General features: G+C 37.3%; 6 protein-coding genes across 13 annotated transcripts; 3 read left to right on the forward strand and 3 right to left on the reverse strand.

The window, feature by feature from the left end:
- The first annotated feature begins 336 nt into the window (after positions 1 to 336).
- On the forward strand, positions 337 to 8,096 carry LOC113656315 (synuclein, alpha interacting protein). Its single transcript, XM_027167556.2, has 10 exons — positions 337 to 515; positions 2,435 to 2,520; positions 3,108 to 3,171; positions 4,075 to 4,898; positions 4,991 to 5,170; positions 5,322 to 5,435; positions 5,519 to 5,644; positions 6,029 to 6,198; positions 6,292 to 6,378; positions 6,475 to 8,096. Exons 2-10 carry the CDS (start codon positions 2,464 to 2,466, stop codon positions 7,436 to 7,438), a joined length of 2,586 nt encoding a protein of 861 aa, XP_027023357.1. The 5' UTR covers positions 337 to 515; positions 2,435 to 2,463; the 3' UTR covers positions 7,439 to 8,096.
- A 15,286-nt stretch (positions 8,097 to 23,382) lies between these two features.
- snx2 (sorting nexin 2) lies at positions 23,383 to 36,376 on the forward strand. 2 transcript variants are annotated; one of them, XM_027167430.2, is made up of 16 exons: positions 23,383 to 23,586; positions 25,770 to 25,884; positions 26,431 to 26,567; positions 27,076 to 27,145; positions 27,868 to 27,911; positions 29,111 to 29,252; positions 29,343 to 29,421; positions 30,076 to 30,151; positions 30,645 to 30,758; positions 32,623 to 32,716; positions 33,558 to 33,763; positions 34,121 to 34,264; positions 34,845 to 34,856; positions 35,680 to 35,760; positions 35,951 to 36,022; positions 36,138 to 36,376. In XM_027167430.2, the coding sequence occupies exons 1-16, from the start codon at positions 23,476 to 23,478 to the stop codon at positions 36,186 to 36,188; spliced, it is 1,548 nt and encodes a 515-aa protein (XP_027023231.1). In that variant the 5' UTR covers positions 23,383 to 23,475; the 3' UTR covers positions 36,189 to 36,376. The 2 variants fall into 2 exon arrangements, with proteins under 2 accessions (XP_027023231.1, XP_027023232.1); XM_027167431.2 differs by lacking the exon at positions 34,845 to 34,856 and having other exon boundaries at positions 23,385 to 23,586.
- Positions 36,377 to 58,009: 21,633 nt separating this feature from the next.
- Positions 58,010 to 60,991, reverse strand: LOC113655939 (peptidyl-prolyl cis-trans isomerase C). The gene is made up of 5 exons (XM_027166809.2): positions 60,803 to 60,991; positions 60,082 to 60,195; positions 58,988 to 59,081; positions 58,704 to 58,888; positions 58,010 to 58,499 (listed from the first exon to the last, which is right to left on the reverse strand). Exons 1-5 carry the CDS (start codon positions 60,902 to 60,904, stop codon positions 58,371 to 58,373), a joined length of 624 nt encoding a protein of 207 aa, XP_027022610.1. The 5' UTR covers positions 60,905 to 60,991; the 3' UTR covers positions 58,010 to 58,370.
- Positions 60,992 to 68,121: 7,130 nt separating this feature from the next.
- On the forward strand, positions 68,122 to 92,745 carry prdm6 (PR domain containing 6). 6 transcript variants are annotated; one of them, XR_007144779.1, is made up of 10 exons: positions 68,122 to 68,292; positions 68,623 to 69,127; positions 71,016 to 71,323; positions 81,087 to 81,214; positions 82,991 to 83,115; positions 84,709 to 85,054; positions 89,122 to 89,298; positions 91,159 to 91,197; positions 91,539 to 91,782; positions 91,895 to 92,745. XR_007144779.1 is itself a non-coding variant. In XM_047822877.1 (9 exons), exons 2-9 carry the CDS (start codon positions 68,635 to 68,637, stop codon positions 92,007 to 92,009), a joined length of 1,731 nt encoding a protein of 576 aa, XP_047678833.1. In that variant the 5' UTR covers positions 68,122 to 68,292; positions 68,623 to 68,634; the 3' UTR covers positions 92,010 to 92,741. The 6 variants fall into 6 exon arrangements, 5 of the variants coding, with proteins under 5 accessions (XP_047678833.1, XP_047678834.1, XP_027022672.1 ...); XM_047822877.1 differs by lacking the exon at positions 91,539 to 91,782 and having other exon boundaries at positions 91,895 to 92,741; XM_047822878.1 differs by lacking the exon at positions 91,539 to 91,782 and having other exon boundaries at positions 89,122 to 89,308; positions 91,895 to 91,981.
- A 5,399-nt stretch (positions 92,746 to 98,144) lies between these two features.
- LOC113656180 (centrosomal protein of 120 kDa) lies at positions 98,145 to 114,493 on the reverse strand. 2 transcript variants are annotated; one of them, XM_027167275.2, is made up of 20 exons: positions 114,309 to 114,492; positions 113,484 to 113,640; positions 113,254 to 113,368; positions 112,955 to 113,090; positions 111,252 to 111,394; positions 108,586 to 108,783; positions 108,258 to 108,476; positions 106,688 to 106,913; positions 106,377 to 106,569; positions 106,131 to 106,280; positions 105,784 to 105,966; positions 104,894 to 104,990; positions 104,616 to 104,768; positions 104,376 to 104,465; positions 104,168 to 104,260; positions 103,884 to 104,045; positions 101,487 to 101,609; positions 101,091 to 101,189; positions 98,888 to 99,033; positions 98,145 to 98,782 (listed from the first exon to the last, which is right to left on the reverse strand). In XM_027167275.2, exons 1-20 carry the CDS (start codon positions 114,355 to 114,357, stop codon positions 98,581 to 98,583), a joined length of 2,934 nt encoding a protein of 977 aa, XP_027023076.1. In that variant the 5' UTR covers positions 114,358 to 114,492; the 3' UTR covers positions 98,145 to 98,580. The 2 variants fall into 2 exon arrangements, with proteins under 2 accessions (XP_027023076.1, XP_027023077.1); XM_027167276.2 differs by having other exon boundaries at positions 98,669 to 98,810; positions 114,309 to 114,493.
- An 18,133-nt stretch (positions 114,494 to 132,626) lies between these two features.
- znf608 (zinc finger protein 608) lies at positions 132,627 to 140,301 on the reverse strand. The gene is made up of 8 exons (XM_027166856.2): positions 139,382 to 140,301; positions 138,230 to 138,365; positions 137,401 to 137,488; positions 134,930 to 137,198; positions 134,235 to 134,622; positions 133,998 to 134,137; positions 133,759 to 133,903; positions 132,627 to 133,639 (listed from the first exon to the last, which is right to left on the reverse strand). The coding sequence occupies exons 1-8, from the start codon at positions 140,108 to 140,110 to the stop codon at positions 133,554 to 133,556; spliced, it is 3,981 nt and encodes a 1,326-aa protein (XP_027022657.1). The 5' UTR covers positions 140,111 to 140,301; the 3' UTR covers positions 132,627 to 133,553.
- Positions 140,302 to 144,179: the final 3,878 nt, after the last annotated feature.

The raw sequence follows: 144,179 nt of genomic DNA on the forward strand, positions 1-144,179 counted from the left end.
TAAATAATACAAAATATAAATAATAGTGTAATGGGCTTTATTAGGATCTAATGACATTATATATAATAAAAATCAGTTTAGAAAGTCTTTCACAATGACATTTTAATGCCGATTTGTAGCCTTGAAAAGAAAATATACTTCCTTAAACAAATTTGTTTTTTTACGTAGAGAGTCTTTGTCAGTAATTCTGCACACGGCTTAAAAAGCGGTCTGGTCCTGTGATGTGGCCCAGTAACGGTGCCCTTCGTGTAAATCCGGTTTCCTTGGAATAACCAGGAATAACGGTGCGCCTCCTGAATCCATGGCCGTATTCCAAATAACACCCCATACCCTGCCCCAGAACACTACTTAGGGCACTGAAAACCGGGTTATACACACCAGCTAGTGCACTCAATCTACAGAAGGTGATCATTTGGAACTCGACCCATGTCAAATTCTTGTGCGGCTTGAGAAGCGGTTCTGAAGGAACAGCTGTAAGACCACAGGAAAGCACAGGAACAGCTTTGGTCTACAAGGTATTTCTGGACTTTGGGTTATTATTTATGGAGCAGAAGACTAATGACACGAGTGTCGCTGAACGGAATAAAAAGCTCAATCGCCCGTTTTCGGTCGATTCCCGTGAAGCAGCCCTCCGCTAAGCTAACTAGCTAAAGCTAATCATTCCCACAAACAATAGGAAAAGCAGCTTCGCACGGGAAAGTCAGCTTGGTTTATTTACGTCGTCTTCACCTGACGAAACGTTTACTGGGACATGTTACTCATAAACACGGCGCTTTTCTATGAACTATCGAATCCATGGAAGCGTTTGCGACTCGTAACTTTCTTTGTATATGTTTAATAATGAAATCTACAGACCGAGACAGCTAGCTAGCGTGGCGTCGCTAGTTCACAAGGCAGCTGGTCACTGATACAACCGGGACCAACATATTTTGCCTATTAGTTGTTTTGCACCAAATACGGTTCCAGCAATAAATAAGCACACAATGTGGTCAACTTAACAGTTCCTAGTTGTGTAAAAATGAGATAATGTAAGTCGCTCTGGATAAGGACGTCTGCCAAATAGTGTAAATGTAAAAATAATATTATTTCACCCACAAATAAATAGATTAAAAAGGATTAGAGTTAATTTCAGGTATGTGGAGTCGGTTCATCTATGTGCAGCCCAAAGAATTTGGACTTACATTGAAGTAGGCAACCATTACCCTGAAAAATACAAAGAAATCCATCAGAGAGATGGTAAAAACATTAAGTGTGTCCAAATTAACTATTTGATACATTCTTAAAAAGTAAGACTGCACTGGTCATCAACAGAAGAATGCTTTGGATAACAGACATCTGTTTTTTTTCTTGGTGAAGTAAAATGCCATCACAAGATCCAAAACTTTGTCCAGGAGATTGAGTTATCTGTGTCAAAACAATCAAGACAAAGAAAAAAATACAAAGGGTTTACCGCAAGATATGGACTATTGGAAAATCTGAAAAACAGATAAGAATTTGCCAAAAACGTAAAAAAGCCCAGATAGTTCTGGAACAAAATTGTGTAGACAAGTAGGACAAAGATCAACTTGTACCAGGATGGTGAAAAGAAGTGAAATCATATCACCTCATCTTCTGGCATGGGCATGTATGGCTACCAGTGGAGCAGAATACTTCAGAATTCTGAAGTGAACAGGGCTTTATCATCTGCTCAGATTCACCCAGTGAGCAGAACAGTGACCCCAAAGCATACTCTGAAAGCAGAAGATTTAAAACGAGGAATTTGCTTCAATGTCCAAGTCAATCTCATTGACCATGCAAGGCCAAACACTCCAAGAACAAGCATGATCTGAAATATTTAGCTACAGTAAAGTCCTGATTTTGCAACAGCAATGAAGGGACATGGCCTCTGGTGATCTGTTTGGGTTTCAGAATTTAGACAGATTTGCAACCAAATATTAAAAATGATCATTTAATTCATGGTTATGGTTGTTAATTTATTTTTGTTTTTTTAAGTCCTACAGCAGAAAGTCTACATTTTTATATTATATATTGTGTTACACCGTTAAAGTGAACAACTTTGTAAATATTCAAAATATATACAAATACATGGATGTCACTGTATTTGAGTTATGTTTAGAAATCAGTACTAGAGGAGTCTAAGGGTTTAAGGGTTTTTAGCTGCAAAAATGTTGAGGAAATAGAAATATTTAGTGATGTGTTCCAGTTGTATGCAGATTATGTGTAGCTTAACATCTTACTTTATAGGGATTAAAGACCTACCATATCTATTAATACTGCTGATTGTAAACCAAACATTTCCAATATAATATAAACCCTTATTATGAGTTCTGACAATTACATCTACGTAATATCTGTCTGCTATTTTATGACTGTCACTTACATTTTTGAAGAATCTTTTACACTATTTATATTGTCTCTTACATCTTTTTACCAGGGCTACCTGAGACATAATGCTGACAGAACATGGACGCTCCTGAGTATTTGGATCTAGATGAGATTGATTTCACTGATGATTTAGCTGTAAGTAAATAAATTGGGATTGTGTTATAAGTATATTTTGCTGACTATTATACTCACAGTAATTACTATAATATCATTATAATAATAACAACTCATCTACAATATTTTAAAAGAGCTAGATTAAAGCTGGGCCTTGTGGGTCTAGATTTCTCTCCAAGGGAATTTCATTAAAATGTTTTTTAAGGGGATGATGATCATTTAAAAAATGCAGAAATAGTTGCATTACTCAGGATAATAGAATATGTTTGATACAGTCTGTGCATTATATGACCACATGCAGAGTTCAATCTAGCTATGGCTTATTGGGAACTACATTCACTGACAGAGGAAAAAGTTAACTTTATATTTGACAATATTGTGTCTGAATGATCAGTTACTCAATATTAATTTCTTGTTTATAGAACTGTTGTATAAAAGCAGTATTACATTTCCAGTTGTAGTGTTGAAGTACTGTGTTGTAGAACTGTATAGCTGTGAGTATCTACGGGTGAACCTTCAGTTGAACAGTGCTCTTGCTTATTTGATATTACTTTACTGTATTTACAATTTTTTGCACAAGTTGCCAATTACTTTGATTTCTGTTACAGTACACATCGAAGACCATTCCAGAACTTTGCCGGAGAAATGATGGGCCAGCGGAGGAGAGACAAGGTACGACTATAGCAGGTTTCTAAATACATTACAAATCCTAATCTTATGTATATATACCATTCCCATTCTCAAGGGGATGTTGAGCATTTTAAATATATATATATATACATAATGTAAAAATGTTGTCTGGTAAATTGTGCCTGTGGTCATTATTAATGAAGATGCCATTGCATAGGAAAAGATTTTACACAGTCACTGTGAAGGTGAAGTCAACTGGAAAGAGCCAATTATTGAGCCATAGCAAAGACCTTAACCATTCCATGAAATGGTGCTGTTTATCAGCAAACAGTACTGGGGTGTTTCATGTCCTCAAAGGACACATGAACCGAGCAATTCTGGGACTGTTAGGGAAGAATGTATTCCTGTCAGAAACTGAATCTGGGGAGATAATGAACATTTCAACAACACAACAGCCCCAAACAGCCAATATAACTCAAAAAGCTTTGCATGGCCTCCCTGGAATCCCACTGAAAATGTTTGGAAGAATATAAAGTTGTGAGCCCATCAGGAGGACCCTTGTAATCTTGAGTAATTTAAGACAGTTGGTCAAAAGGAACTTGCCTAAATTGAACCAAAATGTAAATCTACAGTATAACTGCTAATAACAGCTTTGCAGCCAAGAGATAATATTGGTCATTTGTGGTGTCCAAATACCCCACATCAATTTTATATAATTGCTTTTGTATTTATAAGTCCATAGCCAGTGCGTTATTTGTGTAAATTTGAAACTATATGCATAAGAAGTATATTAAATAAAAAAAGGAAGAGTCCGAATACTTACTTTTCTTCTGTGTAGATTTAGATGTGACATAATAATAGTTCTACTAAAATGTAGTTTTTGCCTCTTGCATATGCAAACTCACACGAGTGACACTCACTAATACGTTTACTGTAATCTTTCAGCTCCCGGCATCAACTGGAGTCGAAGTGCCTCCTCACACAGTGGAAGTGGAATCAAACCTACTGGAATTGCTGATGTTTACAGCAAATTCAGACCAGTTAAAAGGGTCTCACCACTTAAGCATCAACCAGAGGTTTTGGACACTGAGGCTGACACTAAAAGCCCTGGGCAAAATGAAGAGGGAAACAATTTCCCTAAAGGGCCCCAAACAAGTGTGAGTCCATGTAATGTTCAGGCACTCAAGTGCAAAAATATTGGTAATGGTGCACTTTTTGGGGAACTGGAGCATTATGACCTGGACATGGATGAAATACTAGATGTGCCTTACATTAAATCCAGCCAACAAATGTCCACCCTCCCCAGAGCAGCCTCAGAAAAGCGATCTTCAGGGAGTAGTGCCACTGATAGATGTGTAGGCCTCAAGGCATCATCTCTCGCTCAAGCTGAGAACCTGAGCAGTGGTACGCAGTTTTGTGTACTTCCACCTGTTAACTGGTCAGACATGAGAAAGTCAAAGTCTATGGATCCAGACTATCTCAGGGCACAGACAGTTGGATATGATCACTCACCAGGCTTGCTGCACCGATCTATATCTGAAGCAGATAAGCTGTTATCAGGCAGACCTTTTCCAGATACACCAACGCACAAGGTTGGCTCGGACACTTCTATCAGTCAGCCTTTGTTCCATGTTCAGGGAGGTTCAGTAGGAAGGGTAGACAACAGCAAGCCTTGGAGCAGTCCGAAAGCATTTGGAGAATGTGATGAAGAAACCAAAAAGTCTCACAGTATAATCAACGTTGTGCGGGAGGGCCAGATCTCTCTCTTGGTGAGTAATGAGTCCCCTGAAAGGTTGAAATGTTGATTTACTTATTTGTGATAAGAAATGATAAATCTGATGTAATCATTGTACGTTCTCAGCCTCATTTTGCGACTGAAAACCTCGAACTCGTTCGAGATGAAGACGGAAACAACCTTCTTCATATCTCTGCTGCACATGGACATGCAGACTGTCTTCAGCACCTAACATCCCTAATGGGAGAAGATTGTCTTAACGAACGCAACAACCAGCAGCTTACTCCAGCTGGTTTTGGAGTCAAAGTGAGCTCAGTAGTTTGTTCTATTTCTGTATTCTTCATTGTAAAACCTTTACTTACTTCTAGGTTAAATAAGTAAATGACTAACTTGTAGTGTTTTATTTGAATGCAGATATGAGAATATTTTTTATACTTTTTTTCGTATTTCTGAATAGAATGGTCATCTGGAGTGTGTGCGCTGGATGGTGAGTGAGACGGAGGCCATCGCTGAACTTAGCTGCACGCGGGACCACCCAAGTCTTATCCACTATGCAGCACAATATGGACAGGTAAAGATAAATATTCTAATAAGGCCGGTCAATTTTGTTCTGTCTTCTAGATTGATCACTTTTCAGCTGACTCTTTTATTCAGGAAAGGATCTTGTTGTGGCTACTACAATTTATGCAAGAACAAGCTATTTCACTGGATGAAGTGGATCAGAGTGGGAATAGTGCAGTGCATGTTGCTGCTCAGTATGGTCATCTTGGCTGCCTTCAGGTAAATATTTATGTTTTTGTACAGTTATAACATTTTTAACAAAATCTTTGGAAAATTTTGTTTAGCAAAGCATCTTTTCTATGGGCACAGTAAAATTGGAAACAGGACACAGACCTCCCTCGTGCTTTCCTGTTTGTGTGGACTGACCAAAAATTTCCTTTTCTTTTCACTAGTCAGCAGGGAGGGGAAGTGTGGAAAAACACAAGGCACAGTATCACAATGACCAGAAAACTTTTTTTAAGACTTGAGTTTCCAGTCAGCGACAGAGCAGTATTTAGATTCCATAGTGTACAAAGGGGACTATACTTAACTTAGATGTGTATTTCTTAAAATTAACCGTGTTATTTATTTGAATTTTGTCCTTTTTATACTGTGTTTCCAAAGACGCTGGTGGAATATGGCTCAAATGTTACCGTTCAGAACCAGCAAGGTGAAAGGCCATCTCAGTGTGCTGAGCGACAAGGTCATACAACCTGTGCACGCTACCTGGTGGTTGTGGAGACCTGTATGTCATTGGCTTCACAGGTGGTCAAGCTTACCAAGCAACTCCATGAGTAAGCAGGCAGTAGAAGTATTTGTATATTGATATTCAAAGATAAATAGAAGGTCCTCAACAAATTCACTGTTTACAACATATTCTTTTGCAGACAGACTACAGCAAGAATAGCACTCCAGAGTCAAATGCAGTTGTTATTGCAGTCCCAGGATTCCAATGGAAGACCACGATCACCCAGGTTCGCTCTCTTCTCCTCAAATTATCACAAGGTTTGTCTCATTGTAATGAACAGGTGTATTTACATATAATGTCATCTTAATCACTTCTCTGTTAGTTTGCTTATTCCACCAGCTGAGACCTGGCCTGAGATGACACTTACTGCGGAGGTTACCCCTGGTGATGGACAGTGGGTGCTGAGGCAGAGGCAGGTGGATTCTGAGTCAGTCCTGCGCAAGATCTTGGGAAAAGACATCGCTGAAAGAATAAGCACCAGGGAGAAGCTGTTCCAAGAGGAGGCAGTAGAGGGCGCCAGTGGCACAGACTCTAGGATAGGCCAGGGCATAGGCCCACTACGGAGACCAGGTATGGTGGAAAGGAGGGAACTGAAATTAGCCCGCCTTAGGCAGATCATGCAGCGTTCCCTCAGTGAATCAGACACAGACTCATATCCCCCTGATGAGTCTAAGCAGCCCACAGGCACCCCCAGACAAGAAAGACCAAGCCAGCTTCCCTTAGCAGAGAGTGAGGAACCAGTACAATTAACGAATAAGAAGCATACCTCAGCTGCTGAGCGCAAGTTTTCATTTGCACTCAGGACATCCAAGTCCATGGATGGATATAATCCCTCTCCAACTTCAGACAACAGTGATAATGATCATGAAACAAAAACTGACTTTTCAGGGGAAATAACTGAATTTAACAATGGGCAAAAAGTCACAAGTCCAAAGAGTGCTCTTAAATCGCCATCCTCTCGTAGGAAAACCTCACAAAACCTTAAACTCAGAGTGACTTTTGAAGAGGCACCAGCTGTCCAAAAGACTGGTCAAGCAGGGGATGTTAAAGTGGCTTCTGGTAAAGAAAAGACTTCAGAATCAGGGAAGCGACCCTTTGGAGCATTCCGCTCCATTATGGAAACATTAAGTGGAAATCAGAATGGCAACAACAGTAATGCTCAAGGGACATCTGTTGGTAAGCAATCACCTTCAAGTTCAACACAGAGTCCTTCTGGGAAAAAATCAGATGCTAAGGCCAGTCCAGGGGGTCTGTCAAAATGCAAATCCAAGACCAGCGCTGTTTAAGTGCCTTTTTAAGGGTGCTGTGAGAGCATTGCAGTGCCCTGTTTATCTTGAATAATTTAGTACCTTGAGTGTATTTAGATTAGTCACAAATGACTGACCAAAACACTTTAAAGCTTAAAATTAGAGGTCAGACACTTTTTTTGCAATATAAAACAAACTGTTTTATCATCAGTCACTGTATATATGTATAACACATGACTTCACATGCATTCTGCATAGTAAATAGATAAGTGGAGTTGTTAAAAGTATTATTTAACATCACTGTGATTTTGTACAATCGTTATCTCATTTTACAATCATATGTTACTCATAAAAAAAGCATTCCCTGCTCACAGCTGTGTTTTTAAACCCAAATGCAATGCAAACTGTAAAAATAATAGTTTAATGATTAGGTCTTAGTGTTAGAAAATGACATTGAATATTTATGACCACTACATTTTGTCAAGAACAGCACTGCATCACATTACCGAAACTTTTTTTTTTTTTTTAGAGTGGACAGTGTTAGATACTGAGCGTTACATACATGCTATGTTGTTGGAAAAGTTTTTTTAAATTTTTTTTTATTTTAATCAATTACAGTTACATTTTTTTACATAAATAACTCTGTTTTTCTGTACTTTTTTCCATTTTAAAACATATTTATGAATTATAATTTAAAAACCATGTTTGAAAGAAAAAAAACATTATTGCATCTATTGTAATCCTAAAATGAAAAATAAAAGCATTTAACTGTTAACTGTGTGCCTTCGCAATTTTGTAAATCGTTTGCCTTTTAAAAAAATTGAATATCTTCTTTACACACATCTAGGGCCAGTTGTTCAAAAAATTCAATCTGGTTCAAAATAATCCAGATTTGGCAATCCCATTTTTTCCTATTCAGGATCTGGTAATCCGTCTTACTTTTATGCCAGTTTTTCAAAGAAACATTGGATTGGATCACCCTGATCCAGATATACCATTTTCAAGATTACCAAATCCGGATTACCTGTGCTCTAAATGGGACAACATATCACAACGTGGGCTATCAGCTATGTAAAGAACAGGTAGAAGAGCCAACAAGGGGTCACTGTAAGAGTTTTTTATTTTGAGACAAAACCCAAAAATAACAAATCTACTTCCATTCATAATTTCTTTTATGACCCCTCATCTGAGTCATAAAAGATAAATATATTTTAACAAATACATTGTGGATATTTTGAAAACATCTTAAAAAATTAAAATAGCTAAATGTCCAATAGTTAACAAAATAAAGAATGTTCAGGGTTCTTTTTCATCTGAGGACGAGAGACCAGCTTTTCCAAGCTCTGCTTTTACGAGGTGGATCTGAAGTTTTGTTTTGAAGTTTTGCTTCAATAAAAGTATATACACTAAATTATACAAATTATTTGACCCATTTTAAAGTTTTACTACATTTTCCTCCTGGAATCCACCTTGAAATCCTACCCCCTGTTGGGATCAGGATAATCCTGTTTTTTTGGATCAAAGTTATCCAAATCCTACTGACAAGTTTTGAACAACACAAACTGAAGGTTTGATCCAGATTAAAACTAGGATTGGATTTCAGATTCCTTCTTTCCCTTTTGAACAACCCATTTTCAAGATTTGATCCAATCCGATAACCAAAATCCGATCAGCTTACCTTTGAACAACCGGCCCCTAGTGTTTATATAATCTTATCTCTAATAATATGTAATAAATAGGAAGTCAAAGACTATGATGAAAATTCTATCAAAAAATAATTTTAGTATAAAATACTACAGGCATATCACGACTACCTTGTTTTCATTCACAAACAATACACTTCAAAACACCAGCTTTATGTTTCCCTCCAGTGAGAAAAGCATCTCATTTTTTATAAAAACCAATACCTGGGGAGGTTGTGTTTTTGTAAGTGAAGTTAAACTGATGAATTAGCCCTCATTCATTGGACAACAGTTTGAGGCAATATCCAAGGGAGTCATTCGACACCTTTGAGGAGGCAGGCAGTTTAATTGGTGATGGTGTGGGGCTGTGAGGGGAACGTTTAGGCACGGGGCCGACAGCCTGTTGTGTAGCATGAAAATGGAAGAGACAACTGCTTGATTTGACAGGAGGAGTCATATATAGATTTTTGTGTCCATTGTTTTGGCTTATTTGTGTGTGCTTTACTCAGTCAATCAAATATAATTGACACCACTGGGCTCTGTTGTTTCTGGGATGACAGCAGTTAATGCCAGTGGAAAAAAAGGCTGGGTGGAAAGTTCTCCTGGTGAAGGATGGGGAAAGGTTTCGGCCAGCCTTGTGACAAATTTTCACACTTCAACGGCATTAATTGATGTAATGACAGCAATGATGGATACTAATATATGCAACCTTTAAAATGAAACCTAATTATACCTTACCAAATTCATTTTTGCCTGCTGGTTTGAATAAGGATGTGAATTAAATAGCACCAGGGCTTTCTAACAGAATTTACAATCATTTGGAACCAATTTTTAATAACTATTTATAAGTAATTGAATGACTAAATGCCTAAAGTTTGTCAAATATGATGATGACTGATGACTAAAGAAGAAAACTATACTTAAAACACAGGAGATCATACCTAAGTTTTCCTGATGCACGATGAATTGACTGATCTGTATTGTTTTTGTTTAATTGAGTTCTGTGTATTGTGTCTAAGGGGCTCTTTACATTAACTATAATGCTGTTTTAGTCCAGAAGAGGGAAGCACTGCTGTTATATTTCTGCTATTAAACACACAGGAAGAATTTAATGAATATTCTAGACATAATTAGGACTATAACCAATCAAAAAAATCTAAATACTCATTATGTGTTTGTACAGTCAATGACAGATGAAGAAAAAAAGGTGCCCTATAAGCAGAATTACAAAATTGTTGTAACAGTTTCGAAATCGATATTACATTTGTGTGTAGTCAGTAAATTTAATATAATATAGATTACTATGGGAAAAAAAGGATTCCATTTAGCTAATAATTAGTATATATAAAATTGTATTTGTATTGAAACACGTAACCTCCACATACAGACTAAGTGTGAAAGATCTGAAGTAAAATTATAAGTGAATGATTTTTTTCATCAGGGTGGAAAATTAATCTAGCAGAGAAGACATACTACAGCAACATGTCATTTCTGTAACGTTCTGTCAGTCAGAGGACTGAGTGGACATGTTAATTGGAAAAGTGCCCTCTGACCTGCTCTTATACTTAAACTTACACTGACAAATGACCTCAATCACTCCTGTTCTTACAGTCAGCTCCAGTTTTATTTTTTGCACACCTCAGAAGAATGCTTAAAATTAGCGTATTAAACATAATTACTTAAATATTAGCATTAAATAATTAATTAGTATTCAAATCTAAATTAAATACAAATTTCCAGCATTTTTGTTACAGTTTCCAGACGGAGTTGTACATAATGGATAAGAAAAATACATGAGATTGTAAAATGACTGAGTAAAATGTAACTTTTTCAAAAGGCTTGAGCAGTATTTCTTTTCACATTTAATCCTTTCTTACAGTAAAGCAGGCTAACACTTTAGTATTAAACAAGTGGAATGGAAATCAATGAGAATAAACAAATGTTGTTGCTGCAAGCCTGTTAGATTAATCAGGAAATTGTTGGGTTTGTGTGTAGAGTATCTGTGTGTAGATGCTGGTGAGCTGGTGATGAGAGTGGAGAGGGGTGTGAGACATTGGTGCATACATAAAATAGACAATGCCGACAGTAAAACACTGTATAAGAAGTGCCACAATGAAGGTCTAACATTTTGCAACATTTAAAAGAAATGCTTATGAAAAACAGCAAAACTGTAAATTCATATGAGCCGTTAATGAGGTGTGAAACATCACAAATTCAATGCTGGATGATTCAATGTGTAAATTCCATTTTAAGGCCACGGGTAAAAAGTGTTAAGTAATTCTTGTTTTGTCAAGTTCTAAAATATGGATTCCAACTCCATAACAACAAGCTGCCTGGAAACGTTGTTAAAATTAACAGGGATATTTTTGTCTAAATGTAATTGCCTCAGACAGGTAGTTAAAACCTAGTAAAAAATGGATCACTCAAATAGGTGATAACCCCAACCATAAAGTTAACACAATATAGAAACTGGTGCAAAAACTGAAAAATGTGTTGCATAGAAGTGTCATTTTATACAGTACAAGATAACGAAATATCAAAGATGGAATGTATTATTCATATTTTATGCATATTTTGTAGTATGCATATTTTTTATGCATATTTTGTAGTATGCATTTATACTTAATACATAATAGAGAGTATTATTATTATTGTTATTATTATTATTATTATTATTATTATTATTATTATTATTATTATGCTTCTGGTAAATATTAATATTTTTCTTTCATTACAAATATACTTTTTGCTCCGGAGCCTGATATGTCTCTCATTGTTTGAAGCTTTTGTCTGCTTAGACACAGGCACTGCTGTTGATGTCATTCATCCATGGGAATGGCTCCTTTAACTTATTCCATTGATCTCTGTATTTCCCATTAAGCCAGACTGTTATGTTCAAATGGAAAGAAGTAAGGAGTCTCAGGCTGCCAGCGGAGGCCTCCTGCTTTGGCCTCTGGAGGATGGTAGGAACTGAAGCACATCATTTAGGCCAGTGTTCTTCCATCCACATTATTTGGTGTAAACAGCAGTTCATTACAGCAAGCCAGATATGCAGTTTGTTGTCATGGCTCAATGCTACAGTTCAGCTTGTTTGCAACTGTCGCAGAATAGCCGTTGCATAAGAAACAATATGTCCCTCCGGATATGCCCTATGAGATCTCAAGTTGTTTTATCATTTGTAACTGTTTTTAAAGTTTATGTTAGATTTTAACCAATACAGCTATAACATATTCTTTATCGAGTATTCAGGTTTATATGTATTTAAACATTAATAGTATTTAGTGGGTTTTCATGAGGGGACTTTATATAATGTTAAGAATTTTAAGGAATTATTTGATTTAAGTAAAATGGCATTGCAACTGCTTTTTCCTGGTTAGGATCACATTGGAAGATCAATCTGATGATAATGAAAAACCTAAGTGAACTTAATGAATGTGTAAAGAGCCTAATTCAATAACTGTTAGCAGTGATGAGTAAAAATACATAACTGTAGTAGGAGCCAAAATGTCTAAGTATGGTCTGCAATAAGTAAACTTGAAATCTCACTGTAGTTTATATACTCACACAGGCTTCACCTGCTAGGTGTCGATATAAAGCATAAGGATTCATATCAAATTGACTAATATGCTGATAAAGACTTGTTAAGACTCTGCTTTCTTTAAAGGACATGGAAGACCCTTAAGACTAGACTTAATGAGCTTTTGTGTAATATATGTACATATATTTACACATATACATATATATACATGTATATACGTTTATAAATGCATACTGAATATATTGTGTAGTGCTACTGAAAGGAGGCCCAATAGTACACTGTGTGTACTGACCTGTATGAGCATATTGCACATGTTCATTTGCTGATTCCATTATCTGGTTGTTAATTGTACATATTGTACACACATTGTACCGGCTATGTATATATATATATGAGCATACTACACATTTCACCTGTTGATTTCGTATGTTTGTTAATTCTACATATTGCACACACATATTGCACTAACTATATGTATGAGCAATTGCACATTTTCACTTCACATTTCAACTCATTATCTATATATTTATCGGTATATCTGTACAACTGTTCTGCAATTTCTGGAGTTTGCTCCTAAGAATTTCACTCACCAAGGCACATGTGCTGTGGTGATGTTACAATAAAACTGACTTGACTTGATTTGATATATGTAAATACCCTATGGGGTCTAAAATGCTAGGACAAAAAATAATTCTTCTTTTAACAGATTGCCATTGAAGTGACCTGAGTATGAAGTCACATTAGTGGACTTCAGCATGAATGCTCTGTAAAGAAGATAGAAAATACAAAAGGAGTACAGGAGAGCTGACTACAGCTTGAATGCAATTTTAAATCTGCATGGACTCTATATTCAGAAACGGACTATTTTTTATATTGTGAATAGGAAACTTTAGAAGTTTCTCATCTAGACTCACTTTAAGATTCTTAGATGTGTGTATAGAGTGGGGGTGTCAAGGCTCAGTTTTTTATCCAAGATGTCAGAAAGATGTCAGAAAGGCAAGATGAGAATCAAATAGGCGTTTTCTTTAGCACTGTGCAAAGACTCCATGGAGGACAGTTTCTATAAAATGGCAAACCTGATATACAGTCTTGCTGTTATCCAGGATGGTAGCAAGATAGCTTTCTGTGTTCCTGTGTTTTATATAAGAATTGAAGGTAAAAACAGGTGCATTTAACAACATTGGTTCAGTTATGAGGTTAGGATGAGGTTAGCCTTGTACTGATATACTAGCTGGCACACTTTTACTTAGGTTCTAGAATGACACTTGAGATTATCCATATTGAGTGAAATCCAGTATGGAATGGAGTGTGTGTGTGCTATTGTCCATGATCCTCTCACATTTCTCCACCATCTGCCTTTCTACCACTACCTTCAAGGTATCCAGTTTGCAGCCTAGACAGAGCTAGTGTTTCTGATTAGCTTACTCTGCTTCCTTGCATCTCCAGGTACATATATTTGGTACATATATTTAAGGTTTTGAGTTTCTTCAGGAGGTAGTCTGTTCATACCCTTCTCATAGACCATCTCATTGATTCTGCCATGTAGTCTGTAGTTGAGGTGGACACCAAAGTATTATAATCACTGATCACTATAATTTGATCTCCCAAGATGAAAATGGTTTGGGATAGTGTCTTCTATCATAGTCCACCACCAGCTCTTTTTTCTTGGACAGCTTGAGTAGCAACACTCCTCAAATTTTCATATATTTTGTGAATCTTACAAGTTATTAAAAATGTTTTGTATTGCTGTAAATTGTCAAACAAGTCTAATCAGAGGAAGAGCCTAATTTAGCCTGATAGCTGTAGCCCATGATTGCTTGATTTGCGTGATGGATTCGCACTAGACTATGAGGTCATATGTAGGGGTGGGGCTAAAGTCAAATAACATAAATGCAATATACCAAATAAAAGAAATTTGGTATATTGTATTTATGTGCTAATCTGTAAGTTTGTTTCTTATGATGTCCTACTTACTGAATAAGCTTGGCTACCATTGGCCAGCTTTTAGCAAGCTTTTGACAAGGCTAATGCAGAGGTAGCATAACTAAACTTGAATGATGGGTTCAGGCAAGGAGCCAGTACTACTGTATCTGATGCACATCTCAAATTGGCCACTGAGAGGCACTGTTCATGTTTGCCCATTACACAAACAATCATCTTGGAAAATAAGCTGTACACTGTACTCAGTACAGTGTGAATCTCAGTAATAATCAAAAACAGTTGTATATTTGACTTTTGTATACAATACAGCCCGCCATATATCAACCAAAAGGAGTCAGTTCTGGATAACTTAAAATGCCATAATTCAGTGATTGGTTATATGCATTTGAACCAAACTTGAAAGACGTTCAAAGTTCTGAAGACATCTGCTGAGATATTGGAAGGGGGTGGAGTAAGGTTCAAGTAACCGTTTCTCAGGAACAAAAGTCTGCCTGAGCTGTTTGTTTTGCTAATCTCTAACTGAGTTTTTAATCATTACTTTCAAAAACATACTTTCACTCATCAGATTTCAGCACGAATCTCACACAACTAGAACTGCATTGATCTATCATCACAAAACATGATAAGTATGTTCTCTATGTGTAATATCATATCATTATTGGTCTTGTTGTTCTTTATTGATCTTGTTCATTATATACAGAATCTTGGCAAGAATTTGCTATTAGGGCAGTTTATGACAGCTGTTATTTAAGAGGAGTTCTTGGACCCTGCAGGTTGCTGCTTGTAGCTATTATTATTATTATTATTATTATTATTATTATTATTATTATTATTATTATTATTATTATTATCATTATTATTATTATTATTATTATTATTAGTAGTAGTAGTAGTAGTAGTCTACTTAGCTAACAACATAATGTCAAAGTCAGATTGACAACTAAACTTTGAAGCCATAGCAAAAATTCTTCACACTTACATTAATGCGTAAAAAAAAAGTTTGTAAATGGTGCCATCAGCAAAGATGGCTTATTTCAATACTAAATAAATTCAATTCTATTATTATTTATTTGGAGAAAAGTCTATTCTATTTTATTGTATTATAAGTGAAAATCTTTCTATTCTGATTGAAATTTGAGATGCCAAGGATCCTGGGGAATATTTAATACGCAAATCAGTATATGACATCTAGCAACCTTTTGAGTATGTTTTAGCTAACCAGATTAGTAACACTGGTTCTGAGCCACTGATTTATCTCGCTTGCTTATACCATGTATGGTCATTTCTAGTCATGTCTTGAAACCTGTTTGTATTGCCCTCTGGATTTGTTTGAATATCTATGTATTAAACCTGCCTGTACTTCTGACTTCACCTCTTAGAATCTGTTTTGGACCTGACTGAATCTGTGATCATGATTCAGACTGATATTTTGACCTTATTTGCAATTGTGCCATTAAAGCTCTTGCATCTGGATCCCAAGTGTGAGTCATCACGCTGTTGATCTTCAGTAGTTAATGATATGGAACAAAATTACACATAGTAACTCATTACTAGTTGAAATATTGGTTACTCATTGTTTCATTTCAGACTTTTGTATGATATTGTTGTCTATTTCTTCATTTAGCCATTGCCTTTAGACATCTGCTTTTAGACAAATGCCATACTTTGTTACTGTCTCATAAGGCCTATAATAACTTATACAGACATTTATATTTTACAAACAAAAATATTTCTCAAAGAATCTACAACTGTGTAGGCTGTTCAGACTTCAATGTAATAAATTATTGCAAGGATTGGATTTTATGTAATGAACACAGACAAAGAGAATGAAACAAACTGTGAAATTTACAAGTCCTGTTAGATATCAGAACTTTTGAAAAACTCACTCAGCAAATAAGAGTTCAGTGGACACTGTGGATACAGCTGGGTGACCTGGCACTGCTGTCTCACAACTGCCAACAGATGCAAGAAAAGACAGTGCTTCAAGACATCGCTTCACAAATAGTCGTAAACATCAATAAGGAGAAGAAAAAGATTATGACAGTGAGTGAAACCAGTGCTGAACCAGAAACACTCAAAATGCACTGGAAGAGGTGGAGTCCTGTATCAGTTGTACAGATGCAATCATCAAAGCAAGGAACAGCAAGGCAATAGCAGTCTTTCTGTAGTACAAGAACATCTTGAGCTCAAGAGAAATATTGCAGCACACAAAAATCCATCTCTTCAGCTCCATTGTGAACTTAGTAGTGCTTTATGGTGCAGAGACATAGAGGATAAAAAAGTTAGCCGGCTAAAAGCTAGGCCACAGGATAGAGGACTCTGGAGGAGAAGTATAGACTACCCTAGACTCAGTAATTACTGCTAAATTAATAATGAACACCAAATATGGAGTCCCATATTAATTTAGCAGTAATTACTGAGTCTAAAAAAAAGTTCGATAACTTTCTGGTTATTTTGAACATACTGACCATTACATTTAACCATTTGTCATAATTAGCCTACCTTTAGAGACAGAATCTTTTTGGGAAAACTCAGGTAAGACTTCAGAAAGAAATTGTAGACCTCCAAACATTTGTTGTATATATACAAATAAAAATCTGAAAAACAATGATCCAAAGCATACCTAAGTTGTAATAAAATTGGCTTAATGACAATGACTTTTAAATGACTTTAAAAGTGTGTCTGATAGACACACACATCTCATGGAAGGCTATTCATTGAGTGTCTTCAAATTACTTTTGGAAATTACTCTGGATATGCGTGTCTACCAAATGCCATAAATGTAAATGTAAGTTTAAATAGAAAGGCAATACAACCAAATATTTACATAGTGTGTGTAAACGGAACCCACTGAAAACATGATGTAATAAATAAAATCTAAAGATGATGAAAAATCTGTCTCCCCAATATTATATTATTTTTTAAAATGAACCTTTATGGATAGATATCCCATTTAACAAATCTAAGGTAAAAGGAACTGTGTGGCGATGGAATTCAAAAATTGAGTTTGAATGCCTTTTGACTTCAACTGTAAGTGTAATGAATAACTAATGTATGTATGTAATGCTCAGTGCCACAGCTCTGTCTTTTAGATGAGTTTATACCTTGAGGGTTTTAGCTGTTCTATGAAAAACTTGCTCAGATGATCCATCTACCACTTACAATAAAAAACAAACATTTGCATACATTCTATAGCAAGGTATCAAACATTTCTGTGGCTTGTAGTGCTTTGAATCCAGAGTTTTTATTCCCAGAGATCATTCAGGATGAGAAAGAGAGATAATTGATTGTAAACAAGAAATAACACTAGTTGGTAGTTGCTACTGTCTGATGATATAAAGTCATTCAATACTTACCTGATGAAAGGGGGGGGGGAGTTCTTCAAAGACAGTCTGAAGCATTGTGAAAGGAAAAGGCTCCAGTGAGCAAGTGATAGCAATGCTAGACCAAAGAAATTAAATAGAGATATTACAAAAAAAAATCTTATTCTTAAGTAATGGGAGGGAAAAGAGAATAATGGATTGCAGTAGTACAGGTATCGACGATTAGCACATGTTAATGTTTCCTTCAGAGAAGATCAGCATTTAAGGAGGTAGGAGGATGTTGAAAAGGGAAGAAAATATTGTGGAGCTTGCATAGAATAGATGCAGGTTCTTCCAGCTTTTGCTTGTAGAAGGATGTCTTGGCAGCACATTTCCTCTACTGCTCATTTTGCTGACATTAGACAGAATTCAGCAATTAGACTCCTGCTGGTAGCCCTGAGGTGGTTCTCAAGGCTTTGGTTTGCACTGCTGATCTCATTAGCAGACAATATGCCTTGTCAGCTTTCTCTTCAAGTAATTCTGATGCCACAATTGTGATGAGTACCTTTAGCCAGGTTACCTGCACCTGTGAATTTTGTGCCTTAAAGTGAAGGTTGACTGTGACCTACCTAGAAGTCAAAGAGACACTGTTGAAGGCAAGAGCTTCTAATAAATAGCCCTTGTATTCTTTCAGCTGGTGAATAATGAGGACTCCAAAATCTAAATCCAGCACACTACCTGGTTCTAAAGCTCTCTGGACTAATAACTGGAGTTTTTATACACACAAGAATTTCCTGTCTTTTGGCACTAGCACTAACCAAGCAACTGACCCAACTTGGGAGGAAGCTTCTAGGGAATACTGGCCATAGGTTAAGCACATCTACACATATGTACAAGAAGGTATCCAGTTTGTTCAGGCTTAAACTTCTGTTACTAACAGTCAAAACAGATTAAAGAAATGTTGGTTATCTTTTGTTGTTTAAGTGTAAGAATATATATCTTTATATTGAGAACTTTGATACAAATGTGCAGATTTTACTTTCTACACACTCATCCGTCGTCGTTCCATCACTTTGAGTGGCTAATCTTGGTTCATGTGGCTCATCTTTGTATTTCTTTGATAATTCCAATCTGGCCTTCCTTTTCTTAATGATATGAGTGGTTTACATATTGTGGTATGAACTGTATATGTTTTTTTTTTAAAAATACTTGATGGTGTGACTTTTACACATCAGTGATGAATCCATGGTCATAGGGTGTTTTTGGATCTTATATCATCAGACACCCTCAACCAAGTGACTAAAGCTGGACTCACACTGTGGCCACGATTTGGTCGTCTGAGACAAATTTTAAAAATCCTAAAAGATTTCTAGAATCCTAGGGTAAAATCCGTAGTCCTTGATGGCTCATTTGACATGGTCAGCGACAGCCAGTTCATGGTTGTTGTGTTCAGTTTTTTCCTCCGATGAAGTTCTGGCAGTGGTAAAAGTTTTCAGACACTTATCTGCAGTGTGACATCTCTTACGACAAGCGTCAAACCAAGAACCAACAGGAATGCCGGACTGGATGACACATGCCCAGGCACATGCCTCCACACACGTTGTTGTCGTTTTTTTTTCTGTTTTTATCACCAAAGATTGTTTTTGTTTGCTGCTACCTGCCATTTTAGCAAGAGAATGTGGGTCTGAACATGTCATGGACTGATGATGTAAAACCCCAGACAAGTCTTTTTGTGTGCGTCTGATTTTGATGCGTCTTGATCTGACATTGACAACCAAAATCCTACAGTGTGACATGGGGAACATGTTCGTACAGTCTGACAAGCAACAATCACCAAGGATTATGAAAAATGTCCAAGTGGTGGACCACACCATGGATAATCCTTCTTGAACCACAGCCATCCCAACAGTTTTTTTCACAGCTCTGATGATGTTCTTGGTGGCTCTTCTTTCCTGCAAATGCCAAGAAGACTGAATGTGTGGGCTCATAGCAGGCCTTCCAACAGCATCGTCTACATTCCTCTACCAGTCTGAGATATTTCAAGGATACCACTTCCTTCCAGTTCTAACGTTGATGCTCGCAGAGGAGTCTCAGAGGAGTGTTGGTTTGGTCACTATGATGTTGCACCTCTCTGGCTCTGGTGATATTATACTCAAGCTGATAAAAGGAAAGGCAGCTTTTTGGTGTTCCCATAAAGGCAAATGCTGCTTAGGCTCCTTGGAAATGGCCGGCTTGCCCATGTAATGAGACTTTCCAGCCCTTGGAGGAGTCATCAACATCCTGGCACAGATGTCATCAACTGTGGTTGTTTCCTTGAGCGTTCTGATCAAGTTCTGGTTGTTAGTACACCAGTGGTTTCTTTCTTTTTCAGGACATTCCATGCCCAATGTTTGTGCAATGGCTCTGATTTCCCTTCTGTTTTTAGCATTAAATTGGCTAGCTTTAAACCCACAGTCAAATTACTGGTATTCATGTACAACAAGTGCATTAAAATGCCTTGGGGTCAAACTAAATAGTCACATGGGTTTAAACAAGAAGTTCCCTGTGCTAAGCTGTAAATTTGATCTCCAACTAAAATGTCTCCAGTGTATAGCAAGCAAAGAATTGGCTTTGCTGTTTCAGTACATTTCAGAGTTGACTGTATGTTGAATTTACTCCCAATCTTTCATATGAAAATAAAGCTATAGCTCTATTACATTCACTCTTGTTAATATGTGAAATTTTACATTGGAAATTTAATAACTCACAATTGTAAAATAAAAGAACTTACTTTCATTGCAGTTAAATAGTCTCCACGACCTGTAATGCTAAATACATATTGTCAGTCGTGCGTTCTTTCTTTCTTTGAGTTTATATATTCTTATAGAAAAGTATATTTTCATCAAATGGAAATTTTACTGGCTGCTTTGTTCAGTAACAAATTCATCAACCACCCATAGGTTGTGCAGCTAAAAAAAAAAATTCTCAATGCAAAAGAAAATTTTTGCTGAAGAATATTTATTTTGAGTGAATTGGTAAATATTGGGAGATTTGAATATCATGATGAAATTTAGTGGAAAATAAAATAAGAAATAAAATAAGATATTGTGTCAACAATGATGTGCCCCTCTTCTTCATAGGGATAAGGATGGTGTAAGTATTTCAGAAACTGCTGATCTGGAATTTGCATGGAAACCTAGAGATTCTAGAGACTCTAGATTATAGAAAAAGGCCTCAAAAAATAACAGCCAGTGACTGACAGGTCTTCAGGTGGAAACCATAGAAGAGGTCAGAGGATAATGGCCAGACTGGTTTGAGCTGACAGGAAGGTTACAAGAACTCAAATAACCACTCTTTCCAACCATCGTGAACAGAAAACCTCTCATAAGGCACAGCAGGATGATTGTTTTTTTTTTTTTTTAGTGAATAGTCTACAGCAGCAGGTTCTACTGCTGTCAGCCAAGAATGAAACTAGGGTGGGAAACTGAAACTGGACAGCTGAAGATTTGAAAAAAGAGGGATATTTTAAAGTTTAGGTTTAGGTGAACCAGAATCCATGATTTCCATGGATTTCTATTAAATATAAATATAATACCTTATCTTATTTACCTACTATATACCGTAGGTAAATAGTAGAAGAAATCTATTTTTTTAAACATTTGGAATGCACATACTTCTATCATACAGCTATTCATTTCACAATAGTCAATAAATAAAAATGACCATTTTAATGTCATTGTTATGCAGTACTACTATATCTGAATTATATTGTTTTCAACTGCAGGAATTCTGGTTTGATGTAGTTTTACAAGATAGTGGCACCTAGTGTTTGAAGTAACTACTGCATAGAAAAAATAAGAAAAAAATGTAAATGAAAAATTTTATTTAATTTCACTTATAAACTATTTGCTTACTACTGCCAGGTTGTTAGTTTGGACATTACTTACTTTACTTTATTGTCCCCAAAGGGGAAATTCTTTTCCACAACACTGTTATTAAAGCCCATAAGCAATATGAATCCAATATTTTGATATAATATAATTGCAAAGTAAATTATATTTTGGTGTCAATACTTGGACACTGCTTGATGCCTCATATTATGTTTTGGTTTACTGTTATTTAAAGGTATTAGCAAAAATATGTATAAATTAGTGTCCTCCAGTTACTTTTTGGTATTGCAGTTTATGCTTGTGATTCCAACCAGCATACTAATATGGTATATGCAGTGCAACTAATGATTCGTATACTTAACACTGCAAATAAATAAATGTCTGAAAATTTTAGATTTTGGACCATTTTTGTTCACGAAACTCTGTATAAGAAGTCATTCACAAGAAGTAAATGCTGAAATTTAAGTACAATTCCCTATTATTCAAATTCAAATTCATTTGTATAGCGCTTTTAACAATTATCATTGTCTCAAAGCAGCTTTACAGAACATAAACATAAAATGTATAAAAGTTAATACAAAGAATAATATAATACAAAAATTCAAGATTAATATTAGATATATTTAAATGTAATATCCAGATATAGAAGCCAAAAAACAGACTAAGTAAAAACCAACACACAACAAAAGGCTCAGGTGTGTGTGCAACTGATGATTATGAAGCAACAAATAATAGATATATAATATTAAATAATAAATAATAATAATAATAATAGAATAACAGTTGGTTCAATTAATTATATGATAATATGTGAATTCATTATATTTATTGAGTGCAAACCAATTTCACTGTTATAGAATTTCAGATCTCAGCATGTTGCTGAAGCGGCTGAAGGCACATCAGAATAATATGAGCAATCTACCTAACACAGTCACCTATTAAGAAAAGCTTATCCGTTAAAAATAGATGTAATTAACTATCATCTATTTAATCTGCACGTATTTCCCCCATATCCTTTTTTTGTTGTCTGTAGTTGCCTAAAAAGTTCCTCTATATCTATATTGTCATGTAATTGGAAATATTCAAAGCGATATAAACCACTGAAACTTAGTATTAGAACCAAAAACAATGGTTTCTACAAGTATACTGTTTAATTTAATTTCCTTTAAAAATACTGTTTCTATTAACTGTATGTATTGTATGTTTTCTATGTACTGCCTTATCCCTGGGCAAACACACTTCAGTCAGCTTCTTGGGGGTTAATTATTGTTCAATATCAGGTGAGTTAAAGCAGTATAACACTAAAATCTCACAGTGTACCCGTCTTGAAAGAGAACTGTCTTGAAAATTAAAAGTAGCTGCAGGTATATAGGTGAGTTACTATTCTAGTATTATACTAGTAACTATTTGGCAATAGTTCTACAATTTTATAAAAACTGAATCCATGTTTTGGGTGAAGGATTCAGTTATAGGGCCACTATATTAGTTCCCTAATCATTGTCTTTTGGGTCCCCTAAATGCTTAGTATTATTGTACTCTTATTTGTTTATCTTATGTTAATGAAGTAAATTAGAGTCGAATAAAGAGTTATTATGGCGTATGTTGTTTAGGGCGGAGCGTGTTTTCAATGAAAGCGCCACAACTGTCATAAGACTGAATTGTTCGTGCGGATCACATGACAGCCTGGGAACCTCCTGTCTCTAATCACAGAGTTTGCTCTCACCGTTATTACTGTTAGGAGAAGATGGCGGAAGAGAGGGAACCCCCACCGTTGGCAGATGCAGGACAGACAGACTTTATAGAAGTGGAGGATGGAGAAGACCTTTTTGAAAGCGCCGTCACTACAATAGAACAGGTAGGAACATTAGCCAGGTGGCTAGCTGCTCAAACCAATAGCTAGCATAACGGTTTGCTCTAAGAAAGTCAACGGACACATTGTCAAACGTATGGAAACTATATTTGCTGCCATATACGGAAGCTTCGTATTTAATTTACTCGGTTGTTCTTGTTCACCAAGTCATATTTCGTGCAATTATAACGAAGTCAACAACATTTCATTTATATGCATTAGCACAAGCAATACTAATGCGCATGCGCGGGTGTCAAACATGAACGTCAACCCTGCGTGCTAGTAACGCAGGAGTATTACAATTACAAATGGTGTCACGTCGAACTAATACGTTTGACGTGAACAGTCTCAAAACATTAATAATACATCCGTTTAAAGGAACCACCTCGAATCTTGAATGTTCAGAGTGACTTAAAAATGTTATAACCAAAATATGATCAAGTAAAATTATTTAGTTTTGACCGTTAAATTGAACTATTTATGGGTGAAAGATATCTTTCAGAAGACATGACTGGAAAATGATGCCTCAGGACATGATTATGTGAACAATGTTCAGTTGGAGTGACTGCAAGCCTTCATACATTTAAGTAAATACTCCGAACAGTTTAATTACACCTATAATTTGACCTTTAATGGTAGGACTAGACAGGTGACAGCAGCAGAGCATGTGACAATCTTACAGTTTGCTTGGACAAGATATCATCTGGTGAAAGAATTCACCATCTCAGCAGTTTTGGAGCAGAGAAATGAGGAAGGAAGGAAAAGGAGGAGGGGGAAAGTTCAGAGGTGTGAAGCCTGTCCTCTGATTGAGCTTATTGTCATTCATCATGTAAAAAGTTTTACTTGTAAGCAGTATGTTTTAAAGACTGTTTACAGAAAGACTGTTTGCAGTACTGCTGGATGTTGGGTGTGAACATTAACTGTCCTCTCTTGTGTGTTATGTAATCAACTGCTAGAGTTTTTCAGACCAAGGACATAAAAGTCTGTAACCACATTTTTACTGGATATCATATCTTCATTGTAACTGTATAATATCTTCAAGATAAAATGATTAGCTAGTGTTTTTGAGCATAAATAGTAGATTTACCCCCAAGGGTACTATCAAAGGTTGAGCGTGTCTTTTCAATATAAATATTACGGTAACATTTTAAAATTTACATGTTTTAAAATTTACAGAAATGTATATCATATGATTAGAACCACTACTGAATTAAAATTCATTTCATAAGTAAGTATATGACAATTACAGAGCTGCTAGAATCTGCATTGTAATTGAATGTAACAACAATCTTCTTAGAGTAATATCGTTGTTAATTACAAATTAAAAAATTAGACGTGGCTTACTAAAGTGGATACTGTGTAACGTAATGAGGCACTGTAGCTAAACGAGTTTGAGAACCACTTTGGAAAACTTTGCATGGCCTAAATAATGGCTTGTATTTCTACCATAATAGCACAGATTGGATTTGAAAAAAGAAAATTACAAAGAAAAAAAAAAAGAAAAAAATCCCAAATCTACCTTTATTTAATATTCAGCTTATGTTTTAATTTGTAACTTTTTAACACTAAATTTATGTTTGAACAGTAATTTATTTCCATGTTCTTTGTTACTCTTTTGGATAGTTGGAATGAAATTGTTTGGCACGCAATCTTTACAAAGCTACATATATGAACTTGTAGTTCATTTGAGTCAAATTAGATTGTGCACTTTGATTTGTCTAGTCATAATACACCAGCATAGAAGTACTGAACTTCCAGTGAATTGTGCAACATTATTTCCAAATTTTAGAAAAAGAAAGTGACTGAGGCATAACTGGAAAAATGAATATACTGTACAGTATATGCTTTACAGAGCTGGCTCAGTCAGTGTGTAAAGTCTGGTATACTCTGTACCAGGCAGTTCAATAACAGTATTTTAAAATCTATATCAGGCGCAACTGATATCTGAATAAAGTGTACTACTGTAGGTTGACTAATTAGTTCTGGTTCTCCTTGACATAACCTCAGAGTAAATTCAGATATACTACTGAGATCTTGAAAGCTGGTGAGCAGTCTGCCCATGGAATTCCCCTTATGAAAAGTACTTTCAATTACTACAGAGCTTCTTTGTTGTTTATAATGTGTAATGTTAGCCAGTTAACAGACATGTTAATTATACAACTATATTTACATTTTTCTTTTGTTTTCAGTCCAGATCCATATCTCCAGAGCCAGCTAGCTTGCCTGCAGAAGACATCAGCACAAACACCAATGGACCTAAACAAGAAATATTATTAGATGATGACCAAGAGGACCTCTTTCCTGGTATATAATTTAAGGTTGAATGATGTGGTGTTTGTAAAGTAATGTGAGATCATTGAGGTCTGAGTGAAGTAAGTTCTTTATTAGGACTTGGCACCCACACAGAACATAACCTAGAGTTGTTGATATATTTGTTGAGCTGTTGACTTGAGTTACTGCATAAGATATTTCGGCTATAGCTGAATGATTGTATTTATTAGTATGTTAAACAATATAATTGTTTTTGAGTTGTGTTTGATTTTCATGGCAGAATGTGATGGAAAATTCGTAGTATGATGATCATACATAATGTTATAAAATTGTACTTACAGATATATCTATTTGTGGTCACTTAACCTTGTTTAAAAAGCTAATAATAATGATTTATATTATTTTACTGTAGGCTATTATATTACATTATGCTGCACAGTAAGTGATTTTTCATAATTATGTATATTGATAAAGCATAATGTTGTTAATGTCTTGGTATATCTGTCTGGTCACATCTGTCTGGTCACATAACTGAATTGTATGATAGATTTGATTAATTTTATCCTACTTTCATTAAAGAAGTAACAGAGGAAGTGCCTTTGGACAGTCCAGAGAGGGAACCCATCCTATCTGATGGCCCTTCTCCTGCCATCACACCAGTCACTCCCACAGGAATCATCACTCCTACAGTCGAAGACTTTGGGTCTTTAGATGAGGTAAAGCATCTTGTAATATAGTTCAATAGTGAATGTTTCAATTAAATGGTTATATAAACATAAGTAATGGTCGAAGAACATACATATTGAATAGAATAAACAGCATGCCTGTCTGTATTATGTTTTTTTTGTTATTATTGAATAATTGTAAAAAAAAATACTGTGCAAATGAATAGAAAAATATTAAATGTTTTTATATGAGTTTAAAGTGTGGCCTGTTCCACTGCAACTGTGGTTGTTTCAAAAAACAAGGACTTGTCATAATTGATATTGCGTTGCATTGTTGCTTCTTATACAGTCTTTTTCTCTTTTTAGACTTGGTAGAAAGTAAGCTTCACAGTGTCTTTGTGACTGTGTTCAGGTTTTCTTAACTTCTCAGCACTATTGTGTTGAGTTGGATGACCCATTTCCTATTTGTAATTCCTAGTAATTTGCAGACTCATTTCCTATCCCTGGTTCCCTTTGAGGTGGAGGCTGATTTCCTAGTAACTTACCTCTTATTTTACAGGATGAAGAAGCTGAGGAGAAGGGGGACACCTTTGATATGCAGATAAAAGTATCTGACCCAGAGAAAGTGGGTAAGTTTAGCAGAGTTATCTCTCTGTACACTGCTGTAGAATTTATAAAGCCCTTTGGCATCTGTAGCAGCTTTCATCTCCTGAGGCCATTCTGTAGGGGTAGCTGGTTTGCGGGGTGGTGGTGGTGGGGTGCTATACATTGCGAAATCAATAGACCTTTTCAAATGCTATCAGGTATAGGATTTGGTCTCTAGCCCTCTCGGGAAATGCATCCGTTAGGGCACTGGCCCCAAATACATCTACCTTCATATTTTGATGTTTTCCCCACTCTAATACACATTGGATTCAACTAAACAGTTAATTAACAGACCCTCCTGAGTAGCTGTGGACTTGTTGGGGCAGGAATGTTTTGAAACAGGGCTGGGAACTACTCATTTAGGGATATGTACAATCGTTAAATAACCATGTTTGACCCATTAACAAAGCCAGCCAGTAGCACAAAACACATTTTAATCATACATGCCGTCAGCTAAGATAATGTTGTTAGAAAGCTGTCAGTTTTGAGTTAGTCTGCTAGCACAATGTACTATAACATTATTAAAAAAATACTTAGTCTGAAATCACTAGCAGGATGCCAGAGTAGTTTCTGATTATATCATAAAGTCGAACAATGCATGGTAATGAGATTTATTTTTATGTAATTTATGTTGTAAATCAGCAAAATCAACACTGTGAAATAATAATATCCTGAAGATTTCAATCTCACTGTTTTTCTCTCTAAGGTGATGGAATGAATGCTTATATGGCATATAAAGTGTCCACCAAGGTGAGCATTTTGTGTTTAATATTTATTGTGCAGTAGGGGTTTCTAGTTTAGTGGTTCCTTGATTTCCTAATGCGATAGGAGCAATAAGAACTCATTTCTTACCTCATTTTTTCATTTATTTATATTAAAAATTAAATAGAAATTATTGGAAATTTGTATAGAACTATGAAAATAGATTTTGTATTTTGAAATGTTACTAGGAGTCGTATTTGTTCAAGATACATTTAAATGAACTGTGCACATGCTATTTGAATCTTTTCATCCTGAGATTCAAGGCTAGCGTGAGTATTCTGTGATTAAAATGAACTCTGCTATATAAACTAGCCCTGTGTCTAAATTCACATACTCGGGTACGGTTCTAGTTTTTGAGTGCTAACTAGATTTAGTGTTATGCTTAGTGTTTGTCTTTGCCTTTCATGGCTACATGAAAGGCAGACAATCTCTAAGCATAACACTAAAACTTACCAACTTTCTCTGGATCAGATAATTTTATCTGCATATCAAAGGTGATATAGTTTATTCAAACCTAGTGAAAGCCCTGGTTTATTGACCAGTTTTCTGGATCTCCTAGATTAGTAAATACTTTACTAATCTGTAAATATTAGTAAATTCTAATTATTTACTAACTGTAAATATTAGTAAGTTAGTAAATACTTTACTAATCTGTCTGTTTAATGTTGCCTTAAATGAAATGAAATCACTAAACATTTCACAGTTTGACTTTGAAAAACTGACAAGATTGTTTTGCCTTTGACGTTCCAATCACAGTAAATTTGGCTTCCTCCAGATGTGCATAAGATACTAGGGCAAGTATGTACACAAGACCACTCGTTCTGCTGCTTCTGCGTGCACACATGAAGTCCAAGCTACTTGCAAAAATTTCAAGTATACGTCAGGCCTATCACATTGTGCCAGCATGGATGATTTTCAACATGACCATTGCAATTTTTTGCAATAAAAATTATTTAATAAATAATAATAATAAATATTATTAATATATAATAATAATAATATATTATTTTGCAATAAATATTTTTTATAATGAAATGTTTAAGCATTACAGTAGTCTTAAAATGTACATCTGGAAATTACAATTAGGACTAGAGGCTTGGAACCCCCTGTACAGTACATGAGAGATTTTGTGAAAATAAGGGTTGTACATAGACATTCTGTTTTCTTTCTTTTTTTTTTTTTTGTAGACATCCCTGAACCTTTTCAGCAGAAATGAGTTTTCTGTGAAAAGGAGATTCAGTGATTTCCTGGGTCTGCATAGCAAACTGGCTTCTAAGTACATGCACATTGGCTACATAGTCCCTCCGGCACCAGAGAAAAGCATCGTGGGTATGTTTAAAAAGAAGTGGAGATTGTTTTGCTCTTGAAGGAGTCACGTGATCTTTCATGCACCTTTCATATGTGTTTAAACCTTTTCAGGAATGACAAAAGTCAAGGTCGGAAAAGAGGACTTGTCATCTGCAGAATTTGTAGAGAAAAGAAGAGCTGCTTTGGAAAGGTATTTTAAAATAAGAAAAGAAACGACTCTTCTGCTACTTCACACAGCAAGCTTTGTCTGAATCGTTTTTTTTTTTGTTTTTTTTTAAAACATGAAAACAATTCAAATGGAAAGAGCATTCATGTTCTGGTCTTTTGTGGACGAAAGGTTAACCAACAAGTATTAGATAAATAATTATCACCAAGCTCAGGAGGGTTCTTGCTGTCAGTGTTCAATGCAGGCTTATGCTGGCAGTTTTCTCTTGAGTGAACACGTTCCCCGCTTTGTACTCCTGTACGATTTCCGCTGTGCTGCTGGTTTTGCGCTGTCTGATGAATCGAATAAAACTTAAAGTTAAGTGAGGCGCTGACATTTCTCTGCCCTTTTTATCAGCCCATTGATTGATGTGAAGGTCAGTAGCTTGGACAGGGCTCCTGGATGTCAGCTTATAGACTTCATTTGTTAAAGAACTGAATCTTGATTGCCAAGCCCCTTAATTTCTACGTAGTTCACATAAGATTTTTCAAGACTCAAGAAATAGTTTTATATTTTGTACTGTCTAAAATTTGAGAAATTCAGTTGTAGGTTTATTCACCTGGTGATAACATATTGGACAAATTATTCTTTTAATTTTGGGATTGAAATACAGAAATGATCTTGTGTTACTCTTTATAGGTATCTGATGAGAACAGTAAATCATCCTGCTCTGCTAAAAGACCCTGATGTCATTCAGTTCTTGGAAAACACAGAGGTATGGATCGTGATCACTTTAAATGTTCATAAGGTGATAATTTGAGTTTCTTTCTAGTTTTTCCTCATTTGTTTTTCTCACATTTCATATCTTGTAAATATAATACTTTTGCCTAACCTTTGCTTAGATCATTGAATGAGTCCTTTATACTTAAGGTCAACTCTTAGGTTATTTCTAGTGGATTACCACATTCCTGAGGAAACTACATTAATGTAATTGTAAAAGAAAACCCTAGTGATTTTATGAGGCTAAATGGTCCGAGGGCAATTGAAAGCTATTTGTGCCCGTCGGCCCTCTGAGAATTTTCTAGGGACGAAATGCACTAAATTGAATTGAGCATTAAAATGTATGGGAGTAGAGAAATCCACAGGCTTTTCATGGTTTAAGCCTGTGGTGTAGGTGAGACAAGAGGGAATGAAGCTCCCTGTGGGATTCAGTCCAGGCCCTGGCCTGTTAACTGGTTTGTTTGCCCTTATTTGTCATTTTATCTTAGCTGCCGCGAGCAGTTAGCACCCAGGCACTGAGTGGGGCTGGAATATTGAGGATGGTAAACAAAGCGGCCGATGCTGTCAACAAAATGACAATCAAGATGAATGAATCGGATGCGGTAAGGGGCTGATTTTCGGACTTGAATAATGAGATGAATTAATGAGCTGCTCTCTGGCTTGAATTCTAAGATCCTCACACTTGAGAGAGAGAGACGGGCAGAGAGAGAAAGAGACACATACACAGGAGAGAGAGAGGCAGAGAGACACACACACAGGCAGAGAGAGAGAGAGACACACACAGGCAGAGAGAGAGACGGGCAGAGAGAGAGAGAGACACACACACAGGAGAGAGAGAGGCAGACATGTAGACGGACATAAGGACAGGCAGAGAGAGACTCAGACAGACAGGCAGAGAGAGAGAGAGAGAGAGAGAGAGACAGACAGGCAGAGAGAGAGAGAGAGAGAGAGAGAGAGAGAGAGAGGCAGAGAGAGACACACACAGACAGAGAGAGAGAGACACACACACAGGCAGAGAGAGACAGGCAGAGAGAGAGAGAGAGACACACACAGGCAGAGAGAGAGACACACACACACAGGCAGAGAGAGAGAGACACACACACAGGCAGAGAGAGAGACACACACAGGCAGAGAGAGAGACACACACAGGCAGAGAGAGAGACACACACACACAGGCAGAGAGAGAGAGACACACACACACAGGCAGAGAGAGAGAGACACACACACACAGGCAGAGAGAGAGAGACACACACACAGGCAGAGAGAGAGACACACACACACACACAGGCAGAGAGAGAGACACACACACACACACACAGGCAGAGAGAGAGAGACACACACACACACAGGCAGAGAGAGAGAGAGACACACACACACAGGCAGAGAGAGAGAGACACACACACACACAGGCAGAGAGAGACACACACACACACACACAGGCAGAGAGAGAGACACACACACACACAGGCAGAGAGAGAGAGACACACACACACACAGGCAGAGAGAGAGACACACACACACACAGGCAGAGAGAGAGACACACACACACACAGGCAGAGAGAGAGACACACACACACACAGGCAGAGAGAGAGAGACACACACACACACAGGCAGAGAGAGACACACACACACAGGCAGAGAGAGACACACACACAGGCAGAGAGAGAGACACACACACAGGCAGAGAGAGAGACACACACACCGGCAGAGAGAGAGAGACACACACACAGGCAGAGAGAGAGACACACACACACACAGGCAGAGAGAGAGACACACACACACACAGGCAGAGAGAGAGACACACACACACACAGGCAGAGAGAGAGACACACACACACACAGGCAGAGAGAGAGACACACACACACACAGGCAGAGAGAGAGAGACACACACACACAGGCAGAGAGAGAGAGACACACACACACAGGCAGAGAGAGAGAGACACACACACACAGGCAGAGAGAGAGACACACACACACAGGCAGAGAGAGAGACACACGCACACACAGGCAGAGAGAGAGACACACGCACACACAGGCAGAGAGAGACACACACACACACACACAGGCAGAGAGAGAGACACGCACACACAGGCAGAGAGAGACACACACACACACACACAGGCAGAGAGAGAGACACACACACACACACACAGGCAGAGAGAGAGACACACACACACAGGCAGAGAGAGACATAATGTGAAAGCATTTGTTTCCTACCCTTAGATTCAACTGTAGACATACAATTATACCTAGTACTTCTGAATATTCTGGACAATACTGCAACTTTTTATAGTTTTTGACCTTTAAATCATTTTGAAAATCACATTTTTAATTATCTGGTGCCTCACTGACCTTTTTGCAGTTTGTGGTATTTCTGTTTAGTAGTGTATTGCTGGTAGATCAGTTTTTGACCATAATTTATATAGTTCCTTTTTTCTGACTTCCTTTTTTTCTTTATATAAAGTGGTTTGAAGAGAAACAACAGCAGTTTGAGAATCTCGACATCCAGCTCAGAAAACTACATGCCAGTGTGGAATCATTAGTTTTTCATAGGAAAGGTAAGATTATAATTATTGTATTATCAAATTATTTTGTTATATTGAGACCTTTGGAAGTAAGTCTTAACAGAAATTAAAAAAAATATCAAAAAGTGTAGATGAAATTTAGAATTGTTTGTTTTAATATAATTCTGAAGATATGTAAATATTTTGTTTTATTTCTGTAGTCTATATTTCTCATAGAAATATAGAATATGGAGTCATAAAAAAAAATCAGTAGAATAGCATATCATTTTAATATGCTTAAAGTTGCTATTGCAATGCAGCAAAACGAAATAATTTACTGACTGACATAAAAACAGTCCATTAGAATGCTTGCAGAGTTTGAACACTGTAATGTTTGAGTATAAAACAGCACTTTTTACTGTCTTGAAGAATTATTACAAAAAATATTTGCATGAAATATACATTTTCTGAGGAGAAACTTGTACTTATTTATAGTTATGAACTGAATTAACATCAAGCGAAGTAGGTGATCTTTGCACATTTATTTATAGTTAGTCATGGCCATTTGCCCCATTTTCAGATGGACTTCAGCAGTGCTGAAGCACTAATAAAATGACTTCATCTCACATTACTACAACTGGATATTCAAAATAGCAAGGCTGACTGAAAACCGTCTTGGGCATATAGCTATTTAGCAGATTTTCTTGCGCTGTATTACACTGCATTTCTGTATAATCATTATTTTGATCAGTTAAATCCCAGTGAGCTGTGGTTACTCTGATAGACAAATCGGAGAGTACTTGCCCTTGATTAACATGGCCATGGCCTTATTCTCATTACTTAACCATTCTGTCTGTAAACCCAGTCTATGTCACTTTATTTGTCCCATCCCCAGAGCTATCGGTGAACACTGCATCGTTTGCAAAGAGTGCCGCCATGCTGGGAAATTCGGAGGACCACACAGCTTTGTCACGGGCCCTTTCGCAGCTTGCTGAGGTGGAGGAGAAGATTGATCAGCTGCACCAAGAACAGGCCTATGCCGACTTCTGCGTGTTCTCTGAGCTACTTGGCGACTACGTACGACTTATCACAGCTGTGAAGGTGACAGGAAATAATATTTCTGGTCCTGCTGAATTTGTCAGAAGCATGCTGATAATTATGGTGATGTGCTTCACAGAACATTGCTTATTAGCAGGTCATAAATGTATTAACTAGTTTGATGAGACCTATTTAAAATCCACTAAACCTTAACTATTAATGAACATATACAAAAGTATAATTTTCTAATGCCAATGACATTCATGTCTAAGCAAGGCAATAAGTGCTCTCTAGGAAAAGGCAGGCTTTATGGATTTGTCCATGCAGTAAAGAGTGCTCTGATCCAAATATCACAACTGGTCCATTTAAAGCTAAATAGCCCCTTTAAAGCTCACGCTTATAGCTATTTATTTTCCTTAGGGTGTGTTTGACCAGCGCATGAAAATGTGGTCCAAATGGCAGGATGCTCAGCTCATGCTGCAACGGAAGAGAGAAGCTGAGGCTAAGCTACAGTATGCCAACAAGCCCGACAAGCTCCAGCAGGCCAAGGATGAAATAAAGGAGGTATAACATGGGCACTATTTGCTAAATAAATAAAACAAAAAGTGAATGTAAGCATAAATAAAACAAATTTCTGTGATAGTTGAGCAGAATGACATTTTACATCACTTGGTCATGCACCGTTTATTTATTTATTTGTTTGTATATATATATATATATTTTATATATATATATATATATATATATATATATCTATCTATATATATATATATATATATATATATATATATATATATATATATATATATATATATATATATATATATATATATATATAATTTTTGTAGAATTTGTTTATTTTCATTGCCAACATAGCAAAAAGTTTATCATAGCTTTGAAACATAATGTTAAAATTTCTGTCAGAAAGAAAAGCCCCAGGTCTGTTTTCAGCATCAACACTTGGTGTTACTGAGAAACTTAGTGTTGATGATTATAAAGCTTTCTCTTGCTTTAATTCATTCATAGCTCCACTGAAACCACTGTTCCGCTTAATAAGAGTTCATAAATTATTGATTACTTTAACCACACAGAACATTATCAGGCACTTTTAATTTTTGCATTTTCCCCGTCATGCCCCACAAAGGAGATTGAGGAGGTAGGACCCTTGGTTTTGATTTTTTTGTTTTCTCCTTTTATCAGTAGATTTGATCCTTTAATGTGTGTTGCATTGGCATAATGTATATGAGAAACAGTTCCATGCCAATAACGAGCCATGCTGTAACACAAAAGTGTAGCTTTAATAATCAGTATAACTATAAACAGTTTATCAACTAACATCAACTGTGGGTTGATGATATTTAATTTTTTGAGTTTGTCCTGTCCTTAATTTTGTTGGAAGCTTTAGATATAGGAGGGATAATTAAATGGGGAAAATGTGATATTCATCATTTCCATTTTGTCTTCCTGTGGCTTATCACTAAACATATTCCACCACTTTATTAATGCCATCTGTATGTCAAAGGTTTTATCTTGTTATGTATAGCATGGTCAAATGATCCAAAATCTGAACACTTTCCAGTATACACTTTCTCTGTCTTTCACTCTTTCTCTCACGTTCTTTTTATATAGTCAGTCTCTCCAGGATTTTGCAGAATATTTTGTGGTTGTTCCGACCAAAAATATTTGATTTTGCAGTTGCAAGAATTTTGAAATTTGCACTGCAGAACGTTACTTATTGCCAAAATTTCTAGCACAGGTTTCTTCATTTAAAACAAACCATAGAGAATTACTTTTTCTAATAGCTGTATGTTCAATGCACTCAAATCGAAGAGGGCTTTGGCTTTTGTGGCAGGGTCTGTGAATGCAGAATCATGAAATCCTGGAGGGACTGTAAAGTCATTTATATAACACTCATATCCACACAGTCTGGTGTAATCGGTCAGCATGGTGGTTTTCTTGTCTCTTTTGACCTGTTTTAGTGGGAAGCTAAAGTACAGCAGGGAGAAAGAGATTTTGATCAGATATCGAAGAACATTCGCCGGGAAGTTGGGAGATTCGAGGTTAGTCGATATGTTGAGGATTTCTACTTTGACAGTATGATGTTTCTACTATGCATTTATTATGTATCAAACTGAGAATAACATTTTAGTATCATTCACACTCTTAATAAGAATCTTATTTTATGTGACTTATTTTGATGCTATTTTATGTCTTTATCATGTTAATAACTTGACCGTCTGTTTCTCATAGAAACAAAGAGTGAAGGACTTCAAAGTTGTCATCATTAAGTACCTAGAATCACTTGTACATACACAGCAGCAGGTAAGAATCATTAATACCTTGGGTAATATGATGCATTCAGTATTAAAGTTTAGTGTGTTTTTTAAAATCTTTTATTCTATGATGGTTTTAATTCTGTTTTCCTTTGTCACTTCAGCTGATAAAGTACTGGGAAGCCTTCTTACCTGAAGCCAAAGCTATAGCATGAGTGGGCAAACTCCTGTGCAAAAGCACTGGGGCCAATTGCTATTCTTTTCTTAATTTTTATGTACAACATAATCATTCAGTGCAGATGCATGGACATAATGACCACTTAAAAAACACTATAATAAAACACTATAAATCTTTTAATTCCTAAGTACATACTTTTTTTTCCTGTCTTAAAATTGATCACTTGTCTTTCTTCTGTTCTTGAAGGAGAGACATCTGGGCAGTGGTATTGCATTTACTGCTTATTGATACACTACTGCTCCATCTTTAAATGTCCAAGCACTATTTTAAAGTCCATCATAATTGTCTTTTCACACAGGGCAATGTGTTTTTAAGCACTACGTTTATATCCCATGAACAAATTCAACATACATTAGTTTATTATGATATTTCTTATTTGATCTTGTACACAAAATACCGCGACATACTGTAGTACTTAGTACACAGTACATCCTGTTATACACACACACACACACACATACACACACACACACACATATTTTGGCTTCTTAGCCTAAAATATTAAAAACAATTACAAATGTTAGATGATTCTTTTGTTTTACAGCAGATTTTTTTTTCCTAATTTTATTTTATTTTTTACTTTACATTCCTGTGAAACAATGCCGACATGATAATAAAGGAATGTACTTCAGTATTAAACAGGTGTATCTTCTTATATTTGTCTTTTATTTCAACTTCACATACACAAAGGACAAGGTGGATCTCCAAGATTTAACCAAAGAAGCCTCAATGTTATGACATGGTTGAGAGGCTCGTTAGCCCAGTGACAACTGACTCTTCCTTCTGTTTATTTATTTATTTTTATCTTTTCGAGTATTACTCGTTTTCTGGCTTTTTTCTATAATTTGATCTGTAAATTACTTTTTAAGCATGTTTTAATAAAATGTATCATTAATCCAATTATTCATTTTGAATGAATTAAGTGTTTGAGTGAAATTTTAAAGCTTAGAATCAATGTCTGAGAATTTTATTTTTTAATACCATCTGTACACTAACCCACCTCTGGCTGATGGGACAACCAGGATTCTAAGGAGAATATCCATAAATGCGTAAGGCTTTCTTCAGTTCATATTAGACTACTCAGAAGCAGTGTAACAAGGCTTAATTAATGTGCTTTAAATAATGAGGTTGAATAATGTGTTTTAAATAATTGGGCTGAATGTGTTTTTAAAACCCTTTTTTTTAGATTTTTCCAACAACTTGAAATCATCTAAAAGATATTTGATAATCCTGTAAATGTAAAGACAATTTTCATCTGAATTCCACTGGGGGAAATGAAGCACTTATGAATCTAAAGACTCAATGAAGCCTGCCACATCATGACTTTACATTTTTGTGAACTGATCAGTGATCTGAAGTGTCAAACAATCCTTCCTCACTTTGCATATACATCTTTAAAGTGCTGTCAAAAACTCCGATGCATGCTCCTTTTCATGGTCTCTGTCATATTGACAAGCTGTCAGAATTGCACATTGCGTGAGAGAATATCTGTGCAAGTACATCATAAGGAGTGCTGTTTCTCTCCCCTATTGGCCTGTTGTGGAAATGTCTCTCATGACAATATTAAGGATGTGCAATGACGTGATTCTGTTTTTTTTTTTTTTTTAAACAGGTGTTTTCAGTAGACGTGCATAATACAGTACTTTGAAATCATTGTGTGCAGTTTTTCGTGTTTGGCCACAAACAAGCAGCAGAATCTGTTTTGCTTTGGTTGTGGAAACATCACGTATGTATTGCAGCACAAGAGAGTAAATAGCTATATCAATTAAGCACCCAGGATTAAACTTCTCTTAAACTACTTCTCTTATTCTATCTTTTTGCCCTGAGTTGTCATATAATGCACTATAGTCTTAGAGGTGTGATGTTTTGTTTCATTGTTTATTCCCTGCTATTGACTGGTGTTTCATTTAGGGTGAATTCCACTGATCCTACCCTGGGAACAGTGGAATTCATGTCCTTTTTTGGATGCTGTGCACTAACCCTCTAATGGTTAGATGCTTTTGGAAATCAGCCTTATAATATGAACAGTATAATGTGATTTGTGTACCAAAAATGCCTTTTGCAGGCTGAGTAGTTTAAATGTCTTAAGTTAAATTCAATTTATTTTGTATAGGGCTTTTAACAATAGACAGTATAGAAAAGTATAGAACAGTGGGAGCTTAGCAGTGGCATATTGCTCGACAGAGAGAAAGAGAAGTATATTGTCTCTGTACATTATTTGCAAAATGTACATTATGCAAACCAGTCAGCAAACCTGAGCAACTTGCAAGAAGGGTACGTTGACAGCCTCCAGACATCCCAGTTCACCAAACACTTTATGCCCATGAACCCTCCAGATCTACTCCTTTACTGTACTCAAGAAAAGCTATTCATAAAAAGCTAGACTAAACAAATGTGTTTTTAGCCTGGTCTTAAACACAGAGACTGTGTCTGATTCCCGAAGGCTGTACCATAACTGTGGGGCTCTGTAAGAAAAAGCTATGCCCCCTGCTGTAGCTACTTTACTACTTGATGTACTACCAAATAGCCTGCAACTCTACTGTTGCACGAGACCATTAAGTGCTTTATAGGTCAGTAATAGTATTTTATAATCAATGAGAACTTTTCCTTGGAGCCAGTGCAACATGGATTAGATATTAGCAATGTATTCATACCCTCAGGTTATAGTCAGGACTGTAACAAGTGCTCTGTCTGTGCCATGGTGAGGCCTAAATAATGACTGCTACATTTCATGAATATTATTCCTATGAAGGTATGAGCAAAGCTGCTGTGCTACAATTTTTTCTAGGATCTTGGGGACAATGGGGAGGTTTAATATTGTCCTATAGTTGGACAGCTGACAGGGGTTAATGATGGGTTTTTAATTAGAGGTTTAATAACTGTTAGTTTAAAAGATTTCAGCACATAGCCAGTGCTAAGCGAAGAAGTGATTGTTTTTTAGAATGGGTTCGGTAGCTAATGGTATAACCAGTTTAAAGATACATGAAGGTAAGGCATCTAGTATGAAGGTTGATAATTTTTTTCAACCTTCAAAATTTGCGAAAGGAAATCAGTCTCTCAAAGGGGAGTAAAACATTTTATGCACTGATCAGAAATATTATTGTTTGTTTTTAAAATCAATAGTCTGATTCTTCTGTCTGGTATTAATTTTTCCACTGAAATAATTCATAAAGTCATTGATACTGCATATTAATGGCGTGCGCTTTTCTACATTGGTTTTACTTTTAGGTAATTCACAGTATTAAATAGAATTTGTCAGAAGGCGATCCAATCATGGATGACAATACTGGGAAATTATTGGAAAATCTCTCTGCAGTAGCAGAGAGTTTAACACGTAGCAGTGTACGTTTAATACAGTGACATGGCAAATTGCATATATCACGTCTAAAATGTATTTTAAATGAAATAAGATAATAGCCGGATAAGTGTGAGGAAGTGTGACTATATTTTCTATATTTAATCTGAAAGTTAGACTGAGGTCAAGTGCGTGACCTCCGTTATGAGTGGATCCTATTACTTTCTGATTAACACCTACTAAATCTAATCTAATATGCAACTGCTGTTCTCAGAGCGTCTTCGAACTCATAAATATGAATATTAAAGTCTCCCACAATTAATGCTTTTTCTAAAGAAACAACTAGGTTTGAAATTAAATATGCAAATTCACAGAGGAATTCAGACAATGGCCCTAGAGGTTTGAAAATAACAATTAATGGAACTCAGTAGACTTATTTTTGTGACTTCATATGTTAGTATAAAGTACTTCAGACGTGTTGAATTTTTTATGTCTAGATTTTTGCATGCCACCTAGATTATCATCTTGAATAACTGCAACACCTTTTCCCCTGACTGTTAGGGATGGCAGATGTATATAACTATAACCAGGTGGACAAGCTTCATTTAGTGCTTCATTTAATCTACATACTCATTTGGTTTTAATCCATGTCTCTGTTAAGCATAGAACACAAAACTCCTGATGCAAGAGAATCAACGTATAATAGCCTTAGTGATTATGTGCATTTAAATACATTGACTCTCTGAAGCATGACTGTGAGACAAAGACGTTCCCTCCACCAAATATTACCAAGTCCAAGCTTGTTTTGTAAGGTTATGTTTTGGATTTTGTGGAGTTGGCTGGAAAATAAAAAACCTGCTTTACTCACCCTACCAGCTTATTCTGTATGAAATCTCCAAATAGCAGTGTTATGTTGTGGTCAAAATACTGTGACCTCACTTGATCAAGTGCAACTCAGGCCCCACAGATAAGAAGAGCAATATAATGGACTACAGCAAAGGGAGAGTGTGGTAATTATTTGTGCCCTGTCAAGAGAAGAGCCCCCAGACCTCTGGCGATTCAAATCTGGGAAGTTGAGCACAACTTGAAAATAATGCACACTAGCAAGAGACAAATATCGTCCCACTCTTGCGACATTGCTGAAATTGCATCAGTTTGTCATGTGTACCACTGCTGGTTCTCCCAAAAAATATAATTTGCTTGCAAATGATTCTAGCTGTGCTCATTTCTAGGAGTTTGTAGTTGGATCTCTCTTTTCTTAGCCACTATAAACATTAAATAATTACTCAGCTTTATTTTAGGTGAAATAAATGTATAATAGAATAGACATGTTATCAAAGGAAACATTTAATTTTGTGCTTAGATTTACAGGAATATAAAAATGACAACGTTTAAAACTTATTTTAGTTATCCCTAATGAACAATACAGAAACAACAGTATGAAGAAGAAACCTTGAAAGCAACCAGATTCAGAAGTTAAAAGTGCATGTCATGTTACTGCACTAGAGATAAGGAAGGAGCTCCCCAATGCTGTTAATTCATTATCCTTATCTGTTCATGGCAGAGCTGCCAGGCTCCCTGATGATCCCATGACTGCTCATTTTGTGCACTTTATGAGAAATGAGTTTAGCAACTGATCTTGCTTTGGAGTTTTAATTTCAGTCTTCTTGCACAGATCATCTCATGGTTGCCCTTTGATGGTAAGGCCACTGTGGAGACAATTGTCACTGTGTTTGTGAGGTTAAAATGTCCTGCTTCTGGTTTACACTGTGGTGTCATCCCGGGTAACAAGTAACGTGGTTGCCCTTTTATGTTAGCAGTGTCCACTGTAAAGGTGTTAAGAACAGAGAAGATAAGTGCCAGTGTATTAATAAAATACATGATTCCCGGTCAAATGCAGTCAGATATCAGGATAACTATCAAAACCTTTGCATTGTGGTTTCAAATAAAGTCATGTGCTTGCTACAACCTTGCTACAACTACTATATACAGTAGCTACTAAAATGGAAAGAGTATGAAAGGGGAAATATATGAGGGACTACAGTACATTCATCATTGTACAAAAAGAGAAAAAAGACTATTGTAACTATATGTATAAAGGTTTTCAGCACATGGAAGTGTTGCAAGAGAAAATAGGTTTGCCAGATATACAGAAGGCATACTTCAAGAATAAAAAATGTGATCATGTATGTGTAACTGTAATTCCAATTTAACTACTGTATGGTTAAGCAAAAAAGCACTGAAAACTGAGTATGAATAAAATGTTTCCTGTCATGCTAAACTGCTAAATTGGAAATTTAGTGGGAATAAAAAGTCTTTATTGTAACATTTTTATTTACTGTATGCATAATTCTCATGCATCTCAGTCAAGAAGCATTTATTGTCATTTTAACTACATATGGCTGACACAGAACATAATGAAATTAAACAACGTTCTTCAAGGACCATAGTGCTACATAAAACACAGCAGAGCTAAGGATTAAAAAGTAAGTTAGCCTAGCCAAATAAAGTGCATAATGTGCATCTTAGTTCAATCAGTGCAAAACAAAGGACAGTGCAGTCAGACAACACAATACGCTATAGGAAAGATACCTAAAAAAGCACAGAGCAGTATGGACTCTTGTGCAAGGAGACCTTGAACATATACATAGTATGAATCAAATATTGATATTCTATACATCTTACATTTGAAGCCATCACATTACTATTATTATTTCAAGTTCAAGGTTTAGTGGCTCTGAGTTATCTCTTGAAATACTGTGCCCTTGTTTCTGATCTCATATCACATGTATCTGTCAGCTCCCTTGACATCCAAATGAATAAACATTATGTCAATATGTATGACTGCCAGCCCAACATTAAACAAACATCCTCTCTCTATTTATCCTGCTGGTTTTTCCCTAAAATCCTGACCTTGTTTGACAGGACAGGTTCCTGTGCACAACAAATGCCACAGTAAATTAAAATGGCAGCAAAGGGATTGAATGGAGGCATTTGCATACATAAATCTATCAGCTATGTGACATTAATCAATGATTTTCCATCCTGAGAGCGAGGCTACTGACTTGTGACCGGTGCATTATTGGTGCTGATAGGCCTTTTTATGAACTTTGACAGGCCCCTGTCGCCTGTTTACTGCATTAAACAACAGATTATTATTCAGTTTACTTTTGCAAGTTCAGGTCAGAAACATAAGGGCTTTTCACATTTGAAAGACAACCCTGGGTCATTTTATACCCAGGATAAACTTGTTTCACATTCCACTCTGCTCATATTATATTGTACCAATTTAACAATTAATCCTGGGTATTCACAAATTGACATTTCACACTGTACATTCCTAAACCATGGGTTAAGGTTCTTATTTGTATATTTGAGGTGTCAACAACCATGATTGCATAAATATAGTGTGTGACCGGTTTATAATGGCTTGTCTCATGCTTTCACATCAGTTACATAAATCCTTCTTGGCTGTTTTAAGCCCCTTAAAAAATTACATAAGAAAGACATAAGTAGTTCTTACACAACATAAGAAGTTTCCATGACTACACAAAGTACATGATAAAAGGCATAGACTATTTAATTTCTGATTGTGTGTCTCTTGCTAAGCATCAAGCTTTAAAATTTAACACTGTACATACAGTATTTGGCACTGCATTGCAGGGTTCTATAACCCTGAGAAAAAACTGGTGCTGATCCTGCTGAAAGTGTGAAACGAACCTCTAAAAAAGTTAAAAGCTGGGATTAGCACAACAATACCCCAGGCTTGAGCACAGTGTTAAAAGCCCCATAGTGTTCTGTTTGGAGTCGAATATTACACATTCAAGTAATTTTTGTATTACTATGGAAAGTGTAATATTTTCAAGGTTTAAAACAGATTCTTTAAAAATCTCAGGAATTTTAAGACTTTTTTGTGTGTTCTCAAGTAGGAGTCACTATGGATGTGCAGTTGAGGTCCTAATCTAAAAGCTTTTTGTATAATTTCTTTGTTCTCTGAATGAAAAGGTCAGAATTGCAATGGGAATTGATGTAATTGTAAGAGGGGGGCAGCTGACAGTGTCAAACAGCTTTGGCTGCAAGTTCCTCCCATTTCATTAGCTGGCCGTTTTCCAGCTCCTCACCCTGTAAATGCACCGTGACATCCCAGGCATTTAGTATGCAACAGATTATGAATAGCCACACTGAACACTTAATAGGTCTGATGAACACTAAGCTTGTTCCCATCACAATCTATACACACCAATCTGGAAGACCTTTACGGCGAAATAAATACAAGTGGCATGATTTAATGAAGTTGTGTTCTTTAAGTCTATTGCTGCCCACAGGCCTGTAATGTCTTTCATGAAAGCAAGCTCCTTTAGATATAGCCTTATCTGCTCCTTTGAATAGTTTTACAGTGATCAATAAACAGTTTTCTGCGGCCTTTCAGTCGTGTCACTTGTCATTGAAGAATGCAAATGTGTGTCAGAAACTAGCTTGACAGTTTTCCCTTTGCAGCATTAGAACAGGGAAAAAGCCCATCAGCAATAAAGCAGATGATGACCCCAAGCACTTTTTTTCTGAATGATATTAAATATAGACTGTGGTAGTAAGAGTTGCAAATATATAATTAGGGTTCATGATTCATCAGCTATATAACAGCTAAAGGGTAATAAAATAACAAAAGCGGCATAGTTAATGTCTCATAGATGTGATATTGATGTACATTTACAGGGCTGGTATAAGCAATGTCATATCTGCAAAGGCAAAAAACTCAATGCAACATTACAATAACAGGGCACATGGGTTTAAATCCTCAAATTGATTATAATTTTACTACAGTTTAATTACACATTAAGACTTTATGAGTTTATTGTAATGTTTTCAAGCATAGGAATAATGACTTCTGGTAGCACAGATGGGGGAAAACCCTCCAGATTCTTCTGCTGAGCAACTAGAAAGACCTTTCGAATTATCTTGTGCTCTCCCAGGACGAGAGCTTGCTGCTTATTAAGATTTCAAAGATACAAACTCTAAGTTCAGTAATTGCTTTCTTGAATCTGCCTTTAATAATTACACGTGGCAAAAAGGTGGCAAAAATTAGAAAGGCAGAGACTAATGGAAAACTAGATTTTTCACTGAATTAGAGAGCACAACAATCTATATATTGACAATACATCAAGATGAAAGAGATCAGGAAAAGTGTTTCAGACTGTCTGGGAAAAGGAGGCAAACTGGGTGTGATGCAGTGTGGCATGCACTGCCAAGTCTGCTGGGTAGGAGAGAGAAAGGATCAGACAGCCTGTATGTCTCTCTTCTTCTTTCTTTCTCTCTCTCTCTCTCTCTCTCTCTCTCTCTCTCTCTCTCTCTCTCTCTCTCTCTCTCTCTCTCTCTCTCTCTCTCTCGCTCTCTCTCTCTTTGACTCTCTCACTCTCTAAGTATAATTGCAATGATATATCATCAGCAATTTTTGGAAATTTCATTCAAATATTGTATATAACCATTATTGTTTGTTTCCTAGTTACATGAGAGAAATTGCTATGTTTTAGGCAGTTTGGGGGTAAAACAGCATAATAAACAGGAAAGAAAGTGAATTTTTCATTTTTGTTTTTTATCCTCTTTACATCACAGCATTTATATTGCATTTTTGAATTGTATGGAGTATCGTCCAAGAACAGGGTGCTTTACGGTACTGTCAGACTGAAAGATTATATAGAAATATCAGAGAACCACAGGTAATTATGTGCTAAAGCTAAGAATTGCTACAAACACACACTCTCACACACGAAGACCAGCAATTTCAAAGAATTTTGCAAAAATAATTGCTATTACAGGCAAAATTACAAGAAGAATAATATGAACAACAAGAATCTGTATACTATACTGTAGGTGCAAAAAATATATAGAATAATTTGGTTATCTCAAATGGTAACAATATGTATAATTACTGTATAGTATTTTTATATGATATATATACATATTGCTTGTTTGTTTGTTTGTTTGTTTGTTTGTTTGTTTGTTTGTTTGTTTGTTTGTTTGTTTGTTTGTGGACACAGCAAATACTTTTACAGGGCAACTTTTTCTGGATTTTTTTGTTGACTCGAAGGTACAAATTACATGATTATGATGTATCATGTATTTGCGAAAGTCTCTTTGTTCAGAGGGAAAAATCAATAGCAAAGCTCCTGGAGCAGCTCTTACTCCCTTTTACATTTCCAGATAGGAAGGCTCTGGAATTGCTGATTCTACATTTAGAATGACAGTGATTCATACCATGGCGCTGTCCAGTTAGGCTGCTAACTTATACCTGAGGGTCCAGCACTGACATTTCATCTACAACTTTGGGAGAGGTTAAGGGCCGGGAGGCTACAAGCTGCAAGAAACCTTTACTATCAGCTTATTTTTAGATGTAGTGCAGGAGTGCACAGACAAAAAAACCCTCTTTTCTTCTTCTGCTTTCTTTTCTTGCTCTGTAATGGAAAGGAAGACAAGTTGATTATCCAGAGCCTACAATATAAGCTCCTGAGGAGAATCTGTAAAGTGGACAACAGCAAAGTGGTCTAGTAAAGTTGATAATTTATTAGAAGATATAGAAGTCATATATATATATATATATGAATTTTCTTCTATATAGATTAAATGATAGGATGAGAATACTGGTGAATCATTCCGCTCTTGCTGAGTGGACACACTGTTTTAACAACCTTTATATGATGAGAGAATCATCTTCACATATATGGATAGAATGTGCATCATATTTTCAGGATAAGAATAAATATGTTGATTAATTATCCCTTTGTCTGAATCTGAGTTGAAGGTTCTGTACATACTTAGTTGAGATATATTATATGTACAGTAGAACTGATGGTCACTCTATTCCCTTATGCTTTCTTTTTCAATGCATTCTTAATTTTTTTTTGTGTTTGTATATTTTGTATTTGTAATTGTGCTTGTAGTTTAACACATTCAACCAATCAGCAGCAGATCCTCTGACCTTTGATTTATAAGGTTCTATAGGACAATTCAGTGATTTATATATCACACTTACAGCATCTTCAATATGACCATATTCCCCAAAGAGACAGATTTTGAAATCTGTGTAATTTTCCAGGTTATATTCAGTACAATGAATATATAGAACATATTGGCTCCCTTTTGACCACAATTGGATTTTTTTGAAAATATATTCATTGATTATATTGTGGATCAGCTCTAATCCACTCTCAGTAAGCCTGCAAAGATCTGCGGCTTTATTCCATGCTGTTTGCACCTCCACATCTTTTCTTCACTTGACCCCAGGGCATTTGAGCTGCCTGTGTTTTGGTTGTAATTAGGATGGGCAATAGACCTTATGCTGACCTTGGTTCCACTATTGGGACAGCCTAGATACAGTGTCAAGGGTCTTTTGTTTGGAAAGCAATAATAAAAAAAAACATAGTCTACATGCGATTGATCATTAGTCACTGTATGAATCCTCCAATTGGTCTTGCTTTATTTCACAGGCTTCTTGAGGGCCTGTTTGTTATGAGTCATTTTGTAAATGAATTAATTACATTTACATTTACAGCATTTGGCAGACCCCCTTATCCAGAGCGACGTACATAAGTGCTTAAATCTCTAACATTGAATAATTAAATACACAATGAATACACCTCTTTTAAATTAATAAATGTAGATTTTTTTACATTACACAATGTTCCTCTCTATTCATAGTTTCTTATCCATATCCTCAACTTTGAAACCCTTTTGCTTTCTGTATTATGACCAGTGGTTTGGTTCATACTCCCCTCTCCCCCAACCCTCCCTGAGTTGTAGCCAAAGGCTGCTTGGAACATGAGAGGTTGTTCATCATGGGCCGAAGGGTCAGCCTCTGAGTATTTATCTTGTAAGCAGCTTAGCTCTACTGGAAACTAGGCTTGTCTCCAGTTTGTCTTCATTCAGGCCCAGCCATTGTTAATGACTGTCACTGGATCTGGCTCTCTGTCCAAATATCTCTTACCTCAGGATGGGCCTGAAGAGAAGTACAAAAGAACCACTTTTGTGGTTTTAAAGGGTTTGTTGGGAATATTGAGTTTATGGCCTCCTGGGGCAGTTGTCTTCAGATAACTGGCTGCTGTTATCTGAAGGAATGTACTGTATATACTGTCAAAAATAACTGTGAAAAATAAATAATTATTAGTGTTTATGAAAGTCATGAAGCCCAGATTTGATTTTTGAGTTGAAAGAATTTTTCGTATCCAGCACCAGTTCCAGTTCCAGTTTATTCCTAATGTCATTTACTTGAGGGCATGGTCTCACAAATGCACTTACAAATCTAGAATTATTCAACTTTTTATGTGTACCAGTATTATTAAAGTAAATGTGACAAAATACCCAAGGTATAATTAATATTTAAATTGTATAAATTGTACAGTTTAATGACCAGGCTAGAATAGAACTGGCTTAAAACACATTTAATGTTCTTTGGAATTGGTTCCTCTCATTAATACCACTGCATGTTTGAGCATGAATGGATTGTTGTCTCATATGTCCAGGGTCCCAATCTGAGCCAAGAGCTCATGTAATTTTAATATGTTCTCCATATGTATGTATGGAATTCCTCCAGGTTTCCTCTTAAAAACAGCAAATTGTATAGTTCTGTTCGAAGGGTGGCTCAACAAGTTTGTAGCTATGGGTCTCAAATAATTTGTGCACTATTATCACCACCTATATAATCAGAGTCTCTTCATGCTATACATAACTTACAATTAAATGTCTTCAATACAAACCCACTGAATTTATGCTGCGTTAGTTTTCATAATGAACCAGTGCAGGTTTGGGGTAGTTTTTCTTCTTCATTAAGTCTGACGAGGACTGTTAAATAATATTAATGACCAGGATAGTCATTACTTACCTCTGTTTGCGCTGGCTCAAGTGATTTTATCGATCTAGGGGATGAGGCCTGGTACAGCAGATTATTCTGGCCTCTGATATTATCAACAGCTTAAATAAGTTGATTAGCACGAAGACTATCTTTAAATAGATCTAGATGATGATGTTGATTGGGTGGAGCAGAGAGCCATCCATCTTTTTGATCTGCTAATAACTGGAATCCATCACTGTTTCTATCAGCCCTGCATAGCTCCGCTCCGCTCCTCTCCCCTCACCTCACCTCTCTCTCTCTCTCTTTCTCTCTTTCTCTCTATCCCTCATGAGTCCACAGGTTTTTAGGGAAGCTGGTACAGGAATGTAGGACAACATAGTCTGCACTGATTTTGTCAGTGGACTGTGACACTAGTTGCTATGGCTTTCTGTTTTTGCTTGATCAAATTGAGATGCTTACATTTTGACTTGGAAAAGAGCAAAAAGAAATATTACAAATGACTTGTTTTTTAAATAAAAGATAACCTCCATTTGTTTATTTGGATCTGCCATCAAAATGATCCTCAAGTATGTGATTTTCCTCTAGAACATTTAGAACCTAAATAAAAATGCATTATTATTATTATTATTATTATTATTATTATTATTATTATTATTATTATTATTATTATTATTATTATTATTATTATTGTTTGCCTTTTTCAAATATACTAAATTGCAAAATAAACAGCAGCTCATAATCCTACAGTATGTGATTCTCTAAGATCATACAAAGTCAGTCAATAAGTTTCCAAAATGGATAAACTATTTTTATTCCTTTTCGCAAGAACCTATAACAACAGACATACTGCAGAGATTCAATGTCCTGTAATTTGCTGTTAAACTGTTTAAAGTATACAAAAGAAACTCTAATGTAACAATTTGTCCATAGACAAGCTCCCAACACCTATTGATATAGGGAATGCTGGGATAGGCTTTTCTTGCTTATCCAACTGTGAACAGTGAAGCTTGACTTAATTTGATTAAACACTTTGTTAGGAATAGCAATTAATGTACTTTCTCTGTTACTTTTTAATGGCTCCCTACAATTAGTACACTGAATCTTGTTAATTATACTCTTGTTTGTTTTTGTTTTTTTTCTTTTTTTTTTGTTATAGGTGATGGTTGCATGGGTCGTATTATTAGAAAGAGGGGGTAGATGAACTGTCAGCTGGGTTCTCACAGGAGTCCATTTATTCCCCAGCACTGGCCTCATTATTCCAGTCTAGCTTGCTACAGGTAGAGACCACCTTCATTCCAGCCGGGGCCCCTTCCTCCACACAAATAGAAGGAAAAGATTAATTGTTTGCTTTGTTTTGTTTCCCCAGGGACACTGTTCACTTAATAAAGAAAAATAATCCTATCTTGGTCTTGATTCAGTTTATTGTCCCAAAATATGTGTGGATAAGCATGGGACAAGGCTTAGTTCTTGTTAGCAGATTTGCCCATTAGCTCTGAAATGGCCAAAGTATATGAGAAAACAAATTCAGTATATAAAACAGAATTGATGAGGGTGCAGGCCTTTTCTGGTCACAGGTTGTATCATGATTTGTGGTTACGTTTGACACTAAGTCCTCATTAAAAGGCAAAATTTAACAGCCTGGCCAATGTTCTTAATTGTAAAGCAAGCATATTAGATGTGGCTTGTTGAATAGAGGCACAATTAGAGAGCCTATAATTGACAATTGCCGCATGTGCTGAGTGAACACATCACATCACGAAGTGCATTAATGGCAGGCAGTCAGGATCTTGAAAGTAAAGGTCAATAAAATGCACACTTAAATGCAAATGACACTTTAACATGTCAGATAAGTGACCTTTTGTGGACAAAGGACAGCCTTGGGACAGGTCAGTATTACTAGCTTAAATCTAAAACCCTCAGAGTCAAAGTGGAAAACGTGCAGTGTGGGATCCTATCAGAATTTAATAACGGATAAATTTAAGTAAATTCTATTTACTTAAATTCTATTGAATATTCTATTGAATATGAATTCACTATTTTATTAGACTGAATGTGCTAACTGCACTTCCATTCAGTCATTCTATCCTGGAAATCATTGTCATTTTACATACAAAATTATATACAATCACAATTACTGTTAGATTTAGTAGCAAAAGCACAATTTCTGCAAAAGCAACTTTGCTAGTATGGTAATAACTTTTTATCATTCTCAATTTTGTTGAGAATTTAATTTTGTAAATTTTGAAAATAAATTTTGTTTTTTCATTCTCAATAAATGGTACATAATAAATTCTTTATTTCAACAAGCAAGGAATCCTCTTTTCACTCCAAGATCAAACAAGATTGATATCAGATTCCAAAGTGTGTGACAACATAATGTGCTGCTGCATGCAGCTTTGCTCTATTAGCAGAAACTTGTTATTTTTCTTTAGCTGAAGCAGGTCTCTAAGTGTGGACAGGCGTTGATAAATGCTGCCGTGTACCGTTGATGCAATTCATTTGTCAACTGTGTGAAAAAAGGTTAATCGGTATTCTCCAGCCAGGTTACAGTGTTTTTCTCTTGCTCTTTGCCAGTAATTGTGCCTCTGTGCACCCTCATCAACTAGCCCCTCACTCACTTGGGCAGAGTATATGGAGACTTTGCTGCCAAGGAGCCACAATGAATTATCAGCAATTTTGTGGAGAACATTTAAAAAAAATAAAAAAAATCTAAAGACAAAAATAATGCCAATGCAAACAGTAACAAATGAACAGGAAAAATAAGTAATAATAAATGTCAGAAGTGTTTCATAATTTATGTTTGAGTATTTCATACATGCAGTTGAATGATCATGGGTAAGAGAGGAAAGGAAATCAATGAAAATTCATATTTCATAAGCCTATAATTGTGTTAAAACTGTACAGTAGTCATTTGTTTTAGCAGACTCCATAGTGGATGCTTGATGACAGTGCCATACATTTGAGAGTTAGGTCTTATTTCTTTTCCCCTGCTTCATCACTCCTCCTATATTTTGATCCCACTCCTTTCATCTTTTTACAGCTACACTATACAGCTGTTGAAAATAAGGGTTTTGTTGTCAAAGAGAGTACACTTAAAAAAACTTGACAACTTGACAACGTTCTATCATCTGTGAAGTTATCGATTTGCCAGTGTTTTAACCATCAAACTGGATCTATTTGAGTGACTCTGGTTTTTAAACAATTTCTTTGACAGGTCAGGCATCACAGCAATTGCCCTGCTTTTTAAGACAGTATTTCAAATTGTGGATTTTGCTCAAGCACATGCTTGTCCCAGCACACCACTCTTAAAGTAGAACCAGACTAACATAGGGCCCAATGGTGGACAGAGTTGTCATGAGAGAGAATGGGGTTGAAGGGAGAAGACAGAACGAAACGGTCTTGCTTTATAGATTGCTGTTAGGGCAACAAAACTTTGGCAGCATTGATTAACTTGACAGTGAATGCAGCAGTACATTTATCACTAATAGCTGTGCTGTAGAAAATCTAATAAGAGCCAAACAATCCCCCTGGAGCTGTAACAGGTTCTCTGTGGCCAGCAGAGCGTGCTGTGAAAATATCCGTCTCCCTGGACGCCACTGCTGGGAAGTCAGGCAAGCGATGATGCTCCGAAACACACGCATCATCTCATCAGAATGTCCTACTCCCCTCATAATACATACTCTGATGTAATCTCCACAGGTACATTACATGGTAAAAAAGTCATAAATATGCATAATTGGTAACAAATATAGAAATTATGTTGAAGTGCATGTGAGGGAATGAAGTAGAGCCTCATCAAATGAGCCTAATTCAAAAGTATACCCAATGGCTGATTGCCCCACTTTCTTATCAAGGTGCTTAAAAAGGTTTAAGGTTTTAGGAGAATCTAAGCATTTTAATTTCTCTGGAAAGGGGAGCTGTGAGAAGATTTGCATGTGTGACTATGAAACACTTTGGCTGTGCGTCAGAGTTTAACAGGAAGGCTAATTGATTTGCTGTCACCTGGGCATCAGGTTCACTCTTAGGATTCAATTTTTTTTTCAGCCCGTTTTGCATATTGCATCGATCAAGCAAGCAGGGGATGAGGAGGGGTGTTGGGTAAATGAGCAAAAAGCGCAGAGGCTAGAGGATGAATTGTTTACTCACATAAAAATAACCTTTCAATAGGAGAAGATGCATGGTGCAGACTTCTGGTGGTGTTCTGCTGCCCCAAGCAGATGGCATTCAGCTGCTATTGATCCAGGCCCTACAGGCAAGCGGGGGGCAGTTCTGGTCAGGGCACAGAGAGCAAGTCTGTCCATCCTAACTGCCTCCCTAACCATCCTTCAAAACAAAGAAAGACACAATGTGATACTGAACCCAATTGCATTTGTATGTCAAGTAAATAGGTGTCAACTTCAAAATACTCCATTTTTTTTGACAAGCAATTTAAGCCACTGTAAGTTTTTAAGCTTCACCTTGGTGAGGGACTCACAAAGCCACAAAGACGTTTAAGAGCTTTGTAGCCTGAATTCTGGAAGCTCAAATGCTATACACATTAGAACATGAACAGTGACCTCTTCTGACAGTCATCTAGACAGAGGTAAAAGCAGCTGAATGGAAATCATCATACAGTTATACACCAATAATGAGGCCTTGATGCCAGGATCAAGTAAGCTGCTGCCCAGAATCCATTTTTTCAAGGATGAATGCTCTTTGCTGCAATAATAGAAAGACCCCCCTGCACACACACACACACACACACACACACACACACACACACACACACACACACACACACACACACACACACACACACACACACACACACACACACACACACACACACACACTCTCAACGCTTCTATGTCTCACCCCAGCTTCAGCCTTCAGCACTAATTAGTTTCAGAGGGAATGGAAAGGGGGCTGCAACCAAGCTCTTCCCGCATAGCATCAGAGTGTGGAGGAGATGCATTAGTGAGACAAAAACAGTGGTGGCTTTAACCTCACTGTAAAACCATGCTTGCAGAGATTTTTGAGAGTACCTGCAACTACAAGTCAAATGTGATGTTTTGGAAAAAATGTTTAAATAATTATTTTAAGTTGCACCAGGTAAAAGTTGGTGCAGTGAACATTCCTTGTCCAAGCTGAAACAAGTCTCATTTGAACTTAATGCTGGACTTATAATAATGCAGCATTATAACGTGTCATGTGTATTTTTTTCACCACTTACATAGCCAGGTTTAAAAGTGATATACAGAATATGTGAATCGTAGTAAAAAAAAAACAGGTGCTGGTGATTGTTCTTTTCCCCAACCTTCTGTTATGGAAAAAAAACCCTAAATTTTCCTACATAGTGCCACCTGATTTATTAAGCAACACATCTGAGACTGTGCATCCTGCTCATGATAAATGTAGTGCAATGCATAAATTTAACACAATGGCTCTTGTGTAAATGCAACATCTAAATGATTAAATGTTAAAAACCTAACTGCTTTCATCCATCCTTTCTGACTAAACCCTGTCTTGCTATTTTAAGACTTTATGTAAGATTTTATAAAGTGGAGGCATTTTTCGAGCATGGCTTTTCTTGTTAAGTTCTTTGTTAAAAGAGGAGGTTGGGGTGTAAGTTAAAAAAGCCATCCACAGAAAGAAATGACTATTACAACTAAGTGTGATTTAGAGTTGGATAACGAGAAGCTTAACTTAATTCATAAATATCACCTTTTGGTATGAAAACCCCAAGACCTGTCCAATTCAGGTTGTTTTGGCAATGTACACAGTCCCAATCTCAGAAGGTCTGTGGCATTCCAGCCCTTACTTGGGGAAGTGCGCTCTCCAGTTACCACAGTAATTGGCTGATGAGGAGGCTCAGGCCCTAAAAGAATGTCAGTGTTCGATTTCCCTGCTATCCTAAGTGAGGATATGTCACCATTTATGCCGCTTTCGGGTGACACTGGCTCCTGGTAGAAACTCTGGGGAAATCATTACACTGTTTATACCTCTCCCTTGTCAGACACCACTTCCCTTTGATATTTTCACAATGTTTTCCGCTGAGTGATGGTACCTTGCCGGGGTCAGGGGAGAACAAGTACCTTTTGTAAATTTCTGACCATATTTTAATGGCTGAAAGAGAAAAAGCCAGACAATTGGTGACGTGGAGCGCAGAGCCAGTAAAAGAGCTTGAAGGAAAGATCAATGCTGTCCACCTGGTGTCTTCTTCTGAGTGTAAAGAGATAGAGCTTTAACGATTTCTGGAGCTGCTCAGCCACATTCTGAAAGAGAGTGGAAATGTTTCAGACTTAAGGGCCAGCAAATTTCAGAACTTCAGTTCAATTCAGTTTGGTTTAAAATAAAAATAAGCTTAACAAAAATAAACCCTCATATCTCTAAAGTACAATAATGAAAGTTACCTGTAACTTTTAGTTTTATTTTAGGAATTACAATCAGCGCTAATTACTTTATATTCACTCTCTCACTCACTCATTTTCTACTGCTTATCCGAACTACCTCGGGTTACGGGGAGCCTGTGCCTATCTCAGGCGTCATCGGGCATCAAGGCAGGATACACTCTGGACAGAGTGCCAACCCATCGCAGGGCGCATACACACACACACACTCTCATTCACTCACGCAATCACACACTACAGACAATTTTCCAGAGATGCCAATCAACCTACCATGCATGTCTTTGGACCAGGGGAGGAAACCGGAGTACCCGGAGGAGACCGAGGCACGGGGAGAACATGCAAACTCCACACACACAAGGCGGAGGCGGGAATCGATCCCCCAACCCTGGAGGTGTGAGGCAAAGGTGCTAACCACTAAGCCACCATGCCCCCCTACTTTATATTTAATATTAATTAATTTGACAATGTAGATTTTACTGTACAGATGTGAAGCCCAGTGTAACATTATTTATTGCTTCCATGCCAAACTAATCTTCATATTGTTCATCTAACATATGGACTTTGACATGAATGCTTTTTTTTTTAAATAAATATGATAGAAATAAACAGTGCCCTACAAAGTATGATTTGAGCAGTAACTTTTCTTGCTACATGTGTCTGAATTCTGTCAAACATGGTGATATGGTAAAATAGGACCATATCATACATATATAATCATGTATAATATAACAGGGTTAGTCACTGTCATTACAGCATAGTCAATATAGCAGAACTGAACAGATAGATTTAAATTACTCCCTTGTCTGCAGGAAAATATTAAAGATATTACTGTTCAATCACACTATCTAAGATAAATTATATAAAACCAGAGACATTGGTGGAAAAACACTCTTTCCTCATGAAATCTGGAGTGATAGTGAAAAATAATTTCAAGGTGGAAAGATGGTCAAAATAAAATAAAATAAAATAAAATAAAATAAAATAAAATAAAATAAAATAAAATAAAATAATGTTCCAGGGGGTTTCACTCTGGACCAATTGCAACCCTAACCAAGGTGTACAAATTATTAAATTGGTGCTCACAAGTGAACGCTAATAAAATATAGGCTATTTCTGTAAAGCTGTTCATTGTTAAAGTGCCATTGTTGAATTGAAGAATTGCAGAATTGAATTGAATTAAAAAGAGATAGCAGTTTAATTTGTTCTAACTTGAAATAATGAGATTCTAACAATCCATCCAACCTACCTATCACAGTAGCAATTCATTTTTGGCACAACAAACCCTCCAGGCTTGGCTCTATCAGCAGCAGTTTAACATGGTTTGTACGAGGCTGATTTGTCTGATTTTGACCTTTCCAGCAAACTGTCCCATCATGCAGCAGCAGGGCTCCTGAGGGACTCCAACTGCAGTGCTGAGCTGAGCTGGTAATGAAGCCTGTCATCCAGCTCGCATCCTCCTCTAGGCCCACTCCAGACACAACTCCAGCTTTGAACATGCTCTTTGTTGATTCAGTGATACACACATATACACCTCTATATCTCTGCAATAACCTCTTAGTTGCATTCAGAATCCTTTTTGTGGTTGATTTGTTAGACCCGGTGTGCTGAAGAGCTTCTTCAGAACAAAGTAAGTGCTATTTGATCGGAAGTCTCTAAAATGCCAAATTGTTGTTTGTAACCTTGGCTTAAAAAACTGATATCAGGTCTCATTAACACTAACCATAAATTTTCATGACTATAAATGTTTGTTTTACTTAATGCATAAATATAGCTTTAGAGCACATTATTGAGTATGTGGCTGTGTTCAGAGTAAATCAGTCAAATTTATGAAATGACAAAAACTTACCAGGCTGCAAGAGACTCATAGCAACATTAATGGAGCTGCTGGAATAGTTTTTACTGATTACAAATATAATTCATATTCTTTACATGTCTGAGCTATGAAGTAAGGCAGCTAGACAAAAGCCCTTTCTCACAAAAAAAATAAATAATCACTCGATATCATGTGGCAAATGTAATATGGTCTGATAAAACCAATTTCAAAAGATATAATAATTTCTGAATTTTAAAAAGGAAATGAACCAAATCACTAAATTACCAAATCACCATCATACCCACACTGCAACATGGCTTTAGCAGCATCAAGCTTTAGGGCTGCTTTTCTTCAGCCAGAACTAGGGCTTTTATCAAGGTGGAGAGAATCATGAATAGCTACACAAACTTTCAGGTAGTAAAAAGGAATTCCACCTTTTTTCTGATTTGGATTCAAACTAAAATCTGTTGATGTGCAAATGAAATGGAATTACAATTTGATGGCTCAAGAAAGAGTGGTAAAATATTATCAAGTCACGATATGCCATGCCACTAATCTGAGAAATGTAATAAAATGAAATGGTACTTCACAAACAAAGTGTGAGGGCTATAATAGGGATGTGGTAGCTCAGTGGTTAAGGTGTTGGACTACTGTTCAGAAGGTTATGAGTTTGAATCCCAGGTCTGGCTCTTAACCCTGATTTGTATAAATCTAAATAAAATGTAAGTCACTCTGGATAAGGGTGTCTGCTAAATGGAAGTATTAGTTTTTATTTATTCCTAAAAAGCTTTCATATAGTAATTTCACACTTTGGGTGAATTTTGGATGATTTATTGTAGTTTTATTTATTTATTTTTTAATCAGGTTTAGATTATAACACTTGAATAATAAACTGCTCACTGTAGTTTTTATTCCTAGTTTGTTGTTTTTGTTTTATTTTACAGTGTACTCAATCATCTATCCTTTTCTTTTTTAACTTAATTTAATTTTCCTGTTTAATTAATTTTCCTTATTTTTATGTTTAGATACCCTTGTTCCTCTCTGGGTGTAAATTTCCTTCTTGCAGTGTATACAGTGACAATAAAGTACTTTGCCTTACCTTATACAGAGTAATGAATGACAAAATGTTCCCTTTCCATTAGTGGAAAAATATATATTCCACACATAAATGAGTTTTTTTTTTTTTTATCTTTATTAAATAATGTCTTCATCATCATATGCATAGAGGTATGGAAAGAAGTCAAATTTCAGGTAAAAGAATTTATTACAGGCATTAAAATAAATCACTAATTTTTAAAGTTAAAAACGTTACTAATAGTTTGATTTATAATTTAATGTTTAAGGAGAAAAAGTTAAACATGCTTCAACATAATGTAAAAAAAAAGTATATGAACAAAAAAAAAAAAAGAGGAGGGAGATTATGTACATGAATAAAAAATAAAATACCGAACTATTCAGGCTGTTTTGATAACCAAATCTTTATTCTGTGTACTTTACAATACTTTAAAATAAAAAGCCAACTTTTTACATTTTTTTTTTAATTTGCTTAATTCTTTGACACAGTATGTTCAAGTATAATTGTTTTTGGCACCAGGATCCCTCAATTATAACAAATAAATACTACATTTGAACCCTTAGTAAATAAGTTTTGGGTATACACTAATTTGGCAATATTACATATTTTACACATGAGTGAATGCATGTTGCGTCTTCCTGAATAATTATAATTATATAACCAAATGATATGTTTTAGCCAATCAAATGACCATTAACAGGATGAAGAAAGGGAACTTAAGTCCCAAGCTGTGTTGTGTTTGATACTACCAACCCTCCACTTCTACAACAAATGGTGCTTTGACTTCGATCTTCCCACTGTTCACTATAACACACTCCGTGTAAGGCATATTTCTGTCGTTTGTGTCCTGGAGCTCAATGGTATGAACAACAGTCTGGAGAGATGGAAAGAGAGACAAATATTTTTTGTTTGTGACAACTAAAGGCTTATACAGATATCGTACATAATTTCTATAATTATTGTTTGTCGGCAATGATTGTTAATAGTTATTTTTCTCCTTTGTTTAAACAAACATTTAGTGGATCAAGACCTGTAAAGTTAAGCATCTTTGAGGTATAATAACAGCACACAAACATACCATTCCATCCAAGACCTTGCCAAAGACAACATGCTTGCCATCTAGCCAGGGAGCCCGTGCTAATGTGATGAAGAACTGTGAGCCATTAGTGTCTGGGCCTGCATTAGCCATGCTGACCCAACCTGTGCCCTGGTGCTTTAGCTTAAAATTTTCATCTGAAAATGTCTTTCCGTAGATGCTTTTACCTGTAATGTAGAGAACACTTATGAGAAATTTGAAGTACTGTGCACAAAAACAATAATAATTAATTAGGTTTGATATTAACTACTTAAGAATGCTGTTACCTCCAGTTCCATCTCCAGCTGTGAAGTCCCCTCCTTGAATCATAAAGTCTTTGATGACACGGTGAAACTTACTTCCTTTGTAACCATATCCTTTCTATAAACAACAAATGAATGATGGACATGTCATGGAAAGCCTGCACACTGCAAACTATTGTTATTTAGACTGAATGAATTTTCTAAAGTTACAATGTACGCCAATCAGCCATAACATTAAAACCACCTGCCTAACATTGTTTATGCCAACATTTTTTAGCATTTTTAGCAGATACCCTTATCCAGAGCGACTTAAATTTTTATCTCATTTTTTATACAACTAAGCAATTGAGGGTTAAGGAGATTGCCCAGGGGCCCAGCAGTGCCAGCCTGGTAGACATGGGTAATCGAACTCACAACCTTCCGACTGGTAATCCAACACCTTAACCACTAGGCTATCACATCCCCCACAAAGACATTAGCAACAGATCCCCCAATTCCTCTAAGTTGTGTGTTGGGTCCTTGTTGCTCAGACTTATTTTTCCAGCAAATACTACAAATGTTTAATAAGATTGAGATCTGGGGAATCTGGAAAACAAGTCAACACCTGGATCTCTTTGTATATCTCTCAAAACATTCCTAAACAATTTTTGTGTACGGCAGGGTGCCGAAAGTGTCCACTGCCATTAAGGAATACCGTTACCATTAAGGCGTGTACTTGGTCTGTAACTATGTTTACGTAGGTGGTATGTGTCAAAGTAACATCCACACTAGACCAGAGGGACTAGCCTTCAGTTCTGATTTACTGGTTGTTCTTCCATGGAGCACTTTTGGTAGGTGCTAACCATTGTATACCAGAACACCCCATGAGACCTGCTGTTTTCGAGATACTCTGCCCAGTTGTCTAGCTGTCACAATTTGGCTCTTATCAAAGTCATCCTTACACTTACTCATTTTCTCCTGCTTTGAACACATCACCTTTGAGAACTGATTGTTCACTTGCTTCCTAATATATGCCACTTGTTTCTAACAAAATCAATGCTATTCACTGCAACTGTCAGTGTTTTAACGTGATGCCTGATTTTAAGTCTTTAAAAATTAAAAGAAAATAAGAAAATTACCTCTCCAGAAGCGAGAGTAACAAAGTTCTTTACAGTTTGAGGAACAACCTCTCCGAATAGCCCAATCACAATCCTCCCAACCTCATGTCCTCCTACGGTGATGTCAAAAAATACCTGCAACAGGAAGCACAGTTAGAAAGAGGCGAGAAGTCAATAAAGTCCATCTTTTTTCAAGGGACAACAACATGAAGGTTATTTTAATTATACCTGCCTATTGCCTATTCATGTCATTAATAAGGCTGACGAGAAGGATTACACTCAGCTGTATAAGAATGGGTGTATTTACACACTAAATATGACTGTGTTGAACACCACCTTAAATCACACACTGCATTGACTTAGAGGACGTGATTTTAGATGGCGACGTGTCACTGCTGCAAGACTCTATGTTCAATCCCAGTCTACACACGTTCAGACTCGAGTTATGGGTCAATGTTAAGACCTATCTTGTTTTTTTACTCAATTTACTTGTTTTTTTAATGTGTTCCTCGAAGATTTTAGCTTCTAAAAACACCCATAACAGCGTTTTCTGCAAAAAAGACAAAATCTCAAGCCACGAACACATAAAAATACACTACTTTCCCGTTTCTAATGTTATGTTTATGATGTTAAATTTCTCCAGCACACCATCAGATGGTGTGTTCAGTGTTATTTTTACAGGTGGTGATGATGATAGTGTCGCCTTATCAACGGAAAACGTCAATCAGAGCACGTCACTCACCTTATCCGTTACTCTCGGGCCTGCTTTTGCTTTGGAATGAACCACCGTTCCTAAAAATGGCAAATAAAAAAGTAATTTCAGGCACAAATTTCCCCATTGCATGATTCTATATGGAGCTTTAGGCGATGCGCTTTTCTAGATGTAAGCTGGGATTTGGGGTTTACTTCCGCTATCCAACAAACCCCGCCTCCTGGAGGATGACGTCATATCTGGAGAACTGAAATTAAGGTTGTATTATTTTTTAACAGATTTTATTCATCCCACTGTCTGGGTTGGTGCTAAAGCAATCCATGTCCCTAGTAGTCAGTTTTATTGTAAAGTACTGTGGAAATAAGCTCTTAGAATGGAGAGTAAATATACATTGTGGCCTATAAGGGCAGATTGTCATTAGTATATTCATTCATATTCACACATATTCATACATATACATACATATACATACATATTCATGGATCAGGAAATCAAATAGTACATAAATAATAACAAATAAATAATAAACAAATAAATAAGACTTGCAAAATTGTATTCAAATTTATCTTATACCTTTTTATTTATTTATCTGTTTGTTTATTTGTTTATTTATTTATTTGTTTATCACCACATTTTCCCCCAAGCTAACGTTAGCCTACACAGTTCACACAAGTATGAAAGATTACTCTAACGGTTCTGCTGTGATTCTAAACAGTTATTTTCTATTAGCAAATGGCTCAAGTAACACCTTGTAGACAAGTTAACTACTTTTTCACTCAATTTTAAACGATTAGGTCTACTGTAGGCAGTAATATCACTAGACTTGATGCTATTTAAGTGCACATTTTGAAAATTTGGGACATTTGGGAAATTAGAAATGCATAAATTGACAATACTAAACTGGTTGATTAATTAGGCCTGTAAATCAGTGTATGAAGGACAAAACCTATGACCTAAAAATTAATCTGATTCTGCTATAAAATCAAGTTAATTATTACTGAGCATTTTAAAATAGGAGCAGAAAGAATGTATTTGGAAGCAGATCTCAATACAAGGAGAAATAAATTCATGTTGTTGTTGTTGATAATGATAAGCCTTCACAGCATTTTTATATATTTATTGTTTTTGTTTCTTAATTAATTACGATAGCCTAGGTACTGATTGTCCTCATATTTAATTTCAAGCACTAAAACCCTGGTGTGTTGTTGAAAGTCATGGATTAATGGATTAATTAAATTTTTATGATGATGTCTGTCATGTGTGATAAAAACAATTATTTTTACATAGTGTTTTATTTTGCCTCTGGTTGGCTGTGGTCCAGATTAGTTTTGGAACAATTAGCAATAGTTTCAGGAATAACTGATAGATTACATCAATCATGAAGACTATCAAGTTGGATAATTGAAATGTTTTCAGAAAACATTGTGTCTGCAGCTTTAAGACTGACAGAAACGGTCCTTAGTCCTATACCAACCTCAGTACATTTAACGATGTCTAACTTTCGAACTAGGCAACAAAACCATGTGTTTTTATTCAGGCTTATCTCCCATTACAAGAATTTTCCTAAACTGATCAACACAAACCATTCTGTATATAATATAAAATTTGGTGCTTAGTTGGTACTGTTTCCCAAAATATAAGCAAATAAGTAATTTATCCACAGCATCCCTGACCAGAAGAAAGCATTTACTAAAGAAGAATGAATGCAGTAAATGCATTTTGCAGTGCTGTGTGAGCAACCCATGGGGTTCTACTGTATGTGCTTCTATGTTAATTAACCTGCTTTTCTTTTTCCCACAAGCTTCATATCTGATTATCCACTCCTGTTTGAAAGTAAAACTGCCCAATCCTGATGTCCTTACAAAGGAATCCTTTCACCTCTTTCCTGCTTTACAGATTTGCAGTAGTTCTGATTAACAAATGGCCTTGTTTAAATAGTACTTTAGGTTATAAGGTAGGTTATATGGTTTTTTTTATATATATATATATATATATATATATATATATATATATATATATATATATATATATATATATATATATATATATACTGGACATGCTGTGCATATTTCCTCTCATGAAAAATCCAAAATCAATCTAATGATTTATAAATTTTGGTTATTTGACCTTGGGCAGAAATGATACTCATATGGTCACCCCAGAGTCATTTGGCCATCAAAGTTTGCAGAGCAACCTTTTAGAGCATCAAGTTCTCCCACTTTATTTTCAGCAAATCCAATTTCAGTTTGCCATCCAACATAAGCTTGTAAGGAAGGGGAAAGATTTTGGTGAGTCACAGAAGATGGAGAAACCTCTCTCTGAATGGTTATGATAATTTTATGAACTCACAGGGCTATGCCCCCCATAGTGCCGTGATTTGCTGCATTGGCCACCATAGGGCTTTCCAGTGATGGTAAGCCAGTGTTATGGGAATTGAGCAGTGTACCAATTCAAGTCAGTGATGTGCAGATCATTAGAACAAATTACACCTAAAGACATAAAAGGACTGTGCATTTAGAAGTGTTTTGTGGACTGCTAGGTCACAGTTGGCAGTTCATACACGAAGAAAGAGAAGACCAGGCTGGGGGTGCCAAGTCCATTTTGTACAAAAGTGCTTCTGGTGGAAGATGTTCCAACCATTAACGAAATCATCAGTAGAATACCAAGGTCTTGCCAGCCATATCAAAGGAATAAGTAGGACTCTGCGGCATAGTTGCTGAACTTTGTGCAAATGGTAAGAATCAGTGGTTTCTTCCCCTTAAAAAGGGAGAACCACAGTTGAAACTGTGTTGATTTGGCATCAGGAAAGAGGTTCATCTTTGCTTCGCCAAACATTTCCTCGATCTGTCAAGAATATGTCTCTCTGATTGAGGCAATCTTTGCTTTGATGTTAAGATCTTTTTAGAGTTTGCCATGGGATTGTCCAGTTCATCTCTGAATTTGACACATCTTCTTGGGAACATATTCATGCAAAATGGATTTGAATTAATCAATTCTAACAGCCCTTTCAAATGTAAAATTAGGCAAAGCCCTCATCCTCCTTTTCAACTAGTATAGTCAGTTTATTTTACATAGTATGGTTTACATGTCATGTTGACTGCCTTGTTTAAATTATGTTTCCACAATGGCTAGGCATGGGATTAATTGCTGTTTGTAGAGGATTGTATAGTATTAAAAACAGTAAATGATCAAGGGGATCACCTAAACATTTTTGGCACACACAGCAAGTATTCCAGATACAAATTATATTTGGTTGAGTAAAAGAATAATAATAATAATAAAAACAACCCACATAATGCCCTCAATTCTGACCCATCCCTACTGATGAAAAGCATTCCGACAAAATGATGCTTCCACAACCACAAGCTTTACTTGGGGATGGTGTTGAACAATGTTTTGTTTTTGCCTAATGTAATGTCTGTTTTGGTCTCTTCTGCCCAGAGAACCTTTTTCGACAACAGAGCTCCAACTACTGGGATGTTCAGACATATCCAAGCCCTGAATGGTACTTCATACAGCCGGAATGTAACCAAGAATGACTGAATGAATGGGGTTCCCACCACTGCGTCGACAATAGATGTGTGTCTGCATACCTGTGAACATGTTTATTATTTTTACATGTCTTTACACATCTTGACAAATTATGCCTGTGGTACCATTTTTCCTTTTACTCTAGAGTAAGTACTGTTATATCCTATGGGAATTCTAAGGGAGGCTGTATAGAATATCACTCACTGGTCAAACTCACTCTTCAAATGGTCCCCAACCCTTTTATGTTCCAAGTACTTCTAATTGTTTCACAGACATTTCTGTAAAACAAAAATCTGTCACACAGTTGCATCACCCCTTTATTTTGTATAATGGTCATGTTTCCTGAAGTGTGGTAGTAATACAGAAATGGGGGAAAACATGGGAAGGACTTGTTCAGGATGGTTCAGGAACCTTTTAATTACTCTAAAGGTTCCCAAACCTGGAAATGTGGCTTTTGGCCTGTAGTGCTAATTAGCAGCCCCTTGTGGAGAACTTTCAGCCTACTAAACATGAGTAAGGTAGAGACTGAGTGAGCTAAAAGAATGGTCCGTGCTTTAAATGACAAGTAGCAGTTTTTAGTAGTTTTACCATACAAAAAAACAACAAAGCTGCAAACAGTGATTAACTCAATTATAGAATGATTCAGTGTCATGAATCTTGACACTCACCACATGCTGGTAGGAATCACATTTTCACATGTGTTATGAGGCCAATGTTTAGACTTTTAAACTATTCAGTTAAAATTATTTTGTAGGTTTTACTTGCTAAGGTTCCTTAAAATGAACAAATTTTTCACAGTTTGCCCTTTGCATTTGATGATGTTCCTGTAGAATGTAACGTGATATTTTTGCTCTAACCAGGTCTCAACAGCACACTCTTCCATTTAATACCTATTGATTTTTCAAATAGATCTCTGGCAAATTTAGGCTCTAAGCTTCATTAAACTCTCATTTCAGGTACAAGCTAAGACATAAGCAATTCTCGAAAAGTGTGTCATCTTAAATTATAATCAAAGTGACTGCTCCGCAGCCTGATCTCTCAGTATTCACTTATAAACATTTCTCACCTATCTTACCAAGCAAATCACTTGTCTTTGCTCACTGTTCCACCTACTGACATTTATGTAGTTAATTTAATGACCTTTTTTAAGATATACTCCGTTCTGTTCAGTGTTTTCAATAATCAGGATCAGTTATGCACTCAGTGATTAATGTCTTGTACCAGTGACCTGTATATTGTAAGCACATTTACCAGGTCTGTCAGAGAGTGACCCACTATGCTTGAATTGCATTGTACATCGTTTTGGATAAAATAATTTTTAAACCTGTTCTGTTACAGGGGTTTTCTGTTTGCATTGCTATGTTTATTACATTAAATTGTCAAAAAGCAAAACACTGCTTTAAAACTTTTGTAGTGGAAAGATAGGTGGTAGATTTGGGATATTAAACCTTATATTCTTCTGTACAAAACATACAAGAACTCCACAAAGCTTTCAGTAACACTTTCCTGCTCTAGGATCAACATTTATTGTCTGTATTGGGGGCTGGTGAAACTGTGGCCAACTGGGTAACTGTAAGTTTAACACTCAGTAGTTCATTTATTTCTGATGATTTTGCTCCAATGAATCCTTGTTCAGCTGAAATTAAACATCCTAAAATAAAGTCATATGCTCTTGTAAAATTGCAAAAAGGATAAATAAATGTTCATTTTAATTTTATTGTGTATGTAAATAAAACATATTCTCCCATGTTTGTCAGTAATGCACTCATATAGACAAAAATGTTTTATCTGTTTCTATTAAATTACAAAATATTAAGTGGATTTCTATTATCTCTATTATTCTAGAGTATTTCAAATCTCAATCAGCAATTCATACATTAATTAATTTAAAATTCCTTATCCATTTTCATTCATTTTTTCTATCTATCTATCTATCTATCTATCTATCTATCTATCTATCTATCTATCTATCTATCTATCTATCTATCTATCACTCTTTATATTTAAACAGTTGACCCTTTATTTTTCCAAAATGTTAAATTGCTCCTGGTTTTCATTACATTTAATCATTTACATTACTAAGTAATAAAGTATTAAACTAAAATCAGTAATGCAATAGATAAGCAAGAATTATGTGTTTATGTTACTCAGGACAATATCTATTATAAGTGATTTTTCCCCCTTGGTTAATTTTTTTTTTTCATGCATTAGTGAACTCTGTGTTTTTAGTGCTCACCTACAAAGCTAGTGAGGAAGAACATTAAATCAATATTGTATTATGAATATGGAATGAATATGGTAATACAGATGTGTTTAAAAGTCAGTAACCTATAGCTGACCAGTAGTTCCTATGTAAACATACATATATGTTAATTGTATTTATTCTCTAACATGCCCTGACCTTAAACAGCATAAGATGAGACATTGGGGGCACAGGGAGAGGTGGCTGAATTCTTTATCGGCCTCCTGTCACAGAGGGCCGTTCATTTGTCTTTCAGCCATCAGGCGAATTAATTAACAAGAAATGCACACGTCCTAATTGAATGCCAAGTAGAGGAGGCCGCTAAGGAAATGAACAGTGCGCTTGTTTACACTCACTCGCAACAACACTTATGTTAATACACAAATTATCCAGAGTTCATATTCTCCGTTTAGCCTTAATAATTCGTTATTCGACCAAGAAAATGACACATTTCAGCAGTTAATGTATCGATCCCCTGTCCCCTTTCGAGTGCACTTTATTTCACCAGTCATTTATCAACACCAACACCCTGAAAAATTCGCAACAATACACAGGAACCAATGCGCTGTCATGAGCAGTGTAAAGCATGATTACTGTCAAATAATCTAACACCCGAAACTAGCACTTTCCAATGCCATGCATATTATAGGGACATAAATAGCAATAATAATAATAATAATAATAATAATAATAATAATAATAATAATGTTGATTATAATAATAATAATAATAATAATAATAATAATAATAATAATAATAATAATAATACGTGGGTGTAATATCAATATAATTATTTCTAACAATTTCCATAAAAAATTCCATAATTCCTATTTTTTTATGACGTAAGCGCGACCTCAAAAGTTTTGTTACTAACGAAGGTTAAAATCAAAGGTTTAAAATAACTTACAAATTTCTGTGCTTTATTATTACTCGCATTCCTTTTGCGCTTGTAGACATGAATTCATTTTCAAACGATTATGTTTTTGTTTGGGTTTCTTTATCAATCTACAGAGACCTCAGCATGATGAATGACCGTGTCAAAATGACGCCAGTCCAAACATTTTACCACCCCTCTGGAGTGAAATCGTGTAAAATGCCCTGCATGTAGACATGTAGAAACTATCCAAACAGTCCGAACTTTCTCAAAGGGTCTCCCACAGTCTGGGGGAACGAATACAGTGTGCTTCGTTATCCTTACACACGCTAATCCGATCGAGCCCAAACAAGTGCAATTTTGGGCTTTGCCTTGTGTATTAATGCACATCATAACGAGTCCTCATCAACCAAACCACTATCTTTGCTGAGAAACAAAATCTCTCTGTATTCATTCAGGCCCCAAAAATCTAAATCCCAAACTGTACATTTATGACCATTTATTTTCTAATCGCAGCTGCTCCTTGAACAATAAACTAACACTGTTCGGTTTCACGTGTTGGGCTTAATTTAGTGAATAATTATACTAAAGACGTGTGGCATTACATTTCTTGTGTCCCTCTGCCCCGTTTTCACGTCCAACCCACGTGCTCCGTCCGCCAAGCAGAAGGAGGGCAGAGAGACAGAGAGAGAGAGAGAGAGAGAGAGAGAGAGAGAGAGAGAGAGAGAGAGAGAGAGGAAGAGATGAAGGCACCTCTTTTCTCCATCCACAGACTTCACCAAGTGTTTCGGCGGTCAGGACAGTTATGGTGTAAACGTCCGGGAATCGCAGTTGACATTCGTCGGCTCTGACAAACTCGGTTGGGCTAAAAAGGTAAGTGTTATTTATTTCTGCGCGGTTTTGAAGTAAAGTGCCATTTGATTTCTGCATCAGAAGATGTGTACAGTCCAGAATCAGTCCTAGAAGTGCCAAAGCATTGCTTTATCAAGCTCAGTAGCTTTTTTTTTATCCCCATAAGTTCTGTGTTTTTTTTCTCTAAAAGTCATTGTAAACTAAGATGTTTTACAAGGTTCTTTATAATGTTTGCATGTTTCACCCAAGAGGAAAGTTAGGAGATTTTGCTAACTAACTTACAGCGTGTAGGGAATTGTATAGGGGTCATTAAACAAGCTTAAATATCTCATCAGTATTTTTATTCTGTAGTTGCAGTTGGAAATGCTGAAGCCGGGGGAACAGAGCGGTTCTGCTTTTCTTAAAGTGGATCCGACTTATCTTCAGCACTGGCAGCAGCTTTTCCCGCAGAGTCAGCTGAAGAACTGCGCAATTCCGCAAATCCCTGTACCCGATCGTGCGCCTGTAGCAGCGGAAAGCCTCCGTCAGAGAACCGGTTTAATTTCCTCCACCACCGCTCCGGCCGCTTTAACGCCATCCTCGAGTTCGTCCTGCGCTCCTGCCGTGTCCGCGCTGGCGAGTTTAACGCAGCTCTCCGTGCCGCAGCTCGCGCTATTCGGACACACTCTCTGTACCGAGGAGGCACCGGCCGAAAACAGCGGCGCTTCTCAGTCTAAGGAACTTTCCCTGCAGAACAACTTTAACGACAAACCGTCCCGGTTGAAGCTGACTTCAGAGGAACTGGACTACTATCTGTACGGACAGCAGAGGATGGAGATTATACCATTAAACAATCACACCAGTGATCTCAATAACCGTACGTACATTTTAAGTATATAGAAGATAAAAAGATTGCTCGTGTCCCACACTGCACACACAAAACACAACCAGTGACTTTTTATAGCCTCACAAACAGCAATAAAATATTCAGTAGTACTGTAAACAAGGAAAAATCTCCAGTCCTGACATCTCCAGATTAGGTGGAGACAAGCAGCCTAAACACTGTAAAAGTTATTTAAGATGATGAATCATTTAAATTGCCGATCTGTTCAAATTTAGCCCTGAAACAGTTATGTAAACACAGCAATAATTTGAACATTTAAAAATAATTTTAACTTTGTAAAAATTTATGTCAAAATGCATAAAAGCGTTACAAAATGTAGCTGAATAATTATAATATAAATAATTTGCTGTCACAATATAAAGCAATTTTAGAAGCCTGGTTTCATGCGAAATATGTTAAAGATTAGTTATTTCTTCTTGATTGAACCGGACTGTGCGCATTCACAGCGCCTACAGGCCACGTCAGATGATTTATTGGTGACTTTTATTTTGCAGGTCATCAAACAAAAAAGTTGTCAAAGTGGATATTGAAAACATGCACACCAAAGTCATCACTGCTGATTTAGCATCTACAGTAGTATACAGTAGTTTCTTCTGTTAATTCTGTCCATTTTTGTATTTTGCAATTATTGGGCTTTAATAAATAAAAATAAATTGTATTTCATTATGTACATAATGTATTTCATTATGTGCTTAACATTAGTTTTTATTTAAAAAATAAAAATTAAAAAAGAACAAAATAATATTAAACTGACTAATAACTTTTAGATGATTCACTGATTTGACTCATCAGTCCTTTAAGGTCCATTACAAAATTTTTCCAATTGTGCGTCCTATTTATCAAGAAGCAGTCCGTTCATTGCTGTAGGTTGATTATAATTGTCTAATAGTATGCACTCAGGAAAACAGGGCTTAATAACTTAACATTCACTGAGGGGAAATAACCATATTAAAGCCTTGCTTGAAAAAGGTGGTGACTGTTTATTTAAGGTGATAAAACAGCCCATCAGCAGTAATCTCCATCGATACGTGCCACGAGGAGATGAGGCATGGAGGAGGGGGGACAAGCCACAATTAATTGCTGTATAGTTTTGTAGAAGAGAGTGGAGTGAGTGTGGATCAGGGATCGATCTGTCCCATCGGCCGCTATTCATCATCCCACCACGCTATATGGGAGTCTCCCGGGGCCAACAGGACTGCTTTATCTACATTTGCTATTCTCTCAACCATATTTCACATCTCTTGGGCTCATTTATAAAGAGCACAGATTACAGGGGGAACATACATTTTAAAACCCGTGGCTTAATTTGTGTAATATGTGTGTTCAGAGCTGTTAATGTCGATCAAATCCTGACATGGCAAAGGATAAAGCATTACAACACTATAGGTTGGTTTATCGCAACTATTGCCAAATATAGTAAATATCGAATTAAACAGTCCTTTCACTTTGGCCGATACATAACAAAATGTAGTATAGAATTAGAAATTTCATTAATTCAGATTAAGGCATAAACATTAAATATAATAGCACATAATTCAGTAGTGCGATACTGCCCAGGGGCGGTGAAACTTGAACTTAAACAAGAATAATAATTTTGATTTTATGGATTTCATTAAAAATATATAAATGCTCTAATAATTATAGCAAAAGCAATGACATACAGAAAATGTTTTTTTAATACAATTTTTATTCTCAATAATGCATGTCTCGGGCATGGAACACCATGTACATGTACAATTATAAAATTGTTGGAGAGAGCAGTAATGGGTGTAGTAATTAGGAGAAGTAGTCATTTCTTTTATAGGAGTCCTATCTGGGTTCTGGGATAAGTAACAATCTCTCACACTGCACTGTCCTGCAGGCTGTGACATGTGTGCAGATAACCGTAATGGCGAGTGCCCCATGCACGGGCCCCTGCACTCGCTGCGGCGCCTGGTAGGTACAAGCAGTGCATCCACTGCTGTGCCCCCTCCCGAGGTTCCCGAGTGGCTGCGTGATCTACCCCGTGAAGTCTGCCTTTGCACCAGCACAGTGCCTGGCCTGGGCTATGGTATCTGTGCTGCCCAGCGCATACCACAGGGCACTTGGATTGGGCCTTTTCAGGGTATTCCTCTGCTTCTGGATAAAGTGCACTCTGGAGCGGCGCGTAACACAAGACACTTATGGGAGGTTAGTATTATCTTTTTAAAGTTTTCCCACTTTTGGGAAATTTTGCTGACTTTGAACTGACAAGAACCAAAGCCTTTTCTAAATTACACAAATTCACGAACCTTTAAATAAGACTAAACATGATTTATATGGCTGAAAAGCTTTTATGTATAATATTATTTGGAATGAATAATAAATACTGAATAAAATGAATTTGCAGGAATGTTAAAGTGCATCCATACTTCAAAGCTTTTAATAAAATACTTTAAATGTTGGGATTCAAACAGCACAGTGTAAAGAGAGAAAATGAAGGGTGTAAAACCCCCTTCACACACACAGAAATAAAGGTCACAGCTCTTAAAGATGAGCAACTGACAAGAGAGCTGAGGCAGAGAAGAAGGGAGAAAGAGCGAGAGATACTGAGAGTGAATTGCCATTCAGCTGAAGATCCAGAACTGTGGTTTAGCTGAAACATAAACTATCATCACTCAGACACATTTACAAGCTATCCTTTCCTAGATTCTCTAATTATAGATGTGGACAAATACAATTTATCTTCTTGTTTGTCAAGTAGTTGCAACATGAGAACAGATCTCTAGTATAGATCACCACCAACTGATAACTGCCTCAAGAAGGCTGCTTTTGAGATATTGGTGCAAAGTTTCTTATTGGTATGCCATCGTTCTCTTTATCCAAATACAGGCTGCTGTTGTTGAGGCCCACACAGACAGAATGGAACACTATTACTTGTTATATATGTTCTGTGTGACGCCATTTTAAACACTTGCTTGGCCAGGGAGGGCTGTAAAAATTCCAGCAGCTTAAACAGAACTGAGGTGGGTGAGGGAACAAAACTAACTGAATATTTCATGTTAAAGTAGTGAAGGAGCCCTCTCTCATTAGGGGCATGTAAAGTGTAACTATTTAATCAATGCTGTTAAACTACAGAATCGCTCTTTGTTGTGACTGCGGATCACTTAAAGCTCCAGACTGTGCTCTTTTGATGACGAGCTAAAAAGTGACAGTGACAGTGTGTGGACTTTAAACGACCTTCTTATGTGAAAGGTTAATCATAATTCAGCCTGGGAAATGGTGCTGGATGTTGTGCTTAACAATTATTCTAGTACACAAGGCTAACATTTCTCAAGATCCGCACTGCAAAATGTACCTAAATAGGGTGATTTTAGGTATTATGGAACTTTTTATCCTCTGTGACTTATCTTCTGAGGAATACAGTTCCGTATTCTATCACATGGTCATATATTTCTAAAATGCTGTACAGTATCCTATCAAATACTTATGTGACTCATATTAGTATATAAGACCCTACTGTGACACTATTATGGCAAAAATGATCATTTATTTAAAATGTTGACCAGTACTTTGTGGAGTACTTTTTCTAGAAATGTTCGTTATTTTCTTCCAGTTTCTAATAGTTTATACACTTAATAGTGAATAAAATAACTTTGCCATGACCATATTCTGAATATTCATAGTCTATTAATGATTTGTATGTGAATTTATTTATTTTTGTTAAAGGGGCTTAAGAAACATAATCTAGCTTTGTATGCTTTTGTACCTATATACTAACTAGTTTAAAAGTTTCTTGAGTTTGTTCATGTTGCTTGTGCTGAGCAGAACCTTAATATATCTCCTTAGATTAAAAACACTGGGTTCATGTCCATTTTCATTTTGTTCATACTGGGGGCGTTTTTATGTCTGTACTATCTGTAGTCTATAAGTCTATAATCTTTCCCAGCAGTCTATGCTTCAACCAGAATTTTTCATGAACTCTGTGGAATGTCTATGCCAAGGCTTGAATATTTTTGATCAAGTAATTTTATACACACTGCTTTCAGGACTCTCATAGGGCCTCGGTTTTGAACAATATTGAATACAGTCAGTAATATTTATGATCTATAAATGGCATTACTACTAACTTGTTACATTCACAAAATACTGGGTAATGGCAACCATTCAGTATTTTCAATTTTTTTTTTTATAAATCATTTAACAATTAATTCTCATTTAAAAGTAAATTCTCATTTAAATTTAAATGTTAAAATTTTATTTTTGTTGTTATTAAACTATTAAAAATAGTACTACGCCTCATAGGATGTTTAAACATTAAAGCTCTGACATTACTCTTTGTGCTTTGCTTTCTTTTCTGTTAAGTATGGTCATCAAATTTACCTTTCAATTTAGTAAACTGTTTCAGCATGTCAGGCAAAACCCAAGATCTTATTTAAATTTTACAGATTTCAAAGTCAGAGAGCTGTGATGATGATATATAAAAAAACTATTAATCCTAAATGAAACAATGGTGAATGACTTTTTAACTGCTAGTTAAAATACACAAAGTGTACTTTAACACAAATTCAGTATAAAATACACAAAGCTCTGTTATCTTTAAATGTAGAAATACTTAGATCATTTTCAGGAAATTGATGTAATACCATTGAAATGATAAAGGGTCAGATTAATGTATGAAAATAGTAAGTTGAAGTAGACACAAATATTGGAGATTAGGACTTGCTTAGATTGATCAGACCAGGTGCTGAGGGATTAACTGATAGGAATAATATTTTGCAGTAGTGGTCAGGGGGTCACTGGCAATACCCCTGTATGAACTATGATTGTGTGAACATGACGGTACACAATGATATCATCATTGGCAGGCACCAGTGGGTGTTCTAGAGTAATAATAAAGTGCCTAGGCCACAGGCCAGGGTAATTATTTTTATTTTCTGCTTGCCAGAATGAGGAGTGACATGTTTAATGTTGGTTCACTGACATAGAAAGCTCCATAATTTGTCTTTTAAGTTATTTTATGCTCCATTTCCCCCTTGATCCAGGGCTCTGTTGTGTGAGAAAGCACGTTGATGGTGGAACAATTTTATTTGAAATGTATCCGCATTTAAAAGGTAAACACCTTTAGAGCCATGTTTTTTCTTTCTCTTTGAAGTGAGATTTAATAGCAGCAAATAGGTGCCGAAAACATGTTTCCCGAAGTAAAACATGCTGGTCTGCATACTTAACAGTGTATCCCTGCACCCATTCTTTATCTATCACATTCTTACATTTTATTTTAATCCACCATATCCAGGAATGAGATTAATTATTACCACAACATTTTTATAATGTTTAGATTAGAATGTTTTGTTTGCATTTTTTGAGATTTGTGTAGTCTGTTCTTTTATTAGGTTCATTTATGACTCAAAAATTGCAATTATGTGATGAAGCACTGGCAATTTAAAATGTTATATATAAACTAATTATATATTGCACATCCAATGGAAGGAATGTCAGCACATCGATTTCTGGACTACAAACCCATAGTTAGATCATTCTTAAACACAAAATATACAGAAAGTGAAAAAAAAATGTATTTATATATAATAGCAAAATTGTGCAGTTTAATTCCAACTTGATGTTCATTATGTTCTATTATTTAATTAAAAGTTTCCTGAATCATTGAACACAAGAAAAAAGGAGACCACTTGATCTAACAGGACAAATGGAAAAGGTAAACATTTACAAGAAGGTGTTTTTGTGAACAGATACCAGAGCCACACTATCGCAATCACACTGCATCCCCTCTCAGCTGTACCACTTACATGCCCCTATTCCGTTCAGCCGATGGCTGCTAAGTGTTTCCTCAGATAAGGCATGCCAGTTCCATTACACAAAGTGTTCCATGCTCCAGACTCACACAGACTTTTTCAGTGTTCCCTGTACCACTGGGACCAAGGTTCTCTCAACTCAAAACTTAATGGTTGGAGGGGCCTGATTTACTCACCATAATAAGGGCATGAGGTCAAGCGACTCTCAGCTAGGATTAGTTGGATCTGAATGTCTCTCTACCTCTCTCGCTATCTTTCCCTCTGGCTCAGCTATCGATGAGCAGCTGTTCAAGGACGATTTACAGCATTTGGTCAGTGACAGGGTCCAATCAGTGTGCTGTAAATGTCGGTCCGAAAGACATTGAACAGTAAGTAAGGCAGTGACAGGACACCACCAGCCCAAATCAATGGCCAGATGAGTTACACACAGAGATCTACAGTAATACGATGAGGAGTAAAAGTAACCTAGAGAGCTTTTAGGATTTGTTAATTTTGGTGTTTTATTAAGCAATGTTGTCTAGTCTATTTTCTTGCCAGTTTTTCTGTATGCAATATTCCATTTTCTGCTACTTATTTTCTACCTATAAAATACCTATAGAATTCCTCATGTGAGTGTTTTAGTGTTTTTGTTTTAAATCCACTGTAGCATTTTTGTGTCTATCATTTAAAATGGTCAGGAACAGTACTTACTGTTATATTTAAGACTACATTCAAGACAAGTCTTTATCTTAGACAGATTATTAGCACTGCGTTTTCAGCCCCATTAAAATCCCATACGGGGATATTTATAAACTATGCAATTTCCCTGATTATTGCAATCATTTACAAAATTGATTTCACCCCGAGTTATAGACAATTGCAGCAAAGCTATTGACACAGTTCTCTTCTGCAATGAACCGACCCTCCTCAATGATGTCTTTACACCAGAGGCTGTTTAGCATGCAGAGACATTCAGAGATCAGATATGGTGAGAATTTAATACATTCTTTATTGGGGACTATATAATGAATCTGGAAAAAACAACCATCTCATGTCACTCTTTTTCCCCCCAGTTATTTTAGATATTTGACTTGTGCTTATCTATTGCATTTATCTGGATATCACTGATTTGTGCTTTCTTTTTTAATACTTAGTAGCTTCTGATACAGTATGTAATTAGGGTTTGGCTCAGCTGGTGCAACTTTGGACACAGAGACAGGAGTAAAGATGACATAAATTGCTTTTATAGGACATTTACTGTAATTCTTACTTAGTGCTGTAACAAGCCTACTTCACTTAGTGCATTAGGACACAATGATGCCTATCAATCAAAGTGTGTTTTCCATCCAGGTTTGCCATATATTACGCATTGTTTGGGTCAACATGTGAAAAGCAATCAATTCCATTTGTATTTGAAATCCAAGTAGTAGAACTGTGGCAGGCTTATATTAAAACATTGCAACCTCTCCTATTTATAACACCAAGTGCTTATAAGCAGTTTCTAAAAAAAAAAAGAATAAAATAAATAAAACATACACTATACAGAATATACACATAAATTTGTAATGAAATGGAAATGAAAGTGCACTACAAAAAAAAAAAAAAAAAAAAAAAAGCCAGGCACTGCGTTCACATTCTGATGAAACCCAGATGAACATATTACATTGAACTGTGAAATACAATGCCGCACACAAATAATCTTTTAATGCTATGAAGTAAGAGCACAACATAAACAATCCATTCTACAAACATTTTTTGCGAGTGAAACAATACATCTGGTCGAGTTATACGGCCCAACTGAAAGTTGAGTAAAAAGAACTGGGTCCAAAAAATCAAGAGTACTTTCTTTTGTGTGGACAGATGGGAAGAGAAATGAATACAAAGGATATAAACCAAATAATAAATACTGATTTTTCCTTAAGAGCAACAACATCTCTGTACTTATTTAGTTTCTATATTTTATTACCTGTGGCAGTATATTCCTGTGAGAAAAAAAAAATTCCAGGATTTTTCCATGACAAAGTTTTTAAAATATTTTTTATTTTTATATATTTTTAACAATAACAGCTTTCAAATGAGTAGCCAGTTGTTAAGTGGCTAAGCAGTAGCTTACAGAAAAATGAATAACCAAAAAGTGAAATAAAACAAAACAAAAATCACCCATAAATCACTCTGATCTGCTCTAAATCATTTAATATAATTGTGGAATTGTGTTATATAAAAGTTCTAGCTATTGGGAAAAGAAAGTATAGTCCAGTGCACCACATTTTTTTTTTTAAAAGGCAAAGCTACTTTCTCAGTGGGTCTTAAACCGAATCGGACTGAATTTGCTGTGGTGCCAGATGGAGGTCCATATTCCTGATATAGAGGATGACAAATCAAAGTAAACCCAATATTAAGGGTGATGCTGTGATGCGCCTCGTGGTGCGGAGCTGAAATAATGTTTCATTTACTGAGGTTTCAACTCATAAACTGCTCAATGTTCTGTATGGAAAACGCGTCAGTGTGTAATTGTTAAACAGAGTGAAAAACAGAAATATATTTCCAGTAATGAACACAATGCATTAAGTTCTTGTAATGGACTTAAGTAATGACTGTCGTGCCAGAACTAGAAACTACGTAGAACGTAATAATATTGTTTAGTTTTATTTGTTTAAAGTGTTAAATTAAAACGTGTTCCGTTTTTCTTTCACGACTTGTACAATTCGAAATAAGTCTTGTTTTTAATGCATTGAATATGAGGATAATCGATGTCCACCGAGTTTATGTTATGACTAGGGTTGCCAGATGCGTGACGAAATAGCTCGTTTCCAGTTTGACGAGCATTATTAAAATTAGTAGGGTTTAAAAAAATCAACAAGGTCCTAAAATGATCTCATAATCTTATATATTTGGTCATAAATACAATTATCTACGGACCTAAAAAACCCCGGGGAAAAACAAAAACAAAACAAAAAAACTCAAATTTGAGGTAAAGCCATGACCTGGCAACAGGGTCTGTAACACTCCAGAGCGCACGTGCTGCTGAATTACACTCGTTTTTTTTGGGAAACGGACACGCGCAAAACTCTTCCAGCTCTAGAGCTACTTTTCTTTCTCTATGTTGTCACTTGCCTGTACGTGGGCTGTAGATTGCATATATTTGTCTCACTCATATTTGTCTATTTGCTGTGTTGAAAAATGCTACTCTGCAACCTCAAATGCACAGTAAAGTCACCATAGGCCAGAGAAATCCCTGGACCCTCTGCAGTCTATTTTTGGGCTCATCACAATGTGTGTAGACCCATGTGTGTAGATGTATGTGTGAAGGGTAGGATTTAGAAGTCCTCTGTTCATAGTTATGACATTTTTTTTTTATCATACTGGTGTAAAGGCTGAACTTTTTTGTTGTGGCCAGCACTGATTTTATAATGCACTTGTGTTGTTTAACCAATATGACCACATGCACCCAAACATGCTGCAGAGAGCTACCAAATATGACACAATGATTCTTTTCTTTTCTTTTCCTTTCTTTCATTTTCTTTTCTTTTCTTTTCTTTTTACAGTGCCTTGTTTATCCCTGCGGTTAAGGATACTGAGTATGCAATTTTGAAAAAGATCCTCTCAAAAGTAACTGACGTTTTAACAGCACATTTGTGCTACATAAACTTGCTCTTTTGCATGACATTTACTTTATATTTTTATATTGGTTGTGATATTTATCTAGTCAGAGCTAAACAATCCATAAATAAAGTGCCTCTTTTTCGATAAAGCAGCTGGAAGGTTAGGCTCAGGGCTTGTGTAACAAACTGCTTTGCTGTAAGCAGTGTCCAAGCATTCTATCATGCTGTCAAAGGCAGTGGAGGTTCACTAAAAAGCCATGAGGATAAGAAAGGGGAATGAGTGCAGACAAACTGGATGTCAGGGGCTCGGTGGGGTCAGAGGGGTCTCTAAATCCCATTCATTCAGCCCTGCTCCAGTGACAAGGCAGAAGGTCTCTTACTTCTGTACTGGGAGATGGATAGAGGGATAGGGGTTTAGATAGAGATGCCAGGATATGGTTAAACACACACACACACACACACACACACACACACACACACACACACACACACACACACACACACACACACACACACACATATATATATATATATATATATATATATATATATATATATATATGTATGTATGTATTCTGATTTTCTGGTTATGATTGGTTTTTATATCTTTCTCTAATTGAAACAAATGGTGCACACACACACTTCCTCTGATGAGCCATGTTTTGAAGATTGAACATTTTTACATCTGGTAATGTTGAACACTTCACAGTGTTGAGCACTTCAGTGAAGTGGAAGGAAATAATCCAGACACTCCATTGGGTAACTTAAATTTAGCACAATTTGTCACACTGTCTATTCTTCTTTGCAATGTGAAACTATATCTATTCTTTCATTAACACTGAGGCTAGCTGTGTTTTAGAAACTCAAAAATGTTACATCTGAATAGCATGTATTCTGAGGTACAATATTATACTCACAGGTGAGAGTCTGCAAAATGTTCTTATGCAGAATTGCAAGGGTATTACAGGATTATGCATAAAACTGGTGTTTAATGTGGTACTTGTTTTGTGCTGTTTTGTAGCCAAGTAAGTTATCTCTCAGAATGTAATATGTTCATCACCACTGCACATTGTTTTTCTTATTAAAAATCTACATTTATTTGAACATTACCAGTTCAGATGTATCCGGTGTGGTAAAGACAATATGTGCAACTAATGGTGTTGTTTTATACTGTTCCCACAAAAACACATTTCTAGCTAAATTATTTTCTTAGTAGTAAATATCTAAATTAGCTATAGTAAAAGAGAAGATATTTTCAAATGTGCAGCTTCTAACTTGCAATAGGAAAGTAACAATAAATAACAATGCAAATCTACTGCTGATCATATTTTCTTCTGCTGGAGTAATTCATATTCTTAAGAATAATTCAGAGTGACCTACATTTTTTTATTTCAGTTTATACACTTGAGCAATTATACACCTTGCTCAGGGTCCCTGTAGTGGCAGTCTGGTGGACCGGGGAATCAAACCAATGACTTTCCGATCAGTAGTCGAACACCTTGACCACTGAGCTACCACATCCCAATTTCCATGGGATACGCAGATACATAACAATATATTTCTGTATCATTCATGTGTCTCCATGCATTTGATAGCAAAAGCTAGTGAGGCAGCTTGTGAAAGAAAGTCAAACAGCCCACCCACACCACGCTGCCCCAAAACATTTATACTGTATTGTTTTAGAATGTGCATCAAGGTGCGTCATGAAGTGGAGAGTTTTCCAGTTTACAATAATGTAAAAGATAAATGGGGACGAATACATAGATGTATTTGATGGTTAGATTTTTACTTAGCCCTTAAAAATATTATACGCTATAGAAGTACATTGCCAGAATATATTACAAGTAATCATAAATTTTAGATATGTATTGCTACAGTTTGGCATAATAATATCTGATATACAGAGATAAAATAGGAACTGTACTCTAAAGGTTTATGCAGGTACATCTATATGAAAATACACACACACACACACACACACACACACACACACACACACACACACACACACACACACACACACACACACACACACACACACACACACACACTCAACTGTGTGCTGTGTATATAAGTATATATATGATGTGTATATTACCTGAGCCCTCTATGTATGAATCCTAGATTTTTTGCACTGTTTAATATTCACACTGGTCTGCACTATTTTGTGTATTGTTTTGTATAGTTTTGTATTGTTTGTTAGCACTGTCTTTTGTCTCACACTGTAGGGCTAGGTTGTACAGACACACTTTATGTGGCTAGGACAACTTACGTTAAGTCCTTAGCTCTGTGTTGTGTATGTAGCCTTAAGTCATTCTATGTAGTACCATGGTGTTGGAGAAATGTTGTGTCAGTTCACTACAGTATGTACCGCTTCAGCAATATATAGTTGAAATGACAATAAAAGCTTCTTAACTTGACCGTGATGTTATTTATTTGTTTGTTTATTATTATTATCGTTCTGCATATATAATTATATTTTTGGAACAGCATATGAACACATGCTTCATAATTGAATGTGAAGTTTTTGGTTTTTGATGATTTTAGCTGTGTGTTTTGTGTTCTTTGCTTGTCTTTTAGATCTATGACCACGAGGGAACATTACAGCACTTTATTGATGGCAATGATCCAAACAAGTCAAGCTGGATGAGGTACATCCGCTGTGCCAGACACTGTGGGGAACAGAACATGACAGTGGTTCAGTACAGGTAACATACAGGCTTTTGATATTTCCAGTATGATGTCCTTTTGCTTACTATATTTACATGTATTAATTTGCCAGATCATTTTATTTATAGTGACTTACTAAATAAGGTCTTATAAGTAATATTGATATTTTTCTTGTAGCATAAGAGATCTCATGCTGAACAAGAATAAGAATCTCTGCATTACTTTCAGTTTGATATTGGATAGCCTAGTGTCTGTCTAGACTACAAGAACTGAGGGCTGGGTATAATTTTACTTTGATAACCATAAGCAGGCGCTGTGATATTGCTCTGCTCTTAGTGCCTCTATTATTATGGCTTGAGGTTTTGGTGACTGTCTAGTATCAGTAGGAAATTTGGGGCCACGATGTGGAATAAGTCTCTGAGCTACAATCAGTGGGGTTTAGCTTTACACAGTGCCACTTTGTGTCTTCAAGTGTTTCAAGTGTGCACTTCAACGGTACTTTGCTCAGTGTCATTTCACTGTGACCCTTAACTGCTCGAAATAGGTGTGTACTCAAGAGGACTGCTTTAGGGATCTTCAGAGGTAAGACTTCCCTCTTTTATACACTGTTGTGTATACAAGTTATAGCTGTTAGGAGTTTTTCCAACCCTGTGCACGCTGCTTATTGGAATGTCCTCTCCGTCAGCTGGATCGAGTTCCAGTGTTATGATTTGCAATATCTAGATGGAATTCTCTTCAAAGCGACTTGTGATTGATCAACCCTGAGCTGGCTGTTTTGTTTTGCCTTGACAATAATGTCCATTGGCATGTGCTTTACTTCACTTGCACTGGGGACGCCCCACCGTTGTCTTTATGACTCATCCAACCACAATACTAAATACATGTCAGCGCTGGAAATGTTATCCAAGACGAAGGGGGAAAAATGGCCTTTGATGTGCTTGGCCGGTGTGGAGTTCTGTGCACGTTTTGGAAGTGACGGCAGCGTTGTAAGAGATGGTGTTCGTTTACACTTGTTCAGCCTCCTCTGAAAACGCGCAAGACCACCCATTGCTCCAAAAACAGCCCTCTTTCAGCAGCCAACTGAGTCATTTAGTGTGAGTACATTTATTTGTGTGCTCCGGTGTTTATGTTAAGTGAAGCCAAACTGAGAGATGAACTGTTACAAGGGTATAAAGTACATGGTATAGTGTATTTTTTTCTCTCATGGGTTGCAAGATGTTTTTGATTTATGGTCTCACCCCTTGTTTTATTTCGGTGTCTCGGTGAAAGGAATTAATAAAATTCACAGGCCTCTGCAGCTCTACAGAGACCAAAAGGAGCTTATTATCAAATATTTGAAGTGTACCCTAAGTCCCAATGCACAGCTCCTCTGAACATGTGAGAACAAATTCTAATTCGTATTACAAATGTTTATACGTTGAAGTATGTGAAAACCAAATAGTACTTAAATTTTAGTTATTTAACATATTATTCATTTATATTAACATACAAATTAAGTATTATAATATGACTAAATGTAGTAGGCTTATTGAATACTGACGTGTAAACTTATTGAATACTGACGTGGAAAATTCTGACGTGTAAACTTTTAATAGGTATAACCTAGTTTAACTTAGAAAGCCATGAACAAACCAAGAATGGAAATGTGAATTTTGACACAAATTTTATGGTCACAGGTCCCTGGTAGCCACATAGTTAAGATTCTCATGGCCAAATTGTTGTGAATTCATATGTCAGGACACCCAAATAACCAGTGATGGTGTTTACTCTGAATTGTTCAGCTATATAAAAAATACCCAAAATCATGTTTGCAGATCGTGTATTTTCTACCGGACTTGTATGGATATTCCACGAGGAACCGAGCTTCTGGTCTGGTACAATGACAGTTACACCTCCTTCTTTGGCATCCCACTGCAATGCATCGCACAGGATGAAAATTGTAAGCTCAACACTCATTTACTGAATAAGCTTTGCTATATGTATACATTTAGTGATGAGTACACAGTACTTTATATACTTTGTTCATTACGTTGAACAGATTATCCAAACAAATGATGACTTCTACTAAGTATTTTAAACAAATACAGACAATTTTGGTTGTAATAATCAATTCTTAGCATTTCTCACCTACTCTGTAGAAATCTAGTCAAAACAGTTTGTTTTCCTTTATAGACTTGTTGCAAGATCAGTCAGTTTTGGAAGAATAGAACCCAGATCCATGACTTTATTTTTGGACTTGTACAAATAAAGCCTAATATGTAATTCGTATGTGGATGTTAGAGATAAGTAAAGTTAGTGCATATAAGGTTAACTGCATTTTAGTCCCCACAAAGCTCATGGTACATTCCATAATTTATTTGAAAGCACTTTTGATTTAAAATATTATTTTTTCAGCATAAATGAACATTTACCCCATACAGTTAGGTCTTGTATTTGTTGAGCCCATTGGCGGGTGGAATGCCTGGATATCTGACAGAGTCTGACAGTTTCGTGTTTACATGAGAGACATTTTATGGCTTTAGTCTGGTTGCTGTTCTGTTTAAACAACTCTCTTTCCCTTCAAACTGTTCTCTAAAGCATACAGTATGATTTGATCACTGTAGTACTATAACCAAAAGAAAAAACACCAAAGGCCAAATTATCTTGCATCTGGTACTATGGTAATAGTAGTTTAATACAGTTGAATAAAATCGTAAATTTTAACAAAACTGGTGCAAGAATTATAGAACTGTGAGATCTTTTCTAAATATTTCTCAAAGCAGATTTGATGGATTTTGTTTTGTTGTGTGTCATTTGATTTGTACTATTAAATGCATTTTCATTCAGTTATAGAGAAAACAACCTGATCTCATGCAAATGTCAGAACAATATGCTATGTGAAATTGTAATTTGGATTTATATCATAAATGAACTTATACTAAACGCTGTACTCAGTAACCCTTGTCCTCACTATAACCTTTCATATGTCATTTTGAACAAATGATACAAAAGAACAAATGGCTGTAAAGGAGCTAAATAGAAATGTTTAGCTTATGGAATAACTTGAAACATGGTTAAGGGATTAACGTTGACTTATACATCTTAAATTAACCCCTGTGTTACACTACTCCAGATGTTTTGTAGGCAAACATAACTTTAACTCTAACTCTAATCTTATTTCTTATCCTGATCACCATCCAACATTACATTTTGACTGGATAGATTAGCTTAATTAAATAAGAAAGCCCAAGTCCTTCTCATCTTACAGTTTGGTAATGTTATTATTGTGTGTACAACATGTCGCACTGCAAAAGAATGTGGAAAATGGTCATGTCTGGGGATGAGATAACTACTTCTGCTTTCTTGAATATGTATATAAAGTTAAATGTTAAAACTACTATCTGAAACAACGTGTCACATTTGTTCTGTTCCATGCCATGTTGTCATGTTGAATCTTCTATTGGAAATTGATGCAGTAAGAACTTAATAACTAACAATAATTAGTACAGAATACTGACTGATCTGCTCTGAATTTATGTGTTTCTTTGAACAGTAAACGTGCCATCTACTGTAATTGAGGCCATGTCCCGACAGGAAAGCCTGCAACCTTTCAGCAAAACGTCCAAATCCTCTTCATCCACCATGCTGCAGCGCTCCATGGTTTTCCCTCATTCACCTTGCTCACGGAGCTTCTCTCTTCTAGACAAGGTGGGCAACATGGAGTCAGGCTTTAATCAGCTGAACCCCAAGAACCAGCGTATCCTGGCCAGTCCCACATCTACCAGCCAACTTAACAGTGAGTTCAGTGACTGGCACCTCTGGAAGTGTGGCCAATGCTTCAAGACCTTCACACAGCGCATTCTTCTACAAATGCATGTGTGCACACAGAACCCAGACAGGTAACTCACACCACTTAACATCCTCTACAGGGCAATGGTAGCTCTGCAATCTAATAAGATATTATAGAGTAAATATACCAACACATTCAGTCAAAGCAGGACAGAGAGCACAGTAATGCTCATGGACATATATGGCAATATGGTGTAGATGTCTAGGTTAGTAATTTGATTACAATGATAGGTTTGTGAGGCAGCATGTGCTGCATAGCCTTTAACTGTGTTCAATCCTTGCATTATAAACCTCACAAATAAAAGAAAGAATGGAATCTATGCATTGTATAATTTATTAAAATGAAACTTATAAAGTTAGAGCAACAACTAGACATGGATTATAGTATGTATGGTCCATAAGTATTTGTACAGTGACATAAATGTATTTGCTGCTGTGGATTTGACATGAAGCCATCAAGATGTGACTGCAGTGCAAAGACTTTCAGCTTTAATTCAGTGGGTTTATCAAAATATTGCATTAATTGTTTAGGAGTTTTAGCAATTTTTTTACATAGTTCCTGCATTTTCACAGGCGTAAATGTTTCATGGCCAGGTAAAGCCTGTTTCCTCTTTTGTTCTCGACAATTAAGTAGATGAAAGTAGCTGGAGCTGACTCAAAGTGTTAACTTTGCATTTTGCAGCTGTTTATGGGACTTTTCAATATGCAGTCCCAAATAGGTGCTGATGCAGGTGGAGGAGGCTATCAGCAGGCTATCAAGAGGAGTGGCCAAATAAAAAAATCTGGTACATTCTTAAAAAGATGGAATGAAATGGCTATGTCAGCATCACCAAAAGACCTGGAAGACCACAGAAGACAACTTAAAGTAGATGACTAATTCTTTTTTTGGTGATAAAAAACCCTCACAACATCTAACCAAGTCAAGAACACTCTAACTCTCAAGGCAAGTGTATCATTGTCAAAATCTACAATTAAGAGACGTCTTCATAAATGTAAATAAAGGGTGTTTACTTCAAGATGCAACCCACTGGTAACACTCAAGAACAGAAAAGACAGATTAGACATTGCTTAGAATACATATATACAAAAAAAAAAGCCTGGCCAGTCCTGGGACAAGATTCTTTTGACAGATAAAATCAAGATTAACTTGAGTAACAGAAATGATAGGAAGAGAAGAATATGGAGAAAGAATGGAAGGACTCTTGATCCAATGATATCCAATGATGACATCATTTGTCAAATATTGTGGAAGCAGCATTGGCATGGGCATGTTTGCCAGTAGAACTGGGTCTCTTGTGTTTATTGATAGTGTGATTGCTGATAACAGGATAGCAGGATAAATTCTACAGTATATAAAGTTATACCTTCTGTTCAGATTCAGTCAAATGCTGCAAAACTGATAGGAAGGTGCTTCATAGTACTGATAGACAATGACCCAAAACCTGACCTCAACTCAGTTGAGCATTTAATTCACTTACTGAAGACAAAACTGAAGGCAAAAAAACCTAGAAACAAGCAGGAACTGAAAGTGGCCCCAGTAAAAACTAATAAAGCATCTCAAGAGAGGAAAACACAGCATTTATTGATGTCCATGGGGTCTACACTTCATGCAGCCATTGAACACAAAAGTATTTACACCCAAGTATTAAAAATAATTCTTACATTTATTATTGTCAGTTTGTTAAATCCCTTAAATTAAAGCTGAAAAACATAGCATTTAATCACATCTTGATTCAAATCATTCAAATCCATTGTGGTGTTGTACAAAGTCAAAATTGTCAAAATTGTGTCACTACCCAAATACCTATGGAGCCTGTTGTATGTTCTTCATATTATTACTTCTCAAACAAACTACCAATTATACCATATACATTTTCACCAATTTCATTCTTGCAAAGCTTAATGGGTTTATAAGAATGATTAATATAATGATATATATTTCAGAAACATTGAATATTTAGTCACTACATCAGTACATTTTGTCCATAGTCTGGTTTGGCTGAAGCACCACATATAAAACAGAACATAATAATAAAATATGAAGACATTGAAATTAAACGTTCTGTTTAATGTGTAAACATTTTTTTATTACATGCCATTGAATATATTTGAATAATTTTACCTTAAGCTATTGTTTAGAAGTTTGAATCAGTATACACTTGAAATGTTTTATCTGATTTATCAATTAAGATTGTCAATTATTATTATTATTATTATTATTATTATTATTATTATTATTATTATTATTATTATTATTATTATTATTTAGGGTAAAAGACTTATTGCTCAGTATATACTTGTTTTTACATTTTTGTACTTGAAAATTGGCTTGATTTTGATACATGACTTTTGACTAAATGGCTAATTCTCACCATTTTAGTTAGAATAGAAGTGTAATAGAAAATGAATACTATTCCAAAACATTTTTCAATTTGGATCTGGTGTTTAATTCGCTTTTATTACACTGTGGAATTCTGTTGCTATTCTTGACCATGTATTTAACTAGTAAAAGTAATTCGGAAGAGTTTATAAAGCTATGTAAGCTTGTTCATGTACCATAATTATGGGCATTCATTAAAGGGCTCCTGACTAGCGCAATATTTGAGAGGATGGTAGGAGATAGAATAAATGTAACTTCTCTGCGTCACTGTATAAGGAGCACAGAATCGACAATTTATACACAGTTTTGCATCGCTGACCACTCTGGAATTTACTGTGTGTAACATCTCTAAACCTAATTAAATATGGCCCAGGACGTATTGGAAATTTTTTGCTTAGCACTATATTTCTTGGGTGCATACAAACCTATAAATCAGTTGCTGCTGTCACAAAGAAATACCCACTCTAACGGTGATGCAGAGGAAAACAGATGCCACTTATTCAATAAACTAATATTCATAGACAAGAAAAATGTTGCTGGGATACCCTAGGAGTTGAAGTCGATGTGAAGGGTTGTCAATATTAAACTTTATGACCCTGGGGTGCAGATAAAATTTAGCTGAACAAGGGAATCTGGATCTGTTGGTATTTGGAGTTGAAGCAAGTGCCATAAATGACCCTGGGAATCTTTTTCAAATACTCTCAGCTATGCTTTATGGGATGTGGACCATACATATTTATTGATCTTTGTTCTATATGAACATTTCAGGGTGGATAAATTATTTGGGTATACCATCATGCAAGATGGAGCTTTGCTTATATGTTGCTGACTAAACCACAAAAATGATTTTATTTATTTTTTGTTTAACTTAACCAGTCATGACTATGTCCTAATTTCTAGAGCCAATCCTGCAATAGGCAAAGCCTTCTGTAGAGCCATTAATTTCAGTATTGATCTGCACCATAAACACTCCATATATACATACCAATTCTAACAAACTCAATTCAAAGTCAAATTCTCTGCTGAGCTACCAAAGAGACACCGATCCTTGTACACATACAGGTAGACTATAGTCACAGTTTTTTATCAATGCAAGATTAAAGAAGTTTATATAAGGCTTGTGTATGTTTTTGGAACAGATTCTGTTCAGTGGGCCATTTATCTCTAATATTGTGCTGCGCCAGGGCACAGTGCGGCAATAAACAATATGTTGACATTAATCACAAGTGCCGCTGTAGTAAATACTCACCAAACATTTATCATTTTAAAATATTCACGATCAATGCATCTTCCAACAGAAAAACTTCAGTCACAAATTTCCGTAAAACTGTATGAAATGCAAGATGTTTGAGCCAATGTCTCTTTTTCTCTCTCTCTCCCTCCAAATACATAATGTAATTGATGGCACAGTTGAAATGTCAATTCATCTAATTATGGATGTAAATGCTTTCCTTTGTTGTCCCTAATTGTCAATAAATTCGTGATTTGTTATCAGCTCTCCATGATTAACTGAAACTGGGCTAATAATTAACAGAGGTCATTATGGCTGCAGTTACGCACTTGTGAACAAAAAAGCAGAGGAAACCCTGACCATCAGAGCAAGTGAAAATATTGATAGATGGCCTAAACTGTGTTCCTTGCCCTGTTGTTAATGAGAGGTCATGCTGCCATGGTAACAGCAGTGGGGTTTCACTGATGTGTTCCTTGTTGTGCTTGTGTGTTTGTATGTGTCTCTAGACCGTATCAGTGTGGACACTGTTCACAGTCTTTTGCCCAACCCTCAGAGCTGCGCAACCATGTGGTAACACATTCCAGTGACCGGCCATTCAAGTGTGGATATTGCGGCCGAGCTTTTGCTGGAGCCACGACACTTAACAACCACATCCGCACCCACACCGGGGAGAAGCCATTCAAGTAAGTAACAGTGAGTACCACTGCTTCCTAGACATGCATTCATGTATTAAAATATAATATATAGCTATATATGCAATAATATATAAGCAATAATATATTTAGTAGAAAATAGTGTAATAATATAGAATATTAGAATAAGATAATATATTTTCATTTGTTTATCCGGCAGATGCTTTTAGTGACTTGTAAATAAAGTCAATTTATGTATTGAGCTAGTAATAGAGCTGACAGTAAAAGAAAACATGCACATGCAAACACACACACACACACACACACACACACACACACACACACACACACACACACACACACACACACACACACACACACACACACACAGACACACTGAATGTTCGATGTTATATTTACACAGAAGCAAAGAGAACCACAAATAGCCACAAAGGCTGGAACGTGTGCTGGTGCTCTGGAGTGTTACAGCCAGTATAAAAACTTTGGCATTAAGCAGTGCCAAAAGCATCTGCAAAATATACTATGAATGATCTTTTGAACTACAGCTATTGAAATAGTGTGAATATATCATTAACCATGCAGTGCCAGTTCCCTCACTACAGGGGTGTAAACCACTATCATTTTTATAACAGTTGGGTTGAATTTGGCCCATACTGGTATTTCCAACTCTGACATTCCTTTAGCCATGGCTTATGGGAGCAAAATATTATTGTCTAGGTCTGGAATTCCCATTTTGTCTAAAGTGCCCAGATTTGTGGAAGGCAAGATGCAAGCTACACAGATTCTCTATAAAAAAAATAATAAAAAAAAGGCTGAACAAGTTGAGCATGAACTGCAGTTACTGGATTTTTTTTAAAGTCAGTAAAATGTATGTTACATGTGACTTTTAGACACTAACGCTTTCCCTTATCTCCACACCAAATCCAAGTCATTCTTTTACCTAAGCTGCTAATTAGGATCATATAACATCACCACAAGAAATGATTGAATTGAAAACACTCATAAACAAAGAAAAAAAGGTTTGAATATAAATGCCATTGCCTCCTGATTTGATTAACAATATTATATTTACAAATTAGCTTAAATAAGAAAATGTCATTTCAATATTAAAAAGACATTTCACTGATTGCATTGGAATAAAAATAGCCAAACAAACCAAATAACCAATGATATATTTTAGGTGATGGTGTAGATCTTTAGGTCTTTTGCTACTTAAACATTTTTCTTCATAATTCCTTCATATAATTGCTGTACATTAAGCATTTACAAATGGCCCAAAATATTCTCTTCTATATTCTCATAATGTTCTTTGTTTTGCAACCCCTGAAACGTCTAAAGAACACAGTTCTATAGCATATTATTTTAGATATTCTTTTCTTTAAGCAGTTGCTGATCACTTAAATAAATCTGACATAGTCAACCAAAATTAATGAGCAATTTTGCTGTATGTCATATAAATAAAGTCATAGGAAACATTTTGATCATTACCTCATGCCCACATCTTGTCACATTTTCTCCAAATTTTCATTTATTTTACTTTTTTAAATTTGTAAGGTTAAATTGACTCTCCGTCCCCCAAAACTTGCCTTATCATCTCACACAGTGATTTTAATGTGAGCAGATGGGCTGTTGGAAGCAGGGCAATTCAGTAACAAGTCTAATAAGCAATCAGTGATACACAAATGTGTCATCAGCACTTCAGGAGCTTTAGAGAGAAAGAAGCACACAAAGACATTAATGAAACTCCCCAGAAATCTTTAGTCAATCAATATGCCTGAGTTATTCTCATTGAGCTGATGTGCTTGATAGGATAAGGCTGGCATTTTTCCTTTGTTTGTGGAGAATGCTGAAGTGTTTTACATAAACCTCATCTGAAAATTTGTGTTTCAGCGGAACAGGTCTTAATCTACAGTTTGGAATATCAAGTGTGTAAGTGCCATTGTCGGTTAATTATTCTTAGATGAAGTCAATAATTGCTGGCTGGACATAGTATATTGTTGGGGCAAACTTTCCAGTGTGATGTTTGTGACTAAATATTTAATGAATTACAGTGTCATGTATTTTTTTGTTTAATGTTTCTGTCTATTGACATCTAAATGAACAAATTTACCCGTAAAACGTCCTGGAGGTTCCATGTTGATTTTTAATCGGAGCCTCATATTATGTGAAACGTTTCTGAGACTATTTCTTTTCCAAACATCTTTATGTGCTAATCAGAGCCCAGCTGATATGGTGCCCTATACCTTTTTGTCTGTTTTAACTGCTTTCAGCTCAGTTACAACCAAGCCATCAGGAGATGCCTGCCTTTGATATCCAACCTCCCAAAACTCTCTTTTTGTTCTTTATCTATTGTAAGTGACAATGATGGGGGCCCTTATCTAGACAGGCCTCTCTGGGGGCACCCCTTCCTCTCAGATTATTGACAGGCCCCCATGTTGAGAGGCGTCTGAGCCTTCGCTCATCATCGGCATCAAGGCCCCTAGGTGTGGGCAGCAATTACACCTTTCTGGCCCAGTAAGCTTCCTAGCCACTTTCAAGTGTCACTTGTCATTAAGGCAACAACAGATGATTCACAACGTCTGATGGCCCTCGCTAAGTATGCTGTCTGTGTTTCGTGTTTGTCCAGGTGTGAGCGGTGCGAAAGGAGCTTCACGCAGGCCACACAGCTTAGCAGACACCAGCGGATGCCCAACGAGTGCAAACCCATCAGCGAGAGCAACGAATCAATTGAGGTGGATTAGTTGATTGACCATGCCGGAATTAAACGGAGAAGGAAAGTCATGATTAAATGTCACGGACACTTAAGCAAAACCAAAGATTTCCTCGGAGAAACTCTCAATCAGCCCCAGAAAACCAAAAGCAGTAATAAAATAAGTAAGATGTTAAGAGATATTGATCCCGACACAGACTGGTTGTGGCTGGGGTGGGGGGTTGGGGTTGGGTTGCAGGACAAGATTATTTATTCATGACTGGGAAAGTCACAGTTGTGTTAAAAAGCTGGAACATAAGTGTGAAATACCAAAAACATGGCTTATTGCTTTATTTCTTAGTCATGTACATAAAACCAAACGGAGAAATCTAAAAGGGGTACAGGGACCCCTCAAACTGATAATGCACAGTTTCTGTACAATTGCACCATTTAATAAGCAGGATTTTTTGAGAGAAACATTTGTATTCACCAAAAAAATAGCCTCTGTATAAAATGTACATTTTTAATTATATTTCTCTCATATCATGCTCTTCGGCACTTTTGACTGGTATTATTTAATATTTCATTTGAATAATGATTCTAAATGCAATGATGGAGAATATTTAAATATGAGTGGGATGGAAATGTTCTTCGTGAAATAAATTAAATAAAAAAAACTTGTTACCAAATATGAAATGAAGAAGAGTTTTAAAGCAATATATAGAATTGCATCTATGGTGCCCTTCAATGCTTTTATGAATATACTCATTTTATACGGGGAACGGGGCTACTGAATGTTGCATTTTGTTTAGCAAAAAAAAAAAAGAGAGAATATTTAAAAATTTCCCCATTACAAAGAAAAAACATTACAGTTTTGGACTTGTCAAGGAATGTATATATATATATATATATATATATATATATATATATATATATATATATATATATATATATATACACACACACACAGACACACACATCCATAATATTAAAACCATCTACCTAATATGGTGTAGGTGCTTCTAAATAAGCTGGACCATCAAGACACAGACTCCATAAGACCACAGTAGGTGAGCTGTGGTATCTGCCACCAAGATGTTAGCAGCAGGTTGGGCTTTGTTTGTAAGCACATCCCACAGATGCTTAATCAGGATGAGATCTGGAAAATGTGGAATCCAAGTCAGCACCTTGAATATTCCTTGTCATGTTCTGAGAACCATTCCTGAACAATTTTGGAGTGGCAGTCAGCATAATCCTGTTGAAAGAAGCCACTGAATTTAGGGAATACTGTGGCCATGAAGGGGTGTATTTGGTCTGTAACAGTTTTTAAATAGGTGGTAGGTGTCAAATAAATATCAACATGAACACCAGGATATAAGCTTTCCCAACTGAACACCAGCCCAGAGCATCACAAGGTGTTCACCAGTTTGCTAGGTTCCATCTCTTCCACATGTAAGCAACACATGCACTCTGCTATCCACATGTAACAGAAAACAGCTACCTTCTTCGATTGCTCCATGGTCTAGGTCTGATGCACACATGCCCAATGTATGTACTTTCAGGGGTGGACTGGGGTCACCATTGGCACTTTGACCATTCTGTAGCAATGTAGCTGTGCAAGTTATGATACTCTGTGTGCTCTCACATCTTTCTATAGTAGCATTAACCTTTTCCTCAATTTGTGCTACAGTAGCTCTTCCGTGGGATGAGACCAGACAGCCTAGCCTTTGCTCCCATTTGCACCAGTGAGCCTTGGCTGCCCTTCCCAGGGCTACTTTTGGTACTAACCACTGCATTTTAGGTACAACCCACTGTGCTCTAAACTAATCATCACTCACCATCACAATTTGCCTCTTGCTAAGATGCTCAAATCCTTATACTTCCCCAATTTTTCCTTCTTCCAGCACATCAGCTTTGAAAACTGACTGTTCACTTGCTGCCTAATGTATCCCACCCATTGGCAGGTTCCACTGTACAGAGCTCAGTGTTGTCCACTTTGGTGGTTTTAATGTTATGGATATTCTATCATTATCTATCATTTTGAAATTTTCGAACAAAAACAACATAAGTATATTAGTACAATATTGGTACAATGGTCAGAATATTTAACAAGATTTTAAAAGCATCACAGTGATTTACAAAAGTAACTCAATCAGTATAGGTACCTTTTTTATAAATGTCTAAAGATTTTATGTTCAATGGACTCAACAGAGTCAATTGTGTATGATAATCATCAGAATACATTACGTTCTGGAAAGTGTGATGAGCTCAGTCTTGTCCACGTCTGATTCTTGTTTGCATGATTTTGCCTTTTTTAAATAAACAATATGAAACAACTAAAACAGAATGTCTTGTGAATAAAGTGATAAAGTGGATAAAGCCAGAAGCCAATTTGTAATATATATATATTATAGGAACAAAGGCACTTTTGCTTTGTAAATATGAGCGCATACCAGCAAAGGTAAAAAATTTAAAAATCTTAATTTAATAAAACTTAAATGAGTATATCATACATATAGGGTGCTACTGTCACCTGGTGTATACTGTTTTCAGTTTCTTTATTGTTTACTGTTGCTTTCGTGTTAGCTACATTGAGAAACAATACACATTCAGGCTTGTGTACATTTTCTTTCTTACACAAAGCATAAAATCCATCTTTTCTTGTTGGCGATGTATGAGTGTAGTGTCTGAGGTTAGCACTCCGGCTCTGGCCCCTGTGGTGCCTGTGTGAAAGGTCATGTCCCTGTGCGCCTCTGTTTCTGCGGTTCAGGCAACTGTCGCGGGGTTATGGATTTGGCCTTCTGACCATGAACTCAGTGCTGCTCACTGGCTTTCGCTCTGATTTATTACGTCTTGCCAATGCACACCTTTCAAGTGAAGTTCTTCAAGCCCCCTCACCCAAACACTACCTAGTTTGTACAAAAGAAATGAAAACAGCAGCCTTTTTGCAATGAAGGTTGTATTACTGGTATTAGAGAATTTATTGGTCTTATTCATAATACACTGAATGATTTCCAAACCATTTAATCTGTTAGGCTACATCAGTACTTGAAATACAAGAAAGTGTAAAACAATTGCTTGTCATTTATCATTGACAATCAGCTAAAACATGAAAATGACTGGAGACCGTTGAATAAACATTATTTCTTACTTTTTGGGGCACAGTCTTGTTTAGTTTGGCTTGCATGATATTAATCACTTACAAATGAGATGGCTATGCATCTTAATACGGTATCCCACCGTTTATTTCAATGTAGCCTTCAGACATCCGAGTTTAAAATGTTTAGATATATGTTCTCTGCCAATTACAGATACGTTTTCATGGTATTTTCATAACACTTCTAAACAAGGCTCATGCTGTAGAGCAAGGCCGTAACAGTTTGTTTTTGAGAACTAAGAGTGACATTTTGTATAGTTGACATATGTAATACTCGGTTATGTTCATGGGAACATTCCATTATACTGTATTATGCTAACATGCATATTGCTGCATATTTATCTTTAGCTGGACAAGCCAGATGTGAACAAACACACATCTGAGCTCTTGAGACCCTGATTTACTAATTCTTATTTTTGATCGCAGGAAAAATTCATCCAATTCTCTTCCTTAGTAATCACTACAGTTTTGAGACCCAAGAAAATTGTCCCAAAGGAGTATTAGCCATTTACAACGCAAATAGTTAAAAATTTCAGCCATCAATCATAGAACTTTGCTGTGGGAACTTGGACTTGTGAAAAGCAGTATTGCCCAAAGGCTCCACAAAAAAAAATCTGAAGAAAATACGAATTTTGAAAACATACATGAAGCATTAGTCTTTCAACGTGAGTGGTCCACTTTCTGTGGAATTTCCTGCTGTTGACAACGGTAAACCGACAAAGGTCACATTTTCAGAAACACTTAGTGATAAAACTCAATCTTTTTGTAAAAAAAAAAGAGGAAATTCTAATTGGAACCATGCACCGCATTGTAAAAGTTTAAAAAATGCTTGTTTTCATTTTGACTGTGTTTGACCAGGTATTTCAGTACATTTCATATTTCTCACTTCAGTGCGCAATGAGGACCACCTTGTCTTCTGAAACTCACTTAGATTCTAAATATCCTGGAACCAATTGCGCAAGTGTTCAGTAGACCATGTACAGTAGTGAGCCTGAAGAGTGAAACCAATAAAAAGTTAATAATCACCTCGAGATTTTCAATGTCATATGCTTTTGATCATGTGTTGTGCCTCAAACATTTCACATGTTCACCAACATCTGCTTGACTGCTATTAAATCAGTCCATGTCAACAATCTGTCCATATAGCAAAGTTGTAATTCTGAAAATATGTTCAAATGCATTTCTTTGTCTAGCTAAAGCAGCTGATAATACTTTCAATGCTGGTGATCATATTTCATTTGCTATTAGCCAGTAAAAATGAACCCTGGAAAATACTCTGAATGTTGACAATATTTTATATAAGTGATATAAGTCAATCACAGATAATGTTGTTATTAATGTAATGCAAAATGGATGCTAAAATTGTTAGGATGTTTGCTAATAAACATCTAAATCATTTGACAGATTTATTTTTAGGCTTCCATGAAACACATATTTGCTGTTGTCCGAGGCATTCATTTATAACCTGCTTTACAGAGCCAGAGGAGCTAAGCCTAAAGGACACAATCAGGAGCAGTTAAGCTGGGAAAAGGAATGTGTGCAAGCTGAGGAACTGAGATCAACGCTCAGCACTATGGCTTTCTAAGGGGTATGAAGCTGGTTACTATGTTAGACATGTATTAATCCTACAGTTAAGGCTCTCTACATGTGTAGATAGGGCTGTGTCTCTATCAGCCGTGTAGGTTGTCGCTGATAGACTGTTCGTGTAAGTGCCCAAAACAAGTTAAAGGACACTATCTGCACAAACAGCTTCACACCGCAGGATTGTCGAGTGATGCTCCTCACAGCCAGATAAAGTGTATTAAGAGTTCCACGTCTGCACACGGCTGCAAACAGACAAGTCTTAGAACTCCAGTCAGTTAGTTAGAAACCTATTGTTAGAAACCTATCATTCTGCTGCTTGAGAATGAGATTATATCTGATATAAGATTCCGCTTGTATTCTGTTACTTACCTTGTCAATTGACACTGCGCTGCTATTTCACTGCCTTTATCTAAAGCTTACAATTTGTCTTCAAGAGCAGGATCAGTCTTCAATGAGGCAGCTTTGAAAGAATGCATCTAGTATTTTTTAAGGGCTAAAAATAAAGGGCAAATATATCACCATATTTAGCTTGAAAAACAAACTGGCCATAATTTGACATTATATGGGCAAAGGTTTGTGTCTAGCTAACAATCACCCCTGTATGTGATTTCTGAAGAACCCATTGCAGATTTATGTAGGGAGACTAAGAAGACCCTTTGCTGTTATAATAACTTCCACTCTTCTAGAAAATCTTTCCACTAGATTTTGGGTTGAGACTGCGGGCATTTAGCTGTTCAACCACAAGTGCTGTAGTTAGGTCAGACACTGATATTAGTGGTCAGGTCACTGTACATCTCTTTATGCACAAGAAGCATTGTCCTTAAATACAGTAAATAGAAATTGTAATGTTACAGCTTACAAATACATTCTAGACAATTATTTGCTTCCAAATTTGTGGTAACACAAACCTAACAATTTATTTGTTAAATGGCCTGTTGTACATTTTACCGATTTATAGTTACACCGGATGATGCATAACAATTTAGTTCCTGTTATCAAGTTATAGCAGCTATAAACAGTCTTTTCCTTTTTATTGTTTTAAAGTTATAATACATAAAATGCCGCCTTGTTAGCCATGTTACAAAGAAGCCACAAAAGCAGAAAAACCTGTCCTAGAGACTTTACCATGGCAAAAACTTTAAGCAATTATGCTGCCTTCCCTCTGATTAAAACAGTGACCCGGAAACAACTTCTCTAAATGTTCTGAAAATATTCTAAACTTCATCATATTAACAATTAGAACATGTTAAATAATTCAATTAAATAGTTAAAGTTAATTTGTGTATTATTACACTTATAATATGTGGAATATACTCCAAACAAGTACCACTTAATTACAGGCAAATTAACACAATAATTAAAAACCTGAGTATAAATTCAAGTCAATTGGCCTTGACTATACATGCTGTAAAAGACTGGATTAATACTTATACTACTAGGCAAAAATGACAGTAGAAATAATTTATTAGGCAAAGACATGTGTAATGTAATGTATTGGGCATATGTAAATAGAAAAGCAAAAGTAACAGCACACATACCACTTCGGGCCAAACCCTACAATAATAAATAGACACACACAACCTTAAAGAAATTCAGGAATATTTAAAAGAACGTGTATTTCTTGAGAGATAGTGCCACCTGGTGAAATCCCTCATTCACCAAAGCCACAAGAAACATCAATTAAGGAATCCCATGACCAAAATCACTGTTTGGCATATGTTTGGGTTTCTGTCTCATTATCTCTCACACACACACACGTTTTGTAGATGTAGAAACAATTACAATAAAAAAGAAAATATTCTTTAGATGCATCATCATTTGGAATGTGGCAATTTACTCTACACTCAGCAGTTTCTTACTTTATTGTGTTCCAGAATGTAATTCAGTTTGGAACTCTGTTGGCCATGGCCTCTTGAATCTGCCTATTGAGTTCAGCAATGATGCGGTCCTCGTGTGTGTACACACCCGTACGAAGCAGTGTGTCTCTCTCCTCTAACAGGCGACTCAGGTGCTCATCAGCACTCTCATTCAGAGACATGCTGGTTGGCTCCTTCCACGTTCTCTTCTCATCCTGCTGCTTTAGCCTGGTCATGATCGACAGGAAATTAATTTCTAGAATAAATGGATAAAATATAGCTCTGCCAAACTATAGCTTTTTTTTAGGGGGGATTTTTTTTGGTAGCATTTACCTGTTCAGCTCATTGCGGATGTCCTGGAGCTCGTGTTTCTCATTCTTGACAGCTTCCTTCTCCTCAGCTGCCAGATACCGTATCCTCATGTGCTCCAGTTCTTGCTGCTGCTTTTTCAGCCGTATCATGGCATTCTCTTGTTCTCTCTGGAAAGAATAAAAACCCAGGACAAGTAAAAGAGAGAGATTCAACACATCGTACACAGGGATGCATGTAGAGAAAAACAAATGAAAAATAGGAATGAATCTATTGCTAAATACCCCTTGGAAACTCAAAGTCCATCTAGACAGCTCTATCTACAGTATCTTAGTGCCACATTACATTATTCTATAACTGAGAAAGGATTAAACTACCAATTATAATGGTCATTTAATTGAATTTGACCTTCAGAAGTGGCACATTAAGAGGTAACTGCTGAAATCTGAGCATAAAAGTGATCATACCTTACCATTAAGAAACCACACATCAATATTTTGGACTATTTGTTGACAGAAGAAAGCCTGTGTGAAACTTTTATGAGCTAGTCCATAGCTGGCTTAATGACTTGGTTTAATTTCATCCCTGAACGGATATGTTTATGTATAATCTAATTTAATTTTCTCTTTTCATGGAGCATTAGAAACCAATAATACATTTGCAAGAGCCTAAATTGCAAGAAAAACAAACCCAACAAGACATAGCCATAGCATTTGAAGCCAAGTAAATGGAGAAGAAAAACACTGAAACAATTATCCTGCAGATTTTCTTAAGGTCCCTAGGGCTGAAGTGTTTCCTTTGCTACCTGTGGTTGATGGCTGTACTAAATATTTCCAGAGGCCTAAACTGACAGTAAAAAGGTGTGTGGCAGCAGGATGGCCTAACTAACCATTATAGGACCATGACAAATTGTGTACACAAACATATTTTTAGTTGACCCGGAGGTGACAAAAGAAGGAAAAAAAAATCAACTGAGTGACCAATGAATGACCTGTGGCTTTCCTCCAGAGTGGGTCAGACAGAGGACTCGTTTGAGTGGAGAAAGCTTCCAGTCTACAGCTCAATTGCAGTTTTCTGCTGAAGACTGAGCTGACAAGAACAGGACAAGCACCTGGGGGATTTCATAGCTTAAGTTTTCCCAGCTCTTCAAATTGACAAACTAAATGCTAAAGTAATTTTTTTTAAAGGCAGTGCCTGTCATGTTAGCAGTTAAAGACAAATGTTATTCCCTGAGTATGTGATAAATGTGCATTTAAGGTAACAAAGATAGGCACCGTTTTAATAGGAAATAAGTATCTAATGAAATGCCATTTGGTTGCTATATTAAAAGTTAGTGAGCTTCCAGACTTGGGCCAAAGTGTCCTGTCATATAATAATATAATAATAATATATATTAGATTATATGTGAATTCTGAGATCTTCATATATTGATCTTTCAACAAGTGAACTCGATGTTGAAATGGTTACTATGCAGGCTAATGCTTTGCATAATACAGATGTGATTTATAGCTCTCTTTCATATTAGGTGATAGACCCCATTGTGCATTATAAATCAACCAATGTTTTCTTAACATATATCTGGCACTTAAAGAGAAAAAAGAAAAAGAGGCTGGGGGAAAAGACAACTCAGACTTTCCAGCTGGACTCTGTCTTTAACAGTTATTAGTAAGGCCTGATAAGCTCTTTGCGTCTCCTCTGTTTACATTGGTATTAGTCTTTAGAGGGTTCACTTGAGAAGGAGTTCAATGTTTCAAAGCAAACACCACAAGCTACAGGCAGCCTTACTGTTCCTCAGTGCACCATGTAGAAGTTTTCTTCAACCCTGGAAAATTATAACTTACTTCTGGCAGGAAATGCACCAAGAAAAAGCACGTTTGTCTTGAGCTGGATTTGCTTACCATGCTCAGTTACTCATGTGAGATACCACATACCTCACTTTCCTTTGCTTATGATATATGGTTATACATGAAGGACAAACAGTAAATACAATACACTGTTTGTGTATGTTTGTTACAATAATCAGACTACTATTGGGACATTTTGCATACAAGCTGGAAAATATGTGGGTACAATACCAATACTATAAACTATGCTCAAACAAATAGCATTGCAACATACAACATAGTGTATATTGTATCTCTATACTCGAGATTCTGGCTATTTCAGACCTAACTGTATTTTCAATGTTCAACCCCATGGAGTTTAAGAGCATTTTAAAACGGCTTACCTGCTTAAATCTCGCCAGTTCTTTTAGAGCGCGACCCCACTGTTGCTTGTAATGCAGTTTAGATTTTGTTGTCGATTCTAATTTCCGCTCCAGTTCAGCCTTTCGATTGACAAAACCGCCAAAATTTTAGAAAGTTGCTCCCAGTAACACAAAAATGCTATTACATTTTCATAATCAAACATTTTTACCACAGACGTTTTATCTCTAATGCACCTAGAAAACCATAATATAAAATAATTAATCAATAAATACCTGATTATATAAATATTAAAATGATGAATGCATCATTTTCAAATGAAGACGTGCAATCGTTTTGTACATTAATACTACAGAATACTTAGCTAAAGGTTTAAAAGCAAATTCTACTTAATATTTTTGTTTTCATCATTTACTAACCTTCTCTAATCGCAGCAAGTTAATCTCTGACTGTAAATGGATCTCAGGTCGAGTGTTCTGTTGGTCACGATAATGCTGAAATTCTTTTTCTAGGAGTTTGTACTTCTTTTCAGCATCTATTACCTTTGGATGGAAACAAAAACACACACTAAACATGAAAAAGCAAAACAAAAGAGGAATTGTTATTTTAAAGGTCCGTATAAAAGAATTACCTATAAATATATAGGTAATATTTGCCTTGCAAATACTGTATGTCATTAATTTATCCTCAATTCTAATCAATCAAACGCATTCCAAACATTGACTTACATTATCTGGAAAATAGTACAAATTTTACTAATGGAACTATAAGATGGAAAAAAAAAACCAGAGCCTCAAGCACATTTTACTCAGGTGGAAAATAAGCTAATCAATGGATCATCACTCTGGCACTAAGTATTGCTCAGCTATTGAACATTACTGTTAAAATAATAAAGCCAGAGGTGAGAATTTTTTGCATGTGTAATTTAATCACTAGAATTGTAAGGATGCTTATAAACATTTTCATGTGTGCATAGCAGATCCACTGCTTATTTACAGCCGAACACTTCTCTCTCCAAACAAAAGCCTACTAGTTAATGATGTACTGCCCCAAAACACACTCGAGAGGTGCAAGACATCAAGGGTGTTAGACGGCATCCAGTGTAACTAAATCCCAATGAGCTTTTCCCATTGGAGTCTTCCCTTTCTGATATAAACCAGATACCCCCCCCCCCCCAAACACACACACACACACACACACACACACACACACACACAATAGTCTGAGATGAGGCGAGGAGTGTCCAGCAGACAAGGCAGTGGAGAATTCTGGCCTGATAAACTGGTTAGCGTGTGCTGACACAGGACAAATGTATGTTTACACGTTCCTGACACGGGAGGGAAGACAAGATATAGAGTCTTGTGGCAACCAAAACTGAGGATCTCTCATCACAAAGGCCCTTCTCCCTTTCGCATGTCAGAAACCTACTTTGGTTGATTTGTTAGATCCAGGGCCAGTCCAGATGTTTTGGGGGAAAGAAATGAGACGGCAGACTGAACTATTTCAGTAGGTGGGCTGTCTGTGCAAAGCATGACGCGAGTCTGGTTGACATGAAGCATTTGTGTGTTAAAAAAAGCTCTGAGAAATACGGTCATAAGAGGAAAATGAAACAAAACAGAAACATTGTCTGGCACAAATTTGGAAGTTTTAAAACATACTTTGCAGTTGGTCAGATGATTAATTAGATCAATGATGAAATGTGCTCAAGTAAATACTGCATGTAACATTCACGATTATTGAAATAGAAAGCCAAAGTCTGCCCAGTGCTGCCAGGAGGAGTCTGTCTGCCAGTAAATCACTAGATCTCCTCAAAAGTTCCTATCGTTCCTATTTTAAAGTAGCAGTACATAACTTTTGGAGATCTCTAGTAGAAATGCTATTTAAAGTATGTGGCTCTTTGGTTGATTGAGTTTACAGTTTGCAGGCAAAAATGTAAAAACGATGGAATCACCAAACTTAGAGGATCACACATTCATACACACATACATACATATACACATACACACACACACATTTTTTTAAAACTTTTTTTTAAAATTTGTGTTACATAAAACACACATCAAACAAATGTAATTATTTTAACTAATAACATATTTTATTCCAGATCAAGCACATGAAGAAATGAAGGTATCTCTCAATGTTGAGAAAAAAAATTATGGCGTCATTAAAAAACAAAAACAAAAAACAGAATCACAATTAATACTTTGTTGCTCCTCCTCGGGGTTTTATGATGGCCTGAATTCTATGAGGCATAGACTTCACTATTCAAAAAAAAAATTCAACATTGTTTACATGTTAGTGCTGGATTTGTTTGGCTTTTCTAGACATTAACCAAATTTGGATTGACTCCCGTTTCTAAGAATTAATTTTTCATTTGCTTTCTTGTGCATTTTCTATTTTCAGGGTGCAATGTTTTAGTTTCCCATTTAGATGAAAAAAAAACAGCTAGTTTTACCTCCTCTAAGTTTTGCCAGGGGTTTTAATTCTACTTATATGAATTTTTCTTAATTCTATCATACTTATACAAAACAACTATTACATGAGACATCAATATATTCAGTAAGCAGGTAATGACAAGCTAAATTAAAAACTAAGCTTTGATGTGAACAACAATACATATTAGGAACTAGCAGCCACATCATGTAGCTTTTTGGGGTCAAACCAGGCCTCAGTAATACTTTTCTTAAATCTGTCTGCAGGGAAAGGAGGAGGGGTGATCTTACACCCTACTGACCTTGAGGTCAGCACTTTCTCCTGTGCTGCTTGCTTTATTAGAGCAGAAATTGAACTTGCTGCACAACGTCTGTCACGCCTACCTGCTGTTGATGCCTTGTAAGGTCCTCCTCAAGCTGCCTGACCTTTGATCTCTCCAGCTCCACCTGGTGAGCACAGTCTTCACGTAAACGCCTGGTGCTATCCTGCAGCTCCCGCATGCTGAACTCATGTTCCACACGCATTTCCCGCTGCAGCCTCTGTGTCTAATAACATACGTGTGCAAATATATAAACAGGATCTTTAAATAAAATTCTTAGCTATGAACAATCACTAATCTACATCCATCATAAGATAGTAATATTTATACAAATGAAAATATACTAACCTCCATCTCTGCATGAGCAAGAGACTTCTCTCTTTTTTCAAGATCAGCTAGAGTCTTCTGGAGTTGTTCTTCCAACAGATTATACTCCATCTCCTTAAAAATGAGAGAAATGGGCCTAATTTTGCCAATTTCCATCAAACTGTTCAAAACTTGGCAATATCATGTTTTTTAAAAAAAAAAAAACCTAAATCAAGTGCAGTCAGAGTACCTTCTTTTTAATGAGTGCTTCTCGTTCCCGATCTCTTTTCCTCCACTCCTCTGCCAGGGCCTGCATATGGCTCATTTCTTTCTGCTTTAGCTACAGATATCAAAAGTGCCAACTTAAGTAAAATGCTATAATGCACTCAAATGCAAGAAGTGTTATATTAGTGCAAACAATTGTTAATGATAACAAAAAATTATTGTTTAAAATGAGCAAAGTCTTTTTAATTAAAAAAAAGGTGATGACCTGGTTTTCAAATAGATCTTCTTGCATCTCCTTCCACATCTCAAGCTCCAGTGCTGCCCTGTACTCCCGAGTCTCCCGAGGCTTAGTCCCTACCTCACCCCCACTGTAAGGCCTAGCTGGAGCTGCTGGCTTATTGTACACCTGATTAGCACTCTGTCAAATGAAAAAAGTGTCAATATTTGAAAACATAAGCCAATCGGGAAGTATTTCCTACAAATCAGTAATGCCTGCAGAAAAAAAGTCATACATTTCGGCTATAAATCTTAATCAAGTTTTACCTGCGAAGATTCAGATAAGAGGACATCCTGGGCTTTCACTAAACCCATATCCTCCAGAACTGTCACATAGCTAAGTTCAGCCACCTTTTCATTTGATCTATATCAAAAAAATTAAGACGATTATTAAATATAAGGTCTGTGGGAAATATTAAGAAATGTGATTTTCTTGTTTGAGGAAGTAATTATTCCTAATTATTAAAAAGTAATACTACAAGGAATAACCATATATAATGATTTCTGACTGTATGATTTTGTGAGCACTAATAACTCAGAAAGAGAGAGAAAAGTGAGGCAGGTAAGGTAAAGATTGCACAAAAAATACAAATAATTAAAGGAGACCATATTATTTATATGATTAATATAATATAATATACTGAATGAGAAGAATAATGTGAACTGATTAGTGTCAACATCTTTCCTTTGATATTTCATGCAGTTTTGTTTAACACGGCTTGATCCACAAAATAGAATTACATTTAATAAAAATGGCAATTAAATTAGATGTAAGGAATCCTTTAAATATTTGAAACTGCTATCTATAATGCTTTCAACTTTTATGTAGATGAACACCATCACATAACAGAACAGCACGTTAAAAATAGCAATTAATTAAGAAATACGTATTGTGTGCTTCAGCGATGCTAACAAGCATGTAAGCAAAATAAACCAACAAGCAAAATAAACCTTAGTGTCCTAAAAAAGAGGACACTAACCACTTTTAATTTCACATAACAGTTATTATTTTCACATTTTTAATGCCTTTAAATATTACTAAAGTGCTGCATGGCTGCCATCTAGAGGTATATTTATGTTAATACAAATAAAATGCCTTGTTACATAAAAAGATATATGAGGACCATTAGTAGCAGGAACCTATTTACTATACAGACCCTGTTGTTTTGATAACAGGTAGCTTCTGAGAGTGAGTCTGTCTCCAGTGGTACTGGCCAGACTGGCCAAAGAAGCGGGTCTTCTCAGAAGAAAGGAGGTGGGAAAGCTGAATACTGGCCGTGCCAAGTAGGACATCTCTAGCAGCAGGGTCTCGATGCCACATTTCAACCACAAGGGGAACTCTGGAAGAACCAGTGTTTGCTTATTATAAGATCAAACTTCACTGTGTCAGTGCCAAGCATTATATTTGGCATGACAGTGAATAAATGACTTCCATGTTAACATGTTTTCCTCACATTCAGTATCACATGTATAATGAAAAATATAATGTGAATTTTAAAGTCACCTCTGAAAGGTATCCTGTAATTGACTGGGCAGTGCAGCAAAATCAAAGGCACAGTATGACTGAGGCAGGAAAACCTCTGTGTTCTTCTTAATCTCCACTGCAGGATTCGTCATTATTGGGGCTGCACTCCCAAAAAACTGGTAGGCATACCTAGGTTTGAATGTGACCTGAATTTTACTATCAATTCAATCACCCACTATTGACAAAGCTAACACGTAACACAATGTGTTAATCAAGACACACTACCTCAGTGTGCAGTTCACAGGGAAGCTCACATTAAGATTTCTGACGCTGCACAGGTCTATGGAGAAGCAGAAATGATGTGCTGAGGCTGGAATGGCTATCTTTGGAGCAGACACAGTAATGGAAGTGCCAGGATTTTCTAGTTCACTCTCTGGTAGCACATTTTCAGACACAGCTGATGGAGGCCCAGGTAAATCTGAAACAGCAAAAACATAAAGCATTGATGTTAAATTCTGTCCATACTATAAAATGTCCTAATTTCTCTGAGTGCTCACACTATTTCAGTCAATTGTCCAGTTTGCCCAAATTCTCACCTGGCTGTTTTAGCTGAGCTTCCCTTGCATCATCAGCCAGGCTCTCAGCCTCACTTTCTGAATGCTGATATTCAGGGGATGGTGATGGAGATTTGTGAGACAGGACAGGAGATGGGCTACGTGGTCTTTGCTCAGATGGCGTTGGCTCTGGAAAGGAATGTACTGCTGGGCTTTTTTTCACTGAAGTCTTAAGCCTCTCTCCACCCTTAATAGGCAGCTCTAATAGCTTATCAAAAGAGATAATAAATAAAAATATCAAAAAATGTATAGAGAATAGACATAAGCCTGATAAAACCGTTTGGTTATGTGAGGTAAAAAATAAAACCAAGCTAAATAAGTTCAGATCTTTTTCCACTTTTAATTTGATATACTGTACTAACCAACACAATTCAAATGAAAAACAGATTTTCAAAAGAAACATTTTAAGGTAAAATTTGAAAAACACATACAATCCCTTAAATTAAATCTGATTAATCCTAATGATCAACTGTTTCTGTAGGATTTTCTAATGACTAATGAAGCACTGCTACCCAAAGAACCAATAATGTACTTGTTCTAAATGTCGAAACTGACTGATCAGGAGGGGGCACAAAAGAGGAAGAACAATAGAAACACCACAGAAAACTCATCATCATCTAGTTCAGATCAAGATGAATCAAGATGTAATAATTAAGCAGAATATTACACAAAATGTTTCAGTGCTGTATTACAAGCAAAAGAAGAGTATTAGTAAAAAGTATTAGTTGATGGGTGCACACAATTATACAACCAGGTTATTGTTCTAAGGGTTTTTCTTTCTCCTAAAACATTTCTATGTGTTTGAAATGTGAGATAAAAAAATGATCAAACATGATTAATCTTGAACCTTACAAAATCATGTAGGTTGCATATACAGTATACATTTTTTTAATTTACTGTATACATTGCAGTTTATACAACAGATCATACAACAGATGGTTGAGAGGCATTTTAAGAGAGCCCATTTCCTATAAGCATCACTGTGATGTTTCACTATATCTCTCTGCTCATTTAGGTTTGTCAAGTAAAATTCCACTTCCCAGGTCAAAACAGTTAGAACAGAAGTTTTAAAATATAGGAATATAATAAAGTTATATAATTTCTGAATCATCACTTAATTAAATATTAATTTCTTGTTTAAAGAGCTGTTGTATAAAAGCAATATTGCACTCGCAATTGTGTGGATATGCTGAATATTGGTATGGCCATAAATGCATACAGTTAAATCACAGCCTAGCTGATATTCAGTATAACAGTTCTCATGCAATATTGCTTAAATGTGTTTGGATTTAATTTCCGGAAATATTTTCTTGACAGTTTCATAATGATGTTGTTTCACAGTCTAATGTTTATTTAATAAACACTTGTCAATCAAATATTATTAAAGGAAATTTATTAAAGGCAACTAATGTTTGGAGAGTAAATCTCAGAAAACTGTAAGGATTGACGTCTCATTATCGAAACCTCATTTTGATAATCTAATACATCTGTTCAATCTGCTTCAATTCCCACTGGAACAACAACTTGGGCCCTTTATAGGCCCTTTATATACCTCCGCATCCTCTCTTCTCAACGTTACGGCCACACCAACTGTTGGCTGTAAATCCACTGGGACAGGCTGTCGGTTCTGTTCGATGCGATTTGGTGGTTTCAAGACAAACGCCCCCTCTATAGTGGCTACCTGCTTCACCAGGTCCGCACTATTCTTCATGAGTGCAGCAAGAGAGACATCGGTGCTGCCTAAAGACTGGTTTCCGCAGCAGAGATGGATCTATACATAGAGATCTGTGTTTATAATCAAAAGTAAAGCTGACATAAAATAGTTATAGCTACATTTATAAATACAGAAACCATTCAAAAAATAAGGTCAGCTGCATTACCTGAAGGCTCTGTTGTTGGCTGAAAAACACTTGCAAGACCTTGTCATTGCTGCGAATACGAACTGAGGCTCGTTCTGGCTCAAAGTTTGGATTGATCAGGTTTTGGAAGGGTTCGCTGGTGACATCATTGCCAAGCAGTGTGTAGAAGAAGAAAAAATCTGAGCCTTCGTTGCCCAGCTTTGTTGAACTGGAGATTAGCTAAAACATAAAACAGGTTTTTATCCTTTTGTACAGAAACAGAAACATGAACATCATGAGAACAAATACAAATGCAGTATTATAGAAGTACATCACTGCAGGGTTTTGTACTCTACCTCAAATAATTACTAAAGCCTTTGATATTGTTACAATAAGCACTATTACGTTTTATTTATTTCACCAGAGGAGGTTTATTAACGTAAATTTATTTATATGGTATTTGTCTGGCCAGCTCCAAAATAATAATAATGTATCACTGTAATCTGCTAACTGTTTCAAACACACCTCACACCACTGGCTATTTCCAGCTTTATTATTAAATTAGGACAATACTGTACATAGATACATACATTTGGACAAAAACTAATGAGACAATAACTAAACTTTATGAAATCTTATTTAGGGAAATTAGTTCATTGTTTATTATTGTTATTGCAAATGCTCTTTTATAATAAATAAAAGGGACAGGTGAATAAAGAATTCTGTATTTAAAACATGTGGAAAACTGTCTGTGTTGTATTGTACTGTACAGTATTACTCGTTAAAACCTCAATGCCATTTCACTACAGGTTAATAGATGTCTCATTTCATCTAGGTGAAAATAACTTTAGGACCCCGTATTTATAAGGATTCTAAGAATGATCTCTGAGAGCTCCTAATTAAACATTTCTAAATAGGAATCTTAGCTTAAGAGTGATTCAGGACCAATCTGAAAGGAAGGAAAATACAAAAACTTTTATCTTAGCGAGGAGGTGGGGTGTCGGGTATGACAGACTTTTTGACCTTGTGAGCCCTTTTAAGAGTTAAGATGCCTTATGAATAATAACTTTGATCTTTACTAGAATCTTCTTTAATTTTACCAGGTAAAGGAATTTTTTTGGAATTACGTTACTAAAAGCAACACTTTTCACAAACAAATTTCATGAATATGGCCTAGTTTAAGGAAAACATTTAAAAAATACATTGCACTTTACAAGTAATTTAGATGCTAAATTATGACTAAAACTAAATTACATTTTAGTCAAAAGATAAGGACTAAAACAAGGACTAATTTTGCTGTCAAAATTAACACTGGCTGATGGGATGATTTCTATTTGGTTATTGAATTACCCTTTACACCGGGCATCACCAAATGGCGGACCGCGGTCCGGATCCGGACCGAGTGACGAGTCTGCCCGGACCCGTTAAAATTCTATTATCATCATATTAAGCATCTCCTTATTATAATCTAAGATCATAAGCTCTTTGATATTAATAAAAAGATAAATCTTTCGTTCATGCGCAGTTAATCTAGTTATTACGACAGGAGCGTCATCAAAAGCCAAGCCAAAAACAGATTGTTTCTGTTCTATACTCCAGAGCAGAAGGTGGCAGTAATGCACCTAATTACGCTGGCAGGACAATTAAGATTCAAAATGCTGGCAGGACAGTTACATGCCCATTTCTCTCACTAGGAACAGAAGATGGAAAGGGAGTAAGGAGAGGTGGAAAGGAGAGAGGAAAAAGGGAGCTGCTCAAAGCTCTGCACTTTTCTTTTATTCAGTAAATTCTGCCCTGTTCTATTTTACTTGAAATGTTCTTTTGCCTAAGGTTCCTGTGTTATTAATGTAGTTAATGTTTAAAAAAGGGGCAGCTCAAAAGTCTTTTGTTTAATTTTTTTCTTAAAGATTAAAAGCACTTTTATTTCATTCAGAAGATTCTGAATGTTTTACATTACTTCAGGCTGCTCAAAGCTGTGTTTGCACTTTTTATTTATTTTATTCAGAAGAAATTCAGTGTCTGTTGTCTGTTACTTGACATGTAGTAGACAACTACAGGATTGTTTTCCATTCAAGTGCCATACAAGTTCAGACTTTGAAAACACTTGAAATTTAACAATAAATTATACAGAAATGTATGTGCGTTGTATATTTTATTAACATGAGGGTACACTATTTTAAGTGACAATATAAGATTCGGACCTTTGCTGGGAGGAAATTTTAGTAACTGGACCTCTATGAATTTTAAATGAATACCCCTGATTTACACCCTTTATTATTTTCCTGATTTGTTGAAACTACAATGATTCTATCAATTATCTATTGATGTGTAATAGATACAAATCCCATTCAATTTAATTTATTTTTGTAGTGCTTTTAACAATTGATATTGTCTCAAAGCAGCTCCACAAAAATATAGAAACATAAAATAAACATTTTAATGTATCCCTAATGAGCAAGGCTGAGGCAACGGTGGCAAGAAAAAACTCCCTATGATATGAGGAAGAAACCTTGAGATGTATCAGGCTCAGAAGGGAACCCATCCTCATTTGGGTGACACTTAACAGTAAATAATGTAAATAATGTCCTTTGTTACCATTTTGCTTATAATAACTTTGTTATTACAAGTAATCACTTATGACACCCCCCTTAAGGGACTCTCTACGGGGATGAAGTATGGCACCCTCAATCTTGCACATTTATTTTTACCTGTTCCAGTCTGGTTGCAAAGGCTACAGTTACAGACAGAACAAACAGATCTTTGCAAACATCTGCTGGTCCAATTTGATGATATCCTTCATCTTCATTTAGAATCGCCTCTAGTTTCATTGACTCAAGCTTTATCGGAGACCCTGCAGAACATAGAGGTAAATTACTGGTTATGCAAGTAGCATTTATAAAATTATGCACATAAAGGTAAATCTTGTAAAAGCTAAAGGATTTTTAACAGCCTTTTTCACCACTTGAGAAATTTTATTGGAACACATTGTTGAGATGATAAGGTGAGGTTGGGGCAAGTCGTGGCCTAATGGTTAGAGAGTCTGACTCGTAATTCTAAGGTTGTAGGTTCGAGTCTCGGGCCGGCCACGACTGAGGTGCCCTTGAGCAAGGCACCGAACCCCCCCGACTTCTCCCCCGGGCGCCGCAGCATAAAAATGGCTGCCCACTGCTCCGGGTGTGTGTTCACGGTGTGTGTGTGCACTTTGGATGGGTTAAATGCAGAGAACGAATTCTGAGTAGGGGTTACCATACTTAGCTGTATGTCACTTCATTTGTCATTTCTGAGGCATTTACTGGTTGTAAATGAAAAAACTTCCATGTGTATTCTTCATTCATTCATGCATTCATATACAGTGATACCTCGAGATACGAGTGCATAGACATACGAATTTTTTGAGATACGAGCTGTGATTCGACCAAATTTTTGCCTTGAGATACGTACAAATTTTTTAGATACAAGATTCTGAGCCGAAAAAAACAAAGATCCAACAACCACGTGTGAGATACAAACATCCGAGCCGAAGCCGCTGAACAAAGACCCACATCAACAACGTGTGCTCTATTTCCCCCGCCTCAGCTTCCCACGCCTCACTCGGTTAGTGTTTGTGTAGCTCGCTTTGTTAACACTTGTGTAAAGCTTTGCTCGTATTTTGTGCTTTTATTTTGCGTACAACATTGTCGCGTTTAAAACCATGGGTCCTAAGAAAGTGAGTGTAAAGGACAGTGCTGTGAAGAATTTCAGTTAAGTTCATTAATTTTAGTTAAATTTAGTTAAGTTCCATTTAAGTGTAAAGTAGCATTAAGAGTGTACAGTAGCGAGTAAATGAACGAAAGTGAAAGTATGAGACAAAATTCCTCCTAACTCTTCCGCCTGTTTACTCCTCCCTGAACCTCCGTGCACATCTTCCGTTAGTTCAAGTCGTCTGATCTCCAAGGTAAATAATACACTATATAGTAAAACCAGTTTATTTTTTTAACCTTCTCTTTTATTACTGTATGTTTTTATACAATATTTGTCATTTATAAATACAGATACTGTACATTTTTCATATTCAAAACACAAACAAAACAACTGGAGTGGAATTTTGCGATCTGGAACGTATTAATGGGATTTCAATTAATTTAAATGGGGAAAATTGCTTTGAGATACGAGCAAATTGAGATACGAGCAAGGTCACGGAACGAATTAAACTCGTATCTCGAGGTATTACTGTATATGAAACATAATTCATTCTGCATTCATTTCTTGTACACATCCAAAACAAATTTTAACATAGTATATGTACATATTGCAATTCCACTGTAAACAGAGGGCAGCATATTGCAACGTGATGCAATGTCTCACATAAAGCTGTGTTTCATTCTCATTTTGATATCTTAAGATAAGGAGTAATATTAAAAAAAGAAAATACCTGGTCTTGGTGGTGCTTTCTTTGCCTTAAATTGATCAGATTCCTGTTTGTTGTCATTTTCCACGACCAGGCTCAACAAGAGTGATGGCTTCAGTTTCGTGTACTTACTACTTAGCAAAGAATACCACTTAGGAGGCTGGAAAAACAACAATTTAATCAGATCCAAAAAGCATAGGCAAGATTCAAAAGCTATTTTTGTGTTTTTGTAATAAAAAAATGCATAAAAAAATTCATTTAAAAAAAAAAGATACATTATTTCATGAACAAATATGTTTAAATTTACCACCAGTCAAACTCACCTGCTTAACCTCCTGAACAGATCTGAGGTCTATTACAATATATCCAACACATTCTCTTGAAGAGTTATTTGAATCAATTGCATAGCACTGTAATTTGATGGGTGTCCTTTGGAGTCTGTAAAGCATGAAATCAAACAATACATCAAACAAATAACATAAATGAAAAATAAAAAATGACAAGACAAAAAAATGAATTAATTAAAAGAAAAAACAAGAAACAGAGAACCAACCTATGCTGGTGAAGTGTTCTGCGATCAAGCTCCCATGCAAGCTCTGTACAAAACTGTGGCTGTTCCTTATGCTCCACAGGATCTGTCTCTAACTGTTCTCCATCAAACTTTGCTTGTACAACTAAAGTTTGTTGCTGTCTTTTGGGAAACTGACGACCTGTTTCAGCAAAAAGGGATGTATAACACTTCAATGCATTACACATCATACCCCTACTGTTTATATACCCCAAGTAACTATTAATGCTTGGGATGAAAACTTCAGTCTTTATTGTCTTAGCAGCAACGTGTCGATTTAAATGAATGTAAACTAATTAGCTTTTGATATTGGCTTTGATTTACTACAATATCTCAATTATTTTAACAAATGAAATATTTTAACAGTGCGTCTGTAAATCAACAACGCCTTTAACACCACAACAATAGAAAGCACAATAGATACGTCTGGTACCAATATATTTATAAATGTTATTTATCTGTAATGGCTATTAATTGCCATTAACAGGACATCAATGTGCTGAAACAACTGAGTTTAGGGCGCAGAGTTTGTTTGTTTGTTAACGGATCTGTTTTGCTTGGATACAACAGCCGTTAAAACTGTCATGTAAGTGAATAGTAAAGTAAGTAATTTACTTAGATACACAACCACATTAGATTAGCTAAGGTCACGATTTAAATACACTTCGCAACGAAATATATTATCCCTGTGAGACTGACGGCTTTTACAGAGCACATATTAACAAACTGCTAAGTGTTTTTGTCGTTAGCAACAACAGGCTAGTTCACAAGCTAACTAGTCTACGACACAGAACTGTTGGTTAGACATACCTTCAAGAATAGAAACAACAATAAGAAGCTGGTCTGATTTCGAGGCCATGACATTTCTATATTCATAAGAAATTTTAGTGTGTCAGAATTGGCAATTTCTTAAGGATGTTCATATCGTCTGTTCAGCAACATTGTTTACCCCCCGCTACTTGTTTTAAACTGAACGTCACTGAAACCTGTAGGTCGAGTTACAGCGCCCTCTGCTGTAAAGGATGTACGTGTAGTATATTACACAAGGGCTGTTCAGAGAAAATAAAATACTGTATATGATTAGCTAGTAGCTTGTTTGTGAGGGGATACTCTAGTCACCCAGTCAATTTAAGCAGATAAGTTATCCTCTAAACAGCTGTTAACCAAACACTTTATTAATTTTTGCTTGCATTTTTTAACAATTATGTTACTACACAAGTGAGCTATGCTGAGGTGATTGCCACAGTTAGCAGTTTATAACAACAAAGTATTTTTAATTAATAAATTTTTATGATGCATGAAAATTATTATAATATATTATATCTTTTGATTAATTAAATGTTGATATCTCTGTAGGTTTTGGCAGACATAATTAGCAGATCATTTTCAAAATGTGACACAGAAAAAAGTAAACATTGGGCAAGGGATGCTTATTTGTATCGACTGCCTCAGATACGTATTGCTACCGCAGATTAAATCTTCCTCATTTTAGAAACATTCCGTAAGTGATAAAAACAGCTTTTAACCAACAGTCTTGAATGTTGTTCTAAAGACATGGATTTATCAAATACAACACCGAGGTTCCTGAGGCTTGACTGAACAGAAGAGACCAAAGAACCAAGATGTTGCCTGATCTGTGGAATGTCCTTATCTGGGGCAATGATCAAAGTTTCTGTCTTTTTCGGATTTAGTTACTGCCCAACCACTCCTTAATACAAGACAGACACTCCAACAGGCTAGACAGCAAGTGAAACTTAGACTCCCTGAAAGAACAGTATAACTGAATATCATCAGCATATAAGTAATAGGACACATGCTTAAAACACTGAATTTTCTGAGCAAGAGGTGTCATATACTGTAAAAACAGCAAAGGACCTAATACTGATCCCTGTGGTACTCCACATGAGAGAGGCACAGTGTCAGACATGATCTGATTTATCACAACAGAAAAAGCACTGAAGTACAGACCCAGATAAACCAATAACATTTTGCAAACACTTTAGCAAAATTTTATGGTCAACTGTATCAAACGCTGAGGGCTTATGCCCTTTTCAGCGCAATGAACATACATACAGACACAAAAATGCACACTCAAAATGTCCACGAACACACGCACCCAAAACACACACTCACACCCCCCCACACACACACATGCATACACACACATACACACCCACCCACACACACAAATCGGGCATTGCATTTCATCCAGAAAAAAAAGGCACACATTTGTAAATATTTCACATTTTTGTTATGCCTTTGCCTAGCAGAGGGCAGAATATGATCTACCGAAATGATGCTACACACACACACACACACACACACAGTCAAACACTGTTCAAAGCATTGGGCATTGCATTTCAGTTGGCCTCCAGACAAAACAAAAGCTACACATTTGTAAACATTTCACACACACACAGATGCACATGCACACACGTACACGTACACGCGCACACACACACACACACACACACACACACACACACACACACACACACACACACACACACACACACACACACACACACACACACATACACAAATTGGGCATTGCATTTCATTAGGCATCCAGAAAAAAAGCTACACATTTGTAAATATTTCACACTTTTGATATGCCCTTGCCTAGCAGAGGGCAAAATATGATCTACCGAAATGATGCTACACACACACACACACACACACACACGCACACACACACGCACACACACACACACACACACACACACACACACACACACACACACACACACACACACACACACACGCAAGCATTGGGCATTGCAATTCATTAGGCCTCCAGACAAAACAAAAGGTACTCATTTGTAAATATTTCATACTTGTTATATGCATTTGTCCAGCTGCGGACAATATCTTCTCTTCTCTTCTTCTTCTACCAACAAGCTTTACAGTACACACACACACACACACACACACACACACACACACACACACACACACACACACACACACACACACATTGTGTTTTCATATTCAAATCATATTATGCCATGTTTTTGAGTGGTGTGTTTTTGTGTGTGTGTGTGTGTGTGTGTGTGTGTGTGTGTGTGTGTGTGTGTGTGTGTGTGTGTGTTTGTGTGTGTGTGTGTGTGTGTGTGTATGTAGCCTGTTTTTGCTGTTTTTGGGTGATCAGATAGCATCTGGTAGGCAAAATAGACATAACAAGTGTAAAATGTTCACAAATGTAAGCTGATCACACAGGATGGTGATCATTGTAGAATTTTTGATTTATAAGCATTCAAGTCAATTTGACCTGGTTTTATTATTTATTATTATTAAAATTGTTTCAAAACAATCTCCTGGCTTTGAAATATACCAGCCTGTAATTGTGCATTAACGTTTGTGCATCTAGAGTGAAAATAATTCAAAATTTGTGTGTTTTTTTTTTTTTACTAGAAAATGAGATATTTTTGCATATCAGTGAGGTTTATTATACCAAATATTATAAATGTTAATATGTTGTAAACAAGTTAGACAAAAAAGGTGAAAAATAAAAGGCTATCATATATACTTCATTTTTTATAAGCAGTCAAAACAGACAAGTTGACTTGGCAATTCTAATTTGCATAGAAATTCAGACGAGGTCTGCAGGAGGGTTAAAATTGCAGATTGAAATTTCACATAGTGAAATAACATACAGTCTAATGGGGTCAAATGCATGTTTTAAAACCAAAAAAAAAAATATATATATATATATATATATATATATATATATATATATATATATATATATATATATATATATATATATTATAAATAAAATCAAGTAAGATTTTTTGTGAATGAATAATAGTGTGAACTATATAGAGATTATTAGACTTTCCATCCCTATTGATAGATGTATGCTTATCTACATGTATTTAATAGGTTTAGAGATTCCTGTGGATTCTGTGGCATTTGTGTGGTACTGAATAACATCCTTATTACAGTATATACCCCTGGCAGAGGACTTAAAATACCTTTGGAGCTTTCTCAGGAATGATGGAAAGCACTAACATGACAATTTGAATAGGTCTGCAGCAGTCATTATACTGCACCGTGATTGTGTAAGCACACAAATTTGCTTACCAGTCAGTGTACATCCCTAACCTCACCTATGGTCACAGGATGTGGGTGACTAAAATAACAAGGAAATCAGTCCCTCTTTAGGGTTACTGAGTTTACTGTCTGTGATTGTGCCTGTAAAATGAGAGGTCCAGCTGAGGTGGATTATATAGATGTTGTCTGGTTGGCCCCAGATAGAACTGCATCAGGTATGTTCCACTGTGTGTGAAAGATCATATCTCCCAATTGGCTTGGGAACATCTAGGGAACCTAGATGTTGGAGCTGAAGATAGAGAAGATTAAGAAGGCTAGACTGACCTTCCTAGTCTGTTAACTCACCTGATAAAAAAAAATTAAAAAGAAATGAATGTTTGGATTTATGCTGTGTGCTACATTGCAGTCATTTTGTGTCTTTAACTAATGAGCTAGAAATAACATGCCTTCGGGATTTTTGTCATAATAATGGTTAATGCTCTTTGTAGGCTATGTTATGAAATAAGAACTGCAATAAGCAAACTATTGCAGCTGGCTATTTAACTGTCGATGCATTTTTTTAGGATTTATGCCATATATGCCATAACAAGCTGTGGAGTTTTAACAACCTGACATCTAACACGGTTTTAATAAAAATTCTTACCGTTTAATTTTATGTTTACTTTGTGCTCTTTTGTTCCCGTGATATATTGTTAGGGAGGCATTAGCAGAATCCATGTGCAGTGTGAACTTTAATAGACATATACAGTAGATGGATGCTCAGTATTCTGGTACATGTGCAATTGTACTATGTATCCTGTTTAGAACCTTGCTAAGGGATGCACTGTAAGGAAGATAAGTCTACAGTATAGCTTGCATTTGTTTTCATATTAGGTTTTAGTGGACTGTTTTAAGTGAAAGAATCTATACAGATTTGATGATCATTGGGAGTACTGCTGTGATTGTATTTCTGTGTACAGGGGACTATTAGATTGCCACATAGACAGCTAAACATGTTATAATTTACTCAACTGAATTGTAGATTATGATGCTTACATTTCTAGAAAAGCATTAGCTTATCCTTGAAATACATATTATGTAAATAATTTAACTTCCAGGGACAAATAATGTCATAAATCATGAAATCATATGAAAATTTGTAGTTTTTTTTTTCTAGGTATTTTTAGGTATTTTTTTATGCTGTGTATTTATCTGATTTGCCTGCATTGACAGCATTTTATTCATTCTATAGCTCTGTATATACTATATATATTCACTGTTTTGCCATTGGCAAGGAGGCTGTGTAAGACTGGGACATTCCCTGATCTGACTCTGCGGTGAAGCTAAAGTCAACAGTGTGAGCTTGGCAGACAGATTTGAATTCTGGCTCAAAGTTGAATCTGGCCCATGCCCCTCAGCTAAAACAACTTTCTGGTGATAAACATCAGGCCCAGCAACAACTGACAAAATAGACCATGTAACTCAGGAACCTATATTTCTTAGCAGATCCCTTCTTATATCTCAGTGGCCAGTCATCCTTGAGATGAGATGAGATGAGATGAGATGAGATGACAATAGATGAGATGCGAAGAAATGTACCTTTATTTATCCCCCATAGGGGAAATTCAAGTTAACACAGCAGTCCAAGTAAGAGGACTAACATAAAAGAAAACTAATATTTCAAAACGGTGTAAAATATGTACATTGCCTTGCAAAAGTATTCATAACCACTGAACTTTTCCACATTTTGACAAGTTACAACCACAAAGAAAAATTAATTTTATTGGGATTTTATGAAATAGCCCGAAAGAAAGTGGCACATAATTGTGAAGTGGAATGAAAATTATAAATGGTGTCCAAATTTTTTTTTACAAATAAATATTTGAAAAGTGTGGTGAGCATTTGTATTCAGCCCCCTTTACACTCACTTACTGTGTGTAATTTAATCTCAGTATAAATACAGCTATTCTGTGAAGCCCTCAGAAGTGTGTTAGAGAACATTAGTGAACAAACAGAATCATGAAGACCAAAGAACACACTAGACAGGTCAGGGATAAAGTTGTGGATAAGTTTAAAGCAGGGTCTAGGTTATAAATTAATATCCCAAGCCTTGGACATTTCAAGGAGCATGCCGTCCACCTAAAGTGACAGGCTGTGCAAGGAGAGCATTAATCAGAGAAGCAGCCAAGAGGCCCATGGTACCTCTGGAGGAGCTGCAGAGATTTGGGAGAATCTGTCAAAAGGACAACTATTAGTTGTGCACTCCACAAATCCGGTCTTTATGGAAGAGTGGCAAGAAGAAAGCCATTGTTGAAAGAAAGCCATAAGAAATCCTGTTTGCAGTTTGTGACAAGCCATGTGGGGGACATGTGGAAGAAGGTGCTCTGGTCAGAAGAGACCAAAATTGAACTTTTTGGACAAAATTCAAAACATTACGTGTGGTGGAAACCTAACACTGCGTATCACCCTGAACACACCATCCCCACCATGAAACATGGTGGAGGCAGCATCATGTTGTGGGGATGCTTTTCTTCAGCAGGGACAGGGAAGCTGGTCAGAGTTGATGGGAAGATGGATGGAGCCAAATACAGGGCAATCTTAGATGAAAACCTGTTAGAGTCTGCAAAAGACTTGAGACTGGGGTGGAGGTTCACCTTCCAGCAAGACAATGACCCTAAACATACAGCCAGAGCTACAATGGAGTGGTTTAGATCAAAGCATATTCATGTGTTAGAATGGCCCAGTCAGAGTCCAGACCTAAATCCAATTGAGAATCTGTGGCGAGACTTGAAAATTGCTGTTCACAGACGCTCGCCATCCAATCTGACTGAGATTGAGCTATTTTGCAAAGAAGAATGGGCAAAAATTTTACTCTCTAGATGTGCAAAGCTGGTAGAGACATACCCCAAAAGACTTGAAGCTGTAATTGCGGCAAAATGTGTTTTTTTTTTTTTACAAAGTATTGACTCAGTGGGTCTGAAAACAAATGCATGCCACACTTTTCAGATATTTATTTGGACATTGTTTATCAATTTCCTTCCACTTCACAATTATGTGCCACTTTGTGTTGGTCTATCACATAAAATCCTAATAAAATACATTTTTGTTTGTGGTTGTAACATGTCAAAATGTGAAAAAGTTCAGTGGGTATGAATACTTTTGCAAGGCACTGTATTTAGAAGAAAAGTAAAAAATGTCTGTAAATTGTGTGCCTCTATCTGACACGATGTTCTCTGGAAGGCCATAGACTTCGAACACCTGACAGAAAAGTGCTAAAGTAGTCTCCATGGCTGTGGGAAGCCCTTTTAGAGGTATGAGACAACAGGCATCTGAGAATCGGTCAGTGGCTATGAGAATCTTGGTATATCCATTGGAATCAGCCAGGAAGATCTGTAATAAGAACAACAGAGAGGTGAGACCTGGGTTGCTGTGGATTAAGCAGTGGTTTTAGGAGTCCCATGGGAAGCTTCTGGCTCGTTTTGGATTGGGCACGGTTTGGGCAAGCTTTGACATAAGCTTCAACATCCCTGGCAAGGGAGGGCCACCAGAAGGCATTTTGGAGAGGAGATGTAGTTTTTGGAATACCTGCATGGCCAAAGCTAGTAGCTGTGTGAACCAAGTGGAGCACTCAAGAGCACAAGGTAGTGGGGACATACTGTACTGTATTGTCTGGAGGTGGGGCATTCTGAAGGTGGGGGTTTGAACTGTTGGGCCTGTTGTAAATCCTCCAAAATGTCCCAATGACACAGAGCATGTAATATGGATAGAACTATGATGGGTTCGAGGCATGTAGCTTGGTGTATTGGGTCATGATGGCGTAAGAGTGTGTCAGTTCTCTGTTCTTGGTACCTGTTTGCTAAGTGACAATTAATTGAACGCCTCACTTAACAGGGGTTAAGGCGCTTGCCATTCCTGTTTTATTCTAAGTTCTATGCCATTCCTGAAGTACTTTTTTTTTAAGTAAGTTTTATGACCAGAAAAGCATGCTTGGAACCTGCAAGCCAGTGTCACCATTCCTCCAGAGCTTTCTTAATCGACAAGAGTTCCCAGTTGCCCACATTGTAGTTTGCATCGGCGGGGGTCAATTTTCTAGAAAAAAAGGCACATGGGCATTTTTTTCCGGGTTTGCCATAATGTTGATAGACCACTGCTCTGATTCCACAACTGAATGCATCAACCTCTACTATAAAGGTAGAGGTCGGGGTGTTTAAAAATGGGGTCTGTAGTAAAACAGGCCATGAGTTTTTCGAAGGTGGTCCAAGCTGTTTCAGTGTAGCCTGTAGGGCTGCTATCTGTTCCTGGAACACAGGGGGCAAGGGGAAATTTCTTCTGGCGGGTTTGGAAGGGAAGTCGTGATGTTACAGCAGTTCACAGTAACCACTCAAATCAAAGGGTTAATCTGTTTAATGTGTGCTTGCAGGGCATGTTGACTACATTATCATAACACTGCTCTCTACAATTATTAATATCAGTGCCCATGTTTTGAAAACACAGAACAGAATGGCAAATTAACCACCTGAAAGACTTTGAATTGGCAGACACCTGACAAAACGCTCTGCAATGCAGCCATCGGGTGATATATATTGCATAATGAACATGAGTTGGTCTGTGTGTAGTAACATCTGGAAGGAACTTGACACTGACCAAAAAGTATTTTTCTCCATTTTTACATAAATATCTCTCTGAGAACCTGCTTGCCCATCAGTTAAGTAAAGTTTAAAAATATTGTTGATGAGAGGTATGAGGATATTGTGATGGGATGTGGTAGCTTAGTGGTTAAGGTTTCAGTCTATTCTTTGGGTGGTTGCAAGGTTGAATCTTTTCCTGACAAGTTAAGGTCCCATTTTAACAGTGTTGTATAAAGTACTAGAAAGCAATACTCGAGTAAAAGTACAAGTATCGTACTAGAAAAAGACTTTGGTAGAAGTGAAAGTCACCTTTTAGAATATTACTCAAGTAAAAGTCATAAAGTATCTGATAGTTACTGTACTTAAGTATCAAAAGTCATTTTCTGATATTTAATGTACTTAAGTATTTGAAGTAAAAGTAAAAAGTAAAATTTCAGTGATTTTCGGTAGTCATAAGAGCAGGGGCGGTTCTAGGGTTTCATCTTTAGGGGTTTTAGCCCTCAGTGAGAATTTAAAACAAGAAGAGTTTTATAATATATATTATATGACTACATAGTAAGCCAAAGGTTATGGTATTATTAAATGGCAAAAGTGGACACCAAAATTTTATGCATGATGTAATGATGCCAGTCTTGAATCAAATCAGTTCATGTATGTGTGCATTCTCTACAAAAAGTGTGTCCAATTAATGCAGTCATTAATAAACAAATATTCACAAGACAAAGACCAAATCAACAAATGTTATTTTTATTTAGTATTGAATGGATTGTTTGCATTAATATTTTGTTTGTGCTATCAACTCTGGTAATAAGAATAGTGACATTTCACTGCTTTTGATTGCCGTATTTGCGGCTTTCAGCCGATTAAACGCCTCCAGCTCTGACTGCGCGTGCAGGCTGTGCGTGTCTGTGCTTCTCCGTAATGCAATCTAGGAGCAGTGATTCACCAAACCTCCCTTATTGCAGTCACACAGATTTCTTCTGATTTTATTTTGTAGTAACGAGTAACGAAGATGCATAGTGGAAATATAGCGGAGTAAAAGTATACATTTTATCTAGGAAATGTAGTGGAGTAAAAGTGAAAGTTGACATAAATTTAAATAGCAAAGTAAAGTACAGATACGTGAAATTTCTACTGAAGTATTTGTACTTTGTTACATTACAACACTGCATTTTAACACAGTATATCCTTATATGTTCATCAATCTATCCCTGGAAGCAGGATCTGAGTTATTGGTAGTGGGATACGGAGCCTTTTGGCCCTCTCTGCAGCACCAGGTGAGGCTGTCATGGAGGGGTTCACGAGGGCTGGGACATAGCTAATTCCAGGAGTCCTGGTGGCATTACCTACTATTGTGTTTGAAGTGTCAGTCTATATCTGTGTCAGACCTCTAAAGAGCTAGTTGCAGCTACAGATAAGAAACCCACTGCAGTTGTTTCAACTATGCTGATGTTAGCTCTTAGCTGGCAGTCCCCCTGCTTTTCATCTTCCTTATGTAGTAGTTGCCTAGATGAAGATTTGACAGCCTTGACATATTGAGCCAATTTAGAGATTTTCTTCAGTATATCCTGGTCCTGAAGTTTTTTTTCAGCTGTTATGCAGCTTTTATAGCTGTTATTTTTCAGCTGTTATGCATTTCATTTTTGTGTCTTGCTATCATATTTTCTACCTGACATTTTGCTACTATGATGTAAAAAACAAATAACATACTTGTTGATTGTGGATTATTTATTCCACTACATTGAGGTTGGACAGAGGTTCATTGTTCGCTTCTTATGATTTCAAAATGTTCACCACTGTCTTCAATTTTAACCATGTGACAACCAGCCCTCCAAAGTCCAATGGTGTCAGAGTTCTGTTGTTGCTCCTCATCATGTTGCCTTGTACTTGTACATGTGTAATGACAATAAAGTTGAATCTAATCTAATCTAATCTAATCTAAACTATCCCCTCCAAACAATTTGAAATTCACCAAGTGAACAAGAAATTTGTGAGGACCACACAATTGTTAGTTGTCCCTAATAATTAAAACATATAAATTTAATATGTATAGTGTACTTTCTTTTTTCCCTTAAAGATTGTATGAAGAAACTGAAGATACCTGCTTTGGACCCATCAAACATCAGAAAATACATAACGTTATCACTTCTCTCTTTTCTTTCAAAAACTCTTGAATGCATTGTGTATAATCAATTGTCTTTCTATATTTCACCTCCAAGATCCCAACCAGTCTGGCTTTAAAGCAGCACATTCCACAGAAATGGCCCTTTTGGCTGTCTTTGAAAAACAATGCAACCCAGTCTCACGGCAGTTCGTGACATAGGTCACGAAATGTAATCTATTTGATTCTTGTTCGTGGACACGAATTTCCCTTTTTTTCGTGTCACTCAGCACGACTTTCGATCTAATGCATTTCAATAGGAAGCATCTTTCGTGTCTGCACCACTTTTTTCTTTCTGCCACTCGGAAGCATTGTTTTTGCTCATTATATTGGCTTTGTAGAAGCCAACATTCTGTTTTCCTATTTAAGCTTAGACAAAAATTTATCAAGTGTAACTCCTCCTAGGGCTTTCGAGCCACATGCACCAAATTTGGATATGTTGTAGACCCTGGTCTGAAGTTTGTTGCTATTACTTTGCTATTACTTCCGGTACCGGGTCTCAAATTGGCCTTTTTTCCATAGACTCCCATTATAAAGTTTGGAGGTTTATAACTCGACAAGCCTTCGAACTATCTACACCAAACTCGGCCAGCTCCTTTAGGGTGATACTCTGAACAAAGCTTTAAATCGGTGTACTGACTGACCTTTCAGTTGTCCCGCAGCCCCACCCCCAATATATGCAAAATCAAAAACCTTTTTACAACATGGACATGTCAAAACACTCAGGACAATGAGGGTAATTGCGTCACGGGTATTCGGATCATGTCACATGCTCATGTCTGCTAGCCTCCAAAAGGATTGGCACCCTAGCGGGCCAGTAGCTTTCACAAGCTTTCTGTCAACCTGCCTCAAAAAGTCACACATACCCATATGTCCAGTCGCTTCTAAAAAGCACCGGCCTTTGCGAATACTTGCACCACCAAAGCCAACATCAAAGATGTCGCGATGAACTTTACAAATCTAGTTTGTTATTCATTTTTAAACTTTAAACACTACATTACTCAAAATTTAACCAGGAGATTTTATCCTTGTTTTTATAGCTTTGTGCTATGGTTTCTTTTCTGAGAAAAGCCGTTTTTCCATCTATTTGGTGTGTCAAATCGGACAGTAAACTAAATATTGCAGTACCCATGAGCCTTATCTACTTTTACTATGTTGAAGACGTCAGCTAAAACTACCTGATGACCCATCATCGATTCTCTTTAATGATATCCTCATTTTTCTTTCAATACATAAACACGAAAGTGTGCTTGATCATTCAACAATACGATATCATGAGCATCCAATTTATTTGATTCTCCTGATTTCTGCAGGCCGCGAATTCTTCTTCATTGTGCTCAAACCACTTCCCAGGTAATGTTACTTGAATGTAATGATCAAATTTGAACACTTAGAATTTGCGGCTTGCAGAAATCACTCAATCGCAAATGCAGAAGCCCGCTGTCACGGTTGTGACACGGTGTGACAAAAGGCGAGTGAGGATCCAATTGCAGTTACTAATTTAATGAACAAAACATAAACAGGCAGGCAGGCAAAACAGGTCAGAACACTGAAAAGAACAGGACAGGGAACAGGAACAGACAACGGACTAAACTAAACACCAACAACGACCAACACCAGGGAAGTGAACAGACAGAGTAAATGTAGTAGACAGGAGCCAATCACAAAGCAGAGACAATCAGAGACAAAGACAAGACACCTGGGGAAGAGATGGAATGTAATTAGTGTCCATGGTGAGCAATGACTGGGCGGAGCAAACAATTAACATTAGGGAGAGACGGCAGACCGAAACGAGGGGAAAACACAGACAGATACGTTACAGAGCCCCCCCTACGAGCGGCTTCCAGACGCTCCCAAGTCCACAAAATCCAGTCCAGGAGGGTGGAGCGAAGGCGCAACCTTCGGGTCCGTGAGGTGGTGGCGCCAGCCGAGCAGGAGGCCGGGGCGGCGCTGGCAGAGCAGGAGGCCAGGGCGGCGCCGGAAGAACAGGAGGCCAGGGCGGAGCCGGGAGAACAGGAGGCCAGGGCGGAGCCGTCAAAGCAGGAGTCCAGGGTGGAGCCGGCAGAGCAGGAGGCCAGGGTGGTGCCGGAGGCGGGGCCGAAGACCAGAGCAGGACCGGAGACCAGAGCAGGACCGGAGACCAGGGTGGTGCCGGAGGCGGAGCCAGAGACCAGAGCAGGACCGGAGACCAGGGTGGTGTTTGAGGCGGAGCCAGAGACCAGAGCAGGGCCGGAGACCAGGGTGGTGTTGGAGGCGGAGCCAGAGACCAGAGCAGGACCGGAGACCACAGTGGTGCTGGAGGCGGAACCAGAGACCAGAACGGAGTTGGCAGCCAGGGTGGTGCTCTGGGCCTGTGAACAGGGACAGGAGGTAGAAGGGCTGGCAAATCCAGCGAAACGAATCACAGGATGGTTGAAACAGAAACATGCATAGGTTCAGGCCAGGCAGAGAGTTCAGGTATTTGGGTGCCATGATGTCGACCGCGTTCTCCGACTCAGTCATTTCGGTCGACCTGGCCGATTCGGCTGGTTCCGTCGGCTCGGCTGGTTCTGTCGACCCGGTCGGTTCGGCAGGTTCCTTCGACCCGGTCGGTTCGGCAGGCTCCGTTGACCCGGTTGGTCCGGCAGGCTCCGTTGACCCGGTTGGTCCGGCAGGTTCCGTCGACCCGGTCGGTTCCGTCGACCCGGTCGGACCGGCAGGTTTCGTCGACCCGGTCGGTTCCGTCGACCCGTTCGGTCTGGCAGGTTTCGTCGACCCGTTCGGTCCGGCAGGTTCCGTCGACGCGGTTGGTCTGGCAGGTTCCGTCGGCCCGGTCGGTCCGGCAGGTTCCGTTGGCCCGGTCAGTCCGGCAGGTTCCGTCGACCCGGTCGGTTCCGGCGACCCGGCTGGTTCCGGTGACCCGGCTGGTTCCGGCGACCCGGCTGGTCCAGCTGGCGGCTTAGGGATGCCGGCTGCCCGAGCCGACCTCATCGGGGTATCCGCCAGTTTGGAGACCAGCCGGTTAGCACGGAACTCAGCCGAGCTTGCCGGTACGGTAGCCATGAGAACTGGCTCAATTGCGGGTGTGCACGGGACTGGCCTGGGCGGAGACACTGTGGAGCATTCGGGCGTCCGTGGCTGATTCCACTCTGTGGCCCATGGACCCCGATGCTTGCTGCCCCCCCCAAAAAAATATTTACGGCCGGCTCCCGTCTCTACACTGCTCAAGGTTAGCGTGGACCCGCCCATGAGCAACGCCAAGTTGACGAAGTCAGAGAATGACTCTATCTCCCGGCTAGATGGCATTAAATGGCCGTATATTCCTCGACTGGGGCGTCCTCCTACAAAACAGGATTTCTGCTGGATCCATTGGGGTTGGTCGTTCTGTCTCAGTTGTGACAAGGTGTGACAAAAGGCGAGTGAGGATCCAATTGCAGTTACTAATTTAATGAACAAAACATAAACAGGCAGGCAGGCAAAACAGGTCAGAACACTGAACAGAACAGGACAGGACAGGGAACAGGAACAGACAACGGACTACACTAAACACCAACAACGACCAACACCAGGGAAGTGAACAGACAGAGTAAATGTAGTAAACAGGAGCCAATCACAAAGCAGAGTCAATCATAGACAAAGACAAGACACCTGGGGAAGAGATGGAATATAATTAGTGTCCATGGTGAGCAATGAGTGGGCGGAGCAAACAATTAACATTAGGGAGAGACGGCAGACCGAAACGAGGGGAAAACACAGACAGATACGTTACACCCGCATTACCCGTGAGCGTCAGCATCTATTGCTGTGAAGTCTGAAAACAATTGGTTGTTTTTCAGCAGGCTTTCAGAGTTTCACGAATTCTGTGTTCAAATTTGATCATTGCATTCATAGGTCATCAGGTAGTTTTATCTGACGTCTTCAACATAGTAAAAGTAGATAAGGCTCATGGGTACTGTAGTATTTAATTTACTGTCCGATTTGACACACCAAATAGATGGAAAAATGGCTTTTCTCAGAAAAGAAACCATAGCACAACAAATGAGCAAAAACAATGCTTCCGAGTGGCAGAAAGAAAAAAGTGGTGCAGACACGAAAGATCCTTTCTATTGAAATACATTAGAACGAAAGTCGTGCTGAGTGACACGAAAAAAAGGGAAATTCGTGTCCACGAACACGAATCAAATAGATTACATTTCGTGACCTATGTCACGAACTGCCGTGATACTGGGTTGCAACTCAACGCTATCAGGTTGCAATTCGTCTTGGACAATGAATGCAGCTGCATAACTTGCTTTCAACCTGATAAAGTTCTCACATACCATCCCACAACTGTGCTCCCTCCACTGGCTTATTATAATTTCATGCATTAGGTTCAAAACACTGATGCTTGCCTACAATGCCAAAAATGGTCACTTATCACTCCTTGCACTGCACCTCGCACCTTCAGAGCTACCAGCACTGCTCAACTGGTCCCACCATCTTTCCGGGTAAGAGGTAGGAATACTTTTTCCTTCTGTTACCTACTGTTGTATTGCAACAGTTATACAGTATATGGTTGAAATGACAATAAAAGCTTCCTGACTTGATACAGCAAGACTCTTTTCTATTCTGGCAATAAGGTGGTGAAACTTCCCCTAGATGTCTTAACAGCTGAGTCACTGGCTATCTTCAAATTATGGGTTTAGACTTATCTCTTTCTGAAACAATTTTCCCTGTTTGTTGTATGTGTAGAGTTTTAGGTTAATGGTGTCCTAAGTCTGTAACCTAGTGAACTTGTGTTAATTAAAAGCAAGTTTGTACATAGCTCTGGATAAGGCACCTAGTAAGATAGCCTTTTTCTCATTCCTTTGTAAAACATAGTGATTTTACCTATTAAATATATCCATCACATTGCTATACTTTTGATTCTCCTAACCAAGCTGACAGAACTGCTATATCAGGATACCCAAGCCCACCATGGCCTAACCAGTTTTCCTCCTCTCATAGAAATTCATTACTCTCTGCAGAATTCAGACATTAGAGACAACCATGACCACAATATACATTGACAAATTCTACAATTTCGACAATTCCTAGTTCGGCTTAATGCTTAGCTTCTACTATTACATGCCACTTCATCTGCAGTTCTCCAGAAAGTCTTTGCAGCTGAAACATGGCCATCATCATGCATTTTGTCTGAATCTTACATTTCTCAAGATTTTGATCTCAAGGTCTGCTAGAGTGGCAGTCATGCCGGTGCACCTTTCAGTGCAGCCCTAAGAAGTGTTCCTATCGTCATGACATTGTTCCCCAATGTATCCAAGTGTCAAACAACACACTTGGCAGTTATGATGGGCAGGTGAAACAAGACAGTCTCTGAAACTGTAGCTGAAGGATGGAACGGTCAAAAATGATTAATCATTGAATGTGTGTGATCTTCCAGAATAAATTTGTATTTATTTTTAGTGTCCCTTCCTTCTAAGATGACAAGTAGGTTTAAACCATCTTAGCAAAATGCTCCCCCACAGCATAACACAATCACCAGTTTTTTTTTTGTGGGTCTGGGGTTCTATGAACGCCAAATAAGCACCAAGACTCCTTGCCTTTAGATCTGGTATGTGTTTGATGAGAAAGTTCTAGGACATTATTGGGATGTGACACTGGTGTATTTGACAAATACTGCATAATATTCACAATTTGATTTATCTATTATAAATACTGAATATTACAAACCCGATTCCAAAAAAGTTGGGACACTGAACAAATTGTGAATAAAAACAGAATGCAATGATGTGAAATCAGAATCAGGTTTATTGGCCAAGTAATTGGGTTCCAGCAGGTACAGACATAAATAACACTATACGTACAAGAAAACAATGCAGACGATGAGATACAATATAGACAGAATGAGTATAAAATATGAATATAGAATGAATAAAATATATAAAATGAAATAAAATATGAATATAGAATATGAACGATCAGTTATGTACATAAAGTGTGGGAGTGCAAATAACAATATTGTGCAATATTATGCTTTTTGTGCAATATGCAGCAGCAGTAATTTACAGATGATTTGATGACTGACAGTCCTGATAATGCAGTACATATGAAAGTTTCAAATTTCAATACTGTATTCAGAATACAACATAGATGACATATCAAATGTTTAAACTGAGAAAATGTATAATTTTAAGGAAGAAATAATTTTTGTTTAAATTTCGTTGCATGAACACATCTCAAAAAAGTACAAGGCCATGTTTACCACTGTGTGACATCCCCTCTTCTTAGGAATAGGAATGTTGTTCCATTCTTGTCTAATACAGGCTTCATTTTGCTCAACTGTCTTACAAGTAGGTTTCCTTTGTCACATCTTCCTCTTTATGATGCACCAAAGGTTTTCTATGGGTGAAAGATGTGGATTGCAGGCTGCCCATTTCAGTACCCGGATCCTTCTTCTATGCAGCCATGATGTTGTAATTGATGCAGTATTTGGACTGGCAATGTCATTTTGGAAAATGCAAGGTCTTCCCTGAAAGAGACGACGTTTGGATGGGAGCATATGTTGTTCTAGAACTTGAATATAACTGTCAGCATTGATGGTGACTTTCCAGATGTGTAAGCTGCCCATGCCACACGCACTCATGCAACCCCATACCATCAGAGATGCAGGCTTCTGAACTGAGCGCTGATAACAACTTGGGTTGTCCTTGTCCTCTTTAGTCCGCATGACATGGTGTCCCAGTTTTCCAAAAAGAACTTCAAATTTTGATTAGTCTGACCACAGAACAGTTTTCCACTTTGCCACAGTCCATTTTAAATGAGCCTTGGCCCAGAGAAAACGGCTGTGCTTCTGGATCATTTTTAGATACGGCTTCTTTTTTGACCTATAGAATTTTAGCCGGCAACACCAAATGGCATAGTGGATTGTGTTCACCGACAATGTTTTCTGGAAGTATTCCTGAGCCCATGTTGTGATTTCCATTACAGTAGCATTCCTGTAAGTGATGCAGTGCCGTTTAAGGGCCCGAAGATCACGGGCATCCAGTATGGTTTTCCGGCCTTGCCTCTTATGCACAGAGATTGTTCCAGATCCTCTGAATCTTTGGATGATATTATGCACTGTAGATGATGCTAACTTCTAAGTCTTTGCAATTTTTCTTTGAGAAACTTCTTTCTGATATTGCTCCACTATTTTTCGCTGCAGCATTCGGGGAGTTGGTGATCCTCTGCCCATCTTGACTTCTGAGAGACACTGCCACACTGAGAGGTTCTTTTTATACCCAATCGTGTTGCCAATTGACCTAATAATTTGCAAATTGGTCCTCCAGCTTTTCCTTATATGTACATTTAACTTTTCCACGTATTGCTACCTGTCCCAACTTTTTTGGAATGTGTAGCTCTCATGAAATTCAAAATGAGACAATATTTTGCATGACATTTCAAAATGTCTCACTTTCAACATTTGATATGTTATCTATATTCTATTGTGAATGAAATATAAGTTTATGAGATTTGTAAATTATTGCATTCCTTTTTTATTCACAATTTGTACAGTGTCCCAACTTTTTTGGAATCGGGTTTGTACATATATGTGGCACATCTGTGTGGTGCAACCAGTCAGCACTGCTTGCATGCTTGTAAAAGGTCACAGACAAGAATAGAGCTAAAGTTTGTGTTTTTCTGAAAATTCTGATAAATTATATTTTCAGTAAATGTTAATCTTCCTGAGGTTATTATTTACACCAACATACATTTTAAATTACACTGGATTACAAATTTCCTATTTTTAATGACCAATGATGTATTTCCATTGATTTGCTCGCCTTTCTTAATACTATATTATAATATAATATGTTCACTGCAGCATTTGGCTCCATAATTATTATTGCACCTAGGAGTTAAAAATGAGAACTAACTGAAATACTAGAAGCCTATTGGAGAAGGAATCAATCTGTCCCATGCTTTCTCCGTGAACATTTACAGTAAAAGTGGAACAACAAACAAAACTAAATATTTCATTATCATAGAACATTTCTATGATAATGAAATATATTATCATATTTTTTTATACTGCAAAGACTGGGAGAAGGACAGGGGGATTATGGAGTGGATTATGGATACTTTCTAGACAATAAAAACGTGAGTACACAATTTATACCATGTTTCCCTTTTTCAGTACCTGTTTTTTCAAAAATATTAAAAAGTCTTTAGGAGTACTTTTCAAAATGAAACCTTTAGAAAGCACTGGGTATTATGTGTATTGCACAAGACTTACTGTAGAATATATGTGATATTAGTATTTCTGTGGCCAGTGTTAATGCAGCATAAAAATGAAGAAATCTACAAACAATGTTTATCTTTATTTGGGTTGACAAACGCGTTAAGGCAAAAACAGTATAAAAAGCAACATAATTTCATGGTACAGTATAGTTGACATTAAGTAAAACCTCATGACTGAAAGGATGAACAAAACTACAACACTTACATATTTCCAAAGATGTGCTTTGTAAACATATTTAGGTAATGCAGCACGATTCAAGTAATAAAGTGTACTATTTTATCCATGTAAGTGAGGTTGGATAGACAACCATACATTGCACTGAAAACAACTGTACATGAGTTAGTATTGATTGCTTGTTAAACTATGTACAAAATGTACATCACAATAGTACTATATGGCACTGAGACATGTTGAGTAACTCTTTTTCACTGAACACAATACAGTCAATTAATGGCTATTGCCAGATCAATTTCATGTTAATAGGTTAATGAAGACAGATCCACTGTACAGTCACTTGTAATCTACTGCAAATTATCCTTTAGCACATAGAGGTTATAAAATATCAAATACATTCAATATAATGGTACATGACAATACATGTGCATTCTACCAGCTAGATGTAGCCATTTATAGGCAGATTAATTACAGAAAGGTTTACATGTTTGTCTTTTATTCCAGGCACCCAAAAAGCAAATAGCATATTTTACAAAACCTTTTCTCACCAGGGTAATGCCATTCCATACTTATACAGTATTTCATATTATCAGCACTGCAGTGTACTTCTAATGTTACATTCATTCAATCATTAAAAAATGAAAGAAGCCTCACTTGGAGGCAATGAATAACACCATGGAATTGATGTCTATGAATCGTTGTGTGAGCCAGGAACATGTAGTTTGAACTCACATCTTCCCATCATTCTCTGCAATTGTAAAATGAATAATCGGTATTCACAAAACACCTGCTAAGCAGACAGTAGCTATTTCTAGTCAAGCAATAAGGCCATGCATACCACAAGATGTGGTCTGTGTGGTTGCCACTTGCTGACTGGCACACATTGCTACTGTACTCAGACCTTCAAAGATGGTTAAACCAAAAATTAGAGCAGAGAGCCTCATTTTTACACCAAGCAAACAGCTTTTATGCTTTTTATAAATATTAAGCAACCAAGGTTTGCTTAGCTTTTTTTTTCACCTTGAAATTGGTCATACTGCCCTGACACAAGAGAGTAGCTCATGCCCAGATGAGTGTGATGATGTGTGTGAAGGTGGTGAGCAAATGATTCTCTCTCACGCTCTGTGTCCCTGTCCTCCTGTTCAGTACCTCCTGGGTCCCCAGGCTTAAGGAGGTGAAAAAAAGCTCTAGATGAAACCTCAATTGAATCAACATTACAACATACGTTGTGTGATTAGGAACTTTCAGAAGACACTCACCACAGGACATTTCCCATGGTATGGATGACTGTGAGGTGGCAGCAGCTCAAGGTCTGTTGGATCAGAAACTGACTTGCTGTGTTGCATCCCACTTGATTCCTCTCTCTCAGGTGTCTTCCCATATAGAGGGTAATGGTAGCCTGGCAAATATAAACCTTGCTGAATGATTGATGTTAAGAATGTAAAAACATATAACAAGATACAAACAGAATTTTTGAGAAATCTATCCAACATTACCTGGATAGTTGTGCACCAATGCTGGTGACATCACACTAAATGATGTGTTATTTGTCTCACACAGATGTAAGTATGGGTAAGAGTGCTGGTACTGGATGTAAGATTGTTGAGAAGATGACACAGCGACTCTTGTGCTCTGTGGGTTTTCAGAGGTTTCACTAGGTGTCTTTTCTACTTCTGCTCTAGTATTCTCCTCGATGTCCTCAGAAGTTGTCTCACAATGTACATTTTGAAGTTCAGCCTCCAGTCTGGGCTGTGGCTCAGGAGGCACATGCCAGTCTTTCCCCTTGTCTGGGCCTATTTCCTGAGAGACCTTGTTTACCTCTTGATTTTGATGCTTCACATATTTGGACTGAAATGAGTGGTTCCAGGACTGTGATTCTGAAGCCTAAACCCAGAGGAACATCTAACGTCAAACAGTTTAGGGTTTTACAACGCAATCATACATCTACAACGGGAAGTCCATTGATATACAACAGAAGTGATTGTTAGTTTTAAAGAATACAGGGGTAAATCTAACAACTTGAATTTAATATTAGTTACGTCAACATCAGTTAGGCTCCTCAGGGCCCAATATTATACTTATTACATCATATATAAATAAATTCTATAAAGGTATACCTAAATCAAAGACATTTCTAAAAATGTTTTACAAGCACATTTTCAGAAAATGTGTAGTAATGTCAGCGACTTACATTTAGATATGTTACATTTGTATCCACTATTGTTTTTGCATTTTGACATTCTGAGTTGAAGTCTTCCGACTCCTTGTTAAGCCCCTGGTCTTTTGTTATTGACATAATAGAAGATTTCACCTGGGGCTGCTGAAGAGGTAACTGTTTGTCCAACTCTACATAGATGAAACCAGGTTTTGCACAGCTGATTTTAACCGAGTTTGTTCCCTTATGAATGGCCACAGATGATGTTATAATCTGTTTCGTATCCTCTTTTGCTCGTTCTTTCTGTTCAGGTCCACGTCTTGCTTGAACTCGGCTTTGTTTGCTGCATTGCACATCATCACAGCATGCCTCATTCTGCTGTCTGTGATTGTTTGGAACTATCAAAACCTTCTGGTCTATAGGGGCATTACGAGTATACTGTCCATAGTACAGGGACTGAGCTAAAGCAGTCTGTGTTTGTGTCATAGCTAATTGAAGCTGTGACTGAGAGCTGGAATCAGCAATTGTTTCTGAGGTTTTCAGGTCCTCGCTTAACTCTCGAACATCCTCCTTAGTTCTAGAATAAGGGGTAGAAACCTTTAAGTAAGCAGCAGAGTTTCCTTGTCCAGAGTGCATGTAGCCTGGAAGACCATAAGATTCATACGCATGACCATGAGTTGATGCCTGAGTTTCTTTTCCCATGGCTGTAGTGACAGAAGAAATTTGGATCTTAGGATTGATATTTCCATTTAAATTTGAATCAGGAGCTGAGTTTCTCCTTGATCTAGAATTTAATCCACCATCCTCTGCCACGTCTGATATGTCTGAGTATGCTGGACTGTTGGTCTTGGTGGTACTACTGTCACAGTTTGAAAGTGTGCCCGAGTCCATTCTTGCAGAGCTTCCAATTGAGGGACTTGGTGCATTGTCAGTAAAAGTGTACACCTTGTCAGCCTCAGCTCTGATACTTGCCATTCGACTTTCTTGAGTTTCACTAAGACCATTAACAACATCCTGCTTGCTCAGATGCTCTTTTAATAAGCTTACTGGTAAGTCCTTTCCTATACTTTTTATGTCATCAGCCTTTATGAAAGCAGGATCAGTTTTTGGACTTCGTGAATCTTTATAATTTCTGTCCTTTAGCCTGTGCTTTTCCTTTCTCTTATTTTCCTTGCTTACCACTATGGCTGCATTTGACATATTAACTTGTGCTACAATATCCAATTTTGGCTTGATGGGTTTCAGTGAAAGATTCTTAGTTTTTGTGATAGCTACAGATGGTGAAGGTTGATGAGAGGAACCATCTGTGATTTTATTAGGAAATGTAGGAATAGCAATAAGCTTTGGGGGTGCAGGGGTAGTAACAATAAACCTGTTGGTCCTAGTTTTGGCTGAGCACCTTTCAGCTACTCCATTTTCCTTTTTAACTTCCCTCTTATCAATGACACCCTCTGCTTCAAGTTTGGGCATTTCTATAGATGAGTTACGATCTGTAATAAGGCAGTTCTCAAGGACTACAGACATGTTTGAAATAAGTGGCAGGTTGTTTAGGTCATCAGTTGGTCCCTCTTTGCCTATTACATTTCTTCTCTGCTTAGAGTTTGCTGGGGGACTGTGATCAGTGCTGAGTAATAACTTTCTGTTCTTTAAAGATCCACCAGAATTAAGCTTATACATGGTTCGTGGCTTTTTTGAAATAATATCAAGATTCTCACTAGAATCAAGAGGCATGCTGCTGAGTGGTTCATCATAATCAGAAAGCCGGTCCTCACTCTCTGCCTCAAACTCTTGTTTGCTGTTGCTGTCCAAGTGTGCATGTGATTGGTGATAGCGAAGCCCATTAATATGCTTGTATTTCTTGTTGCAATTAGGGTGTGGACAGTCAATTAATATTGGTGAGGCACAAACCTGCTCCAAAAACAATGGATCAGATTTCCCTTGTGGAGTAGATGGAGCACTCCTAGATTTGGTGCGAATTCTTTTCCCATTTCCATTCCTAATGTCCTCAGAAAGCAAGGTCAAATCTAGATCAGGTGGAGCTTTGCTTATCCGTTTGCCACACATGAGTGAACTTGACTTAATGTCCTCTACTGAAAAGTAGGTAGGGGTCCTACAAGTACTAAAGTTTAGACTGCCTCGTCTCCCTTTGTTGCCTATGCCCACGCCACGTCTCTTATGTGTCAGTCCTCTTATCTTGGAGAGGCCAGGTTCTGTCACAGACTGATCTGACACTGCCAGTCTCATCCGTTTACCACGTCCCCGACCACATGTCATTTCAGAATCACTTATTGGAGACTCACAAAACCTATTGAACAAAAATTAAGATTAGAATGTCTGTATTAATAATTTAAACCATACAAAACATATTTGTTTAACCTTAGTCTAAAAAGAAAGTGTATTATATCAGAGATTTCTTATATATATATATATATATATATATATATATATATATATATATATATATATATATATATATATATATATATATGAAAATACTGTAGTGTTACCGAGGGGGAGCCCAGTCATGCTTGGTACAATCTAAGAGAGTTCCAACATAGGTCCTTTTTCTCCATGTCACATTCACAACAAGAACCCCTGAAAACAATCAATCAAGGTAGAAATAATAACCAGCTATGAGTCATAAATGGCTTACATAAATGTTCAAAAAATAATTCATCATTATTCTATGCCTTAAGTGTCCTTTCTCCATCAAAATGGTTATGTTTTATAATGAGTGGACAAAATCGTCCACAGAAAATATTGTTAATACACAACATATTAATTTAAACCTGCGTTATTATAACTTTCACACATATTGCAATTCTATAACCTGACTTGTTTTCATCATATTTTGATGCATAGCCTGCAATATAAGCAATATCTAGTAAATTGTTTCGCCTGGATTCACTATGTGATTGATCTCAGTCAGACTTGTTAAGATGGTGTTCTAAAATTTTAATTTGCTTAATCAATATTCAACCAGTGTCTCCACTGCCCTCAAATGCTTAAACGCTTTAGTAGGTAATTCAGTCTCCCAGCTGCTTTGTAAATGGAGCACAGTGGTATGTATCTTGGCAAGACTTGAGCATTGTCATTTCACATGTATTTGTCACACAGTATGCACAGTATAAATTAATTAATCACATTGTTCCATCAATTTCTGTTTACACCTATCTTATGAAATATGAAAGGTATATTATACATGTCTCTGATATAGCATATACTCCACAGGGCCACCAAATTAGGGAAGTAAAATCAATTGCTTATTATGCAGTACCTTTAAAGTAACAATGCTGCAGGTTTCTGTAAACCAGTAGCTCAAGTACTTGTCCTTACCCTCCTCTGTTTCATGCCAAACAATCCCTTCCAGATTTACGCTTGTTCCTGGTTGACATGGCTCCATGTAGTTTGACTCAACAGCTCTTTCAGCTTCTTGTGTATTGGTCCCCACTGACCTGGTTTTTATACTTAACTGATAAGAAGAGAAAAGAGCAGGCACACAATAGATATTGCAGTATGCTTAACTAAAATCCTTCTCTATACTATATGAGTAAATACATTCAATACTGAATTTGATAAATGACATCAAATGAATATCCATTAGAACAATGTAGTCATATAGGGACAATAGAAAACAATGACTAAAGGGTGGTGGTGGTGGTGGGGTGTTGGGGTGTTTCACTCCTCTCTATATTAAAACAGTAAATACCACTTGAAATCATATCAAACACACACACACACACACACACACACACACACACACACACACACACACACACACACACACTCAAACACACACAGTGCTTTTGTCCAAATAAGAAGGAGTGATGCTGCTCAGGTTTCCAATAGCAACAGCCATGAAAAAAAAAATCAAAGGGATGTCTAACAAAATACAGAGGAAATGGCTGACAACAATTCAATACCTAGAAGTGATGTGTTTATAACCAACAAACCCGTGTTTATTTCTTTTTCTCAATAAAGTCATACATAAAAGAACAAATAAAGGACTACATCTCTCCTTTTTTGGGAAACAAAAAGCATTTTCTTTTTGCTGATGAGAGGTCCTTTATCGCAGTTTACACACACACACACACACACACACACACACACACACACACACACACACACACACACACACACACACACACACACACACACACACACACACACATACACACACACCCTTACATCCTTTAAAACCTGCAGTGTATTTCACATTGAAATTCCTCATGGCAGATTTTATTATGATGTCGCTCAGGAGTAACGATCACATATTTGGCCATATATCAGACTGCCAGTTTGAATGATCGATTCCACTCATTAACAGCATGTGATATGATGTGATGTGATGTGATGTGATGTGACAGACAGCACAATTTTAAACCCTAACGTTTGTCTCTGACTGTCAACAAACAGGCGCCATTCATGTTGAACGAGCGGAGATTGGCGCAAAGAAAGCAACCTAACAAGGATCACTGGCTGTCTTACCGTTTTGTGGTTGTGCTCTCGCTCACAGCTCCCTCCATCCTCCTCCACAACAAAAGCACTAGCCCTTATCCCCTTTGCGTCCATTTCGTCCCTTTCCATGACCGCCGTTCCTCCGTGTGCACAATAGCGCGAGCTCTCTTCGGTCCTCCCGAAAGAACGACCATTCTCCAATTCAAATCCTTCTCCGTGCTTCTCTTTACGCGTCCTCACACAGTCCTTTTCTTTTCTAAGTCCTTTGCTCTGATGTTTTCCTCTCTTGCCCTCTTTGCCTTTGGCGCAAGAAGCGTTTGCATCACTCGAATTCATTGCGAATGCCTCTCCGGGGCGTCCTTGAGCTTCACGCCGCTTAGTGATGCACACTTTGGGAACCGCGCGCGGCGGCGGGTCGAAGGACCGTAATTTGTCGCCGCCGTCGCTCGCGCATGAATTGCGCCGCTTCTCTTTGAATCTTCTCACCTCGGTGCAGAAATTGGCGGCGGGACTCGCGAGACCATCGTACGCGGCGCTGGTGCTTTCCGCTGCAACACCGAACGGCAGCTCCTCCGCGGGACTTTTTACGGTCAGAATGCGATTCATCTCTGATTTCCTGCGGTCCTTTTCCAAATCGGCTTCCAGGTCGATGATCAGATTGCCGAGTCCAATCTCCCAATCATCGCCGCTGTCGTACGCATCAACTCCGTTTGCCTTAGTTCTCTGTCCAGCGGAGGAAGTGACTGACATTCTCCACATTGAATATCTGACAGATACGGTGATGAGCCCTAAATCAACAGGATGGGAGGGTATTAGATATTAATGACTCATTGTTATTTCATGGTAAACAGCGTGCGCCAAATTTCTTGGCACACCTGACCAAGTGTTTACCTGATGGTAGTAAAGTTTTATACATTTCAGATTAATGGTCATTTGACGCGTGTTTAACACAGTGTGTATATTTAGTCACTTTATTAAGAACGCCAAGGGGTGGCAATGGCCCCTAAAAATCTAATGAACCACCCCAGGTGCCCCTGCCAGGAGATTTGTTTTATTTTTTTTTCAATTGTCAATCACTGCTCATGCACTCCGGGACACAAGGCGGCGGTATACACCTGGCGTGTGTGTGTGTGTATATATATATATATATATATATATATATATATATATATATATATATATATATATATATATATATATATATATATATATATATATACACTCACACACACACACACACACACACACACACACACACACACACACACACACACACACAGAGAGAGAGAGAGAGAGAGAGAGAGAGAGAGAGAGAGAGAGAGAGAGAGAGAGTTTGGATAAAGGGATATATGGGATAGCAATACACCAAAAAATGTAAAGATAGTAAAAAAGTAGCATCATTTATATGTTCATGGCTGATCTTGGTGCTCTCTGCCAAGCTTCTCACTCTAAATAAAAATAAATGTTTGTCTCCTACTATTGCTGGTTTTATGCTGTTATAATATATAATCACATAGAGTAAAAAATATACATATACATTTTTTTCATAGTATGCACAATGCCTGCTGTTTACTGGAATAGGATACTGTGTCTTGTTCTGGAAATATTATTGGTAACACCATGTGTCACTTTTTATATTTAAGTGAGCCGCGTTGCCGAGTGCAGCGCGGAATCATTAGTTACGTTTACCCCTCGTCATGTCTAGTCTTTGTTAAGTGTCTTCATTTGTATTGCTTTTGTTATCATCTTTATGTCGTTGTCTTTATCATTTATTAAACCCCTTTCCTTTGAAGCTATCCTGCATACGGGTCTGTCTCCTTCCTCTTCCGGTTGTGACAGAATGATTCCGCCTACGAACTGAGACCCAGCAGGATAGCTTCCAGCTCGAACCGGTTTTTTTTCTACTCCCCCTGGACTGTTCCGGCAGTCCTTCTGACCCTTTTTTCTTTTTTCGGTGGCATCGCTCCACACTTTTTCCGGTGAGGGACGCCGCTACACTTTCGGTTCCGTCCGAAGCTGTCGTCGCCTCACTTCCTTCGCGGAGGATGTCACCATACCGTTTTTGCCCCTTTTTTATTTTTTGGTGCCCTGCGGCATCGCCCCACATTTTTTTCGGTGAAGGACGTCGCTCCACTTTCGGTTCCGTTCCGAGGAGGGCGTCGCTTCACTTCTTCCGCGGGGGGTGCTGCAGGCCCAGGGCGAAGGACTTTTCCCACCCTCACACCCTTCATATTCTGGTCATCGGGACGTGGATCTGGCAGCGGTGCGTCGGGGGTTATGTGCGGCCCTCCAGCTCGGCTGTGGACGTCGCTCAGCCCTCCAGCTCGGCTGTAGACGTCACTCGGCCCTCCAGCTCGGCTGTGGATGTCGCTCGGCCCTTCAGCTCGGCTATGGAAGTCGCGTGGCCCTTCTGCTCGGCTGTGGACGTCACTCGGCGCTTCTGCTCGGCTGTGGACGTCGCTCGGCCCTCGCTGGCTGTGCCCGCCGTGTGCCTTGTTCCCTCCACCTACCTCGCCGTGTGCCTTGCTCCCCCCATCTGCCTCGCCGTGAGCCTTGCTCCCCCCACCGGCCTCGCTGTGGACCTTGCTCCCCCCATCTGCCTTCGCCGTGTTCCTCGCTCCCCCATCTGCCTTCGCCGTGTTCCTTGCTCCCCCATCTGCCTTCGCCGTGTTCCTTGCTCCCCCATCTGCCTTCGCCGTGTGCCTCGCCCCCCCCCCCCCCGGACCTTGTCGGGGTTTGGCGCTTCGGGAGCCGCGCCTCGAGGGGGGGGGGGTAACTGTCAGGACTCAACCCGGACTTTTGGCCACGTGCTGTTTTTGTTTATCTTCTTCGTCACGTGTCTGCCCCGCCTTCGTCTGCCCCTCCCTGTCTTCACACCTGATCCTTATTGTGTCATCGTGTCTTTTTATATTTAAGTGAGCCGCGTTGCCGAGTGCAGCGCGGAATCATTAGTTACGTTTACCCCTCGTCATGTCTAGTCTTTGTTAAGTGTCTTCATTTGTATTGCTTTTGTTATCATCTTTATGTCGTTGTCTTTATCATTTATTAAACCCCTTTCCTTTGAAGCTATCCTGCATACGGGTCTGTCTCCGTCCGCTTCCGGTTGTGACACACACACACACACACTATATATATACGTATATATATATTCACACTCATTTTCTACCGCTTATCCAAACTACCTCGGGTCACTGGGAGCCTGTGCCTATCTCAGGCGTCATCGGGCATCGAGGCAGGATACACCCTGGATGGAGTGCCAACCCATCGCAGGGCACACACACTCTCATTCACTCACGCAATCACACACTAGAGATGCCAATCAACCTACCATGCATGTCTTTGGACCGGGGGAGGGAACCGGAGTACCCGGAGGAAACCCCCGAGGCACGGGGAGAACATGCACACTCAAGGCGGAGGCAGGAATCGAACCCTGACCCTTGAGGTGTGAGGCGAACGTGCTAACCACTAAGCCACCCCCCTATATATATATATATATATATATATATATATATATATATATATATATATATATATATATATATATATAATTTATAATTTGCAAGAGAAAACATGAGTGAGAAGGCTGTTGATGTTGTATGGGGATGTGGTGGCCTAGTAGTTAAGGCCTGGTCAAGACATTGGTCTACTGATCAGAATGTCTTAAGGTCGAATCCCAGGTCCACCAAGCTGCCACTACTGGCCCTCTGAGCAAGACCCTCAATTGCTCAGCTGTATAAATGGAAATAAAAAAAAGTAAGTCACTCTGGATAAGGGTGTCTGCTAAATGTCGGAGATGTATATGCATGTCAGGACCCTGGCAGAGGTGGATTGGAGACAGACCCGTACGCAGGATAGCTTCAAATGAAAGGGGTTTAATACATGAGGAAGAACAAACAAACCACGCTACACAGGGAATACACAATATAATCAATGAAGCCGCGCGGCCTAAGGCAACGCGGCTTACATATATACGAGACAGGGACAATCACACAATCACACACAATGGGGGACAGGTGTGATGACCGGGGAGGAACAGATGTGGACGGGGCAATCACTTGACACAAACAAACACAAACGCACATGGCCACAAGTCAGCGCTGACCCCTAACGGATCTGCGCTGATCCCTGACAGAACCCCCCCCCCCTTCAGGTGCGGCAGGTAAGGGGGGCAAGGACGACGGCGAGGCTAGTGGGGGGAGCAAGGACCACGGTGAGGTAGGCGAGGGGAGCCAAGGACCACGGCGAGGTAGGTGGGGGGAGCAGGGCACACGGCGGCGGAAAGGGCTGAGCGACGTCCACAGCCGAGCTGAAGGGCTGAGGCGACGTCCGCATCCGGGCTGAGGGGCAGAGCGAAGTCCACAGCTGAGCTGAAGGGCCGAGCGACGTCCACCGCTGAGCTGTAGGGCTGAGCAACATCCCCCAACGCACCGCGGCCAAACCCGCGCCTCGGCGAGCTGAGGAATAGGGCAGGAGGGCGGGAAAGAGCCCTGCCTCGGGCCTGCAGCACCCCCCGCAGAAGTGGTGAAGCGACGTCCTCCTCGGAGAAACAGGAAACGGAGCGGTCCAGGGGGAAAAAGAAAGAAAAAAGCCGGTCCGAGCTGGAGGCTATCCTGCTGGGTCTGCATGGTCGAGGTGGCTTCATTCTGTCAGGACCCTGGCAGAGGTGGATTGGAGACAGACCCGTACACAGGATAGCTTCAAATGAAAGGGGTTTAATACATGAGGAAGAACAAGCATAAACCACGCTACACAGGGAATACACAATATAATCAATGAAGCCGCACGGCCTAAGGCAACGCGGCTCACATATATACGAGACAGGGACAAT

Source organism: Tachysurus fulvidraco, chromosome 14, assembly GCF_022655615.1.
Source record: "Tachysurus fulvidraco isolate hzauxx_2018 chromosome 14, HZAU_PFXX_2.0, whole genome shotgun sequence".
NCBI lineage: Eukaryota > Metazoa > Chordata > Actinopteri > Siluriformes > Bagridae > Tachysurus > Tachysurus fulvidraco.

Excerpts from the sequence above, each read along its gene's own strand:
- prdm6 (XM_047822877.1), top strand. The coding sequence starts at position 68,635 with ATGCTGAAGCCGGGGGAACAGAGCGGTTCTGCTTTTCTTAAAGTGGAT. Across the intron at positions 69,128-71,015 it reads CACCAGTGATCTCAATAACC|GCTGTGACATGTGTGCAGAT; the intron begins GTACGTACATTT and ends ACTGTCCTGCAG. Across the intron at positions 91,198-91,894 it reads CAGTTTGGAATATCAAGTGT|GTGTGAGCGGTGCGAAAGGA; the intron begins GTAAGTGCCATT and ends GTGTTTGTCCAG.
- LOC113656315 (XM_027167556.2), top strand. The coding sequence starts at position 2,464 with ATGGACGCTCCTGAGTATTTGGATCTAGATGAGATTGATTTCACTGAT. Across the intron at positions 3,172-4,074 it reads GCCAGCGGAGGAGAGACAAG|CTCCCGGCATCAACTGGAGT; the intron begins GTACGACTATAG and ends GTAATCTTTCAG. Across the intron at positions 5,436-5,518 it reads ATGCAGCACAATATGGACAG|GAAAGGATCTTGTTGTGGCT; the intron begins GTAAAGATAAAT and ends TCTTTTATTCAG.
- snx2 (XM_027167430.2), top strand. The coding sequence starts at position 23,476 with ATGGCGGAAGAGAGGGAACCCCCACCGTTGGCAGATGCAGGACAGACA. Across the intron at positions 27,146-27,867 it reads ATCTGACCCAGAGAAAGTGG|GTGATGGAATGAATGCTTAT; the intron begins GTAAGTTTAGCA and ends TTTCTCTCTAAG. Across the intron at positions 36,023-36,137 it reads TTGTACATACACAGCAGCAG|CTGATAAAGTACTGGGAAGC; the intron begins GTAAGAATCATT and ends TTGTCACTTCAG.
- LOC113655939 (XM_027166809.2), bottom strand. The coding sequence starts at position 60,904 with ATGCAATGGGGAAATTTGTGCCTGAAATTACTTTTTTATTTGCCATTT. Across the intron at positions 59,082-60,081 it reads TTACTCTCGCTTCTGGAGAG|AAAGGATATGGTTACAAAGG; the intron begins GTAATTTTCTTA and ends TGTTGTTTATAG. Across the intron at positions 58,500-58,703 it reads GCAAGGTCTTGGATGGAATG|ACTGTTGTTCATACCATTGA; the intron begins GTATGTTTGTGT and ends CCATCTCTCCAG.
- LOC113656180 (XM_027167275.2), bottom strand. The coding sequence starts at position 114,357 with ATGGCCTCGAAATCAGACCAGCTTCTTATTGTTGTTTCTATTCTTGAA. Across the intron at positions 111,395-112,954 it reads GAAAGCACCACCAAGACCAG|GGTCTCCGATAAAGCTTGAG; the intron begins GTATTTTCTTTT and ends TATGTTCTGCAG. Across the intron at positions 98,783-98,887 it reads ATCCGCAATGAGCTGAACAG|GCTAAAGCAGCAGGATGAGA; the intron begins GTAAATGCTACC and ends GATCATGACCAG.
- znf608 (XM_027166856.2), bottom strand. The coding sequence starts at position 140,110 with ATGTGGAGAATGTCAGTCACTTCCTCCGCTGGACAGAGAACTAAGGCA. Across the intron at positions 137,199-137,400 it reads CATGACTGGGCTCCCCCTCG|GTTTTGTGAGTCTCCAATAA; the intron begins GTAACACTACAG and ends TTTGTTCAATAG. Across the intron at positions 134,623-134,929 it reads CAAATGTAACATATCTAAAT|GCTTCAGAATCACAGTCCTG; the intron begins GTAAGTCGCTGA and ends CTCTGGGTTTAG.